This window comes from Pongo abelii, chromosome 8 (genome assembly GCF_028885655.2).
Source record: "Pongo abelii isolate AG06213 chromosome 8, NHGRI_mPonAbe1-v2.0_pri, whole genome shotgun sequence".
NCBI classification, from domain to species: Eukaryota; Metazoa; Chordata; class Mammalia; order Primates; family Hominidae; genus Pongo; species Pongo abelii.
Genome location: NC_071993.2, coordinates 133,803,827 through 133,948,005, shown reverse-complemented (window position 1 = coordinate 133,948,005; position 144,179 = coordinate 133,803,827). Strand labels below are relative to the sequence as shown.

The 144,179-nt window shown below is 40.9% G+C and overlaps 1 non-coding gene across 1 annotated transcript; it reads left to right on the top strand.

Moving 5' to 3' along the window:
- Positions 1–67,625: 67,625 nt before the first annotated feature.
- Positions 67,626–67,700, top strand: LOC112135325 (small nucleolar RNA SNORD60). The gene has a single exon (XR_002916623.1). It is a non-coding gene; the product is annotated as a small nucleolar RNA SNORD60 (small nucleolar RNA).
- Positions 67,701–144,179: the final 76,479 nt, after the last annotated feature.

The window sequence follows — 144,179 nt, the reverse complement described above, 5'->3', positions numbered from 1 at the left end:
GCCAGAGAGATCCCCTCTCTTCTCAGCCTCCAGGAGGTGCATTCACCGGGTCCACAGTGGTTTCCATGTGGCTCAGCTTCTGAGATCAAATATGGGCCCAGTAATGTCACAGGGGAGAGCTCACAAGCATTCACAAATTTGCCATTTTCTGTTCATTCATTCATTCATTCATTCATTCTTTCTTTCACTCAGTAGACAATTATTGAACACAGCTATGCTCCAAGCAACACACAAGCACTAAGGATACACCATGAATTCGAGAGATAACGAAGAAAAGGCCTCTGCCTTCATGGAGTACACCACCTAGTTGTCATTGAATGTGTAATTAGGAGAGAGGCGAGGCTGTGGAAGTTAATGATGAGGAGTGGGGAGTCAGGACGGAGATGGGGTGGACTAGAGGGGTCTTAACTAGTCCATGAGATTAGCAGAAGCCTACAGGGGGAGCAGGAATGGGATCTACCCAGGCAGAGCAGGGGCAGGTGCAGGGTCTGACTTGGGAGCGACGCCTGTGCCTCCTTAGGCCACCAGAAAGAGAGGCCGAGCACACTGGGGGGACTGGTCACACAAGGTCATGGGGGCTTTGAGTCAGCGATGGGGTGGGGATATCCTCCAGCAACAGGGCAGTGTGTGCATGGGGAGGGTTGGTAGGGGGCAGGTGGGCAGGACACTCCCTCCCGTCCCTGTTCCAGGATCAGGTGGATGAGAACTGCGGAAAATGGGCCTGAGTGAGTGGCTGATGCATGATACTGTCACTTCAAGGTATAATTAAACAGACGTATGCTAATTTTTAACTTGGTTAAGGGATATTAACTCAGACAAATGAACCTCTCCTTTCCCAATAATTAGATATCCAAACAAACACACACTTTTCTCCCCAATTAAATGAATGGAAAATTTAAACCACACAGCCCAATTCCATATGCCCTATTTGTTATAAGTTTCCACTTCACTGCGTTCTTTAACTTCACAAAAGCAAACTACCCTATAAAGGAGCATAATAAAATCATAACAGTAAAAATATCATTTTGATTTTTGGAGGGCATAAAATACTCATTTACAGTTGGAAAAAAAAGACACTTATGTTCAGCTAAAATGTCACGTTGTTTCTAAGAGAAGGTAGTTTAAAGGACTTAAGGGATGGTGGCATCCAGGTGGCATGTTTCAAAATTATATTTAATTTAAAGCAGTAATGCCTATTCCTTAGGTATATAAAGGATGGATCATATAAAGGAAAGTTAATTTTGTAAAAATTAAATTGCAAAATTAGTAAAAGAAGGGAGTGCAACAGATGAATTACACACTCTTTAGTGTGGGCCAATGATTCCCAGTGTGGCACATGTACTGTGAGCAATGATTTGAGGCGATGTCAAGACAAATACCTTTTATTTTAATGTTAGCGGCTGCGGCATGTGTGTGCAGGTAGCTGGTTGGCCTTGACATGGCAGACAGACTGAACAAGGTGGGCAATGCTCAGGCACCCCACACATTCCTGCAACCATACCCCTGTAGTCCCTCTCCTCATACAGTTTTGGGGCTTGATAGAAATTCCCGACACTAGAGTCACAGTGCTTGGCACCTGCCACCCCTCTGCTGACTAGAACATGGTTCAGGGTGGGTAGGATCATAAGATGTCATAAAATACAGGACCAGTAGATGTACTTACATTAAAAAAGTTGGGAAATTTAGGCCAGGCATGCTGGCACACGGCTGTAATCCCAGTACTTTGGGAGGCCGAGGTGGGTGGACCATTTGAGGTCAGGAGTTCAAGACCAGCCTAGCCAACATGGTGAAACCTCGTCTCTATTAAAAATACAAAAATTAGCTAGGCATGGTGGCAGGCACCTGTAATCCCAGTTACTTGGGAGGCTGAGGCAGGAGAATTGCTTGAGCCCGGGAAGCAGAGGTTGAAGTGAGCTGATATCACACCATCACGCTCCAGCCTGGGCAACAGAGCAAGACTCCGTCTCAAAAATATTAAATAAATAAATAAATAAATAAATAAATTTAAAAAGTGAGAAATTTAAACATTAGATATGTTTGCCATCAGTGCATGTGACATTGTTGCTGAGAGCCATGAGGATGATGGCATGTGTGTGTGTGAGGGGTGTCTTCCTGGAGTGGCATGTGGGATTCCCACTCAAAGTTGACACCGTGGTAATGGGCAGAACCTTACCCATAAGCACAGCAAAGACCAAGTCCTGTTTTCCTCATTCTTTGCTCTCAAACTCCAGTGTCGGGTACTGTTTGAATTAAGAAGACAGAGGCACTGCCCAGGTGGATGTCCCATGTCTTCTTGTAGGCAAGTTCTAGCCAATGCAGAGTTCCACATAGTCATGTGTGTGCTCCAGTAGGTCGTGGGGAATTGGAACACTGGGCAGGTGCAGGTCAGTGGGGCAGCAGAGAGCAGGGGCCCACCCTGGAGTCCAGGTGGAACGAAACGGAGAGGTCAGCAGAAGCAGGAGTGCAGTGCCCCGCATGTCAGAGAAGGCTGCTCAGTCCTTCAAGTGGCTCCAGTTCTCTGAGATCCCAACAGCCTCTGCTCCATGGTGGGGTCACCTGAAAGGTAGGTGATTAGCTTATCCAGGGGGAGGGCAGGTGACTCGATGTGATGACTCAGAGTCAGACCACACGAGGAGGTCCCAACAGTGGAAGAGAGTCAGGGCTTCCTTCCCTAATGCCCAAGTCTGTGGGGAACTGCACATGTTATCACCAGTAGCCATGGTGACAAAACCCAACAGAAGCACAAAGCATCCTTGATGTAGAACTTTCTTTTTCTTTTGGTTTTTTATTTTTTCTAGAGATGGGGTCTTGCTCTGCCAGCCAGGCTGGAGTGCAACGGTGGGATCATGACTCATTGCAGCCTCTGACTCCTGGGCTCAAGCTATCCTCCTTCCTCAGCCTCCCAAGTAGTTGGAACTATAGGCACATGCCACCACGCCCAGCTCCTGATGTAGACTTTCATATTCTCTTTCATATAACCTTTCACAAAAATAACCTTTCAAGATAGAAGGTGGTATTATTCCCATTTCATAGATGAGGTAACTGAGGCTCAGAGAGGTTAAACGATATGTCTTAGGTCACCCAGAAGATAAAAGTGGAACACGGGGCTTCACCCTCATGAAGTTGGACTCCAGGCTTGTTCTCTGCTCCCCAGAAGGATTTGTCCAGTGAACAGTGATGGGAAGGGCCTGGAGACCTTGGCGTGTGAGCCATCAGGCAGCAGCTCTTGCACTTTCTCCACTTTTAGGTACACTTTGTTGGTGACCAGACACTGTCTCTCTTCTCTAGATAGGGCTGGATTGAGACAATGACAACACAACAACAAGAACAGCAACAACCACTCCTCCTATCAAATCACACTTTGCAGGAGGCTAAGTAGCAAGGTGGACTTGGACCTCCGACACCCGGCTAGGATTTCTGCGTCTGCTTTTTACAAGGCTTGTTATGGCTCCTTATCCAAGCGTCGGCTCCTGGCTTGCTTTATGGATACACTACAGTAACATTCTCCACCCCATAGTGATGTGAGGGTCAAAGTTCTGATGTGCAAATACCTGGCACATAGGAGCTGCTCAGTAAAATGCTTCCTTATGTGATCTTTTTTTTTTTTTTTTTAGATATGAGGATCTTGCTTTTTCCCAGGCTGGCCTTGAACTCGTGGGCTAGGAGTGATCCTCTTGTCTCAGGCCTCTGGAGTAGCTGGGATCGCAGGCATGTGTGATGGCGCCTGGCTACTTATCTGATCCTGAGGTCCACATAGCCTCATCTGTCTTCCTTAAAAGATTCCTTGAGGACTGGGTTGGACTTTGCTGTCCTCTGTTTAACTGGCCATAGGCTGGAGTGACCCTGTCCTTTGAGATTAAATGGACATGAGCCCCCTATTTCCTGCCTAGGCTGTTTTTGCCACTCCCAAGGGGCTTCAGGGGTCTGAGTGAGCCACTGCATGGCCATCCTCTCCCCTCAGCTCCCAGCCCTCCCTGCCTCAGGGGTTGTACTCGGCTCCCTTTCTGGGTCTCTCTCCAGACCACTCACACAAGGCCAATATACTCAGTCTGGCTGGGGATGAGGAGGTTGACGTCACGGGAAACAGGAGCCATCTTTGTCCTTCAGAGCCCGTGGCCAAGGCGCCCTGGACATGCCCCATTAGCCTCCTTGTCTCCCCTGTCTCTCCCTCCCCTGCCACTCGCCCTCAGGCTGTTCTCCCTTCCGCATTTCCTGTGCAGCGGGGGTTCAGCGATTTCTTTGTTTTGCTGCCTGTTTCTAATCGGAGATCACAAACTGGTGGGCTCCGGGAAGGAGACGTGTGGCTCACAGGTGTGCCTTCTTTGGCCCATAGAATTTGAACATTTTTGAAATAGAGGCCAATATTTAACATTTGGTTCACTGCACGTGAAAATCTGGAATTCTAGTTTCTTTTAAAAACATAGACAATCTGGCAACATGGACCCCTTCCTGCAGGAATCATTCTGCTCCTTTGAAGTGGCCCACTCTGTCCACTCGTGACTTCTCTTCCACACTTGTGACCTCCTTATATGGTCTGACTCTGTGGTCCAGTTGGCAAGAGTGGGCCCCTTCAAAGCTGCAGAATGATTCCTGCAGGAAGGGGTCCGTGTCTGCCTGCCACCTCACAGCAGCCAGCTGGAGATCCCCTCTTCTGGCTGGCCCCATGGCATTTGGGCCTCGCCTTGCCCAACTCAAGAGGCTGATGAAAGTATTCTCCTAAGCAAAGCTGCTGATGACAGCTGTTAGTATCGATCAGTGGCCGATCAATCAATTGATTGATCTATCTACCCACCTATTCTATCTTTCTAGCTCATCTGTCTTTTTAAAAGATACATTTGTGTTTATAGTGCTTGACACATTACCTGGCACAGAGTAGGTATTCAGTTAAGTATCTGTTAGACCAACTAACAAATATGTTACAGATGACGAAACTGAGGCCCCATTCCCAGCTTGTCTCTCCCTAGCACCCTCCTAACCTCTAAGGCTTCTAAGTGGGACAGTCAGGCCCACATCCCAACCTCCGAGGGACTCTGTGGCTCTTTTTCACCTCCAGGTCAAGGTTGGGAGTGGGGCTTGCCCTGCCCGCAGTAGCGCCCTCCATATGTCCTCATGCTCTCCAACACATTGCAGTGCTGGTTTTGCCCATGTAACTCCTGGGAAGTTGGCAGCTTCCTGGTGCCCACTGGGCAGGTATCTCACTGTCCTCAAAGCCCCTTCAAGTGGGGCACTTTGGGGAGACCTCAGTCTCCTCGGAAGGGTCCACATCCCCCTTGGTGTTTATCAGAAGGGTTCTGTTTCCTGACTGGCGCATCCTGGTCTCTTCCTGATTCTTGTTTCCATTGATTTATTCTAGAGTTTGACCACAACAACAACTACCCCACCATTGATGGGACGTTCACTACAGGCCACAGACTTCATAAGCACCCTCCCAGTTGACCTTGACTGCAGCCCTCTGAGGAGGGTGCTAGGGAGAGGTTAGGCAGGTGGTTTAATTCCACGGTGAGTCAGAGACAGAGCCAGGATGTCATCTTAACCTTGCCCTTAGCCTCTAGAAGAGGGCAAAGTATGGTCTAGATGGTAAATCGGGTCTGTTTTTTGTGCAGCCAGTAAGATAAGAATGGCTTTTACCTTTTTATATAGTGGGGAAAAGGCAGAAGAATATTGCACAATACATGACAATTATATGACATTCACATTTCAGTGTCCATAAGGAAAGTTTTCTTAGAATACAGCCATGCCTACTTGTTTACGTATTGTCTTTGGATAATTTTGAGCAAAATCAGCTGGGTGGAGTAGGTGCACACAACTGAGACTGTATGGCCCACCAAGACTGAACTACTAACCATTTAACTCTTTGTAGGAAAAGCTTGCCCGCCCCTGCTCTAGACAGGCTGGGGCCCCAGCATCCAGGCTGTGGGGCTCATAGAACCAGAGGCTCTCCAGAGACTTTCTGGAGAGGAGCTGTTGGCCTGAAATCCAGGAGCAGGCTAAGCCTGGGGAGGCTGGGCTGGGATCTGCATGGTTCCTGGGAAAGAGGGGGATTGGGTGTGGAGATGAGAATGTGGAATGTATTATAGCACAAGCAGGTGCTGTGTGTTTCACCACTTGTCCTTGGCCAGCAGTCTCTCAATCGACCCAAAAACACTTACTGAGCACCAACTGTGTACAAGGCCTTGACCTAGACCACGCTGCAGCAAAAAGATCAATGAGTCAAAGACAGCTGCCACCTTGCTCTGAGGCATAGGGTCAGGGCGTATCTCAGATGGGCAGGTTGTTCTGCTGGTACAGCCAGCTCAGCACTAATTTGCATGCTTTGTGCTTGCACGGAATGCAAACGCTTATTTTAGTACATTATTAGGGGGAGAGGGAGTAAGAGAGAGAAGCAAATCAGAGGTTAAAGGGAAACCACACTCTGTTTTCTTCACCTGCAAACACATGTACACACAAACACACATACATCAGGAGTCATGTGGACATGGAATTACAGTCATGCGTTGCTTAACAATGGGGAGATATCCTGAGAAATGCATCATTAGGCAAAATGTTGACATTGTGTGAACATCATCAAGTGTACTTATACAGACGGGTATAGCCTACTCCGCACCTAGGCCATACGGTACAGCCTAGTGCTCCTAGGCTATGTGAAACCCGAAAATTTGAGACAGGTCTCAGTTAGTTTAGAAAATTTATTTTGCCAAGGTTGAGGATGTGCCCGTGACACAGCCTCAGGACATCCTGACGACATATGCCCACGGTGGTCAGGGCACAGCTTGGTTTTATGCATTTTGGGAGACACAAGACATCAATCAATATATGTAAGAAGTACATTGGTGTGTCTGGAAAGGTAGGACAACTTGAGGCAAAGGCAGGAAGACTCCAAGCGGGGAGGGAGCTTCCAGGTCACAGGTCATACACAAATGGTTACATTCTTTTGAGTTTCTGATGAGCCTTTCCAAAGGAGGCAAATCAGATACGCATCTACCTCAGTGAGCAGAGGGGTGACTTGGAGTAGAATGGTAGGCAGGTTTGCCCTGAGCAGTTCCTGGCTGGGGTTTTCCTGAGTGATTTTGGGGGCCCGAGATATTTTCCTTTCACAGCTACAAACCCGGACGGCAAGTTACTGTACTGAATACTGTGGGCAACTGTAACACAATGGCGAGGATTTGTGCAATAGGAATTTTTCAGCCATGTGAGAATCTCATGGGAGCACCATCATGTATAAAGCCTGTCGTTGACTGAAACGTCATCATGCAGTGCAATACTGTTATTGAATCCAGGAGTGGGAAGGACGTTAAATTATGTAGTATGGCGCTTAACAAACTTTAATGTGTGCACGAACCACCTGGAGAATCTTGTTACGCTGTGGCTTCTGAATGATAGGTGTGGGGTGGGCCTGAGAGTGTGCATTTCCAGCAAGCCTCCAGGTGATCCTGACGCCACTGGTCCAAGGACCACAGTTGGAGTAAGCAGGCCCTAGCGCTGTGCTTCCCTAAGTGTGGGTTTGAAGCCAGCAGCAGCTGCAGCTTGTGGGGACTTATTAGAAATGCAAATACTCAGGCCCCATCGCAGACCCATGGAGCAGACTGTAGGGGTGTAGCCCTGCAATTTGCTATCAACAAACCCTGCAGGTGATTCGGAGGCATCTGGAGTTTCGGAACTGCTGCCCTAGTCTCTTCTATGTCCTTCCCTTGCCCCCGTCTCTTCCCCTCTGTTCAGAAACCAGCTGGGCTTCCTGCCATTACTTGAGAGAATCATTAACCATTCTTTGATACCTAAATCCCTGAGGCCTCTCACCTGGAGCAGGTGAGAGGGGGTTGCCTTCAGGAGAAGCAGCTCAATTATAAGCCAATGCCTGCAATCTGGAACTTCTGCCAGGGTAATTTTCCACTCGGGCTTGTTTTTGAAAGTACTGTTTGCTTTCTCTGTCCACAGTGTCTTAATATGCAGGCCCTGTCGCTCCCTCGGGAGCGAGTCACGTGGGCCATGCTGGTGCACCCGTCTCAGTGGCACTGGCAGGCCTGCCTGGCCAGGGGAGCTGCACCCACCAGGGCCCTCCAGAGGCATCTCATAAGCCAGAATCTTATATTTAAGTCACGCCATTCCAAACCTGCCCTTCCCAATTTTGTGATTCTCTATTTAAATATTTTTGTGTGATGCAACAATAAGAGAGAGAAACAATTTTATCTTTAATGAAAGCACAAATTACATGTTTTGGATAGTAGAAAATTATTGCAGAGATAAAACGTTAGTTTCCTAGGAATGTAGCTAAAGCCTCTTACTATGGAGTGAGAAAGTGAACCTAAAACCTACTGAAGAGTGTATATTTGTACTGCTGATTCCTATTATAAGAATATTACATTTTTATTTTCATGAAAGGTTTTAATTTATAAATTTGACCTTGCATTAGCAAGTTGAGCTTTGGGATTACGGAAGCCCATATTTTGACTTCTGCCTCTTAAACAAATGAAGCTTTAAAAACGTCGAGAGTAATACTAAAATAGAATGTAGTTAGATTTCACAGTGACTATAATTGTGATTACGATTAGATGACTGTAACGATACGAAAGACACATTATCTTTATAATTTATGATCCTCTTGGACCAAACTCAACATCTTAAAAATGCAACATTTCAGTACCATCTGGGAGATTTGCCCAACAAAATTATGGATAAACAAAGTTCTTTATTGACTCTCTGAGATCCAAGTGGAATCAATTATACATTATTGTTGTCTTTGTCGGCACTGCAAAGTGTAATACAGCTAAAGACCCACATTCCATAAATCATCTAAGTGTAATTTCCCGAGGGGCTAAGTTTTGTATGGAAACAAAGCATTGTTTGTATTTTCTGCTCAGATTTTGTCGATCATATTCATAGTGGGAGTCGATCCATTTTCCCCAGGCTCCCCAGAGAGCTTCATGGGGCTTGCTGAATTTGGTGTAAAGTGTTGCACTGAAGGTTTCAGACTGGTGGGGGTCTAGAGAAGGGAGGTGGATTTGGTTGATTACAGTTAAAGCTACAGCTTTTCAGTTCCATTATTTTCACTTTAGTACACCCTCAACATCAAAATGCTGAGAAGTTGGTATTTTGCAAGCTATGCTGCACAGTTATTTGGGATTATGACCTAAACCTAGCAGTGACAGATGCACTGAGCTGTATGTCCCTAAAGGAAAAATGACTCTATTTCAGAAATATGGGGAAAATAGCCCCAGTAGAACCCAGGCCGTAGGAGCCTAGACTATGCATTGTATCATCCTGTGGATGTCTATCAGTGTTTACAAGGGAAGATACTCTGCATCTACAGTGTGCCTGCATTTAAAACACAATCACAGGCCAGGCGTGGTGGCTCATGCCTGTAATCCCAGCACTCTGGGAGGCTGAGGCAGGCGGATCACTGGAGGTCAGGAGTTTGAGACCAACCTGGCCAACATGGTGAAACCCCATCTCTACTAACAATACAAAAATTAGCTGGGTGTGGTGGTGCACACCTGTAGTCCCAGCTGCTCTGGAGGCTCAGACAAGAGAATCGTTTGAACCTGGGAAGCAGAGGTTGCAGTGAGCCGAGATCACGCCTCTGCATTTCAGCCTGGGTGACAAGAGTGAAACTCCTTCTCAAAAAAATAAAAATAAAAATAAAACACAATCACAGCACTTATCTCAAAGGAAGAGGCAGCACCAAGGGGGAGACAGATGTTCCTGTTGAGCGCAATCAGAGAAGAATGTGACTGCGACCGGGTGCAAGAACTCTGGCGAGTTCCTCCTCATCTTGCACTCTCTCAGAAGCTGTGCCTGTGGTTCGTTTGGCCTCAGGAAGAGGTGAGGAGCCGGTTGATCTGGGATGGCCATTTAATAGCCTTTGAATCCACTCTTGTGTTGGTCTAGATTCGGTTGAGAACTAGCTTCTTGGGTAGTTTTCTGCCTGCCATCTTTTGACATCTTCTGCCTCCCGTCTTTAATATGTTCATTCTGCCAACTTCCTGAGCCTCCAGTAAGAGCCCATGCTGGGCTCACCACAGGGCTGTCACTGTCAACAGCTGGCCAGGCATTAGAAATAGTGGGCAAGTTCATGGTAAGAGACCCCATGAGGATGCCGGAGATTCTCCACTGATGGGACCCAGAGGCTTGAGGGGTGAGAAGACAAGAGTTAGACAAGTGGGGGAAGGAGTGGATGAGGCTTATGCCAGGCCTGGAATTGAGAGTTCAGAAGGAAACTGTGGAAGATTGAGGGTCTGAGGGTGAAAAGAAGAACTCTAGAACCAAAGCCTGGGATGTTGGCAGGAAGAGATCATGTAGGGCCTTAGAAATCCTTATGGGATTCCACCTTTATCCTGAGATGCTGGAGAACCTCTATGGGTTTATTTCAAGTGCAGCGGCGATGAAGTCAGGTTTGCAATCTAGAATTCTCCCTCTAGCTGCAGTGCAGAGAATGGGAGGGGGGGAGCAATTAGGAAGTAGCCATCACCATCACTGTCCAAGAGAGAGGCTGATGAGTTCAACAGGCAGTTCCAATAGAAAGGAAGATTCCAGACACGTGAGTGCATGTTTGTGATATTTGACTTAAATGAGATTCTCAAGTGTAGATGTGCTCTTTGAAGGTATATGGGGCCAATGCTGGAATCTGTGTTTTCCCAACACGGGCAGTCCTTCACCTTTCCTTCCCGAACGTGTCCTCCTTTCCTGCAGTGATTTTGGATGGTGCTGACTGGCCATGCCAGTCTTGGTGCTACAAGACACATGCCTATCTTCTCAAGGTTACCATCTCAGCCATCAGCATCTCCTTGCTCCCTTTGCAAGGGCAGACACCAGGACCCCTGCCCTCTATGGCCTGGTGGGAGGGAGAGGAAAGGTTTCTGCATCCCCAGGGCATGGCTCCAACAGGGTGTCGGTCTTTCCCTTCAGGACCTCAGACACTTCTGTCTGCCCTGGACCTGTATGGTCAACCAGGTGACTAAGCCTCTCTCCATGGGTACCCCGGAACCTGCTGGTGGCCCAGAATGGTACTTCGTCCCTTGGGAGGCTGCCTCCAGTCTGGTTCTTCCAGTCTGAAGTCACTGTGCTTAGACAAGGGAACAGCTTTTTCTCTGGGGGGAAGGACACTGCATCCACTTGGTGTTGCCTCATCACGTGAGAGAAAACGGCAAGGAGAAAGGACTCACTGCACACAATCCAGGAGAAAGCCACTGTTGGGAGTGAGTGCCTGGAGAAGAGGCTGTTCCTGAGTCCCGCATGAATTCCACAGCTCAGAGGTGTGTGCGTGCGTGCGTGTGTGTGTGTGTGTGTGTGTGTGTGTGATGTCAATATTTTAAGACCAAGAATATCCAGAATTGTTTTTTGGCTCATAGAAAGAATCCAGTAAGTGTTTGTTATTATTTTTATTATATGCTTCTTATCAATAGTAATATTGTTAGGCCCATAATAGATGCCCAACACATATTTGCTAAATATTTGAGCATTAGGCAAAGGAGACTTGTGCTCATTGATATAAATTTGTGACTTAATAGTTTACTTTGGAGCAAGAAAGCATTTTACTTAGGGATTTTTCTCTTGGTGAAGTGCTGTATTCTAGTAAAGATTTTAATATTCTTCCAGCTTGTCAAATAAGATAGTTATAGGGAATCATGGATGCTTGATTCTCTGCCGCATGATAGGTGAGGCTGACACCTGAAGGGAAATGAGCTCTCGCTCTCTTTTTTTCTCTCTCCCACCCTCTTCTACCATGTGGAGGATCTATAGATAATGAAGCCATTCTCTGATACTGAGAAATTCTCAAGCCCAAGAAAGGGCTTTGCAAGAAACAAAAAGTCTGGCTGCCAAGGAACCCCTTTTCTGAATGGCAATCCAATATTGTACCCTCAACTTTTACCAGGTATCACTGTGAAAAACATTCCCAGGAAGAAGGTCTTTGTTCCTTCCAAAATGGCCCCAAATACATCGTTCATTAGGAAATTCCCAGTCTCTTGTGTGTATCCACAGGATAAATTTCTCTGTGCATAGAGGGTTAAAGTTTCTTTCTCAAAGAACTGTTAAGCTTCCTCTCACTAAACACTAAAAACTATGTAAACTCTGGCTTTCCTAATTTACTAGGTATTCAGCAAGCTCAGAACTATGGTGAACTGCAATAGTGCAGCACCAATAATTATCATTAGCATCGTATTTCTGACATATTAGCAAGTGATTTTGCATACGGCTTCTAATTGAATTCTTACGGCATTGCTGCAAGAACAATGCTATTATTATCCTCATTTTACAGATGGGAAATAAAGGCTTAGATGAATTTATTCACTTGTGTAATATTCCACAGCTGGTGAGAGTTAACATTGACCAAGAATCTGGGAATCATGCTCTCTTCCTTTCTTTGCTTGGCTTCTCTATGCTGGTAGCTCCAGAGATGCTGGGGCAGAATGGGGTGTCCTTAATAACTAAGAACAGAATATTAAAAATTAAATCAAATCTATTCTGAGCTGTCATAGGAACTCTGCTTGGAAACATTGTTTAAAATATATACTGCTACAGAACCACGGGGTGGAGAAGAAAGAAAAAAGTAAAAAAAAAAATATATACACTGAAATCCTTAAATTCACCACTTGTTTACATAAATGCAGCTTCCTGCTAAAGGTTTATAGGTTCCGTGTGAAGACTGTTTCTGAAAGTTAGCAACTCTGAATAATTCTTACCACATTAAGAATGTATATTCTGAGATCCAGATTGAATAAATGAGGGAGATCTAAGTGTTTTACTCCATATGCTGGGGGAGATGTGCATTTAATTCAATTTGAGAGGTAGTAATAGAGGCCCTGCTACATATGGAGTTAAGCAGGAAACACACAATGACTGATCTATGGCCTATGTATGTATCTTACACAATTTAATACAGGTAGCAAGAGAAATACCCAACTCACTACTAGGTGAGGCAGATAATGAGAAGTGCTCTCAGTGAGGAAGGGGAAGGAAACGAGGGCCACACAGATGGTCTCTCATTAGAACTCATGGGAAGCCTTCCAGGTGGGCCTGCTTTATATACAGGATATTTAAGGAACTTACTCAAGCTCACATAGTGAACACAGATCACGAATAGGGTTCAAACTCTTTTGGGAAGGTCCCGGCACTTTCCAGGACACCATGAGCCTCCAAATACTTCTGTGGTTTTGTCAAGAAGCTACCAGGTGTTAACACATGTAGAAAAGCAGGTGTGGACACAGAGAGAATGGGGGGATTGCAGAAATGTTTCTCTGAAGGGAGTCATGTGGTCTCATTTTGAAGGATGATTAACTTTCCACAGACTCAGCGGTGAGGTAGCATTTTTGCAGAGAGAACAGCAGAAGCAAGAGGTTGCTACGGGAAAGCCTGGGATGCTGCTAGGAAGTGATACCTAATAATAGGAAATGAGGCAGAACAGGCAGTTCTATGCCCTGGGGTGGACCCACAAGGACACGTGTACTGGAATCAGAGCAGCATGAGTCTGCATCCTGGTTCTGACTTTAGTTAACACTGTGACTGGGTGGTAAGAACCATGACAAGAAAGCATTTATGACAGTACTGCCTAGCACAGAGTGAGTGCTCAGTAAACAGCCACGTGGTACTAGACACTTATCAAGTAAAGGGGAGCATTTCAGGGTTCTGGGAGCAGGAAACGACTTGATGTATGCTACTAGGCTTCTAGGTTTCAGAAACCTATGTGTTCTGACCCTTGAGAGAGCTAACTCTTCTTTTTAAAAAAGCACTATTTGTCTTGGTTTGTTTAATGCTGCTGTAACAGAATCCCACAGATGAGTAATTTATTATGAATAGAAATTCATTGGCTTATGGTTCTGAAGGCTGGGAAGTACAAGTTCAAGGGGCTAGCATCTGGTGAGTGTCTTCTAGTTGCCTCACAGCATGGCAGAAGGGCAAAGAGAGGGCAAAAGACAAAGAAGGGGCCAGACTCATCCTTTTATAAGGAAACCACTGCTGCAATTACAACATTAATCCATTCACTAGGGCAGTGTCCCCATAACCCAAACATTAGGACCTATCTCCCCACATGTTGGGGACCAAGTTTCATTAGGACCTACCTCCCCACACATTGGGGATCAATTTTCCAACACATGAACTTTGGGGAACACATTCAAACTATAGCACTATTAGTCTATTTTTTTCTTATAAAGCTTCATTCTTGTTCACAGTCATTGAGAGATGGCCATAGCACAGTGAAAAAATGGTAAATGATGTCGAATTTTTTTTGTGATTGCTGACTATCTCCAAATTGGTGTTTTGTCAACATTTCAAAATAAAAAGCAAGCAGAAATTGCTGAGTTAAAAAAATGGTTATGAATATTAGCTTATCTAAAGAGGGCTTACATGTTAGAATCATGGTGGTTGCAGACTCCCCTTAGCTTCCTTTGGGGAGTAGCAGTTCTGTTGTTGTAACTAAGAATGCTCACATTCTCCAGAATGTCCTACATCTCTCTCCACTTAGCATGATTATAACTAATAATTAGAACAACTGTTTCCTTCCTCCCAAGTTTTTATTTGACTTTATAAAACTAAGAGAAAGGGGGAGCAAAAGGGCCATAATTCATAATTCTTTCAAAAATTTATCTTTTTAATGGACAAATAATAATTACACATATTCATGGGTTACATAGTGATGTTTTGATACATCTAATGTATAGTGATCAGATCAGGGAAATTAGCATATCTATCATGTCAAACATTTATCGTTTCTTTGTGTTAGGAAAGTTCAAAATCCTTCTCACCATTTGAAACTATAAGATATATTGTTGCTAACTGTAAAATATATTATTGTCATACTGCAGTAGTAGAGAACACTAGAACTTATTCCTCCTGTCTAGCTGCAATTTTATATCCTTCAATATAATTCTCTCTATATACCCCTTCCTTCCTACCCTTTTCAGCCTCTAGTATCCTCTGTTCTACTTTTTACTTCTATGAGATCAACTTTTTAAAGGTTCCACGTATGAGTGAAAACATGCAGTGTTTATCTTTCTGTTCCTGGCTTATTTCACTTAATATAATGTCCTCCGGTTCCATCCATGTTGCTGCAAATGATAGGATTTTATTTTTTTAATGACTGAATAGTAACTCATTATGTATATGTACCACAATTACTTTATCCATTCATTTGTTGTTAGACACCTGGGTTGATCTAATATCTTGGCTATTGTGAAGAGTGCTGTAATAAATATGGGAGTGCAGATGTGTCACTGATATAATGATTGCCTTTCCTTTGGATGAATTTCCAGTAGTGAAATTGCTGGATTATGTGGCAGTTCTATTTGTAGTTTTTTGAGGAAACCCCATACTGTTCTCCATAGTTGCTATACTAGTTTACAGTTGCACTAACAGAGTATGAGAGTTCCCTTTTCTCCACATCCTCATGAATATTTGTTATTGTTTGTTTTTTTGATAATTGCCATCCTAACTGGGGTGAGATGATACCTGATTGTGGTTTTGTTTTGGATTTCCCTGGTGATTAGTGGCACTGAACATATTTTCATGTATTTGTTAGCCATTTGTATGTCTTCTTTTGAGAAATGCCTGTTCAGATCATTTGCCCATTTTTAAATCAGATTGTTTGATTTTATGCTGTTGAGATGTTTGAGTTCCTTCTGTTTTCTTAATGTTAATCCCCTGTTGGATGAATAGTTTTCAGATAGTTTCTCTATTCTGTAGGTTGTCTTTTCATTCTGTTGATTGGTTCCTTTGCTGCTCAGAAGCTTTTAGTTTGATATATTCCCATTTATTTATGTTTGCTTTTGTTGCCTCTGCTTTTAAGGTCTTATTTATAATATCTTTTCTCAGACCAATGTCTTGAAGCATTTCTCCTATGTTTTATTCTAGTAGTTTTATCATTTTGGGTCTTACATCTAGGGCTTTGATCAACTTTGAGTTGATTTTTGTACAGGGTGAGAGGTGGGCATCTAGTTTAATTCTTCTGCATATGGATGTCTAGTTTTCACAGTACAATTTGTTGAAGAGGCTGTCCTTTCTCCAATGAGTGTTCTTGGAAACTTTGCCAAAAATCTGTTGGCTGTAGATATGTGGATTAACTTCTGGGTTCTTTATTCTTTTCCATTTGTCTAGGTGTATGTTTTTATGCCAGTACTATGCTGTGCTTGTTACTACTACAGTTTTGTAGTGTATTTTGAGGTCTGGGAGTGTGATACCTCTAGCTTTGTTCTTTTTGTTCAGGATTGGTTTGGCTATTTGGGGTCTTTGTGGTTCCATACAAATTTTAGGGCTTCTTTTTCCCATTTCTGTGAAGAATAGCATTGGTATTTTGATAGGATTTGCATTGAATCTGTAGATTGCTTTGGGTAGTATTGTCACTTTAACACTGTTCATTCTTCCAATCTGTGAGTATTGCATGTCTTTCCACCTGTTTGTGTCCTCTTCAATTTTTTAAATCAGTGTTTTGTCATCTTTCTTGTAGAGGTTATTCACCTCCTTGGTTAAATTTATTCCTAGGTATTTTATTTTATTTTTTGTAGCTATTGTAAATGAGATTGCTTTCCTGATTTCTTTTTTCAGCTAGTTTGTTGTTCATGTATAGAAATGCTACTGATTTTGTTAGTTAATTTTGCATCCTGCAGCTTTATTGAATTTGTTTATCAGTTCTAAGTGTTTTCTTGGTAGAGTCTTCAGGTTTTTTTTATGTATCAGATTGTATTGTATTCTTGGCAAACAGGGACAATTCGATTTCCTCCTTGCCATTTTGGATGTTCTTTATTTCTTTCTCTTGCCTAATTGCTCTGGCTAGAACATCCAGTACTATATTGAATAATAGTGATGAGAGTGGGCATCCTTGACTTATTCCAGTTCTTATAAAAGCTTTTCTCCATCAGTAAGATGTTAGCTGTGTGTTTGTCATACTTGGATTTTATTATGTTGCATCACTTTTCTTCTAAACCTAATTTATCAAGTTTTTTTTTAATCATGAAAGGATGTTGAATTTTAACAAAATATTTTCTGTATCTATTGAGATGATCATATGGTTTTGTTCTTTATTAATGTGATGTATATATTCCATTAATGATTTGCACATGTTGAGCCGTTCTTGCATTCCTGGGATAAATACCATTTTGTCCTGGTGTGTTATCTTTTTGATGTGTTGTTGGATTTGGTTTTCTAGTATTTTGTTTAGGATTTTTGCATTTATGTTCATTAGGGATATTGGCCTGTAGTTTTCTTTATCTGTTATGCCTTTGTCTGATTTTGGTATTATACTGACCTCATAGAATGAGTTAGGAAGAATTCCCTCTGTTTCAATATTTTGGAATTGTTTGAGAATAATTGGTATTAATTCTTCTTTAAGGGTTTGATAGAAATCAGTGATGGATCTGTCGATCCTGGACTTTTCTTTGTTGTAAGACTTTTTGTTACCGATTCAATTTCATTACTTGTTATTGGTCTTTTCAGGTTTTCTATTTCTTCTTGGTTCAATCTTGGTGGGTTGTATGTGTCCAGGAATTTATTTCCTCTAGGTTTTCAAATTTATTGGCATATGGCTGTTCATAGTAATCACTAATGATCCTTTGTATTTCTGTGGTATCCATTGTGATAACTCCTTTTTCATTTCTGATTTCATTTTTTTGGATTTCCTCCAGTCTTCTTAGTCTAGATAATTATTTGTCAATTTTGCTTATCTTTTTAAAAAACTAACTTTTTTTTGGTTGATCTATTGTACTTTTGAGTCTCAATTTCATTTATTTCTGCTCTGATTTGTATCATTTCTTTCGTTTTATTAATTTTGAATTTCATTTGTTCTTGCTTTCCTAGTGTTTATTAATTTTGAGTTTGGATGGTTCTTCCTTTTCTATCTAGTTCCTTGAGGTGCATCATTAGATTGTTTATTTGACATCTCTCTAGTTTTTTTATGTAAATTGCTGTAAACTTGCCTCTCAATACTGGTTTTGCTCTGTCGCATAGGTTTTTGTATGTTGTGTTTCTATTTTGTCTTGAGAAATTTTAAAAATTTATTCTTAATTTCGTTCTTCACCAATTAGTCAGTCAGGAGCCTGTTGTTTAATTTCCATGAAATTGTTTAGTTTTAAAACTTCCCTTGTTATTGATGTCCAGTTTTATTCCATTGCGGTCAGATAAGATACTTGATATGATTTAATTTTTAAAAATATTTTGACACTTGTTTTGTTTTCTAACATATAGTCAATTCTGGAGAATGTTACATGTACTGATTTAAAAAATGTGTACTCTACAGCTGTTGGCTGAAATGTTCATAAATGTCTTTTAAGTCCATTTGGTCTATGGTGAAGTTCAAATTCAATGATTTTTGTTGATTTTCTGTCTAGGCGATCTGTCTAATGCTGACAGTGGGGTGTTAAAGTCCCCAATTCTTACTGTATTGGGGTCTGTCTCTCCCTTTAGATCTAATAATGTTTGCTTTATATATTTGGGTGCTTCATTGTTGGATGCATATGTATTTATAATTGTTATACTGTCTTGCTGAATTGATCTTTTTATTATTATATAGTGTCCTTCTTTGTCTCTTTTTAATAGCTTTTGACTTGAAGTCTGTTTTGTTTGTTATAAGCAGACCTACTTCTGCTTAGTTTTGGTTTTTGTTTGCATGGAATATCTTTTCTGACCTTCACTTTCAGTCTATATGTGTCTTTACAGGTGATGTGAATTTCTTGCAGGCAGCATATAGTTGGGTCCTTTAAAAATCCATTCAGCTAACCTATGTCATTTAAATAAGGAATTTAATCCATTTACATTCAAGGTTATTATTGATAGGTGAGAACTTACTTCTGTCATTTTATTGATTGTTCTCTGGTTGTTTTGTATATCCCTTGTTTCTTACTTCCTTTTCTATTTTTATTTTAAATTAAAATTACAATTAATTTTTTTTTTTTGAGACACAGTTTCACTGTGTTGCCCAGGCTGAAGTGCAGTGGTGTGATCTGAGCTCACTGCAACCTCTGCCTCCTGGGTTTAAGTGATTCTTGTGTCTCAGGTTCCTGATCTCCTATTGTTTATTTTTGTGGCTGAGTGGCTTTCTGCAGTGACAGGTTTGATTTCTTTTTCTTGTGTATTGGCTTTACTAGTGAGTTTTTTAGTTTTGCATGTTTTCATGATGATCATCATTGTCTTTTCACTTCCAGATGTAAGACTCCCTTCAACATTTCTTTTAAGGCCAGCCTAGTGGTAAAAAATTTCCTTGGTTTTTGCTTCTCTGTGGAATATTTTATTTGTCCTTCATTTTTGGAGGATAGATTTCTTGAGTATAATATTCTCGGCTGGCAGGTTTTTTTTTTCATTTAGTATCCTAAATAAATAATCCCATTCTATCCTGGCCTGTAAGGGTTTTGCTGAGAAATCTGATGTTAGTCTAATGGGATTCTCTTATATGTGATTGACATGTTTTCCTTGCTGCTTTTATAATTCTTTCTATCTTTTTGACTTTTGACAATTTGACTATAATGTGCCTCAGACAGACCCTGTTTGGGTTGTATCTATTTGGAATTCGTTGAGCTTCCTAGACCTGGATATCCATATAGCTCCCAAGACTTGGGAAGCTTTCTGCTATTATTTCATTAAATGTGTTTTTTCTTACCTTTTCCTTTTTCTTCTCCTTCTGCAATGACCATAATATGAATATTTGTTTGCTTAATGATGTCCCATAAATTCTGTCAGCTTTCTTTATAATTTTTTATTCTTTTCTTTTTGTCTGCCTGTGCTATTTCACAAGACCTGTCTTCAAGTTCAGAAATTCTTCTGCTTGGTCTTATCTGTTATTGAAGCTCTTGATTGTACTTTTAATTTTACTCATTGAATTCTTCAGCTCTAGGATTTCTGTTTTTATATCTATTGCTTTGTTGAATTTCTCATTCAAATCATGAATTGTTTTTCTGATTTCATTGAATTGTCTATGTTCCCTTTATCTTACTGTGTTTCCCTAGGATTATTATTTTGAATTCTTTTTCTGGCATTTCATATATTTCCTTGTGATTAAGGCCCATTGCTGGAGAATTATTGTTTTCCTTTGAAGGTGGCCTTTTTGTTGTTGCTTTTTCATGGTTAATGTGTCCCTGTGTTGACTTCTATGCTTCTAGTGGAAGAGTCACCTCTTTCAGTTTTATAAGTGGGTTTTATAGGGAAAGGTTTATTTGTCTGAATGGGTCTTGTGGTGTTAGTTTGCAGTGGTGCATTCACCTTTGTTCTAGGTGAACACAGTAGTGTAGTCTCTGTATAGTTTCTTCAATTGTAACACACATTAATGGTGTTTGCAAGTTTCTCAGTGGCTTAGGCTGATAGAGTTTGTAGGTGATGGTGGTGTGCCTTTGCCAGAGATGGGCTCACCAGGCTGTTTCTCAGGTCAACAGGTCAAGAGTACATGTGTGCACATGATGGGTTGGCCAACTTAGGATCTGGCTCACTTGGGTTGGGGACACAGGCCTGTTACTCTGGCAGGAAGCACAGGCACAGAGTTGCTTGGATGTCCTGGGTGTGTGTGTGTGTGTGTGTGTGTGTGTGTGTACCAGGAGTGGCCCATGGGCTGTTTCTCAGGTCTTGGATGCAAGCACACAGCTACTTGGCCAGCCTAAGAGCGCGTCTGCTGCAGCTAGCCCATGGGGCTATTCTCAGGTTTGGGACATGGACACGTGGCTGCTTGGCTGGCCTGGGGGCATGTCTGCTCATGGCAGGCACAGAGTGATTTCTCAGGCCAATGATAGGCACAGAGTGATTTCTCAGGCTCAGTATGCAGGTGCAGGGCTACTTGGCCAGCCTGCAGCATGTCAACCAGGGGTGAGCCATGGGGCTGTCTCTCAGGTCCTTATTGGGGGAATAGGGCCATTGGGCAGGCCACGTCTTGTCTGTGGTAGTGGAGCACTTTGGAGTTGTTTTGCAAATCCTGAGCATGGGAATATAACCATCCTCCTGGCTGTGGGGCATATCAGCTGCTCAGAGGCTCAGGGGCCTCTCCTGCTTGGGAGAGAGCATGCAGTGGCTTGGCTGGCTCAAGACCATGTTCTCTCTAGGTAGGACTGGCAGACTGTTCGTCTGGCTGGTAGTGTGGTGGTAGAGGTTGGTTCCCCTGCTTTGCAAAACCAGAGTCACAGCCAATCCTGGGCCCAAGCTCTGTGCAGCTAGGATTGTGGCATTCAGCTACTTGCGTGGGCTTGATGGAATGAAGACAGAGCCCTAATGCTCCAGAGGTGCACTGGCCTCCAGAGTAGGGTACACTCTAAAAGTGGCTCTGGTCTCAAGATGGTGCTGTGCTATAGTAGCTTGGTTCACAGGAGTGAATTGGAGTGGGGAATGCATACCTTGTGCTCCTAATCTAGGGCAGTGTGGCTGTATGAATTCCCAGCAGCTCTCCAAAGTGGGTTTAAGGATTGTGAGGACCATGGAGATTCTTGTAAACACTATAGGTATTTGTGGTGGCAAGGAGGGTTGGTGGGGATTTTCTACTTGCCTTTTCTCCACAATGGGAAGGCCCTCCTGACCCCAGGCAAATCTGATCCAGGCAGAGGATGTGGGGCTCCTTGTTGCCCTCCTGAACTTCCAATCACCATGGGTGCATCTCTACTCCCCTGCTGTATGTCAGCACTCTCCCTTAGCTGTTTATTAATTGCCTTGGTTCTTGTTTGGGGTGGTGAACGCCAGGTGTCTCTAGTTAGCCATCTTTCTTCCATAATTCATAATCTGAAGCATTTTTTTTGTTTTGGGGTCTTTGTACATTTGCACATTGATTTTGGTACAGTTGTAAATCCCTGCCTAGAGTAGGGCCAGGTTCATGAACATAGTCACCATGTCGCTATGATTTATTGCATGTTTCCCAATTGCTAGGCATTGTGCTGAGGGCTTTATTTTCTCTACAGAAAGTGTAACAAATTTCAGAGCTAGAAAGCTGAAGTTAGGCACCATGAGTTCAAATCCCTGCTCCTTCTTCCACTAACTCTTTTCTATAGAGATAAACTAATATGACAGGTGACTTTTATTGTGTAATCCACTGTGCCAGCTGTAGGTTAAATGCTTCCATACATCCCTTATTTGTGAAACACCTTCATCAAGTATGTGGCATTTTCATTTCCATTTTATAGAATAGCAGGGACTTAGAGCAATAAATAGCTTGTCCAGGGTTACACAGCTAAGCGCAGTTAGCTTTGTCTTGTATGAATTTGGAATCAATCTGTTGCAAACAGGGCATGGACATTTGAATTAATAAATAAATAAAGGTCATTCCAGAAACATGTGTTTTTCTGATTCTTAAAAGTAAAGCCATAAAGATACATTTAAAAGTCATTAGATGTATTGGATTTCAGAAAGCTCCAAAACGTCTTTCTACTCTTTGAACTCATCACAGAAATAGATATTCAGAAGAGTGTTAAAATTCGTGGAAAAATCCCTAGTTGATTTGTATTTAATGGGAAAGACATGTATGTGAGAGGAAATAAGAATTTTAACAAGTCCCCTGTGGAGAGCAGATCCATTCATTTTGTAACACAATTCGTCATTACTTCATGCTATGGTTCGAATGTCCCCTCCAAAACTCTTGTTAAAATGTAATCGCCATTTTAACAGTATTAAGAGGTGGTACCCATAATGTAGAATCAGGGTGGACGTCCATTTTCTGGCCTGGTCTCATTGTTGCTTTTTGATAACTGCAGTTGCAATCTTGAGCCCCTCATGGTCCAGCTTCCGAATGTGGCCTGCTGGTCTTCTCAGGACTCTTCCCATCCCTTCTCTCTGGCTCCCTCTTTTTTCCATCTCCCCGGGCAGAAAGGGGTAAAGAAGAGCTGCTCATTTAAGTCCCAGGGCCTTGGTCTGAGCCAGTCATCCTTTTCATTCTTGGTAGAATCCCCTTTTCTAGCCCTTTCTCTCAGGCCTATGTAAAGTTACAGAACCAAGATTTTAATTTTAACAGTCTATTGAAATATAATTCACATACCACACAATTCTCCCATTTAACATGGACAATTCAATACCTTTAAGCGTATTCACAATTTGTGCAACCATCACCACAATCTCAGAATATTTTTATTACTAATATTCTGATATTAGTAATGAGTTCATTGCTGATTTTAGAATATAACTAGAAGAAAACCTATGCCCCCTAGCCATTACTGTCCTATCCCCAGTCCCTAGGCAGCCATGAATCTACTTTCTTTCATTAGAGCTTTGTCTATTCTGGACATTTCATGTAAATAGGATCGTATAATATGTTGCTCTTTGTGTTGGCCTCTTTCACTTAGCACGTGTTCAAGGTTCATCCACATTGTGCCATGTATCAGTACTTCTTTTTTATTGTCCAATATGCTAGATGTTTGGGTCATTTTTACTTTTTGGCTGTTAGTAATAATGCTGCTTTGAACCTTCCTGTAGAAGTGCTTGGGTGGTCCTATGGTTTGACTGTTCTTTAGTATATGCCCAGAGGTGGAATTGCTGGAATACAGAGGTATTCCATGTTTAACTTGCCAAACTGTTTTCCATTTTCCATTCCCACCCAAATTTTTTTAAAAAAAGAAATTCCCATGGGTATTGTATACACTTCATGAATGTTGACCTTAAGAGCAGTATGCTGTCAGGTGATACTGATATTTAACAGTTGAAATGTGGTATAGTGGAGCAAGATCTGGGTTCTTTGCCCAGTTCTGCTCTAACTGCCTCCAGCACTTGGAACAGATTACAGAAGTCCCTGAGTTCCAACGGCCTTATTCTCTTATGTTAAATCAGTGGGTTTTTAGTAGAATTTTTCTGTAAGGTCCTCCAGCTAAACTGTTTGCAACAAAAAAAATTATTCAATTTTTAAAAATTATTAAAATAGCACATAAATTGAGTAAAAAATTAAATAAGGGTTAATGATGAAAAACCCATCTTCATTTAATCCCTGATCCCATCCCCATGCCCCAGAAGTCACCATTTTGTTATATATATGCTTTTCTATATATCCTTCTGGAATATAAGTTATAAATATATATGCAGACATACACATTCCATAATATACTAAAAATAATAGATTTTATAGATTCCAAAATATATAGTTTAATCTTATACATGTACGTTTTAAATTTTTATTTCAAGATGACCATATTCTAAAACTGACCTCCACTTTGCTTTTCTTCAATTAATAATATTTTGGGGGCTCTTTTTATTTCAGCCACTTATTCTTTTTGATGAATGTATAGTACTCCATTATATGTCTGTTTCATAATTTATTTAACCTTTCTTTTATTGATAGGAATGAAAGTTTCTAGTTTTGTCATAATTACTTCAGTGTTTCAGTGACTATCCTTCTACAGTCATCTTTGGAGCTGTTGGTGTATCTGTAGAATAACTTTAGGGGTTGATAAAGTTGATTGTGCTTGAATAGTCTGTCCCCATTGCCACCTCCATGGCACTTGGCAGAGCTCAATGCACCCCCCATGGTAGTACTTTTGGACACTGCTTATTGCTTGGCAGGGCTCCATAAAAGCTGTACAATGAGAAGAGGTAATGGTTAGGGAGGGATGGTGGGTGAGAGTCCCTATCAGAAGTCCTCCCCACTCACTTGTGTCTCTTCTCTCCCTCCAGCCTACTTCAGACTGGCTCACCCAAGTTCCTTTCTGTCCTTTCCCCGTCCCTTGCAACCAAAGACATCCTGTCATTGATGTCATATGTATAGTGTCCATTGCTGTGCTCAGGCCCAACAGACTGAATGATAATTTATAATCCAAAAGCTAATGAGACTCCCTTCTTCAAGTTGGACTGGAATTAGATTATTTCCTGGAGGAGGCTAGTAGGAGACAGCAATAAATGGTGAATCAAACACCCTCGAGAGCTTAATATGCTCCAGATGGTGCATTAAACTCTGTGATAAATGAAAAGAGAAATAATTTGGGAGGTGGGGAAGACAGGTCCTTGTTCTCAAGAATCTTGACTCCTACATTAGAAGGGGAGATAAGAAAACCATGTAAGTGAGAAATTACATAATGATGACCACACATAGTGTTAGCCAATAAATATGTTGGCAAATTAGCAAATGAACTTAACTGAGTAATAATATAAGGATTATTAGAAGGTGGCACAGGATTACTGCCCAATGAGCACTCCAGCAAGGAAGAGGAAATAATGCATAAAGGTCCTTGGCACAAAGAATGCTTTTAATACAGTTCCCTGTTGCTTATTATAGGATGTGGGTTGTTTAAGTGATGGTCTGGGAAAAAAGTAATGTAGGAGTGGATTTCTCTTTTCTCTGTTTATATCTTTCAATTTTTGCTTCATATGTTTTAAAGTTTTGTTTATGAGTGCATGCATTTTTAAGGATTGTTATTTCTTCTTGATGAATTGTCTTCTTTATCATTTTAAAATATCCCTCTTTCAGGAGGGTAGATTGAGCCCAGGATTTTGAGATTACAGTAAACTATGATCCAACCACTGCACCCTAGCTGGGGTGACATGCATGAGACCTCGACTGAAAAAACATAGGTCCCTCTTTGTCTCTGATTATCCTTGATTTGAAGTCTATTTTGTCTGATATTAACATAGCTATACCATCTTTCTTATGCTTAAAATATGCATGGAAATTTCCCTGCCATATTTTTACTTCAATCTGTATATGTCTTCATATTTAAAGTTGTTTTCTTGTAAATGGTTTGTTGTTGAATCTTGCTTTCTAATCCAGTCTGACAATCCCTGCCTTTTAATTAGGGTATTTTGTTCATATATATTTAATGTACTTATTGATACTGTTGAGTTTAACATTCACAACCTCCATTTATTTGCTATTTGTTGACTCTTCTTTGCACTTTGGCTCTTCTATTTCTTTTCTTTTCTTCTTTTTTTTTTTTTGATGGAGTCTCACTCTGTCCCCCAGGCTGGAGTGCAGTGGTGCAATCTCGGCTCACTGCAAACTCCACCTCCTGGGTTCAAGTGATTCTCTTGCCTCAGCCTCCCAAGTAGCTGGGACTACAGGTGCATGCCACCACACCCAGCTAATTTTTGTATTTTGTTCAACTTTTCTATGGCATTAACTTAGTGTTTTGTAGTATTTCATTCTATCTCCTTTATTGGCTTGTTAGTGATACCTCTATCTAGCAATGTGTTTTTCATGGTTGTTCTAGGAAATAACGTATGCAATCTTAATTTATCACACAGCTTCAGATATAAGCTGAATATAAAATGTTTTATGTTTTTATATAAACTGCTGTTATAGAAAAACATAAAACTGAGTAATTCAATTTATCTCTTATCCTTTGTGATAGTGTGGTAATATATTTTATTTCTATTTATGTTATAAATCTCATACTACAGTGTCTTAATTTTTGTTATAAACAGTGAATTAACTTTTAAATAATTTAAGAAAAATAAGTCATTTATGCCAACACATATAATCGACACTTCCTGATAGTAGTCTGCATTTCTGCCTTTAGATATGAATTTCTATCTAGTTTCATTTTCCTTCAGTCTGAAAAACTTTAAGTATTTTTTGTATTGTAGGTATGCTATTGACAAAAATGACATTCTCATTTTTGATTCATCTGAAAAAGTTTTTATTTCACTTTCATTTTAGAAGGGTATTTCCATTGGATACAGAATTCCAGTTTGAGAGTTTTTTTTCTCTCAGCTCTTTTAAGATGTCATTTCAATGACATCTTTATTCTGGCCTCCATTATTTCTGGTAAGAATTCAGCTGTCATTCTTATCATTATTTCCTTGTGTGTAGTATGTATCTTTTTTTCTTCTTTCCAGATTTAAAAAATTTGCTTATGATTTTCAGCAGTTTGACTGCAATTTTGTCTAAGTGTAGTTTTTTGTGTATTCATCCTGTTTGGGGGCTACTGAACTTCTTGGATTAGCAAATTGCTATTTTTATAAATCAAAATCTGGACCATTTTCAGTTAATATTTTTCCAAAACATTTTTTCAGCTCCTTTCTCTGCTTCTCTTCTTTAGAGATGTCAATTACAGGTATGTTAAATGGCATGGTACAGACCCAAAAGTCACTAAAGCTTTGGTCATGTTTTGCAATTTTGTTTCCTCTTTGTGCTTTAGGTTAGATGATTTTATTGACGTGCTTTATGTTACTGATAATTTTTTGTCTTCAGGCAGATCTACTTATTCCATCCAAAATTTTTTCAATAATATTATCCAAATGAAAAATTTTAGATACCATATTTTTAATTCCAGAATTTCTTTCTTTCTTTTTTACACCTTCCATGTCATTCCTAAAATTCCCTACCTCTTCATCTGTTATGTAGTTCTTTTCCTATATACCAGTGGTACTCATCCAGGGACAATTTCTTCCCCCAAGGAACATCTAGTAATGTCTGAAGACATTTTTTGGTTATCATATCTAAGAGTGTACTAACTAGGGGTGTATTAGTCTGTTCTCACGCTGCTGTGAAGAAACACCTGAGACTGGGTAATTTATAGAGGAAAAAAGTTTGATTGACTCACAGTTCTGCATGGCTGGGGAGGCCACAAGAAACTTACAATCATGGAGAAAGGCACCTCTTCACAGGGTGGCAGTAGAGAGAATGAGTGCCAGCAGGATACATGCCAGATGCTTGTAAAGCCATCAGATCTGTGAGAACTCACTCACTATCATGAGAACAGCATGGGGGAAACCACGCCCACGATTCAATTACCTCCACCTGGTCCTGTCCTTGATATGTGGGGATTATTACAATTCAAGGTGAGATTTGGGTGGGGACACAGAGCCAAACCATATCAAGAGGGTAGAGACCAGGGATGCTGCTAAACATCTACCAGGCACACAACAGCCCCTTGCATGTTAAAGAATTAGTAAGTCCAAAATATCAATAGTGCCAAGGGTGAGAAATTCTTTTATAGATTCTTTAACATATTTATCATAGCTATTTTGAAGTCATTTTCTGCTAATCTAACATCTGAGATTTTGTAGTTCTGTTTCTATTTACTGTTTTTTTTTCTTTTGACTATGAATTACATTTCTTATTTTTATTAATATTGAATATTGGCATTTTTATTAATATTTTTATCAATTTTTATTAATACATTTTAGAGAATCTGTATTCTGCTATCTCTCTAAAGAGTGCTGGCTTTTATTACAGTAAGTAGTTAGATTACTGATAAATCACTTTGAATTTCATAGGCTTGACTTAGGCTTTTTATAGGCTTGATTTTAGATACTGTTAGAGTGATTGATTTCAATTTTGCCTTTAGTCTTAGGGCAAATATTTTAGTCCTGGGACATGAGCTTTACTTTCAGGGTGTGGTCTTTCTGGTCTTTAACAGAAACCCTTAAGTGATTACCAAGTCTTTCTAACTGGTGAGACTCAACTTCCAAACTCTATTTCCTTTGAGAGAGGCAGCTGCTGAAATCTCTGCTTAAGCTCCTTTTGCCTTTTTGTCGTTGCTTCCTTCCTGCTACTGATAGTTTCACTTCTTGCTAATGCAATTCAAGGCTAGCCAGTGATTTGGAGGGGAGTTTTCTCCTAGATACAGGGGTTCCCTTTTCTGTGCCTCCCTTCTTTGTTGGGTTTCCTCTTTAATTTTTAGTGACCCTAGCAACCCCAAATTTCTCCTCTACCTCTTCTTACCAATAGTCTTACAGCTTTCTGCTTGAAATCTACCAGATTATCATTATGGAAAGTGGGAATGCTCTTGCAGGAGAGGCGATATAAACATGGGTTACACTAGTGCAATTCCTTTCTGTCAAGGGTTGAATTACCTAAAGTTTCTACCTAATTTTGGTTATTCTCCAATGCCTTCAAACATTGTAAAAATATTTTGTCCAATGTTTATAATTACTATATAAACATAAAGGTCAATCTGACATAAGCTACTCTGTATTACTAGAAGGCAGCAGTCTCATCAGTTGATAGCTTTATTTTTTGCATTTTGTTTTGTCCCTGCTATGTTTCTGAATACTAATTTTGGTTGTTTCCAATATGATTTTGAATTCATAAATGTTTTTATTTTTCTCTTCCATGTTTTCTTAGCTCTTCCAACTTGCTTATCTTCTTCTGATTTCTTGTAATATTATTTTGAATCTTTATATCTCTTTGATCTCCTTTATCAGAGAATCAGGTTGCCTATGATATCTTTGAGATGAAGAAGTAGTCTCTCAATTTTCAGCAACCAAAATGTTAGTGGAGCTTTTATAAAGTCCTTAGTCATAGCCTCTCTGTTTTATCAACTGATAATGGCTGTATCTCTTTCCTCTTTTTCCCTGGCAATATACTTCAATTCAGATGCCATGTCCTCGATAATGAAAATTGTGTCTCACCATGGTTTCTCCTTGACATTGACCTCTTTTGACTATTGATCACTTTGCTTTTCTCATGCCCTACTCTATTCAAAAGATCTAATCAAAGGTTAATTAATGGAGTAGCCTCTCAGGACTGCAACAGTAACTTTTGTGGACATTTGTAAGTAGCTTAAAGTTGAAGACATGCATTATCTCTTGTCCATCTTCACCTTTTTAGACAGATTTTATAGTATTTTTCAGGTATGCATCATTTCGTACTTTGGTGTTGTGGTTCTTTCCTTATTCCTTTTAAGAAGACGTTTTTCCTCTATTTTTTTCTTGATGTTGTTTGAGATGGCTTTGAAAGGGATGAGAGAAGTAGCTTTACACAACTGTCTTTAATCACATAGTCCCTTTGCTTCTCATTTTAGGCAGTCATAAATTACTAAGTAAGGGCACAGGCAGTCTTTGCTTTTGCATGGTCCTGATATGCACAAGTTTCAGTTACACAGTACTATGATGTCTTTGTTTTGTGCTGCTATAACAGAATAGCACAGACTGGGCAATTTATAATAAAAAGAAATTAATTTCTTCAAAAATTTGGAGGCTGAGAAGTCCAAGATCAAGATGGTAGCATCTGGTATCTGTTGGGGCCATGTCCTCACATGGTAGAAGGTGGAAGGGCAAGCAGAGACCAAAGTTGTATCCTTACATGGCAGACGAGCGAAAAAGAGCAAAGCTACTCCGGCAATCCTTTTTTAAAGCAGCATTAATCCATTCATGAGGGTAGAGCCCTCATGACCAAAATACCTCCCATGAGGCCCCAACTCTGAACACTGTTGCAATGGGGATTAAGTTCCAACACATGAATTTTGGGGGACACACTTAGACCATGACACAGGCAAAATGAGGACTGCCTATACGCATAATGTTCCAGAAAGTTTTAAAAAATGAAAATGGGAATGTATTTCATATTTTCCCTAAAACGTCTATATACATTTTGAGGCTTGATGGGAGCAAAATAAAAGCGTTTCTTTCTCTTGGTACTTTTTGTTTTTTGTTTCCGAAAGCTGAGTGTAGGCTGAGGACAATGCGGGAGCCAAGGGTGCTCTCTAAGCGTGTTTAGAAAGGTTTGATGCGTGCGTCAGCTTTAGAAGTGGGAGTGATTAATATTTTATGTACCATTGTGGAACACTTCATATTATCAGAAAATAACTGGAGACTTTATAAGCTGTTTTAGCCAAAGCTTATCTATCACGGAAAAGAAAATAAAGAAACCCTGAGGAGGAGCAGAATTCAGAGATTCATCTTGATTGACTCTGCCATCTAGGTTCCATTTTTCTGCTCTTCTCTCCCCCACAACCTGGGCTGTGAGGGTGGACACAGACCCAGCTCCTCCACTCCCTGCTGGTGTGTGTGAATTTTTACTATAGCATTAGGGTGAACCAAGGGGAAGAAAGGAGATTCTTGTTACTTGTTAAAACGTCCTATGTTATGATGTTTCCTCTCCAGCACAGATTAAAGGCAGCTATCTTTGCTTAAGGAGAGAATTCACCAATGTGTTTGTCAAAAACAAACTGGCAATTTTCTACCATGAATATGAAGATTCTGACAATTTTTTTGATTTTTTTAAAGTTTTAATTGACACGCAGTAATTGTGCATGCTTATGGGGCACAGAGTGATATTTCAATACATACAATGCATAATGATCAAATCAGGGTGATTGACGTACCCGTTGCCTCATATATTTATCATTTTCGTGTGTTGAAAATCATCTCTTCCAGCGATTTAAAAACATACAATAAATTATTGTTAACTATAATCACCCTACAGTGCTATAGAACACTAGAACTTACTCCTCCTGTCTAGCTGTAATTTTGAATCCTTTAACCAACATCTCCCTGTCCCCCCACCCGCTACTCTTCCCAGCCTCTAAGAACCCCTATTCTACTGTCTAGTTTCGCGGGATCAACTTTTTTAGTTTCTACATATGAGTGAGAACATGCAGTATTTATCTTTCTGTGCCTGGCTTAATTTACTTAACATAATGTCCTCCAAGTTCATCCATGTTGCTGTGAATGACAAGATTTCATTCTTTTTTATGGCCAAATAGTATTCTATTCTACGGTGATTTTTGTTTTCCTTTGGATAAATGCCCACTAGGGGGACTGCTGGATTGTAGGGTAGTTCTACTTGTAGTTTTATGAGGTGCCTCCATACTGTTCTCTATAATGGCTATCCTAATTTTCATTCCTACTAATAGTATATAAGAGTTTCCTTTTCTCTGCAACCTTGCCAGCGTTTTTATTTTTTGTATTTTTGATAATAGCCATTCTAACTGAGGTGAGATGATACCTTGTGATTTTGATTAGCATTTCCATGATGACTAGCGATGTTGAACATTTTTTCATATATTTGGCCATTTGTATGTTGTCTTTTGAGAAATGTCAGTTCAAATCATTTGCCCATTTTAATTTTTTAATTTTTATTTATGTATTTATTTTATTTTAATTTTTATTTATTTTTGAGATGGAGTTTTGCTCTTGTTGCCCAGGCTGGAGTGCAGTGGTGCAATCACTGCAACCTCCGCCTCCCGGGTTCAAGCAATCCTCCTGCCTCAGCCTCCTGAGTAGCTGGGATTACAGGCACACACCACCATACCCAGCTAATTTTTTGTATTTTTAGTAAAGACGGGGTTTCATCATGTTGGCCAGGCTGGGCTCGAACCCCTGACCTCAGGCGATCCACCCTCCTTGGCCCCCCAAAATGCAGGGATTACAGGTGTGAGCCACTGCACCTGGCCTATTTATTCATTTTTTTGAGACAGAGTCTCACTCTGTTGCCCAGGATGGAGTGCAGTGGTGTGATCTCGGCTCACTGCAACCCCTGCCTCCCGGGTTCAAGCGATTCTTGTGCCTCAGCCTCCTGAGTAGCTGGGATTACAGGTGCCCACCACCAAGCCTGGCTAATTTGTGTGTGTGTGTGTGTGTGTATGTGTGTGTGTGTGTGTGTGTATATATGTATATGTATGTATATATCTTGTGTGTATATACACACACACGCACGATATATACGTGTGTGTATATATACACACATACACACACACACACACATATATAAAACTTTTTTTTTTTTTTTTTTAGTGAGACAAGTTCCCTTTTTTTTTTTTTTTCCAGTAGAGACAGGGTTTCACCATGTTGGCCAGGCTTGTCTCAAACTACTGACCTCAGGTGATCTGCCCACCTAGGCCTCCCAAAGTGCTAGGATTACAGGCATGAGCCACCATGTCCGGCCCCATTTGCCCATTTTTAAATTGTATTATTATTATTATTATTTTTACTCTTGAGTTGTTTGAGTCTCTTCTATACTCTGGATATTAATCCTTGTTAGATGAATAGTTTGCAAATATTTTCTCCCAGGTTGTCTCTTCACTCTGTTGATTGTTTCCTTTGCTGGACAGAAGGTTTTTAGTTTAATGTAGTCCCATATGTCTATTTTGCTTTTGTGGCCTGCACTTTTGAGATCTTATCTAGAACACACACTGGAGAAAAGACAGTGTCTTCAATAATGATGCTGGGAAATCTGAATATCCATGTGCAGAAGAGTGAAGCTAGACCCCCATCTCTCACCGTATATAAAAATCAACTCAAATAAATTAAGACTTAAATGTAAGACTTGAAGCTACGAAACTACGAAACTACTAGAAGAAAACATGGGGAAATACTTCAGGGTATTGGTCTGAGATTCTGACAATTTTTAAAGTTAGTGTCCATTTTTTGAACTATTAAACTTAATGAAAGAAAGTTAACTTTACTAGACAACATATTTTAAATATCAGGTGAGTGTCATGGAAAGTTATGTGCAACATCTTTTCCTGGTAGAGAAGGGTGAGTGGTTAGAGAAGTCCTCAGGAAGACGTGGGATTGAATTAGCTTTGGCAGGATTCCACCATGTGAAGGAGGAGGAGAGGAAAGTGTGGGGAGATGGACAATTCTGTGGTTGTTGACAAGTGTCTGGTGTGCCTAGAGAGTTGGAAGATCTAAGGAGACATAGAGAACAAGTAAGGGAGCAAGTGAGTGCCACTGCTTACCGCAAATTCATTCCCCATGCTTCTACCATCAGGGCCAGGGGTGCCATATTTTGTGTGTGTAAAGTTTAAAAATCATCCATTAATAACCTTACATCCTGACATAAACCTTTATTTTAGCTTTTATCATGCCAAATTTCAAACATATACTGCTATGATGAGAATGTTCGTGTTCCCCTGAAATTCATGCGCTGAAATCCTAACACTGGCCAGGCACGGTGGCTCACGTCTGTAATCCTAGCACTTCGGGAGGTTGAAGTGGGTGGATCGCTTGAGTCCAGGAGTTCAAGACCAGCCTGGGCAACATGGCAATACTCAGTCTCTACAAAAAGTAAGCTGGGCATGGTGATGCATGCCTGTAGTCTCAGCTACCCAGGAGGCCTGAGACAGGAGAATCGATTGGACCTGGGAGGTCAAGGTTACAGTGAGTCATGATTGTGCCACTGCCCTCCAGCCTGAGTAACACAGTGAGAACCTGTCTCATAATAATAATGATGATGATGATGATGATAATAATAATAATAATAAAATAGAAATTCTAACCTCCAAGGTGATGATACAAAGAACTGGGACCTTTGGGTAATGATTAGGTGCTGAGAGTTGTGCCTTTACCAGACACTGAATGTCCTGTCACCTTGATCTTGGACTTCTCAAGCCTCCAGAACTGTGAGAAATAAATATTTGTTCTTTATAAGCCACTCAGTTTATGGTATTTTTGTTACAGCTGCCAGAATGGATTAAGACATATACAGAATAAATATAACGTTATAGTGAACCTTCTTGTACTCATCACCCAGTTTCAACAATTAGGAACATTCAGTCATAATTTTAAAAATTGATATCTTCACTCACTCTCCACACGCTCAATTACTTTTTACTGTTTTTTGAGGTAATATTTTCAAACAGTGGACCATACAAATCTTAGCTGTAATTTTGACAAAGGGATAAACCAATAATACATCCCTATCATGATGTAGAGTATGTCCATCTCCCCCAGAAGATTCCCTTAGGCCCCTTCCCAGTGAATCCCCGCCCCCACCCCTGCAAGCAATTGTTTTTCTGATTTATTTCTCACCTTAGATTACTTTTGTCTGTTCTAGAACTTAATTAAAATGGATCGATGTATGTACACTTTTGTATCTGGCTTCTTTCTCTCAGCATAATATATGTTAGATTCATCCACATTGTTTGATTCAGTAGTTGGTTCTTTTTTATTGCCAAATAGTATTGCATTATATGTAATATTTTATTACATAAATACATAATGTAATATATGTAATATGTTTGACTATAATATATAGTTATGTTTTAGCTATATAATATGTAACATAATTACATAGCTAAATATATGCTATACTAACATTATATATAGCATATGTAATGTATAAATAGGTAACATAATAATATATTAGATGTTAGATATATAAAATATGTATACATAGCATATATAATATAAAGTCATATATTGCAAATATAGTTATTATGTTACCTGTTATATATAGCAATATATAATGATATATATACTTTGCTAATGTTTTAGGAATGCATCTATGTGAGGGATATTAGTCTATAATATTTTTTCTTATATATTAGATTTTTGAATCAAAGTTATGCTTATCTTATTAAATGAATTGAAAAGTTGTCCTTATTTCTCTATTTTCAGAGAGTCTGCATAAGATTGGCATTATTTTGGCTTTAATATTTGCTAGAATTCACCAGTGAAAATATCTGGGGTGGCATTTACTTTTTTAATAACAAATTTAATTTTATATTCCATCTTATTCTAATTTTAATAAGTTGTGTTTGTCAAATCTGTTCATTTTTTCCAAGTTGTTCCATTTATTGACATAATTTGTTTATAATTTTTTATTGTTCTTTTGGTGTATGTAGGAATTACAGTGATATCACCTCCTTTGTTCCTGTTTCTAGAGATTGATTTCTCTTTTTTTTTCTTTCAATGGTCTTACTAGTGCTTAGCACCTTTTTCTTTATTTTACAAAGAACCAATTTTTGACTTTATTTTCTTCATTGTCTGTGTTATCTTCTTTTTTCAGTTCTTTGTTAATTTTTTTACTTACTTTGGATTTAGTCTTCTCTTCTTTTTCTAGATTTGTAAGATAAAACCTTAATTGATTTATGTCTTGTGGTTTATTCTTTGAATGATAGGTTATTTAGAAGTTCAATTATTTAATTTCCAATAGTTGAGACTTATAAATTTCTAATTTACTTTTATTTTGGCCATAGTACATACTCTGTAAGATTTCTACTTTTTAATATTAATTAAGACTTGCTTTATGGCCCACCATATGGTCTATTTTCATGAATATTCCCTGTATATTTGAAAAGAATATGTGTTTCATAGCTATTAGCTGTGGTGTTCCATAAATGTCACTTAGGCCAGGGGATTTTGTGGTGTCATTCAGATCTTCTATATTATTGCTAGGTTTTTTATAATTGTTCTATCAATTACTTAAAGATGAGAATTAAAGTGTCCAAAACTCTGACTGTGGCTCTATTTCTCTCTTTTCTTCAGTCAGTTTTTGCTTCATGTATTTTGAAGCTCTATCTTTATTATTAGGCACACAATTGTAAACATATTATTCCTCCCTGGTATGTTGACTTTTTGTCATTATAAAATGCTCCTTTTTATCTTTGGTAATGCTTTTTATCTTAAAATCTACTTCATTGGATATTAGCATAACTAGTCCATCTTTGTTGTAATTAGTGTTTGTAGGGTATACCTTATTTTTATCTTTTCACACTCAACATATTTATGTCTTTGCATTAAAGTGTGTCCTGTGTAGACAGCCTGTACTTGAGTCTTAGTTTTTATCCAGTTTGAAAAACCTCTGTTTTTTAAATTAGAACTTTTAGTCCATTTACATTTAATATAATTAGCGGTAAGGTTGGATTTAGGTATGCAATTCTGCTATTTGTCTTCTGTTTGTTTCATTTGCTTTTTGCTTCTCTGTTTCTCCATTTCTACCTTCTCTTGGGTCAATACAATATTATTTTTGGTTCCTTTTAAGCCTTTTTGCTATGTCTATTTTAATTTTTTGTAGTGGTTTCTCCAGGGACTACGTTTTGCGTTTTGTGTCTTTAATTAATCACTATCAACTTAGACGATTTTTTGTTACTTCATATATAATATGGAACATTATAATAGTAGCTTGATTCCACCAATCTACTCTACTATTTTTGGAAGTTGAAAGTCACCCTCCTCTTTTTCAATTTAATTTAAAAATATTGTCATACAGTAAACTTACCATTTTTCTTTTGCTGTATAGTTCTCTAAGTTTAAACACATGTATATCTTCATTTAAACAGTACAATCAAAATACAGAACAGATTTCTTACCCTCCAAAATGCCCTCATCCTATCCTTCTGTAGTGACAACTTCCACTCACCCATCATTCCTGGCAGCCACTGACCTATCTTCCGTAACTCTTGTTTTGTCTTTTTGAGAATTTCAAATAAATGGTCACATACAACATGTGAGCTTTTGAGGCTTGCTTCTCTCACTCAGTGTATTAGTCCATTTTCATGCTGCTGATAAAGACATACCTGAGACTGGAAAGAAAAGGAGCTTTAATTTGACTTACAGTTCCATATGGCGGGGGAGGTCTCACAATCGTGGCAGAGGATGAAAGGCACTTCTTACATGGTGGCAGCAAGAGAGAATCAGGAAGAAGCAAAAGTGGAAAGCCCTGATAAACCCATCAGCTCTCATGAGACTTATTCACTATCACAAGAATAGCACGGGAAAGACCAGCGCCCCATGATTCAACTACCTCCTCCTGGGTCCCTTCCCCAACACGTGGGAATTCTGGGAGCTACAATTCAAGTTGAGATTTGGGTGGGGGCACAGCCAAACCATATCACTCAGCATACTGTCTTTGCAATTCATCAGTGTTGTTCCATTTATCAATAATTTGCTTTTAAAAAAAATCTGCTGAATGATAGGCCATTGTATGGTTGTATCACACTTTGTTTATCTATTTGCCTACTGCAAAACACTTAGATTGTTTCTAGCTTTCGGATGTCACACATAAAGCTACTATAAATATTTTTGTACAGATTTTTTTTTTAAGACAGGTTCTCATTCTGTCACTCAGGCTGGAGTGCAGCGGTGTGATCATAGCTCACTGCAACCTTGAATTCCTAGGCTCAAGTGATCCTCCCTCATCAGCTTTGAAGTAGCTAGGGCTATAGGCACATGCCACCACACCTGGATAAGTTTTTAAACATTTTTATTTTTTTGTAGACATGAAAAATGTTGCCCAGGCTGGCCTTGAACTCCTGCCCTCAAGTGATCCTCCCACTTTGGCCTCTCAAAGTGCTGGAATTACAGATGTGAGCCACCACACCTTTGTACAGATTTTTGTGTAACTGTATGTTTTCTTTTTTTCCTAGAGCAAACACCTGGAAATGGGATTGCTGGGTCATATGGTAAGTCAATGTTTACCGTTATAAGAAACTGCCAAACTGTTTTCCAGAGTGGCTATACCATTTTGTGTTCTTATCATCCATGCATGAAAGATCCAGTTGCTCTTCATCCTTTCCAGTATTTGATGTTGTCAGTATTTTTAAAAATTTTGGTTATTCTGAGAGGTTTATAGCAGTATTTCATGATTTTATTTGTATTTCTCTAAGTTACCATCCTTATTTAGTATGTGGTGAAGTACCTATTCAAGTCCTTTTCCCATTTTTGAAAAAATTGAGGGCCAAGTGTGATGGCTCATGCCTTTAGTTCCAGTACTTTGGAAAGCTGAGGTGGAAGGATCATTTGAGGCCAGGAGTTCGAGACAAGCCTGGACAACATAGTGACACCCTGTCTCTAAAACTATTTTTTTTAATTGAGTTGTTTGATTTCTTTGTTTTTTTGGATTTTTTTTTCTTCCTACCCAGACAAGAGTTGTTTGATTTCTTATTGTTGAGGTTTGAGAGTTCTGTATATATTCCAGATGAAAATCCTTTGTTGAATATGTGATTTGTAAGTGTTTTCTTCCAGTTTATAGCTTGTCTCTATTTTCTTGGCAATACCTTTGGATGACCACAAGTCTTTAATTTTAATAAAGTCCAATTTATTGATGTTTTTTAGTGAATCATGATTTTGGTGTCATTTCAAGAAAGTCTTTACCTAACCTCAGGTCTTGATGATTTTCCTCCTAGGTTTTAAATCTAATGGCTTTATAGTTTTGTATTTTTACATTTAAACCTCTGATTAATTTTGGGTTAACATTTACATAGGTCAAGATTTATTTATTTTGGCATATAGATGGCAGCTGTTCTAACATCATTTGTAGAATCATCTTTATTTTAAAAAATGTAACTCATACTCTTGCTTTCTGAATAGAATACAATAGCTCAGTAAATATACGTGAAGTATATAGTTAACAAGTAAGTCTTCCTTTTACCACAGTGCACTAGATTCTTGGTTACCTACCCCCATAGATAACCACTGTTAGCAATTTCTAATGTATTCTTCCATTGAAATTCTATGCATATATAAGCATAGGCATATATATTTCCTTTTTAAATGCATGCACATACAGACACACACACTCATACACACACACACAGACACACAGATAATGACTTATTGTACCCACAATTTATAGCCTGTCTATTCGCACTTAGTAATATATTGTTTTGGTGAACATTCCATGTCAGTTCATGAACTGCCTCATTCTTTTAAATAGCTTGGTAGTGTCCCATTGTATGACTGCCATAATTTCCTCAACCAGTTGAGGCTGATGCATCCTTAGCCTGTTTGAATTCATTTCCTATTCAGTTGTATTCTTCTAATAATGATCTTATTCACAGGAAGTTCAGGTTCCTGTCAAACTCCAAAGCAATTGGTGACATCCCTCCTGTTTAGCAAGAGTGGCAGAGTACAGCAGGGCTGCTTTTTCTTCAAGGAAGAAGAAAGAGATTTTCTACAAGTGCAGAAGAATTATCTTCAAATAAAATTCAGACCGACATACATCAAGAATGTCTTTTGTAATGAAATTTTCCTACCTGAGAAGAAGGCAGTGACCCTTATAGTATAGCTTAACAATGGGATTAAATGGTCTTATTTCTTTTCAAGAAATGTCCTGTTAAAGAAGTTATTTCTGACAAGCACTTCTCTTTCTGTCTTTCAACAGCAAGTGCTGCTCACATGCCAAGCAGAATTCTAAACTTGGACCTCAAGACCTTCCTAAAGTCACATATTTAGCTGTTGTGTCAGAGCCTGATGTAAGGAAGAAGAAGTAGAGGATGTGGCCATCTCTTAGATCTCACTGACCCCACGGCTGTTGGCAAGGCTGTTGGTTAGACATCTGCCAAAATTTGGGAAATACAAAAATGAGGAAGAAACATGACAAATTTGGGCATCTTGTCATTTTACCAGGGCCCACAAAAGCCTGAGACTAATATTTATAATGTGAGAAAAGATGCTGATGTCAAAGGCAGAAGGTGAAATCCTTCTTCATCATCTGTGAAATGTGGTTACAGGGCAGGAAAGATGAACAGAGCCTCGTAAGTATTATCACCCCATGATGTAACTCTGATGAAACTCTTATTTCCCTGAGTTCTGAGTACTTGGCTCAGAGTGTTTTAAATCTTCAGAGCTGAGAGCTTCATAAAGGTGAATGAATATTACTTTGTGTTTGGGCGGTGCCATAATTTTAAGTTAAGATCATACAATTCACATGACAGAAGCTTCTGGAAAGAAAATTCCTTGCTTTGATTAAGCTGACTGGGTCATTAGGACTCCGTCATGCTCATAGCAGTTGGGTCATGATAGAATGAAAAACCACTGTGTTTATGACCTGAGAACTCTTTCAGCTAAATGGAAATGATGATATTAGCGTAGCGACACAATTATGCTATTTCATTCTGGGAGCAAATATGGAATTGGTCCCTAATGTGTTTTAATTGCTCATGCAACTTTATGGAATTTTAAAGTCTGTAGTAGTTATACACATTTCTTCCTGCGCAGATGGGCCTTTCTACCCCTTGCCTGCTTATTTGACTACTGTCTGAGGTACAGTTTCATTAGTCTATTCTGAATTCTTTGTCCTTCTGATAATTTGAAATTTTCTTTTCTGAAGGTTAGTGACAAATATTCCAGATGACAAGGGAATGAATAGCAGGTACCATGTATTATACACGTACTATATGCCAGGCTTTATTCTAGACACAAGAAGAAATTAATAATTATATTTGCTAGCATCTATTGAACACTTGCATTGTGCTAAATACTGTTCTAAGTGCTTTACATAATAACATCATCCACTTAATCCTCATGAAAGCCCTATGAGGGAGGGACTGTTATGATCCCCATTTACAGACCAAGAGGACAGTGAAATGCAGTAAATGCCTAAAAATAGCTAGTTAATGATGGAAAAAAGGAGTGAATCCAGGCAGTCTGTTCTAGAGCTTGGGATGTTAGCCACAGTGACCTACTTCCCAGATAAGTGAAAGTTCTCACACAAAGCATTCTCTGGGCCCCATCCCTGGGCAAGTGCCTGAGCTGGCATGTCATTGAGTATGAAACCAGGTGTGCTCCACAGTGCCAGACAGCACGGAGTGTGCAGTCATTCACTCCACAAATAATTGTTTAGCCTTACACCTGTCTGGGGAAATTAAACACATACTCAGCTGTTGAAAATAACTAATGAAAGAGCACTACGAACTGTGTGTTATGGGAGATAGAAGGAGATAAGATGGCTTCTCATGGTTTTGTGGGTACAGGAAAGACCACATGTGGTAGATGAGAGTTGAGAAGAGCCTGTAGGATGTATTAGACCAGGATACCCTGGGGAGGGGAGGGAGGCAATTTCTACGTAAAGGGAGCAATAGTCATAAGCCAGCCACTTGGATACGCTAGGTCTTGGTTTCTTTTTGTGAAAATCACAGGCAAAATGAGAAAATTAAATGTGATGACCTCTAAGGTCAGTTGCATCTTTGAAATTCTGTGATTCTCTTGACCTAAGCCTATGGGCCTTGATTAACAACCCTGATAGTATAATCAAGAATTCAACAAGCAATTTATTTAATTGTATCCTAGCTATATTCACCCTGGAAAGCCATCTGCCAGCACTTATTTGCTAGAAGGAGTGGGCTCTCAGACTTTTCCTTTGCATGAATCCCTTCCCTGAGTCTAACTCATTTACTTTCCCTCACATCCACAAGACATTTTCAAAATTATGGAATCCTTTTACCTGGGCAAATAATTTAATGTCTTCAAATGTCTATTAAATGTTCCACATATTAAACCATCAGTGTGATTAATTAATAAGTGGACATTTAAAAATGTTTAATCTTCTTAACAATAAACCTTTGATTATCTATTAGTGATCAAAAACTGTGTTAATAACAGGGAATATAGCTGTGAACAAATGAATCTCACTTCCTGGTGTCTTGGCGTTTGTATCTAGGGTTTTAACATTACTGTAGAATCAGAATGCAGATGTCCATCTGGGTTTCCTACTTACAGGTGGTGTGACCCTGGGCAAGTTACTTAAATTCTCTGTGAGTCAATTTCCTCATGTGAAATGGAGGACATTTAGGGAACTAACCTTATAGAATTGCTCAGAGGAGTAATAAGTAATTTGGAAAGTGATTTATAAAGAGCTTGGGGAAATACCTAACACAAGGGTTTTAAGAAGGCTTTGTTAAGTAAACAGATTATTGAAGTCCATTGGCCATCACATGTTTTCTCTGCATATTGACATACCATAAGTTAACTGTTATTTTAAATATCACTAAAGTTTGCTCTTTAACTCAATCTATAATTTTTGCAGTGGTAGGACTGCTTGTTGAATCAACTCATGAATTGCTTTTCCAGAAAAAGAGTAAAGTCATAACAGGTGTAGATATGGAGCTCTGCCATGTTCAACATTTTCCTCTTTAATCTATCCCACACCTTCACCTTCTAGCCAAGAACCATCCTTCCTTAGATGTTTTACTTCCGTCACCAGCACTGTTTTGCTTTCCGGTATTATTTTCCCCAAATAAACAATATTTTTTAAAAAATCACCTCATGAGAGCTGCTGCCTGAGAAATGGCCTATTGGGAAGAAGAGAGTTTTATGGGTATAAGAATCCCAGGCTTAGGATGCAGACCCTTAGTGTGTCAAAGCCTGAGTTGGGATTAGCCAGGTTTCCAGGCAAAGGAAATATACTGTGCAAGGGCTTGGAAACAAGAGACAGCATGAACATACAACTGCCCATGATGGAAAGAGAGGAGCACGTGTGGGCTGAGGGAAGGAGGCACATGACCAAAGAGATGGCCAGATCATAGAGAGGTCTGAAAAGATTTGCCTTTGATGTGAAGACAGTGGAGGACCAGTGAGGAATTCAATGGGGTCGTGTAGTATAGAATTTAACGTTGCCCCAAAATAGGCCTGGCCTCAGCTTCCAGGAGGTCATCTCTAATACCTTGGAATGCCATGCCTGCTGGAAGTGTCTCTGTTTACCTGGGAGCCTCAGGCTGAGCCAGAGAGTACAATGTGATGTAGGCTGGGAGCTTTGAGCCACATGTTATCATTCGACCTCCAGGGAGCTAGAGACTGAGATCACAGCTACATGGACAACCACTCATGCCTACACGATGGAGTCCCAGTAAGAACTCTGGACACCGAGACATGGGTGAGCATCCCTAACTGGCAATACTTTGTGCATATCATCATCACACAGTGTGCATGTCCACAAGTCCACAGGGCAAGGACAACAGAAATTCCACACTTGAAGGGACCTCTCCTTCACTCTGCTCAGGATCCTCTTTCCTTGGCTGATTTTACTTTGTATCCTTTATCTGTAATAAATGATAACCATGAATGTAACAGTTTTCAGTGAGTTCTATGAGTTCTTCTAGAGAATTATCAAACCTGAGGGTGGTTTGGGAATCTCCTCTAACTTGCACTTGGTGTGAGAAGTGAGGACAATTTTGAAGACTGTGTTCTCTCCAGCTCGCAGTTGGCTACCTCTGTAGGGGTGGTTAAAATTTGCAGTGGATGACACTCATAAGGATAAACTTTAAATATTATAAATGTGATATTAAAATTTAAAATGTAAAATGAAAGTAAAAATCATCCATGACCCCAATTCTCTCTCTCTCCCTCATACATGTGTGTGTGTGTATATATACATGTATAATATTTATTAGATTTTGTTTTAGCCCATACACCCAGCTTATTTGCTAAGTCTTTATACTGGGAAGTGCAATCCCAGGGCAGCAACAGTGAGGGGAAAGGGAAGGAGGCAGGAAAAAAAAAAAACCAAATAGGATGTGGTACCTTATTGAGCTTTCAAGAACTTTGCAGGAACACTCAGCTGGCTGTCTTTTGACAGTTGGTTAGGGACTGGGAGGGAGGGATTCTTATCCAAGGCTGTTTCTGATCTCTTGCCTCTTATTGGTCAAATTTTTCCCTATGGCATATCGGCTTGCTGGCATTTCTGTGCTTTGTGGCCACCCTCTACAGGGAGCCACTGGTAAAACCAGCTCCCACCCTGTGGCCCAGGGCTTCATCTGGGCCTGGGAGTGGTGGGCAGTGCCATGGCCTATATGGGTTTATTGATGGAGCAGTGGGGCCTGAGCCTGAGCCCAGCCTTTGTCTGGGGAGGCTGAGGCAGCAGGAAACTAGGTCATGGTGGCAGCAGCTGGGACTCCCATTGAGCAAGCAGCCAAGGCCCCTGAGATGGGGGAATCAGGAATCTAAGCAAACTGGATCCGCTGCAATTTTTTTCCCACTTAAATATGTGCTATTAATATGTTATTAAACATGTATCTGATTATAGCATAGATATGATTTTTAATGGCAATATAGTTTCTAATTTAGCTATAAATTATATGCTTAGTGCCACATTGCTAGACGTCTAAATTGTTTCCATTTTTTGGGTATTTGATTCATTCTGATGAACATCATTATACACACTTTCTTTGGACCATATTTGCTTAAGATATGTTTCTAAAAGTAGAAAGGCTATGTCAGAAAGGAAAATCATGCTTTTGAAGTTAAATGAATTTTTTGCATGTTGGATTTCTGAATGAGTTTCTTGAGCACCTGATAGATTCTCTTGGCCTGCAATGCAGACTTGGTGCAGAGCTCTTCTGAGTAACAGGTGAAGGTGTTCCCAGCCGGCCAGGGACATCATGTCTCACAGCGAAGCCACTGATTGAAGAGGCAGGAGACCTGATTTGAAGTCATAAGCTAAAATGTCCACAGGATACCTGCAGGTGCCAACCATGGGGATCTGGTGGGGGTAAGTCAGTGGATGTTGGGCCTGTAGAACAATAGAGGACATACATTTGAATGATTAGCCCACCAGAATTGAGATTGCTCAAATTCAGATTTATAAGAAAACACAAACAGCCAAAGCAACGCCACGCAAAAAGGACAAAACTGGAGACATCACGTTACCTAACTTAACTTACACTACAAGGCTATAGTAACCTAAACAGCATGGTACTGGCATTAAAATAGACACATGGGCCAATGGGCCAGAATAAAGAACAACAGAAACAAATAGAAACAAAGCCATGTATCTTCAGCCAACCAATCTTTGACAAAGGTGACAAAAACACTTTTTTGTTAAAAAGGACACCCTTTTTAACTGAATATGGATAGCCATATTCAGAAGACTAAAACTGTACCCCTGTCTCTCAAAGTATACAAAAATCAATGCAAGATGGATTAAAGACTTAAATGTAAGACCTGAAACTGTAAAAATACTAGAAGGAAACCTAGGGAAAACTCTGCTGGATATTGGTCTAGGCAAATAATTCATGATTAAGACCTCAACAAAACCAAAAATAGACAAATCAGACTTAATTAAACTAAAAAGCTTCTGTACAGCAAAAGAAATAATCAACCAAGTGAACAGGCAACCTGCAGAATGGGAGAAAATATTGGCAAACTATGAAACTGACAGGGGATTAATATCCAGAATTTACAGGGAGCTCAAGCAACTCAACAAGCACAACAAAACAAATAAACCCAATTAAAAAGTGGGCAAAGGACATGAATAGACATTTTTCAAAAGAAGATACACAAATGACCAACAAATATATGAAAAAATGCTTAACATCACCAATCATCAGAGAAATGCAATATAAACCACAATGAGATACCATCTTATAATAGTCAGAGTGGTTATTATTCAAAAACAAAAAAATTTCAGATGTTGGGGAGGATGCAGAGATTTTGGTGGGAATGTAAATTAGCACAACCTCTATGGAAAATAGTAGGGAGGTTTCTCAAAGAACTAAAAACAGAACTACCATTTGATCCAGCAATCTCACTAGTGGGTATCTAACCAAAGGAAAAGAAATCGTTGTATCAAAAAGATACCTGTATTCATGTGTTTATTGCAGCACTATTCACAATAGTAAAGATAAGAAATCAACCTAAGTGTATGCCAATGGATAATTAGATAAAGTATGGTACACATTGGAATACTACTCAGCCATAAAAATAATAAAATCATGTATTTTGCAGCAACATGGATAGAACTGGAGGCTATTATCTTAAGCGAAACAACTCAGAAACATAAAATTAAATACCACATATTCTCACTTATAAGTGGGAGCTAAGTGATATGTACACATGGATACAGGCTGTGGAGTAATAGACACTGGAGACTCAGAAGGGTGGGGGTGGTGAGAGATGAGAAATTACTTAATGGGTATGAAGTACACTGTTTGGGTGATGGTTACACTAAAAGCTCAGACTTTACTACTACCCCTTAAATGCATACAAATAAAATTTGAAAAACCATATTTTATAAGAAAACAAATAAAAACAGTGCTAGCCAAGTAAAACTTACCTTAGAGGCATATCTGTGACCCTGGTTATTGTGATGTGAACTTGGCAAGCCCCTCAACTTCTCTGGCTTCAGCATAAAATGAGGGGTGACCTTTGTCCGTCTTGGAACATCTTCCAGAACTTTTCCTCCCCACAGATCTCATGCTGGGAAAGACTTTGTTTGTATACATAGTGCATTTATGAAGGAGCAGTTAATAGTGCTACCACAATGAGTTACGGCACCAACCAACAATAGTTTTTAAAATGGATATTTTATTTTATGAGACAGAGTCTCGCTCTGTTGCCCAGGCTGGAGTGCAGTTGCACCATCTCAGCTCACTGCAACTTCCGCCTCCCAGGTTCAAGCAATTCCCATGCTTCAGCGTCCTGAGTAGCTGGAATTACAGGCGCCCGTCACCATGCCCAGCTAATATTTACATTTTTAATAGAGACAGGGTTTCACCATGTTGGTCAGACTAGTCTCGAACTCCTGACCTCAGGTGATCCACCCGCCTCGGCCTCCCAACGTGCTGGGATTACAGGCGTGAGCCACTGTGCCCAGCCTAAAATGGATATTTTAATGAGTTTATGCAGCCTTAACTCAGGCAAGTGCATAACAAATCGATAAAATAGACTATCATTATTGTCTCGTCAGGCTCCCACCATGTGGAAACCACTAGCCAGGAGGCACTGGGAAGCCCCAAGATGTCTGCTGGCTTTGGATTTCATGGCCATTTACTCCTCCTGGTAGGAAAGCATCTTTAACAGCATTTTGTAAAGGAGAAAGCTCAGCTCTGAGGGGTGAAAAGACCTGCTTGAGGCTGTGTGTCCTTACAAAAATGAAATAGTTGGTACCATGGTCGGCCAGACTCCCAACCTGGGTATTAACCATCCAGTCTCCATTGGGCTGAGTTGGGAAGGAGGGGTATTCAGGGATGGCTCTAAGGAGTAGGTGAGCTGAGTCATGGAAGTTACATCAGATCTTTCCAGGTCATCAAGGACAAGGGAGGCTGACGGAATGGGCGTGTGGAAGATGAGAATTGACGTGGCAGGTAGAAATCCAGATTAGCATCTGGATTTAGGTAGAAAGAGACCCGACTGTAATGAGACCTTCTTTAGGATGATTGGACTAAGAAGAAGGAGACTGCTATAGTCTGAACTCTTCTGTCTCCTGCCAGATTCCTATGTTGAAATCTTCACCTCCAAGGTGATGGTATCAGTAAGTGGGGTCTTTGGGAAGTGATTAGGTCATGGGGGCAAAGCCCTCATGAATGGGATTAGCATCCTTATGAAATAGGCCACAGCGTGCTCCCTCATCTCCTCTGCCAAATGAGGGCTCAGTGAGAAGGCACTAGTAGCTCTGAACCAGGAAATGGGCCCTCACCAGAAAGCAGATTTGCTGGTACCTTGATATAGGACTTTCTAGCCTCTGGAACTGTGAGAAATGTGTTTCTCTTATAAGCCACCCAGTTTACCATCTTTTATTATAGCAGTCTAAATGGACTAAGAAAAGGACAATTGCAAGAGAGGGAGGGGGGCTATCACAACAGGGGGAGGGGGCTATTGTAATAGGAGGAGGGGGGTACTGCAATGGAGGGGTGGGGGTTATTGCAATGGGGGAGGGTGCTATTATAATAAAGAGAATACTCCAACCATGAGCTCTGCAAACTGTCTAAGGTCAAGCAGAAAAATGGTTTTCTTTTACAGGGAGGAGTAAACAAGGCTAGAAAGAACTGGGTGTGTGGATGACAGTGGATCCAGCGCCTCGATGACTGACAGCGCATCAAGGAATATTTTTCCAAGAGGTCAGCTGATTCTCATGAGGGGCCGTTAAGAAGGGGTTGTTTGTTGCTCCAGTGCTCAAGGGTAAACCAAACTGTAGGGGCCTGGGGAGAGAAGCCTGAGGAACATCTGGTCAAGTCAAGTCCGTGGGCATTTTTGTCCAGGTTGGTCCGTGGGGAGGAAGAGTTCAGCTGATCATTTATGAGACAGAGAGTCAGGATTCTCTGTGTCTGTGAGGGTCTGTCTGGCTTTGTCACAGATAAACAAGGGGTTGCCTATTAGTCTTATTTAAATCTTATGTGGAAGGGTGGTTCTTTGCAGTGAGCCACCTCCCCTAATGCAAAAGCATCGATGGGGGCAGGATTTCTTTTCTGGGACACAGGGCTCAGGTGAAGTTCATCATTGCCAGCAGGAACAGGTGTGAGCATTTGGGAAAATACAACAGAGGGAGATCAGTGGGGAAGGTTGGGTTGTGAGTCCCAGCTGAGCTGGAGAATTTAGCAAACGAGGAACAAGACAAGGGATAGAGCATGGGTGCAGTGGCCTTGTGCTTGTCCTCGTCATGCTCACCTGCACACATGGCTTCTTTTGGCTGGGCCTCAACTCCCAGGAGCCCTTCTCTTGGAACTGTCGGTCCCAGGCCTGGCATTCTCTCCAGAACAAAGCAGGAAAGCGTAGCTGAAGAGTCCTGTGACTGCCAGCAGGAGCTCACCTTTACAAACAAACTCCTTGCTGGGCCTTTGGGTGGGTGATTTGCCCAGACAAGAAGCTTAAGACTTCGAAGCTGCATTGCTTTGAGGCACCCAGTGTTTGAAAGTGAGGACGCAGAGAAACTCCTGCAAGTGTGTTTGGATGAGATCACCTTTTGGGCTTGTTCAAGGTCCTTCAGCTATTTAGTTCCCATATTTGATGGTGAAAATGGACTCAGCAGCTATTGCCATTGGCAAAAGGTACTTGGTCTGGTAAGTTGCATGTTTCAATTAGAAGCTTGTGCTTAACTATAATTTTCTATCACACCAGTTGGTCTTTGCCTTGAAAGAGCCATTTAATTATCTTTGTTTAAAACCTACAGGGTGTAAATGGAAGTGTCTATAAACGAAGGCTACTTAAAAAAACGACAAGTTATGGGCAAAACACCAAATTTTTTTCTTTTTGGTTGCTAAAGAATGTTTTCGGCCAGGCTCGGTGGCTCACGCCTGTAATCCCAGCACTTTGGGAGGCCGAGGTGGGTGGATCACGAGGTCAGGAGATCAAGACTAGCCTAGCTAACACGGTGAAACCCCGTCTCTACAAAAAATACAAAATTTAGCCAGGTGTGGTGGCAGGCGCCTGTAGTCCCAGCTATTCAGGAGGCTGAGGCAGGAAAAACGCTTGAACCTGGGAGGCAAAGGTTGCAGTGAGCCGAGACAGTGTTATTGCACTCCTGCCTGGGCGACAGAGGGAGATTCAGTCTCAAAAAAAAAAAGAAAAAAAGAATGGTTTCTTTCTGATGCAAGCTGGCTGAGAAAGGGATTGCGGGGCTCCTAGGATGCCCAGGAATACATCTGGAGAGGAATCCGGGAAGGTAACGGCTGGTGGGGTGGGAGTGCAGGAGTAAGGTGCTCCAGCAGTGAAGCAAAGCCCAGTGGGATCCAATCACCAGCTCCCCTGTTTGTTGGGTCCCATTTACAGAGATTATACGCCAGCCTTTGGGATATTTTTCTTTCACCATCAAGCAATCATTGTGGCGGTACGTGACTTACTTTAACTTTATGACAATTCTATAAATGAGGCACTAGCGGTATCTGCAATTTATAGATGTCATTAAAATATAAGCTCTGGGAGGGCAGAAATTTTTGTCTGTTTTATCCCCTGTTACATTCCAGCACCCCCTAAAATACCTGTCACTGGGTAGGTGACATGCCAGAGAGCAGGGCTGGAGCGGAGACTGGCCATTTCCTTCTCTTTCTGTTTGTCACATTGCATGCCTTTGTCATTAACATTTCCACCTTCTGCAAGAATAGGTGACCAATCTGATGACTTTGAAGCCCCCTCCTGCAAAGGGACTCTATGACTCTATGAAAAATCACCTCTAAAGTGAGGATCTCACCTGGCATTATTTTGTTCTGACCTTTGGTTAGGAGCTTTTGCAAAGCTGGCCTCTGTGGCTGGGAGTGGGTCATCTTTGCTTTCCTTGGAGTGACCTGAAAGTTTGGGCCCATCTTGGCTTCCCATGCAGTACCGAGAGGCTGTTCAGGGGCCGAGCCCACCTGTGCACCTGGTGAGGGTGCTGAGTCTGTCTGGGGTGGATGCCAGTACAGACTTGAGTCCCAGCCCTGGCCTCTCCCAGCTCTCCTGAGGCCCCTCTGAGCTGGACGGTGCTCTCCATGATCCTCAAGCCTGCACTGATCTTCTGTCCTCTTCCTCCCCTCCCTCATGCCCTCAGGCAGTGCTAATTCAGGCCCTCCTCCCCATGTTGCCCACACGGAATACCATCTGTGCCTTTTATCCATGATGACTTACATCCCAGGTGCCCGTCACAGCTCAAGGGAAGCCCTTCTCACTCACCTTCCAGCTCACATGATCACTCGTTTCTCCTTTTCCTTCCTTTTTCTCTTAGTGTCTGGACCCAATTACTTCCACCCTGTACCACTGCTTCCTATTTTTCATTATCCTTCATCGGGCTTTTGTTGTGGATTATACATCCATGTGTGCATGGATCTGAGATGTTCTTGGCTCGATGGAGCCATCCCTGCTCCCCATGCAGAGCTCGAGGCCTTCTGCTCTTGGAAGCACCTCTCTTGTACAGTGTGTTGACATGATGGCCTCCTCCACTGGATGGTTTTCTTAAAGTAGGTGCCCTAGATTATTTTCTTGATAGCACCAGTGTCAGACTAGTGCCTGGCACATAATAGATGCTTAATTAATGTTTCTGGAGTGAAAAAGAAACTTCCCACCTAATGTGAATGCTCTCCTAGCAGGAGGGCTATTCCCAAGACCCCCTTGAGCGAGGAATGGTGTCCAAGAAAGATGAGTTGAACTGGCCTCTGGTTGGTACCACATGCTGGCAGTGCTCTGCCGTGTGCTGGAGTGTTCCCTGAGTGGTGGAGCTCTTAGGCCTTGGCACGACCCTTCTCTCTGGAGCACAGAGCGGCTGTCAGGGAGGCGGGTGCTGTGGTATAACTCTGTGGGGAGGAGCGATGGGGCAATGTCAAGTGTTAGGGGTGAGGGGGTTAATTAGTGCCTGGCTCAGTTTATAATCTCATTAGATCCCTTTTTATTATTTATCTTTCTTCCCTGGTGTTCCTCAAACTGCTCAATTTAGTTACAAGAATGCCACAAATTAGCAGCAAAATGTTTGGGATTCTATTTTCCCATCACTGTTTGGATTTGGCCAGCATACATATCTGGGCTTTCATGTTCCGATTTAGCATTTTAAAAAACAAGTTCCTCATTCTATTAAGATATTATCCCCACTCCACCTGATTCTTAAATAGCATGGTATGTATCAGCACCTTGCCTGTAATTTGATATACTTAGCCCATCTAACTCAGAATCAAGTTCAGCATAAGCATTATGGTGGGCGTGATGCTAAAACTCTTTGTCACTCTCAATTAACTTGATAGACTTTTTATTTTTTATTTTTTTGCAAATGAGTTGGCTGGATTTCAGAGTTGTGTGAGTTCTTTGAACTTTGACCTTGGGTTTTCCTGTCCCTTTGATTATTTTTTAAACTAAAATTTTTAAAGAATAGTTCAGATTTACAGAATCATTGCAAGGATGGTATAGGAACTTAGTTCCCCTCTTTATTAAGATTATAAGATTCTCATATCAAGTGTACATACTATCAACATGAATTGTCACTGTTGATATTGCTCTTGATCACCTGGCTGAGGTCATGTTTGTCAGGTTTTCCCATTTCTCTCCCTTTCCCTACTGTGCTCTTTAGCAGAAAGTCACCATATGCAGCCCACACTTAAGGAGTGAGGAGTTATGCCCCTCCCCTTAAGGGCAGAGCATCCACATAAGTTATTTAGAATTCTTTTGAATGGAAGCTTTGTCTATTCTTTCCTATTTATATATTCAGTCATTTCTTTTTACACTGATATGAATGCTACATATTCATTTTATACTTCGGGTTATAATCCAATGCTACTTTATTTATTTTGTTCACATTTTTGCAGTGCTGGCCACTGGGTGCTCTTTCAGTTGGCTCCTGTATCTCTTTGACACACATGCATTCTTCATTTTTTTTTTTAGTACTTTTGCACTGCAGGTTCCTCCAGGCTCATCTTGTATATTTCTTGACCCAGCCCTAAAATCAACCATGTCTTAAGAAGCCTTGTTTTATTTCACTGGAGAATGATATTAGAAACGAAAATTTGAATGTTAATTGTGCTTCTTGCTACTGGTGTGTCATCTCTTATACCCTCTCAGCTGACAGAGCAGCAGATGTATATATACTGATGGTTACATATAGAAATATAAACATGTACACATGTATGTACACATTTATACATGTACATGTATACATTTATATGTGCATATTTCTATGTATATAAATATGAACACATGTATGTACACATTTATAAATGTTGCTATATGTAACCATCCATATCTATATTAAGCTGTTCCTGGTTTTAGGGGGAAAGTGTTCAGTTTCTCACTATTAAGTATGATATTAGCTGTAGATTTTTGTAGATGTACTTTATCAAATTGAAGAAGTTCTCTGCTATTCCTAGTTTGCTGAGAGTTTTTTTTGTTTTTTTTTTAAAATTTCATTAGTTTTTGGAGAACAGGTGGTTTTTGGTTACATGGATAAGTTCTTTAGTGGTGATTTCTGAGGTTTTAGTGCACTTGTCACCAGAACAGTGTACACGATACCCAATATGTAGTCTTTTATCCCTTACCCTCCTCCCAACATTTCCCCTACCCACTGAGTCCTCAAAGTCTATTATATTATCCTTGTACCTTTGCATCCTCATAGCTTAGCTCCCACTCATGAGAGAGGACATATGATATTTGGTTTTCCATTCCTGAGTTACTTCACTTAGAATAATGGCGTCTAGCTCCATCCAAGTTGCTGCAAAAGACATTATTTCATTCCTTTTTATGGCTGAGTAGTATTCCATGGTGTATATATATCACATATTCTTTATCCACTTATTGGTTGATGGGCACTTAGGTTGGTTCCATATCTTTGCAACTGCAAATTGTGCTGCTCTAAATAGGCATGCACATGTGTCTTTTTCATATACTGACTTCTTTTCCTTTGGGTAGATACCCAGTAGTGGGATTGCTGGATCAAATGACAGTCCTATTTTTAGTTCTTTAAGGACTCTCCATACTGTTTTCCATAGTGGTTGTTCTAATTTACATTTCCACCAGATGCATAAAAGTATTCCCTTTTTACCACATCCATGCCAACATCTATGGTTTTTTGACTTTTTAATTATGGCCATTCTTGCAGGAGTAAGGTGGTATCTCATTATGGTTTTAATTTGCATTTACCTGGTGATTAATGATATCGAGCATTTTTTCATATGTTTGTTGGCTGTTTATATATCTTTTGAGAAAGGTCTATTCATGTCCTTTGCCCACTTTTGGATGGGATTATTTGTTTATTTTTTCTTGCTGATTTGTTTGAGTTCCTTGTAGATTCTGGATACTAGTCCTTTGTTGGATGCATAGTTTGTGAATATTTTCTCCCACTCTGTGGGTTGTCTGTTTACTCTGCTGATTATTTTCTATGCTGTGCAGAAGCTTTTCAGTTTAATTAGGTCTCATTATTTATTTTTGCTTTTGTTGTATTTGCTTTTGGGGTCTTAATCATGAATTCTTTGCCTAAGCCCATATCCAGAATTTTTCTGATGTTATCTTCTAGAATTTTTATGGTGTTATATTCTAGAATTTTTATGGTTTCAGGTCTTAGATTTAAGTCTTTGATCCATCTTGAGTTGAGTTTTGTATATGGTGAGAGATGGGAATCCATTCTTCTACACGTGGCTGGCCAGTTTTCCCAGCAGCATTTATTGAATACATTATCCTTTCCTCAATTTGTGTGTGTGTATGCTTTGTTGAAGATCAGTTGGCTGTAAGTTTTTGGCTTTATTTCTGGGTTCTCTATTCTGTTCCATTGGTCTGTGTGCCTATTTCTATCCAGTACCATGCTGTTTTATCTTGTATAATTTGAAGTCAGGTAATGTGATGACCCCAGATTTGTTCTTTCTGCTTAGTATTGCTTTGGCTATGCAGGCTCTTTTTTGGTTTCATGTGAATTTTGGGATTGTTTTTTAGTTCTGTGAAACATGATTATGGCATTTTGATGGGAATTGCATAGAATCTGTAGATTGCTTTGGGCAGTATGGTCACTTTCACAATACTGATTCTTCCCATCCATGAACATGGGAAGTGTTTCTATTTGTTTGTGTTATCTATGATTTCTTTCAGTAGTGTTTTGTAGTTTTCCTTGTAGAAATCTTTCACCTCCTTGGTTAAGTATATTCTTAAGTATTTTATTTTTTGCAGCTGTTATAAAAGGGATTGAGTTCTTGATTTGATTTACTGAGAGTTTTTTTTTTTTAATCATGAATGGGTATCAGATTTTGTCAAATGCTTTTCCTGTGTCAATCGATATGATCATATAATTTTTCTTCTTTAGTCTGTTGATGTGGTGGAGTACATTGATTTTCAAATATTGAACCAGACTTGCATGCCTGGAATAAACTCCACTTGGTTGTGAAACAGAATTCTTTTATATGTTGTTGATTTGATTTGCTAATTCTTTTTGAGAATTTTTTAGTCTATGTTCATGAGAAATATTGGTCTGTAATTTTCCTTTCTTGTAATGTTTTGATTATACGATTTTGTTATTATGGTAACATTGGCCTCATAGAATGATTAGGAGTGATCTTGCTGCTTTTATTTTCTGGAAGATATTGTGGAGAATTGGCATTATTTCTTCCTTATATATTTGGTAAAATTCACCAATGAAGCTATCTGAATTGGTGCTTTTTTGTGGAGGCTTATTCATTATTGATTAAATTTCTTTGAAAGATATAGGGCTATTCAGGCTACCTATATCTCTGTGTGAATTTTTGTAGTCTGTACCTTTCAAGGAATGAGTTCATTTCATCTAACTTATCAAGTTTGTGGGCATAGAAAGAGTTGTTTGTAGTCTCCTTTTGTTATCTTTTTTAATATCCATGAGACCAGTAGTGATGAAATTTTTTAAATTTATGATACTGGTAATTTGTGTCTTCTTTTTTTTTCTTGGTTAGCTTGGCTAGAAGTTTATCAAATTTATTGCTCTTTCCAAAGAGCCAGCTTTTGGCTTCATAGAATTTTCTCTATTATTTTTCCTATTTTTGACTTTATTGATTTCTGCTCCAATTTTTATTATTCATTTTTCTTTTCTTTAGATTTAAATTGTACTTCCTTTTCTAGTTTGCTAAGATGGAAGGTTAGATTATTGATATTATAGCTTTATTCTTTTCTAATACATTCATTTAATGCCATATATTTTCCTCTAAGCACTGCTTTTACTGCATTCCACAAATTTTGACAAGTTGTCTCAGTTTCATTTAGTTCAAAGTATTTTTTAATTTCTCTTGACATCCTCTTGTACCTATGCATTATTTAGAATTGTGTTGCTTAATTTCCAAATATTTAAGGATTTCCAACTATCTTTCTATTACTAATTTCTAGATTAATACTTTTGTGGCCTGAGAACACACTTTATATTATTTCTGTTCTTTGAAATTTGTTAAAGTGTGTTTTGTGACCCATAATGTATCTATCTTGGTGAATACTCCATGTGAGTTTGAGAAGAATGTGTATTCTGTTGTTGTTTGATGGAATATTCTATAAATGGAAATTAAATCAAATTAACTGATAATTCAAGTTGATTGGTAGTATTGTTTAGGTTTACTATATCCTTATTGATTTTCTATCTTTTTGATATATCAATTACTGAGAGGAAGGTATTGAACTCTCCAACTATAGTAATGGATTTGTTATATTTCTGTATTCATTTATATCCATTTTTGCCTTACGTATTTTGATGCTTGGTTGTCAAGTGCAAACACATTAAGGATTGTTCTGTCTTCTTAGACAATTGACCCCTTTATCATTATGTAGTATCACTAAAAACTTTCCTTGTTCTAAAATCTTCTTTGTTAGAAGTTTATATAGCTACTCTGACTTTCTTTTTTATTTTTTAAATTTTTCATTACTTTTTCTTTATTATTCAGTGGCTTGCAGGGAATGGAAACTCCTGCTTTCTCTAGAATAGTGTTAGCATGGTCTGTATTTCTCTATACTTTTACATTAAACTTTATATTTAAAGTCAATTTCATATAGATAATATATACTTGTGTCTTTTTGTCCTCTGACAGTCTGTCTTTTAATTATAATATTTAAACAATTCATCTTTATGATTATTACTATATTTGGGTTAATAGTAATGTCAGTCATGTTTATGACTATTTTCTGTTCATTGCCAGGGGTTTCTTTTCTGCCTTTTCTGATTTTACTTGAAGATTTTATATGGTTCCATTTTATCTAATCTCTCAGGATATCATTACACATCTTTAAAAAAAATTAGTGGTTGCTCTAAGAGTTTACAATATCATCCAGGTCTACCTTCAAATAAAATTATTCTGCTTTATGTGTGGTAAGGGTATCTTATAAAAGTGAATTCCTAATTTCTCCCTACCATACTGAGACATTGCTGTCATTCATTTCACTTATTCATTTGCTATAATCACCCAATACATTGTTAATATTACTTCAAACAAATAGTTATTACTTATATCAATTAGAAATAAGAAAAAGATTTTATTTTACTTGCATTTATTTCTTCTCTAGTGCTTTTCCTATTTTCATGTGTAGATTCAAGTTTTTGATCTATATTGTTTTTCTTCTGCCTGAAAAAAAAATCTGTTAATATTTCTTGCAGGACAGGTCTGCTGGTGATGAATTTTCTCAGTTTACATTTATAGGAAAAATCTTTATTTTCTTCACTTTTGAAGGATAATTTCTCTGAATATTGAAGTCTATATTGGCGGATTTATTTTACCCATTGAACAGAAAATTTTTCATTCTATTCTCTCTTGCTTTTATGGTCTCTGATGTATATCTGCTGTAATTCTTATCCTTGTTCCTCTGTAGGTAAAGTGGTTTTTTTTTTTTCCTCCCTCAGGCTTATTTCTAGGTTTTCTCTTTGTCTTTGGTTTTCTGTAGTTTGAATATGATATGCCTAGGTATAGTTTTTTGTTATTTATTCTGCTTGATGATCTCTGAGATTTTGAATCGGCGATTGGGTGTCTGTCATTAATTTTGGAAAGTTCTTGGCCATTATTACTTCACATATTTCTTCCACTCCATTTTCTCTTTCTTCCGTTTATTCTAATTGTGTCTTTGTTACACCTTTTGAGATTATCCCATTGTTCTCGGATGTTCTGTTTTGTTTCGTTTTGCTCATTCTCTGCGTTTCAGTTTGGAAATCTCTATTGACCTATTTTCAAGCTCACTGATTTCTTTCCTTGACCATGTCCGGTCTTTTGATGGGCCCATCAGAAATATTCTTCTGCCAGGTGTGGTGGCTCACGGCTATAATCCCAGCACTTTGGGAGGCCTAGGTGGGTGGATTACCAGGAGTTCGAGACCAGCCTTGCCAACACAGTGAAACGCATCTCTACTAAAAATACAAAAATTAGCTGGGTGTGGTGGCATGTGCCTGTAATTCCAGTTACTCCAGAGGCTGAGGCATGAGAATCGCTTGAACTCAGGAGATGGAAGCTGCAGTGAGCTGAGATATCACCACTGCACTTCAACCTGGGTGACAGAGCGAGACTGTGTCTCAAAAAATGAAAATGAGACTGTCTCAAAAAAAAACTTCATTTTTCCAACAGAAATTAAAAAATTTCTTGCATTTCCTTTTGATTTTTCTTAGAATGTCTATCCCTCTGCTTATATTTACCATCAGTTCTTGCATGTTGTCTACTTTTTCCATTAGAGTCCTTAAGAAAATATTTATAGTTATTTTACATTGCTTGCCTGATAATTCAAACATTAGGGTTATACCTGAGTCAGGTTCTGATTCTTTTTCTTTTTAGACTGTGGGTTTTTTTTCCTTTTGGCTTGCCATATAATTCCCTCTCCCCACCCTCAGTTTTAACCATTTTTAACTGTATAATTCAATGGCATCAAGTGCATTCACAATGTTGTACAGCCATCACCGGGCATGAGCAGGGTGGGCTCTCACGGTATCTCCAGGTCTAGCATAGCCTGACATATAGTGGTTGCCAACCAAGTCTTTTTTTTTTTTTTGAGACAGAATTTCCTCTGTCACCCGGGCTAAAGTGCAGAGGTGTGATCTCGGCTCACTGCAACCTCTGCCTCCTGGGTTCAAGCAATTCTTGTGCCTCAGCCTCCCAAGTAGCCGGGATTACAGATGGCCGCCACTACACCCGGGTAATTTTTGTATTTTTAGTAGCAATGGGGTTTTACCATGTTGGCCAGACTGGTGTCGAACTCCTGACCTCAGGTGATTTGCCTGCCTTGGCCTCCGAAAGTGCTAGGATTATAGGTGTGAGCCACCTCGCCTGGCCTCAACCAAATCTTGAATTAATACATAGAAATAAAAAATATTTGTTTTACTTTTTTTTTTTTTCCAGGAAGCTGATTATGTTAGGGCTTAATGTTTTATGGAAGAGAAGCCATAAACCTGGAACTTAGCCTAGTGCTTCAGTGCTTCTTAAACTTTAGTCAGCATTGGAGTCACTTGGAGAGTTGTTAAGATGGACTCTGCAGGTCTGGCTTGGAACCTGAGATTTCCCATTTCTAACATCCTCTTGGGTGATCTTGCAGCTGTGGGTCCCTGGGTCACACCTGGAGTAGCTCTGACTTAGCTCATTCTCTGACTTTATATTAGATGCCTTAAAAATCTGGGTGGTTCCCTGGGAAAAGTAGCAGCTCCATGTCCTGCTCACTAGGTTTTTCTGGTGCACGGTAGCAGCAGCCATGGCAGCAGGCTAGGGCATTTATTTCCCCTTAGACTATAGCAGTTTGAGTCCCTGGGAAGTTGCTAAAAGCACCAGTGTAAGTGGCTTTCATTCCCAAAATCAAGGCCCATGAGTCAGTGTACAACCAGCTCCACCCGGAGTCAGAAGTCTTCCTAAGATTAGGATGGTGTAAAGCCAGGAAAGGCTGCAACTCTCTCTATGCCCCAAAACCAACTGCAAAGAGGAGATTACTCCATGAACTTTGGAGGCCATATTGCTACAAGAAGAGGCTTGGAGTCAATGAATCCTATTTCTCTACTTCCTCTTTCGAAAATCACCCTCAACAGAAATCTTCCAAAAGAAAGCTGTGTGTTCTAAATGATTAGGCTCAGTGATTTGATACCGGCCTCTTTTCCTGGGACAGAAGGGGACCTGGAGATGGCATCTCATGGTGAAGAGCCTTCTGGGTGAGAAGCTTCTATTTTCCATGTTATTATTTAAATATAATGCAGCTGTTATCACTAGGCAGCTGACACCTTTAGATCTTACAGAGCAGGATGTTAGCCAGCAGCTATAATGCTAATTGTCTGTACCCCTGCCCACACAAATTGGTGCTCTGAAGACCTAAATATTCAGAATGTTGTTGGCAGCTCAGTTAGTGTTAACTTTTTTGGTAAGAAACATGGAAATGAGTCCAAAATGTCACATACATTGGCAAGAGGCACTCAGACCAGGAACACAAGTCATGGCATCTAAGCACATCGGAGAAGTTAGACCAGCCTCTCTTGTATAGAACATGGAGGTTCCCTCAAATAAGTACCATGGGAGTTCTGTTCCTGTTGCCATTGTAGGAATGCTCTAATAGCTATGATTCTAAGTCTGCTCAAGTGATCTTGTACATGGTGAAAACCCTCATGCCTCAAGGTATTGTCTCCAAAGAAATTGTCTCCAAAGAAACAATTCCAACTTCGAAGGCATATTTTATTAACCTCAAAATGGAATATGTGAACTGTAGACTTGGGAGCATTTGTTTGACACTTCAGTGAATTCTTATATATAGGTACTCCCACATGGGAGCAAAGCTAAGTGCTTTCTTAAACCGGGCACCAGCCTCCTCCCTGGTGGATGCCATTAACAGATAGGCTATGGTAAAAATTCCAGATATGAGTGTGACTGGAACAACTGGTTTTCTGTGATAAAGGAGCTTCACTGAGCTCCAGAATACCTTACATGTCATCCACTCACCCTCCCAGCCGTGGCCTCAAGTTTCCCAAGTGTCTGAGAGTGTCGGACAGCCTCATTTCTGGGAGGACAGTGCAGGCTCATACTCATGAGCCGTCTAGGGCACAGAAGCCACTTTTTCCTCCCCAGTGGTCCCATGTTACTCTTCTTCCCAGATGCCATCATCCAGGAAGGTCAAGAGTTCCCCTGAGCCCCTCTTCTCTAGGGCTCATGGTCCCTGGGACCCGAAACTTCAATTTGTTCCAGAAGCTTTAAAATGCCATAGCTTGTCACCGTCACAGGATTGAGAGCCATTTTATGTTTGAGGCAGGTTAGAAACTTGTTCTTTTTTTAAAAGATGACTTTTCTCATCCTCAGCCTTGGGCTGTTGAATTTATTGCATCTCTCTTCCTGTAGGTGTAAAGGAATAAATTAACATAGCGTTGTCTCCTAATTGCTTGATTGCAATTAATTGCCTTTGTGCATCTGGGCACTCATCTTTCATGTGTGAAGGTATGACAATGGAAACAAATGGGGTAACTGTTTTGGATTTTAAAATGTTCCCTGATTTTTTCTGGGGAGGCTGAGGCAGGAGAATCACTTGAACCCGGGAGGCAGAGGTTGCAGTGAGCCGAGATTGCACCACTGCACTCCAGCCTGGCGACAGAGCGAGACATCGTCTCAAAAAAAAAAAAAAAAAAAAAGTTCCCTGATTTTTTTAGAATTCTGTAATCTAGTGGCATATATCAGCACCAGTGCCTGGCTTGCTTGGGCTTCTGTGTTTAGAAAATGTACTGTGTTGGTTGGGTGTTTGGTGTAATCTAGGGCTGCCCTATCCAATATGGAGCCCGCCAGCTGCGTGTGGCTATGGAGCACTGGCAATGTGTTGGAAGTATGAAATACAACCTGGATCTCAAACACTTAGTGGGAAAAAGAAAATGTAAAAATGTCTCATTAATATTATTTATATTGATTACGTGTTATAAGAATAATATTCCAGTTATGTTGAGTAAAATAGAATACGTCATTAAAATGAGCTTCACCCGTTTCCTTTTACTTTTTAAAAAATGTGGCTACTAGAAAATTCAAATTACGTGTGTGGCTAAAGTTACTTCTATTGGACAGGGTTGGTCTAGATAGCTCAGGTTATTGTGTAATTCAAGGAAGAGCTCAAACCTCTTCAAAAACGATGTCAATCATCACCATAGGCTTGTTCATACTTCTGGTTACCCACTACATAGGGAAGCTTCCTTGCTGTATCAATTTACTTGAAACTCTTTTCAATACCTAGGCTATAATGCTTTTTGAAGAATCATAGCATTTTGTAAAAGATCTCTGGGAATTTTCTGATGCTGCTTGGTCATATTGTCTTGATCTTCTTGGTGACCGAGAGGAATTCCACAGTAAATGGCCCCTTCAGGAGTTTGTAGGAGCCACACATCCGTTTATTAAAGGCAACAGGTGGTGTCTTTATTTTGCTTTATGAAAATAAAAAAAAATCAACTGAATATGTTGGTTGGAATCACATTTTTGAAATATGTATTTAGTATCTGGGTAAAACTGGGCAAATTTCAAAATGCAGAAAAGCCTATGTTACAGAAGACAATACAATTAAGATCAGAAAAATGTCAGTGTGGAAATAAAGTGTTCAGGAAACTATGAATGTAATTTATAAAACTGATGAATCCTGTATAATGTAAACTGCACAAGCAAAACGGTCTAATGGCTTCATTGTAGGACATTAGCTCCCTCAAAGTACCTTCTTTTCCAGATGCTTCCAGACTATTTCTGTGATTTCCTCAAGGGTTTCCAGATTTAGCAAATAAAAATACAGAATGTCTGATTAAATTCAAATATCAGATAAACAATGACAAATTTTTAGTATAAGTATGCCCCATGCAATATTTGGGTCCTCTTATACTAAACAATGATTCACTGTTAAGCTGAAACAATTATTTTACATGGGACTCTGCAGATGCGGTTAAGAATCTTGCCTTGGGGAGACTTCCGTGGATTATCCAGGTGGGCCCAACACATTCATAAGGCGTGAAGGTGGGAGTCAGAGGAGGTGTGACCGTGGATGCAGAGTCAGTGTCAGGCAGCCATGAGCCGAGGAATACAGGAGCCCCCTAGCAGGTGGAAAATACAAAGAAACAAATTCTCCTCTAAGGCCTCTAGGAGACACACAGGCCTTGATTTCAGCCCTCTAAGACAGCTTTCGGTGACTTTGGACCTACAAAAGTGTGGGAGTAAATTTGTATTCTTTGAAGTCAGTAAGTTTGTGCTCATTTGTTTCAACAGCAATAGGAAACTTGTACAGGGGCTGAGCTGGGTTTTCCCACGGGCTCCTCTAGGTCCTACAGCACAACAAAGACCAGTTTCTGACTTCCAGAAAAATATTGAGTGATCCATGATCATAGGCAAACCCTATGATTGACCCCTGTGATTGACCCTTATGATTGCCCATAGGCAATCCAATGTCATATACAAACCCCGCACAGGTCCTCTCTCAGCCCCACCCGACCTGGGCTCCCAGAATGCTTCTGTCTCACAGCTGTGTGTTTCCAAGCCAAACTGGTCCTGGACCCCGGGACTAGGAGGACATTTCCCCCCTCGCCTGAGTCAGAAGTCCACCTAGGTTTGATTTCTTTAGGGCCACTGTTTTGCCCCACTGCCAGCCACAGGAAATGCATACATTTCTCCAAGCTGGGTTACCTGGTCTTAAATCCTGCCTGTGTTCCAGGCTGAGCTGGGGGAGGTAAGCCTGGAGTGCTGGTGAGTCTCCCCTCTTGGGGTGAGGTGAGGAACGACCCTTGTGTATCCTTTCTCTAGACCTCGACATCCTATCCTCATGGTCCAACAGTTGCTCTAAGAACCTACTCGCAGTGCTGTAAGACACAAGAGAATGGGCAAAGGGCAGGTTCAACCATCGCTTAGGAGGGAAATGCCTACCTGTCACCAACACTCTGTGGAGTTGGCAGCTCTGCCCACGAAAATAACAGTGTCTGGGATGACTATGCAGTGCCACGTGGCACTCCAAAGCCATATTTTCTCAAACCCCTCCTTTCTAGTAAAGTCTCTTTGCTCTGGATTTTGTACGGACCTTTGGCACGTTTCCCTAGAACTAAGAAGAGATTACATCAAAATGCAAATTCAAGCACATCCCACTCAGGAATAAAACTGTTCACACATGGAAACGAGTTTCCCAGTTTCTCTTCATCTAGGTTCAAAAAACCCTCAGCCACCCATCTCACCTCAGGTTATCTTGTTATGCAGTTTTGGAGTGAAATGGACTTGGTCATCATCTCCCAGACCTTAGAAAGAGGAACCATCCAGAAATGTAGAGGAGGTGATTTTAGAGTGTACCAGTGGGTAGTGAGTCATGGGTGTTTAGAGCAAGGGGCCTTAGCCTCAGGCTGTTTGTAAGTTTACAGTGATAAGATTATTTAGTATAGCTACTCTAGTGGGTGAGTTTTCCAATATTTTCCTCTTCTTTCAGCCATTTCTTCCTAAAAAGGAAAAAAAAATTGCTTTTAAGCAAGACTGCCTTAGGTCTGTACCTTACTCAGAGTTGGTGCTCAAAAAACACATTTTAAATATGGGGTGGTTGAGAGGAAGCTGAGGAAGAGGGCCCACTTGGTGAGTGTGTTTAAGATTTCCAGGGAGCGGCTGGGGAAGAAGGGAGAAGGAAAGACTGAGCCTTAAGGACTTTAACCCTGAGTGAAGAAGATGCTGGTGGTTGCTCTCGCCCCAGTTTCTTGCAGAGTATTTCCACAGGGCTTGGGAGTACAGAAAATCTAACCAACTTGAAGTTCCTACTGAGAAAGTGAGAAGAGAAGGCACCCATTGCAGAGGTGGGGGCCATTTCCTCTCTCATCTTTTGTGGGCTTGTTCAAGATAAAGTCTTCCCTTGGGGGAGAGGTAGAGCAGGAGTTGGAAGCTCCGTTGACAGTCATAGTAGATCTCTCTAATCATTAAAAACAGGCTGGGTGCAGTGGCTCATGCCTGTAATCCCAGCACTTTGGGAGGCCAAGACAGGCAGATCACCTGAGGTCAGGAGTTTGAGACCAGCCTAACTAACATAGTGAAACCCCATCTCTACTAAAAATACACAAATTAGTCAGGGGTGGTGATGCACGCCTGTAATCCCAGCTACTCGGGAAGCTGAGGCAGGAGAATCGCTTGAATCCAGGAGGTGGAGGTTGCAGTGAGCGAAGATCATGTCGCTGCACTCCAGACTGGGCAACAGAGACAGAGTTTGTCTCAAAAAAAAAAAAAAAAAAAAAAATGCTGGGCATGGTGGCTCGCACCTGTAATCCCAGCACTTTGGGAGGCTGAGATGGGTGGATCACGAGGTCAAGAGATCGAGACCATCCTGGCCAACACGGTGAAACCCCATCTCTACTAAAAATACAAAAATTAGCTGGAGGTGGTGGCGTGTGCCTGTAGTCCCAGCTACTCAGGAGGCTGAGGCAGGAGAATTGCTTGAACCCAGGAGGCAGAGGTTGCAGTGAGCTGAGATGGTGCCACTGCCCTCCAGCCTGATGACAGAGCAAGACTTCATCTTAAAAAAAAAAATCCACTGGGGAGAATTTCATGGGGAACATACTTTCTTTTTGAAAATTAGAGGTAATATTGAAGGAAAGTCCATGTGAAACTCAGGGCAGCGCCAGGGTCTGGACATGTTCCCCGAGGTTTCAGCAAATCCCAGTTTCTGCTTTGGCAGGCCCCAGGGGTCTGTCTGCTCACAGCCACTCTGAGTGCGCAACTCTGTCCCTCCCTTGATTTTCACACTGGAGGCATGTGTAGGGGCAGTGGACTTGAAGGAAAGTTGAGGAGACAGAATTGATTTGCAACTTGAAATTGAATCTTATAATAGCTATTCTCTGTTTCAAAGTCCCTGGGGCGCTCTCCTTCAACCTTTCTCCCCAGCTTCTCTCCTGTCCTTGACTCCCCCATACAGAGCAGCTCACCTGTGTCTTGTTAACTTGTTCTAAGTCAACCTGAGTGAGAGGAGCTTTCCTTCAACCCCACAAGCAGCTGATCAAGATATTTTCCTAAATAATGAGAGCAAGCCCCCACCACCCCAAAAGAGAATGTTAGTGCTTTCATTCAGATAACTTTTAAAATCCCACTACACAAATAAATATGGTATATCTGCACTTTAAAATTATATATTATGAAGCACCTTTTTTTTGGTAACGTATGTGAAAATTCAGTCTTGAGTTAGCTTAATAACAACTTCACTGTTTTTTTTCTATCATTACTATAATGGATTAAAAAGATTCAATGAGAAAGTGCAGTAGTGCACAGGATTATCTTATTATCTTCATTAAATATTGCCTAAGAAAGTGATAATTATTGTAGTCAAACTGTCAAAGCCAAAATGAGTCACAAGACAAATATTGTAGTTAAACCCTCTAGTTTCTCCAGTGCAGGCATTTACCTAGAAAATGTAGGTTTCTTAGCTCTTCTAATTAACAGAGAAATGCTTTCACAGGTGTGATAGACATACATGATCCCTCACTAAGATATCCCACTGAAGGAAACTTGCAGGTTGTGGATGTAAACTATTTATGGCCATATAATGCCATTTTCTAAAAGGAAATTTTGAGAAATATTCCAAAAGACTAGAGGCTGCATAATTTGCAGTCAAGACATGCCACCCTGGAGTATTTGTAAACACATTTATGAGCATACATGCCAGAGACATTTGCATATTATAACTTTTAATTGGTCTTGTGATTCCGCATGGAAACCTTTAGTTGAATGGAAATTCTGCTCCTCCCTCCTCTAGACAAGAAGGTTTCCTCTAAAGCCTTCCCAGGCTGGCTGACAAAAAAGAGCAGTAGCCTGAATCATGTTTTTTAGCAAATATGTAACTTTTTCCCTTAGGGCAAGAATTCCCCTCCCTGCTAATCAAGTGACATTAGATATGTGGCAGCTCACTGATATCACCTCCTCAGCACTTCTTCATCCTTCAGTCCTCTGCCATCAAAGGCCCAGACCAGGACTGGCTGTGTAATCTGTGGGGCCCAGTGCAAAATGAAAATGTGGGGTCTTTGTTCAAAAATTAGAAATTTCAAGATGGCAACAGTCAAGCATTAAGCCAGTGCTCTGTTCTGAGCCCTGGGCTGTGCACGCCTGCCCAAGTTGCATGCTCTTGAAGCTGGTCCCGTTCAGAGTCTGTTTGGCTCTCTCCACCCTATCAATGTGCCGACTTGCCCAATTCACTTTACTTTAGTAAATCTTCTATTTCTACACTGGAAATGAATTGTCTCTTTCCCTGGCCATAGAAACAGGAGCCCCCAAGCTTTGAGGGAACTGAAACGTCAGGAGGAGTGGCTCTCCTTGTGGCTCCTTCAGTTTCTTACTGTCTTAGTCCATTCTCATGCTGCTAATAAAGAATATTGGAGACTGGGTAATTTATAAAGGAAAGAGGTTGAATTGACTCACAGTTCCGCAGGGCTGGGGAGGCCTCAGGAAACTTAGAATCATGGCACAAGGGGAAGCAAACACATCCTTCTTCACACGGTGACAGCAAGGAGAAGCACAGAGCAAAATGGGGAAAAGCCCCTTATAAGAACCTCAGATCTCATGAGAACTCACTATCACGAGAACAGCATGAGGGTAACCGCCCTGTACCATGTGATTAAATTACCTCCCACAACGCATGGGGATTATGGGAACTACAGTTTAAGATGAGATTTGGGTGGGGATACAGCCAAACCATATCACTTACATCACTGCTAATTGAACATTCAAGCAGCGTTTCTCCTTTGGGCATTTTATAGTTCACAAACATCTCTTCATGTAACATTATTCTATTATTTCATCTGAATTGGATTATTATTCTTTCCTGAAGTTTCAAGATGGATGTTGTGGTCACCGGACACCTAGCAAGTCTACCTAATAATTCAAAAGAGGAAATTTAGGTCTAAGAAAAATTTGAGAACATTGGAAGAAAGGGATCAAGGTTAATTTCAGGGGAGGTTTTGAATTGACTCCAGGAGAACTTATTTCAGCAAATGAATTTATCAGAGCGAATAATTATTGCATGGGTAGCATGGGCTGGGTGGCACTCATTCATCAGTGGGTAAGGTATGGGCTGCTCTCTAAAGGAATTTATAGTTAGTGAAAAGACGGGGCATGGATGCCCATGGTTTTAATGAGCATGACAGAAAAGCAGGAATCTGGGAAGGCTTCCTGACAGGTGGATTAGAGCTGGGCCTCAAATGGTTTCGACAAATAGAGATGGAAAGTGAGGAAGGGTACTCCAGGAAGAATCTGTGTGAGCAAAGGCCTAGAGGTAGGGCAGTCCAGGGCCTGCTTGGGTAGTGGCAGATACTCCATTTATGAGGAAATATGCAGTCAATGTGAAGGGGAGTAGGAAATAAAGCTGCAAAAATGGCTGGGACAAGACTTACAAGGGGCTCAGCTGCCAAGGGAAGGAGACTGAACTCTACAGAGAGCAATGTGAGAAGTGGCTGTGGGGGCTGACAGTGGCTTTTGAATTTGGGAATTGTATGTTATAATTTAGGAAGATGGACCAGGCAGTTGTGTTAGAAAAAATAGACACTTCAGAGGCTATGATGAATTGCTTTAATTTCTGACACCTTGTATGAAAGCTGCACTTGCAGTCTTGCAAGACTGAGGCTTGGGGGAGGAAAAAAAAAAGAAGAAAAAAGAGAGATCCTTGGGGTGGGAGGCAAGGCAGTTGGAAGGTTAGTGTTTGGGAGAACTGCAATAATGGCTTGAACATGATTCACAGCAAAAATAATGAAATAGTTTCCAGGGCTGGCAAAGAATGCAAGGGATAACTCCATGGTTGGGTGGCTGGAAGGATGTTGGCTCGCCTGATAGAAATATAGAGTTCGAGGTAGAAGGCGGTGTGAGGGGCATAAGCATCTCAGTGGGCTGATGGTGAGCAGGGGTGTCTGCTGGCACACACAGGTTAGGACACACGGGAGACACTCCACACAGCTGGCAGTGAGCCAGGAGAGTTCACGCGCTGGAGTTCTCTTCAGAGAGTGCTAGCCGGGGCCTAGGAGGTCGACATGGAGAGAGTGGGAAAGAGCTGGGCCAAGGGACAGATCTCTACTTAGGAGGCCATGGGGGAAGGTAGAGATGCAGTCCAGTTGAGAAATCTGGGAAGAGCGCCCAGAGAGGGGAGCACAGGGTGCTTCATGGGAAGGGGAAGCACCAGGAAGGGGGTGGCTGGTTGGCAGGGTCAAAGACGGTGAGGGCGAAAGACCACCTGATGAGGAGGTGAGAAGGTCAGTGGGGGCCTTGAGGAAGCAGATCTGGTGTGAGGCTATCCAGAGACTGAGGAGGCAGAATGTTTAGACCATGGAACACGCACCTAAGGGATGGGGAAAGGAAGGGGAGACTCAGCTTGCAAAGGTGGCATTGCAGAGGTTTGACTTTCTGTGCGGGGGGTGTCTAAGTGTGTCTGTGGCTTGAAGACAGGGAAGTAGTGAAAGAGAAAATATGCAAGAGAGGGAGAGCCACGACCGAGCAGAATGTAAAAGCAGGTGAGAAAAGATGCCAAGGGCCATGTCTTCCTAGATGGGGAGAGAAATGAAGACACCAGACACCATTTCCATAGATGCCCTCTCTGTTGTCCCAAACATCACCAGATGCCACAGATGTTACTTGTTGGAGATGCAGATTAAATTAATGTATGCTAAAATTAGACTTTATGTTATACAGCTTTGTCCAATAAACACCTTCTTGGTGATACTATCAACCACAGACATAGGGGAGGGCCAGGCTCATCTCGGTGGAGGGCCACCATTCCATTTCGTCTGGAGATTGGCTCAAAGTTCCTTAATCCATTCTATCTTCTCTTTGCTGTGATGTCTCATGCCTCTATAACTACTGCTCTAGCATCTACATATTGATAGAATTTTTGGGTACTGGAAGCTGCTTTTCTTTCCTGGCATTTTCACATACATTTGACACTCACTATGACTCTGTGAAGAACTTAGGGCAGTTAATGCTGTGTCCACTTCCCAGATCAGCAGCCTGAAACCTGGGGATGTTGAACAATTAATCAAAGTCATACAAGCACTGTTATGGGACTGGAAATGGGGTCTTTTGAACACCTGATGTAATTCTCTTTCTGCAACATGAGATACGGGGTAAGAGTTCCCCACCAGGCACTTTGACAGCAACTTTTTGAGACAGTAGTCAGAGTCAAGGCTTTCTAAGTGGAATTAGAATTTAAGGTCAGCCCTGCAGTGCCCAGGCTGAGTATGATCTCCTGCTGGTTACTCAAAGAGTGGGAATTTTCTGTTTTCTGAGGTGCGATACCCGTGATGGTGCTGGAGGGTTTTACGCCCATATACCTCATTGCACTCATACATAGGGTCAGGCAGAGGGGCCATCTGATGCAAGAAGCACCAACAAATGAGAGAAGACAAAGCAGAGGGAGGCCCAGGAGAACGAGATGAGTTGCTGCAAAGGTGTACTTAGCATCACAATGGGGCAGTGCCACGAGCCAAGCAAATCCAATTTATTTTTCTGATAAGTAACTGCTGCTCTGGTCATTGTGCAATGATATCAGGCTCTCTTCATGCATCCCTTTCTTTCACCAAGAATCCATTAGTCTTGCATGCATCTTCAATTATCCCGTTACATAGTGAGGAAGCAGTTATTTCAGTTGATACAAAATCTCCTTTTTACTCTCCTATTTGAATGGAAGGATAAGACCCTAGAACACTAATAATCTTTTCTTACATCACATAAAATAGAAAAATGATTTATGGATTTCCAAACACAACTAATGCATTGATGCCTGTGTGTAGAACCCATCCCTGTTCACTCATTCATTCAAAAAGCATCTGTGGAGTACCTACTGTGTGCAAGGAATGCGGATAAATCCTGAATACTTTGCACATTTGACAAGGGGCCCATCTACCTTGTCTAAGAGAATGGACATGTTTTGGGCTATTTCAAATCCACCCCAATAGGAAGAGTGTGTATATATATATATTTATTTATTTATTTTATTTTATTTTTTTGAGACACAGTCTTGCTCTGTCACCCAGGCTGGAGTGCAGTGGCAGGATCTCGGCTCACTGCAACCTCCACCTCCCAGGTTCACGCCATTCTCCTGCCTCAGCCTCCCAAGTAGCTGGGACTACAGGTGCCCACCACCACGCCCGGCTAATTTTTTGTGTTTTTTTTAGTAGAGACGGGGTTTCACCATGTTAGCCAGGATGATCTCAATCTCCTGACCTCGTGATCTGCCCGCCTCGCCCTCCCAAAGTGCTGGGATTATAGGCATGAGCCACCGTGCCCGGCCGAGTGTTATTATATTAATAATATGGTTGTGAAGGTCTCTCTATTGATGACAAGCCTGTCAAAGAGCTTACACTCTTTGAATCTATGAAAAATTCAAAACAGTTACACCGTTATAAGAAAGGTACAAGTGCAGCACACAGAACATTGGTCTCTTAAACCATTTGGGAGTCAGTTGGCGAGCTGATTCCTCATCTTCCCTGAAGACTTTACTAAACTCCTTATAGAAAAGGCACCATTTGACCTAAACTCTGGAAAAATGAAGAGAATTTTAGATATGCAGGAATGAGCAAAAGGCCATCCCAGATACAAGGATTAAGCTGAACAAAGGTAGAAAAGTGGAACATTATGGAGACACACAGAAGATAGTGTAGGGAGAAAACATAATTTTTTTCCTTTCCCTTTATAGGTTCTTAGCTGAGATGCTTTCCTGAAAGCAAAAGTCAGATAAACAAAAGAAAAAAATTTGTTAATGCATGTTCTACCCATCAGGGGAGAGAGGCCTCACTTCGAAAGTATTTCTTTCTCAAGGCAGTGGCTTAGGGGCTTTGCTTAAGTAGTATTTTAACAAAGAGCCATAAATCTTCTATAGTGACAAGACAAGAGAGTATTTTCAGGCTTCTAAAAGGCAAGACAATGTGGGAAAGAAAATTTATGGGGAGAGTGAAGTCAGCTCCTAGATCCTCTGACACTGCTATCTCTGAGCTCTGTTTCTGAGCTGATAAAGGCAAAGAGGGGGGCAGAGTGTGCGGCTGTGTCTTAACCTTTTAACTTTAGCTAAAATCCCCAGTGTCTTAGAGAGGGATATTTCAGTATTCTTTAATAGTAAAATTACAGAAAACAAGAGCAAATTGTGTGCCACTTAATACTTTTGGTTGTAAGTAACAAACCCCATCACCCACCAGCTGAAGATAGAAGGAATCTATTGTTTCACATGAGTGAGAGCCAGGCCTAGCTTTAGGTATCCATCTGGACATTCATCAAAAAATGTCCAGACCCTGTGTTTCTACTTCTTATTGTTTGACTTCAGTTATGGGCTTCATCCCAGACAGTCTTTTCTCTCATGTCACAGAAGGGCTGCAACAGCTCCAGACCTTGCATTCTCTCTGTCTCTCTCTCTCTTTTTTTTTCCTGAGACGGAGTCCTGCTCCATTGCCCAGGGTGGAGTGCATGGCGTCATCTCCGCTCACTGAAACTTCTGCCTCCCGGGTTTAAGTGATTCTCCTGCCTTAGCCTCCTGAGTAGCTGGAATCACAGGTGTACACTACCACACCCGGCTAATTCTTGTATTTTTAGTAGAGACGGGGTTTCACCATGTTGGCCAGGCAGACCTTGAACTCCTTACCTCAAGCGATCCACCTCAGCCTCAGCCTCAGCCTCCCAAAGTGCTGGGATTATAGGCGTAAGCCACTGCACCTGGCCCTTTTTTTTTTTTTTTAATGGTTATGAGTTCGAGGGTGAAACATTTTATTTTAATTTTTTTAAAGTTAATTCAATAGCTTTTGGGGTACAAGTGGTTTTTTATTACATGGATGAATTATAGAGTGGTGAATTCTGAGATTTTAGTGCACTTGTCATCTGAGTAGTGTACATCGTACCTAATGTGTAGTTTTAAAACTCTTAGTACCCCTCCTACTCTCCCCCTTCTGAGTCTGTAAGTCCACTCTGTATGCCTTTGCTTACTCACAGCTTAGCTCCCACTTATGAGTGACAACATATGGTTTTTGGTTTGCCACTCCTGTGTTATTTCACTTAGAATAATGGCCTCCAGCTCCAATCCAAGTTGTTGAGAAAGACATCATTTCGTTGCTTGTAATGGCTGAGTAGTATTCCATGGTACATATGCACCACATTTTATTTATCCACTCAGTCAATGGGCGCTTAGTCAATGGGACCACATCTTTGCAATTGTTAATTGTGCTGCTGTAAACATACGTGTGCAAGTCAGACCCTGCGTTCTCTCAGCAGAAAATGGTATATCTTTCCCTGGATAGCTAAAAGACACCTCGTTACATCTTGTTGCTTCTGATTGGTCATGTGTTCATCCTTCAATCAATTACTGTGCCCAAAACAATGTGATCTTTACTGATTGGCTGAGATTTAGCTCATGCGCTTCCACTGGAGCTGGGTTGAGGCCATGTCTCTTCCAATAACAAAGAATGAGAGTTTGGTGGAGGTGGTTTTCCAGCAAGAAATAACGGTGTAGTTGCAAAAAAAGTAGAATAGACTACAGGAGATAATGGAAAAGAAGTCTGAATGTCCACAGCAGGCAGAGGGTCCGGGGGTCAGATTGGAAAGGTAGTAGATACCAATATTGGTCGCTCAGGACACTCAATGTCTTGGGGTCAGCCTTTGTGTCTGTTCAGAGTAATAATAGTAGCAATGATTTACTCTGTGCTAGACGTTGTTCCATATACTTTATTCTCATTAACTAATTTTCATATGTGACTAGTACAGTGCTGGGCATAATTGACCTCTCAATAAACATCCACTGACTTGGAGCCACTGTTTAAAGATGCCCAAAGACACAGAGCCCTGAGAAAGCATGGCCATCAGAGGTGTGGGAAATCAGCCATTCCTGGAGTATATTATGCTCCTACTGTTTAAAATTTTGGCAGCTTAGTAAGAGGTAGCCCTTGGCCATAATTGCCTCTTGGTACAATTTAGGATGCAGAGGATTTAGAGGAGTTCCCCGGGAAAGGACTGTTCAATAAAATAGTAGCTCACTGAAGTATAGGAATTAGAAGTATTAACCCTGATGGCCTCACAGAGGTGGGTTTATTACAAAGGCTCAGCATCAGGGACCAGCACTTGTACTGTCCCCTTCCAAGACCTTGGGAGGGGCCCCTGCAATGTGTCCGCATGGCCATGTTTTATAAAGTTTGCAAGAAAAGTTTCCTGAAATAAATCACTTGAAACTGAAAGTTGAAAGGGCAAACAGTGTGTCTACGTTGATACAGAATTGCTATATTCGAGAAAAAAACTTAAAGACTTTTAATAAAAATATGTACAATGACAGGAAAAAGAAAATAATCTTTGGACATTCACATGAAAAAGTCAAGTCATTTTAAGGGAGAGACACTCACATTGTAATCAGACTTTTCAACAGCAACAATTCATACCAGAAGGCAACAGAATTACATATTTAAGATACCCAAGGAAAGAAAATGTGAACCAATAATTTTATATCCAGCCAAGCTCTCTTTCAAGATAAATACAGCCACAGACAAATTCTCATGAATATGCAAGAACTTAGGGCTATTGTTACCTTGAGCCTTGCTCTAATGGAGAAAGAGTTGTGGGCAACTAAAATGACTGAGGGACATTGGCAAAAGGACTGCTGGTGAGCTTAAATATATAACTGATGGTTATAAGGAGAGAGATAGCACAGGTCTCTCACCATACTGATGCTGTACAGCTATCAAAAATGGGAAGAATTTATGAAGAAAAGGATAAGCTCATTGTTGGACTTATTGGTATTAACTGGGAGCAAAATGATATTTCATATTAGAAGCTAGGGAGAAGAATGAGAGTGTAAAGAAGAGACTACTAGCTAATTTTAATATTTTTAAAATAGTAGGCGATCAATAAATAAAAGTCACAAGAGGAGAGACCAAAGTATTATAAAATGGTACTAGCATAAAGGTAACTACTTGTACAAAAATACAAACCTTCCTGAATCCCAAAAGATTAAAAATAAAGAGTAGGAAGATAAAAAAATCAAAAAGACTATATACTGAGGGCTGGGTGTGGTGGCTCACGCCTATAATCCCAGCAGTTTGGAATGCTGAGGCAGGAGGATCATTTGAGATCAGTTCAAGACCAGACTGGGTAACATGGCAAGACAGTGTCTCTAAAAAAAAGACTATATACTGGAAGACTGTTATGTATATTTAAAAATACATATAAATGTATATATATATATACACATGTAAATTATATATAGGTATATATACACGTGTAAATGTGTATATATGTATATATATACGTGTAAATGTGTATATATGTATATATACGTGTAAATGTGTATATATGTATATATACGTGTAAATGTGTATATATGTGTATATATACGTGTAAATGTGTATATATGTGTATATATACGTGTAAATGTGTATATATGTGTATATATACGTGTAAATGTGTATATATGTGTATATATACGTGTAAATGTGTATATGTGTATATATACGTGTAAATGTATATGTGTATATATACGTGTAAATGTGTATATATGTGTATATATACGTGTAAATGTGTATATATGTGTATATATACGTGTAAATGTGTATATATGTGTATATATACGTGTAAATGTGTATATATGTGTATATATACGTGTAAATGTGTATATATGTGTATATATACGTGTATACACACATGCATATACATATACACTTTTTTTTTTTGACATGGAGTCTTGCTCTGCTGCCCAGGTTGGAGTGCAATGGCATGATCTCAGCTCACGGCAACATCTGCCTCCTGGGTTCAAGCAATTCTCCTGCCTCAGCCTTCCAAGTAGCTGGGATTACAAGCATGTGCCCCCATGCCCAGCTAATTTTTCTATTTTCAATAAAGACGAGGTTTCACCATGTTGGCCAGGCTGGTCTCTAACTCCTGACCTCAAGTAATCCACCCACCTCAGCCTCCCAAAATGCTGGAATCACAGCATGAGCCACCTTGCCTGGCCCATATATACATATTTATAGATGGTCCCCAATTTGTAATGGTTCAACTTAAAATTTTTTGACTTTTCTGTGGGTATTCTTTGGTATTAAATGCATTTTCAATTTAACAATATTTTTGACTTATTATAGGTTTGTGTGGACATAACTCCATCCTAAGTCAAGGAGTATCTGTATATATACTCACAAGCATATAATATAACAGAACTGAGACAAAATAATAATAGCAAATGTACCAGGTGTGGTGGCTCATGCCTGTAATCCCAGCACTTTGGTAGTCTGAGGCAGGAGGATTACTTGAGGCCAAGAGTTAGAGACCAGCCTGGGCCACATAGTGAGACCCCATCAAGAAAGAAGAAAAATAAAGAAAATGATTGAGAGAGTGAGTGAGTGGGAGAGAGAGAGAGAAAGGGGAAGAACAAGGAGAAGGAGGAGGAGGAGAAGGAGAAGGAGAAAGGCTTACCCTATTAAAAGAAAAAGATTTAGAGTTTTGGCTACCAAACAAAAATTCAGCACAATGCTCTACATAGAAGACGCTCCTAAAATTAAGAGATTCAGAGACATTAACAATTAAAGAATAGACAAACTTATACTATGTAAAATAATACATAAATAAAAAAGATAAAAGTTCAAGGAAGAAAGATTGGTATCTGGTGAGGTAGAATTCAGATCAGAAAGCATTTTAAGAGATAAACATAGTTTATAATCTTCACAATGAAGATACTTGTTATTAATATTTAGGCATCCAGTAATAAACCTCTGCTTTATTGATAAAGCAGAATCAATGAGAAAGTCAAGAAGTTGTTAAATACATTAATATTAGAATCCACCTCTCTCAATTGCAGGAATATCATATGGACAAAAAAGTTGGTGAGAATATGAGAGATCTAATTAGCATGTGTAAGGTAAATCATATATATGTATAATATAAGACACTTTATTTTAAAATACATAGGACATTTAAAAAGTGGATCAAATCATCCCGTAAAAAAAATATTTCAATGAATTTAAAGAAACAGAAATAATACAACTAGCATTCTCGGACCACAATAAACCAGAGAAATTAGCACTAGTTATTGTTTTAATTTGAGTTTGACAAGTACCTTCTAAAAATCATTTAGAACAACAAATGCAGAAGATTTACTAGGAGAACCTGGAAGAAGATGAGCAGCAGGGGTGGGGAGCAGAGGCTAAATGTCCAATAAAGCCTCTAAAAGTAAAACATTACAACATATCATAAAGCCTCTACAAATAAAATGGTGTGGAATTGGCACATGCCTAGATAGACTGACCAATGGAACAAAGTAGAAAAACCTGGAAACAGATCCAATTGCATATGGAAATTTAGTACTTGTTGAAGATTGGATTTCAAACCAGAGTGGAAACAGCAAGGACACCCCTATCCTTTGGTCAGAGGAAGTTGCAGTCATGGGTGCACCGGGTTGGAGAGTGTCTTAGTCCATTTTTTTGCTGCTATCACAAAATAACTACAGACCTGGTAATTTATAAATACAGATATTTATTTCTTACAATTCTGAAGGTTGAGAAGTCCAAGATCCAGGGGCTGGCATCTGGTAAGGGCCTTTGTGGTATGTCAGTCCATGGCAGAAGGCGAGAGGGCAAGAGAACGTGTGAGGGAGCCAGAAGCTAGAGGGGGCTGAACTCACTTTTACACCCAACCCATTCTTGTGATAACTAACCTACTCTAGTGATAATGACTTTAATCCTATTTGTGAGGGCTGAGGCCTCATGACCTAATCACTTCTTGTTAGGCCTCATCTCCCAACACTGTTGCACTGGGGATTAAGTTTCCAACACATGTACTTTGGGGGACACATTTGAACCATAGCAGATGGTGACTCCCCAAAGGTGCATGCCCTTCTCAGAATCTCAGAATACAAACTTATTTGGAAGTAAGATTCTTGCAGATGTAATTAGTTCAGATGGAGTCATACTGGAGTGGGGTGGGCCCTTAATCCATTGTGACTGATGTCCTCATAAGAGCAGAAGACACAGAGACATGCAGGGAGAAAGCTGTGGGATGGCAGAAGCAGAGACTGGAGTGACGCATCTACAAGCCGAGAATATCAAGGACTGCTGGCAACACCAGAAGCTAAGAGACAGGCATGAAACAGATTCTCCCCAAGAAACTTTAGAGAGAGCATGGCCCTGCCAACAACTTGAGTTCAGACTTCAAGCATCCAGAGCTGTGTAAATTTCTGTTGTTTTAAGCCATCCAGTACTTGGTTATGGCAGCCCTAGGAAGCAGATACACTGGGCATAGAGACTGAGAGCGTATTGGACAAGAGCTACGATGAAGTGGCCCATGATGATCCTGTGAAAAGGATGGGGTGGGGAGAAAAGGACGGGTTTAAGAAATATCTAGGAGACAGAACTCATGGGACTTAGACTGGGGAAGAGGAAGGAGCCAGGTCTGTAAGTGGGTGACTTGTACATGCTGTCTCTTGAGACTGGAATAGCTATACAGGGTCAGTTTGATGTGGGGAGAGGGAAGATGGTTTTTATTGGGGAAATGATGGGTTTGCTTTTGGAACATGGCTGAATATATGGGACCAGGGCTTAGGAAAATTCAGACTAGAGATTTTGATTTAGCAATTAACACCATATGCTACAAATCATTGCATCTTAAACATTTTTGACATTAGTTATTTGGGACACAAACTCTGTGACTCCCAACTGCCCTGTCCCAACTTCTCAGCTGAAGAAACATTTCTAACATCCAGAAAATTTCACTGTCCAAAGACATTCCAAGGGGATTATTTATATAACAACAAAATAATAGAAGTGGCATACTTATCATTATATAATTATCTATAATAACATCTCACAAATCTTAGCAATAGGAGTTTGAAGAGTTCATATTTGTACCATTACACAGTGTCCTAAATCTAAGCACTGCAAAATTATGGGCCAAAAATGCTATGGATGCTAATAGGCGTCTCATTATATAACAAACCAAATAGCTCACAAGAAATTCAAGTGATAATGATGAAGTCAAACTAATAAAGATTTCTAATTAAAATGGAATAATAGCAGGAAGCCCAAACGACAACAACTCAAGACAACACTGACAACGCATTAATGACAAAGCATTGTCCCTGAAAATTCCAAGTGCTTATTTGCACAGGAAGTAGCAAAGAAGCAATACTGTCAAGAAAAATACTGAAGCAGAGCCCTCAGTAAAAGCTGATATGGGGCTGAATTTCATTTAAGAAATCCAAATTTAGAAACACCTTTCATGGGTAACCACTTTAAAAATATAAAAGACTTTGGAGCTGCATGCCATTTGTCTGTTAGAAAAGAAAGTGATTTGTCCAAAAAGATTTGTATATTAGTATTCTCAGCCTATCTCAATCTCCTTCGAAGGGGGAGTCTCTGATACTTTTGTGTTGAGGTTTCTGTTGTGTTGATCTGTTTCATTGATCTGTATTGATCTATGTAATGAGTGAAGAAGAGAAGGGAAGAAAACGAGACTGAATTATGTAGGAAAATGGGAGCGATACAGAGAAAAGATAGAGCCCTAAATCCAAGAGGAGCTGGTGGGTTTTTTAATGAGGGAGGAAGGAGAAGAGATGTGCAGGAAAAACCTGAGAAAAAAGGCAAGAGACTTTGGAGGGTGTGGCTGCCTTGAGGAATGGGATTTGAAAGAGTTTGCTCATCTTACGGAGTGACAGGCGATGCCATTCCCTTTTTGGCAGAGACTGGGGAGACTTCATTAACAACTGAAATGGATTTTCAGGTTTTGGGTATTGGTATTGTTTTGTTTTTATTTAATTAATTAATTATTTATTTATTTATTTAGTTAGTTAGTTAATTAGTTAATTTGTTGAGACACAATCTGACTTTGTCTCCCAGGCTGGAGTGCAATGGTGCAATCTTGGCTCACTGCAACCTCTGTCTCCTGAGTTCAAGCGATTCTCCTTGCCTCAGCCTCCCAAGTAGCTGGGATTACTGGTATGCACCACCATGTCTGGCTAATTTTTGTATTTTTAGTAAAGACGGGGTTTCACCATTTTGGTCAGGCTGGTCTCGAACTCCTGACCTCAAATGATCCGCCCACTTTGGCCTCCCAGAATGCTGGGATTACAGGTGTGAACCACCGTGCCTGGCCTGGTCTTGTATTTCTATTGCATTTTTACTGGGGTAACAGAAAGAGATTTGACAGCCTGACAGTACAATGTTGAGAAATCTTTCTAAAGATGGAGGTTGGAAGTTTGTAGGGTGATGAAATAGCTTAGGATGAGGACATGGCATGGAAATCCTTTCATTGGCCCTCAAGGACTGCTGTTTATGGCTTTTCAGATACCTTTTACCTGTGAAGACCAAGGTTCTCTCCATGGTGTGGATAAAGTAGTTTGCTACATGGCTTCTAGTGTTCTGTGCTGATTTAGATAAGCAAAGCCCATTTGGTATGAAATCCTCAAGGCTGAGAATTTGTCTCCAGGGCCTCCAGTTCTGCAAGCACCTAGCTTCTCTCTGCTATCATTTCTCGTCTGGGAGGTGAGAACTGGAACCTTCTTCTTGCAGCCAGTGGAAAGCTCAGTGTGTATATGGAATGATGATGGTATTGACTAAGAAGGATATGGCATGGGCAGCAGTTCTAAAATACTCATAAAAGTTATTGAGAACCCAAAAAACCTTTGTTAAGGTGGTTACATCTATTGAGATGTATCACATTAAAACTTACAACTGAGATGTTAAAAATGTTTATTAATTAATTTAAAAATAACAATAACAAAGCCATTGCTGTTCACAAAAATGACGTCCTCATCAAAGATAATTGTATTTTCCAAGAAAAAGAAAGTGAGAAGAATGGCATTGTTTTACATTTTTGCAAATCTCTCTCTCTCTCTCTATTTTTATTTAGAGATGGTGAGATGGGGTCTTGCTTTGTAGCCCAGGCTGGTCTTGAACTCCTAGGCTCAAGTGATCCTCCCACCTCAGCCTCCCAAAGTTCTGGGATTACAGTCATGAACTACTATGCCCAGCTTGCAAATCTCTTTAATGTCTGGCTTAATAGAAGACAGTTATATTTTCATAGCTTCTTCTTCAGGTAATATGTTGTGATATATTTGGTTGAACTATATGAGGAAAATCTGGTCTCACAGAGGTGTGTACTTGGAAAAAGGACTACTATTCTAATAGTCTCTTCAGATAAGTATGAATATTCTCCTTTTATACTATATTAAAACTGGACAGTAGATTCCTGGGCAAGATGGCCAAATAGGAACAGCTCCAGTCTGCAGCTCCCAGTGAGACCAATATACAAGGCAGGTGATTTCTGCACTGAGGTACCTGGTTCATCTCATTGGGACTGATTAGACGGTGGGTGCAGCCCATGGAGGGCGAGCACAACCAGGGTGGGGTGTCGCCTTACCTGAGAAGTGCAAGGGGTTGGGGAACTCCCTCCTCTAGCCAAGGGAAGCCATGAGGTACTGTGCCTTGAGGGATGGTGCTATCCAGCCCAGATAGTGTGCTTTTCCCACGGTCTTCACAACCCACAGACCGGGAGATTCTCTCGGATGCCTACACCACCAGGGCCCTGAGTTTCAAGCACAAAACTGGGTGGCCGTTTGGGCAGACACAGAGCTAGCTGCAGGAGTTTTTCATACCCCAGTGGCACCTGGGATGCCAGCAAGACAGAACCATTCACTCCCCTGAAAAGGGGGCTGAAGCCAGGGAGCTGAGTGGTCTTGTTCAGTGGATCCCACCCCTACGACGTGCAGCAAGCTAAGATCCACTGTCTTGAAATTCTCGCTGCCGGCACAGCAGTCTGAAGTCAACCTGGGATGCTCGAGCCTGGTGGGGGGAGGGGTGTCCACCATTACTGAGGCTTGAGTAGGCGGTTTTCCCCTCACAGTGTAAACAAAGCTGCCAGGAAATTCGGACTGGGTGGAGCCCACTGCAGCTCAGCAAAGCTGCTGTAGCCAGACTGCCTCTCTACATTTCTCCTCTCTGGGCAGGGCATCTCTGAAAGAAAGGCAGCAGCCCCAGTCAGGGGCTTATAGATAAAACTCCCATCTCCCTGGGACAGAGCACCTGGGGGAAGGGGTGGCTGTGGGCGCAGCTTCAGCAGACTTAAATGTTCCTGCCTGATGGCTCTGAAAAGAGTAGCGGATCTCCCAGCACAGTGCTCAAGCTCTGCTAAGGGACAGCCTGCCTTCTCAAGTGGGTCCCCTGACCCCCATGCCTTCTGATGGAGAGACACCTCCCAGCAGGGGTTGACAGACACCTCATATAGGAGAGCTCCAGCTGGCATCTGGCAGGTGCTCCTCTGGGATGAAGCTCCCAGAGGAAGGAGCAGGCAGCAATTTTTGCTGTTCTGTAGCCTCTGCTGATGATACGCAGGCAATCAGGGTCTGCAGTGGACCTCCAGCAAACTCCAGCAGAGCTGCAGAAGAGGTACCTGACTGTTAGAGGGAAAACTAACAAACAGAAAGCAATAGCATCAACATCAACACAAAGGACGACCACACAAAAACCCCATTCAAAGGTCACCAACATCAAAGATCAAAGGTAGATAAATCCACGAAGATGAGGAAAAACCGGTGCAAAAAGGCTGAAAATTTCAAAAAACCAGAAGGCCTCTTCTCTTCCAAAGGATCACAACTCCTTGTCAGTGAGGGAACAAAACTGGATGGAGAGTGAGTTTGATGAATTGACAGAAGTAGGCTTCAGAAGGTGAGTAATAACGAACTCCTCTGAGCTAAAGGAGCATGTTCTAACCCAGTGCAAGGAAGCTAAGAACCTTGATAAAAGGTTACTGGGACTGCTAACTAGAATAACCAGTTTAGAGAAGAACATAAATGACCTCATGGAGCTGAAAAACACAGCAAGAGAACTTCATGAAGCATACGCAAGTATTAATAGCTGCATCAATTAAGTGGAAGAAAGGATATCAGAGACTGAATATCAACTTAATGAAATAAAGCATGAAGACAAGATTAGAAAAAAAGGAGTGAACAGAGCCTCCGAGAAATATGGGACTACGGGAAAAGGACAAACCTACGTTTGATTGGTGTACCTGAAAGTGACAGGGAGAATAGAACCAAGTTGGAAAACACACTTCAGGATATTATCCAGGAGAACTTCCCCAACCTTGCAAGACAGGCCAACATTCAAATTCAGGAAATACAGAGAACACCACAAAGATACTCCTCAAGAAGAGCAACCCCAAGACACATAATTGTCAGATTCACCAAGGTTGAAATGCAGGAAAATATGTTAAAGGCAGCCAGAGAGAAAGGTTGGGTTACCCACAAAGGGAAGATCCCAAAGAATAACAGCGGATCTCTCTATAGAAACTGTACAAGCCAGAATAAAGTGGGGACCAATATTCAACATTCTTAAAGAAAAGAATTTTCAACCCAGAATTTCATATCCAGCCAAACTAAGCTTCGTAAGTGAAGGAGAAATAAAATCCTTTACAGACAAGCAAATGCTGAGGGATGCTGTCACCACCAGGCCTGCCTTACAAGAGCTCCTGAAGGCAGCACTAAATATGGAAAGGAAAAACCAGTATCAGCCACTGCAAAAACATACCAAAATGTAAAGACCACCAACACTATGAGGAAACTGCATCAAGTAATGGGCAAAATAACCAGCTAGCATCATAATGACAGGATCAAATTCACACATAATAATATTAACCTAAAATGTAAACAAGCTAAATGCTCCAATTAAAAGACACAGACTGGCAAATTGGATAAAGAGTCAGGACCCATCGGTGTGCTGTATTCAGGAGAATACATGCATCTCACGTGCAAAGACACACATAGGCCCAAAAACAAAGAGATGGAGGAAGATTTACCAAGTAAATGGAAAGCCAAAAAAAAAAAAAAAAAAAAAAAAGCAGAGGTTGCAATCCTAGTCTTTGATAAAACAGACTTTAAACCAACAAAGATAAAAAAAAAAGACAAAGAAGGGCATTACATAATGGTAAAGGGATAATGCAACAAGAAGAGCTAACTTTTCTAAATATTCATGCACCCAATACAGGAGCACCCAGATCCATAAAGCAAGTTCTTAGAGACCTAAAAAGAGACTTAGACTCACACAATAATAGTGGGAGACTTTAACACCCCAGTGTCAATATTAGACAGATCAATGAGAGAGAAAATTAACAAGGATATTCAGGACTTGAACTCAGCTCTGGACCAAGCAGACCTAATAGACATCTACAGAACTCTCGATCCCATATCAACAGAATATACATTCTTCTCAGCACCACATAGCACTTATTCTAAAATTGACCACATAGTTGGAAGTTAAACACTCCTCAGCAAATGCAAAAGAATGGAAATTATAACAAATAGTCTCTCAGACCACAGTGCAATCAAATTAGAACTCAGGGTTAAGAAACTCTCTCAAAACCACCCAACTACATGGAAACTGAACAATCTGCTCCTGAATGACTACTGGGTAAACAACAAAATTAAGACAGAAATAAATAAGTTCTTTGAAACCAATGAAAACAAAGACACAATGTACCAGAATCTCTGGGACACAGCTAAAGCAGTGTTTAGAGGGATATTGATAGCACTAAATCCCACATGAGAAAGTGGGAAAGATCTAAAATCAACATGCTAACATCACAATGAAAAGAACTAGAGGAGCAAGAGCAAACAAATTCAAAAGCTAGCAGAAGACAATGAATAACTAAGATCAGAGGAGAACTGAAGGAGAAAGAGACATGAAAAATCCTCCAAAAAAATCATTGAATCCAGGAGCAGGTTTTTTGAAAAGATTAACAAAATAGACCACTAATAGACCACTAGCCAGACTAATAAAGAAGAAAAGAGAGAAGAATCAAATAGACATAATAAAAAATGATAAAGGGGATATCACCACTGATCCCACAGAAATACAAACTACCATCAGAGACTACTATAAACACCTCTATGCAAATAAACTAAAAAACCTAGAAGAAATGGATACATTCCTGGACACATACACCCTCCCAAGGCTAAACCAGGAAGAAGTCAAATCCCTGAAGGGACCAATAACAAGTACTGAAATTGAGGCAGTAATTAACAGCCTACCAACCAAGAAAAGCCCAGGACCAGATAGATTCACAGCTGAATTCTACCAGAGGTACAAAGAGGAGCTGGTACCATTCCTTCTAAAACTATTCCAAACAATAGAAAAAGAGAGACTCCTCCCTAACTCATTTTATGAGACCAGCATCATCCTGACACAAAAACCTGGCAGAGACACAACAAAAAAAGAAAATTTCAGGCCAATATCCCGGATGAACATCGATGCGAAAATCCTCAATAAAATACTGGCAAACCGAATCCAGCAGCACATTAAAAAGCTTATCCACCACAATCAAGTCAGCTTCATCCCTGGGATGCAAGGCTTGTTAACATATGCAAATCAATAAACGTAATCCATCACATAAACAGAACCAATGACAAAAACCACAGGATTATCTCAATAGATGCAGAAAAGGCCTTCAATAAAATTCAACACTCCTTCATGCTAAAAGCACTCAATAAACTAGGTATTGATGGAACGTATCTCAAAATAATAAGAGTTATTCATGACAAACCCACAGCCAATATCATACTGAATGGGCAAATGCTGGAAGCATTCTCTTTGAGAAACTGCACAAGACAAGAATGCCCTTTCTCACCACTCCTATTCAATATAGCATTGGAAGTTCTGGCCAGGGCAATCAGGCAACAGAAAGAAATAAAGGATATTCACACAGGAAGAGAGGAAGTCAAATTATATCTGTTTGCAGATGATATGATTGTATATGTAGAAAACCTCATTGTCTCAGCCCAAAAACTCTTTAAGCTGATAAGCAACTTCAGCAGAGTCTCAGGATACTAAATCAATGTGCAAGCATTCCTATATACCAATAATAGACAAACAGAGAGCCAAATCATGAGTGAACTCCCATTCACAATTGCTACAAAGAGAATAAAATACCTAGGAATCCAACTTACAAAGGATGTGAAGGACCTCTTCACGGAGAACTACAAACCACTGCTCAAGGAAATAAGAGAGGACACAAATGGAAAAACATTCCATGCTCATGGATAGGAAGAATCACTATCGTGAAAATAATTTATAGATTCAATGCTATTCCCATCAAGCTACCATTGACTTTCTTCACAGAATTAGAGAAAAACACTTTAAATTTCATATGGAACCAAAAAAGAGCCCGTATAGTCAAGGCAATCCTAAGCAAAAAGAACAAAGCTGGAGTCATCATGCTATCTAACTTCAGACTGTACTACAAGGCTACATTAACCAAAACAGATAGGTAGACCAATGGAACAGAACAGAGGCCTCAGAAATAACACCACACATCTACAACCATCTGATCTTTGACAAACCTGACAAAAACAAGCAATGGGGAAAGGATTCCCAATTTAATAAATGGTGTTGGGAAAACTGGCTAGCCATATGCAGAAAATTGGACCTCTTCCTTACATCTTATACAAAAATTAAGATGGATAAAGATTTAAATGTAAGACCTAAAACCATAAAAGCCCTAGAAGAAAACCTAGGCAATACCATTCAGGACATAGGCATGGGCAAAGACTTCATGACTAAAACACCAAAAGCAATTGCAACAAAAGCCAAAATTGACAAATGGGATCTAATTAAACTAAAGAGCTTCTGCACAGCAAAAGAAACTATCATCAGAGTGAACAGGCAACCTACAGAATGGGAGAAAATTTTTGCAATGTATCCATCTGACAAAGAGCTAATATCCAGAATCTACAAGGAACTTAAACAAATTTACAAGAAAAAAAACAACTCCATCAAAAAGTGGGCAAAGGATATGAACAGACACTTTTCAAAAGAAGACATTTGTGTGGCCAAAAAACATACAAAAAAATGCTCATCATTACTGGTCATTAGAGAAATGCAAATCAAAACCACAATGAGATACCATCTCACACAAGTTAGAATGACAATCATTAAAAAGTCAGGAAACAACAGATGCTGGAGAGGATGTGGAGAAATAGGAATGCTTTTACACTGTTGATGGGAATGTAAATTAGTTCAACCACTGTAGAAGACAGTGTGGCAATTCCTCAAGGATCTAGAACTAGAAATACCATTTGACCCAGCAATCCCATTACTGGGTATATACCCAAAGAATTATAAATCATTCTACTATAAAGACACATGCACATGTATGTTTATTGCAACACTGTTCACAATAGCAAAGACTTGGAACCAACCCAAATGTCCATCAACGATAGACTGGATAAAGAAAATGTGGCACATATACACCATGGAATACTATGCAGCCATAAAAAAGAATGAGTTCATGGCCTTTGCAGGGACATGGATGAAGCTGAAAACCATCATTTTCAGCAAACTAACACAGGAACAGAAAACCAAACACTGCATGTTCTCACTTATAAGTGGGAGTCGAATCATGAGAACACATGGGCACAGGGAGGGGAACATCACACACTGGAGCCTGTCGGGAGTCTGAGGGCAAGAGGAGGGATAGCATTAGAAGAAATACCTAACGTATGTGACAGGTTGATGGGTGCAGCAAACCACCATGGCACATGTATACCTATGTAACAAACCTGCACATTCTGCACATGTATCCCAGAACTTAAAGTATGGTAAAAAAAAAAAAAAAAAAAAAAAAAAAAAAAAATTAAAAAAAAACTTGCAAGTAATAGTTTCCCAAAAGTTAGATACAATGTGGAATATAGAATGATATTGATGAACTTATTATTCTTGGCTATATTAAAAATAATTTTTCTGTCTTGTATTTTGAATAGGTCTTTTACCAATGCATGGTTTTGTAACATCATGAACTAACCAGTTGGAAGATACTAGTTTCCTAAGTTAGGCAGCTCTTCCAAATGTTGATGCATTTCATTAGACACAATCCACAACTACATTTGTTAATATCAGCCCTGATCACATCAGGAAGTATTTAAATATTAGAAGGCTGTACAGCTCATGGTAGCATATGCAAACTTTCCAAAATCTAATTTTTACTTGAAAACTTGAATTTTATCATTGGCAACATATAATATCAGTTATTTTCCTTGAAGTGACACACTTAACTCATTCACTCTGGAGGAAGTTCCCATCATTTACCAAAGTCTGAATAACCATAGTTTGTCAGATTCTTTCAAATAGAAACAGTGTTCTATGAAAAAATGGCTAGTTCAGTGTACAACTCAAATAATTGCACAAGATATTTTATTCAAGACAACTATGGTACTATGGCAGGCAGCAGAAATATTTTACATGTAGTTCTCAATTTTGTCACAATGGATATTAAAAGGTGTGATTTCATTGGTAGAGACAAAATAAAATTCATAATTTTTACTTCATCAAGAACCTTCTTGAGTGAAACTGGCTTTTTTCCCTTTCTGTGAGTGCAGGGTGGTGAAGAACATAATGATGAGTAGCACAGATGGATGTGATACCATGGCTTTCCGTGGTTGCTAAGGCACCGGCAGTTTTACCCACCACCATTTTACACCATCAGCGCAAATGTCAGCATGGAGAAAGTCAAATTGCATCCTGGCAGTACCATGAAATTGTTTGGATCTTGCCGACTCTCTGAAAGAGTCTCAGGATATCCAGGGTCTACAAAGACCCACTTGCTGAACTTCTGGCATAGTTGAACTTCATTACTCACAGATTCAATATTTGCAAATTCACCAAAATCAATACTCATGTGCTTTTGTGGTCGCTTGCAGACAAATGCATGCAGAGTTGCTTAAATCTGAGACACCTGACATGCGTGTTTTCAGCTGAGGTCAAGCAAGGCGATGCTCTGCCTTCTTGTTTCAGCTGTCATCTGTAAACAAGTGACTTTTCCACAGTTTATCTAGTGCCATGTTTTTCACACCTTTGTGTTTTGTTGGTGATTTTACTGTTTAAAATGGCCCCAAAGCAGAGTGCCGACAGTGCTGGTGAGTGTACTTAAGTGCAAGAAGGCTGTGCTGTGCCTCACAGAGAGAATATGTTATTAGATAAGCTTTTACAGGCTTGAGTTGGCCGAGTTTAATGTTACTGAATCAACAATATGTAATAAATAAGGCGTCTTTAAATAGAAATGCACTTAAAACAAGGTAATATATATGTATATATAATTTTTTTTTAATTTTTTATTTTTGTAACAGTCTCACTCTGTTGCCCAGGCTGGAGTGCAGTGGTGCAATCTTGGCTCTCTGCAACCTGTGTCTCTCAGGTTCAAGAGGTTCTCCTGCCTCAGCCTCCTGAGTAGCTGGGATTACAGGCGCCTGCCACCACTCCTGGCAATTTTTGTATTTTTAGTACAGATGGGGTTTCATCATGTTGGCCAGGCTGGTCTTGAACTCCTGACCTCAGCTGATCTGCCTGCCTCAGCCTCTCAAAGTGCTGGGATTACAGGCATGAGCCACCACGCCCGGCCAAAACAAGGTTATATATTGATCAGTTGATGAACATATTGTGACCCCAGGCTTGCAGCTACCTAACCCTGTATTTCCCCTGGGGGTGATGATTCAGTGTTTTAATTTGCTAATTCAGTGTTTGTGGTGACTTTATAAACCATAACCACCTTGGATAACGAGAATCAACCATAAAAGGGGAAATGGCCCACATTGAACATCACTTCATTAGTTAGGATGGGCTAAGCTATGCTGCAGTAACAACATTCCCTTCTCAGTGCCTCAGGGTAGTAAAGGTTTGGTTTCTTGCTCATGTTTCCTGTTCCTTTTGGGCACCTGGGGCTCTTGTCCTTACTTCCTTTCCTCTGGAATATGGGCTGGCCGAGCACCTACCAACAGTGACATTGCTGGCCATGATGGACATGTAGATCACAGGTATTGAAAGAATTATTCTGGAAGGGGCATAATTTCTGCCCACTTTTTGTTGCCCAAAGTCAATCCCACAGCCACACTGAGTTTTTGTAGGGCAGTCAAGGGCAATTGCACCGCATATTCAGGAGAAGGGGTAGATATTTACCCAATGTTGGGTAAATGGCACTAATGGCTGTCACATTCATTACATGCCATGGACTCCAGGATGCCATCAGTTGAAGATATGTCACTATTTTATACACTGTCAAATATAAATAAAGCTGGACCTGAGTTAAAGTGGTAAAGGCAGGTTTTAATCAGTAATAACTATGGCAATAGGAAAATGAGTCCAGTGTGAACTGAAATCAACTTGGATTTGTACAGAGGTGACTGAGTGTTTTAAAGGGAGAATGAGGGAGTGGGGAAGGGGTGAGTGGGGGCTCAGTGGAGTCAAGGAAGTGGAATTACAAAGGTTCGGCTGGTGTAAATGCAACCAGGCCCGCTGTGTCTGCTGGCTGGCAATTATGGACGTGACAATGCGATCCTTCCATGGAGACTGGGAGACAGAGGCCCTATCCTCAGCTGATGGCCGGAACAAACAGAAAATCGGGGGGGAAGCTTTGAGTTTTCTCAGGCAGGCACTTTAAAGGGGGATAGGGTCATTTTAGGGATGTAGGCTTGAGTTGTTGGAAACTATGTTAGCGTTTTCCGGTCTTTATGGGCTCAGGTTGAGGCCTCGTTGAAAAGAGTGCTCAGAGGAACCTGGCTAGAGTTTCATCATGGAGAGAATCTTTGCCTGTGCCAAAAAGAAAGAAGAATGCTGCTAATTAAACTATGACATGCTATCCATTATCAGACTCATCCTGATTTCAAGGGAGTTAAAATATAAAAATACTGAAACTTAAAATTGAGGAAATATGAAAGATGCTGGAGAAAAGCATTGTATTTGAGTATGAAAAGTAATAAAAATTATAATAACTCATGTTCACAGCTAACTGTTAATCTTATTACCTCAGAATAGAATAGTTATTATGCCTTTAAGTGTGTGTTAGAGCAAACCCATTGGTATGTTATTCCTTTAACTTTTTATTTTGAAGTAATTACAGGTTCACAGTTAATTGCAAAAACATGAATGGGGAACTTTCATGTACAGTTAACCCAGTATCCACTAATGAAAATTCAAATACAATATTACTACCAGAGAGTTAATATTGGTATAATTCAGATCATACCATATTAACAATTATTGGTACTATTATTGGAATAATATTACAATTATTATTCAGATTTCACCAGTTTTATACACACTCATTTGTGTGTGTGTTTCTGTGCTTTTTTTGTTTGTTTGTTTGTTTGAGACAGGGTCTTGCTCTGTTGCTTAGGCTGGAGTGCAATGGTACCATCTCAGCTCACTGCAACCTCTGCCTCCTGGGCTCAAGCAATCCTCCTACCTCAGCCCCCCAAGTAGCTGGGACCACAGACACACACCACCATGCCCAGCTAAGTTTCTGTATTTTTGGTAGAGACAGGATTTCACCAAGTTGCCCAGGCTGGTCTTGAATCCCTGAGCTCAAGTGACCTGCCTGCCTCAGCCTCCTAAAGTGCAGGGATTGCAGGCGTGAGCTACCGTACCCGGCCTCTATACAATTTATAAATGTATAGATTGGTGTAGCTACCACCCCAGTTAAGATGCAAACCATCATATGTTTTCGTGGCACTAACAATAAATTTTATACACGTGAGTTCAGTGTTCAAATAGATGACTCCTATAGAACAGTTGCTATTTGCAACTTAAGATTGGTGGGCACATAGTTGATAATCTTGATTTTTTGAAATGCTCTGGATTAACTTGAGCAAGTAGGGTTGTCTAAAATATGAAATTCTCCTCCAAAAAGTAATTTGTGAGAGACTTCTAAAAAGAGCTATTGAGGTCTGTTAATTTTAGAATGAGTTGTGGAAAGCGGTGGGAAAACTGGGAAAGGTAAAATAAAGAACATGCATAATGGTTCATATCACGTTCTTCAGACTTTTAGACCTCATCTTTAGAGGCGTGATTTTATTATACACGCCTGTGATTTTAAAGTGCCCATTATCTTCCATAGTCTCATCAAGTTGCTTAAAGAATAGAAAACAGGAACCATCGGCTGGGTGCGGTGGCTCATGCCTGTAATCCCAGCACTTTAGAGGCTGAGATGGGTGGATCACAAGGTCAGAAGTTTGAGACCAGCCTGGCCAACATGGTGAAACCCCATCTCTACTAAATATATATAAGTTAGCTGGGCGTGGCAGTACGCACCTGTAATTCCAGCTACTCGGAAGGCTGAGGCAGGAGAATCTCTTGAACCCAGGAGGTGGAGGTTGCAGTGAGCCGAGATCACACCATTGCCCTCCAGGCTGGGCGACAGAGTGAGACTCTGTTTCAAAAAAAAAAAAAAAAAAAAAGAAAAGAAAAGAAAAAGAAAACAGGGATCATCATGGTGGATGGGAGGCAGGACTAGATTGCAGCTCTGGACAGAGCAGCGTTGAAGGCTCACATTGTGAATTTCAGCTCCAGATTGACTGCAAGGAGAAATCAGCAATCCTGAGAGGACCCACAGACCCTCTAAAGGAAGCGGACTGCTCCTGTAGGACCTGGGAGACACCCCAAATACTGTGACTACCTCAACTGAGGAAATGGAAAAGGGAGATCCTCCTCTTCTGAACACACACCCCCTGCTGGAGAAGCTGAAGGTCTGTTTGCAGAAGTTTCCTACTTACCTGGAGCTGAGTCAGTTTAGAGAGCTGAGTGAAATACAGGGGTAGAGGAAGCAGCAGAAAGGCCCTGGGAACTTGCTGGGTCCCCAAGCAGGTCATTCCTGCTGGCCCCACAGGGTTCCATCAGGAGGGTGGCCAGAGGAGCAGGGAGCAAAACTCCACAGGGAGAAGGAAGTCTCTAGCTGAACTTTGTAACAATTTGAATAGGGTGAGAAGCCTCCTGGCCAGAACTTGGGGGAGGGTACAAACCCAGTGTGCAGACTCCACAGAAGGGGAAGAACCAAGCCTTTTTCTTTCACAGCTGGGAGTTGGGTAGCCTGGGGCAAGTTTCAAGCCCCTCTCACCCACCACCTGGAAACAGACTCGGGGTTGTTGGAGACTCGGGGGTACAGAGGGAGTGAGACTGGCCCTTCAGTTTGCATGGGAGCTGGGTGAGGCCAGTGACTGCTGGCTTTTCCCCACTTCCCTGAACAACCTGCATGACTCAACAGAGGCAGCCATAATCCTCCTAGGTACACAACTCCAGTGACCTGGAAATTTCACCCGCATCCCCACAGCAGCTGCCCCAAGACCCGCCCAAGGAGAGTCTGAGCTCAGACATGCCTACCCCGCCCCCACCTGATGGTCCTTCCCTACCCACCCTGGTAGCTGAAGACAAAGAACATATAATCTTGGGAGTTCTAGGGCCCCGTCCACTGCTGATCCCTTTCCACACTACTACAGCTGATGCTTTCTAGAAAGTGCCACCTCCTGTCAGGAGGCCAACCAGCACAAAAACTGAGCATTAAACCACCAGAGCTAAGAACCCTCACAGAGTTCATTGCGCCGCCCCCACCCCAAATCCCCCACATTGCCAACTCCACTGAAACAGGCAGTGGTATGGCTGAGAGACCCATAAATGGTTCATACTACAGGATTCTGTGCAGACAACCCCCAGTACCAGCCTGGAGCTGGATAGAATTGCTGAGTGGCTAGACCCAGAAGACAGATAACAATCACTGTAGCTCAGTTCACTGGAAGCCACATCCATAGGAAAAGGGGACGAGTACTACATCAAAGGAGTACCTTATAGGACAAAAGAATCTGAACAGCAGCCTTCAGCCCTAGACCTTCCCTCTGACAGAGGCTACCCACATGAGAAGGAACCAGAAAACCAATCCTGGCAATATGCAAAATGAGGCTTTTCAACACCCTCCAAAATCACACTAGTTCACCAGCAGTGGATCCAAACCAAAAAGGAATCCCTGATTTACCTGAAAAAGAATTCAGTAGGTTAGTGTTATTAAGCTAATCAGGGAGGCACCAGAGAAAGGTGAAGCCCAATGCAAGGAAACCCAAGAAACGATACAAGAAGTGAAAGGAGAAACATTCAAGGAAATAGATGGCTTACAGAAAAAATAAAAAATTCAGGAAACTTTGGACACACTTTTAGAAATGTAAAATGCTCTGGAAAGTCTCAGCAATAGAAATGAATAAGTAGAAGAAATAAATTCAGAGCTTGAACAAGGTCTTTGAATTAATCCAACAAAGACAAAAAAAAAAAAAAAAGAATAAGAAAATATGAACGAAGACTCCAAGAAGCCTGGGATTATGTTAAGCGACCAAACCTAAGACTAATTGGTGTTCCTGAGGAAGAAGATAATTCTAAAAGTTTGGAAAACATATTTGGGGGAATAATCAAGGAAAACTTCCCTGGCCTTGCTAGAGACCTAGACATCCAAATACAGGAAGCACAAAGAACACCTGGGAAATTCGTCACAAAAAGATCATTACCTAGGCACATTGTCATCAAGTTATCCAAAGTTAAGACAAAGGCAAGAATCTGAAGAGCTGTGAGACAGAAGCACCAGATAACCTATAAAGGAAAATTTATCAGATTAACAGCAGATTTCTCAGCAGAAACCCTACAAGCTAGAAGAGATTGGGGCCGTATCTTCAGCCTCCTCACACAAAACAATTAACAGCCAAGGATTTTGTATCCAGCGAAACTAAGCATCATATATGAAGGAAAGATACAGTCTTTTTCAAACAAACAAATGCTGAGAAAATTCGCCACTACCAAGCCACTACTACAAGAACTACTAAAAGGAGCTCTAAATCTTGAAAAAATCCTGGAGACACACCAAAACAGAACCTCTTTAAAGCATAAATCTCGCAGGACCTATAAAACAAAAATACAAGTTAAAAAGCAAAAATAAAATACAAAAACATCAAAGCATATAGGCAACAAAGAGCATGATGAATGCAATGGTACCTCCCATTTCAGTACTAACATTGAATGTAAATGGCCTAAATGCTCCATTAGAAGATACAGAACCACTGAATGGGTAAGAACTCACCAACCAACCATTTGCTACTTTCAGGAAACTCACCTAACACATAAGGACTCACGTAAACTTAAAGGGGTGGAAAAAGCCATTTCACTCAAATGGACGCCAAAAGCAAGCAGGCGGAGCTATTCTTATATCAGACAAAACAAACTTTAAAGCAACAGCAGTTAAAAGAGACAAAGAGGGACATTATATAATGGTAAAAGGCCTTGTCCAACAGGAAAATATCACAGTCCTAAACATATATGCACCTAACACTGGAGCTCCCAAATTTATAAAACAAGTCTAATAGACCTAAGAAATGAGATAGACAGCAACACAATAATAGTAGAGGACTTCAATACTCCACTGACAGCACTAGACAGATCATCAAGACAGAAAACAAAGAAACAATGGATTTAAACTATACCTTGGAACAAATAGACTTAACAGATACATACAGAACATTTCATCCAACAACTGCAGGTACACACTCTATTCAACAACACATGGAACTTTCTCCAAGATATACCATATCATAGGCCATAAAATGAGCCTCAATAAATTTAAGAAAATTGAAATTATATTAAGCACTCTCTCAGACCACAGTAGAATAAAACTGGAAATCAGCTCCAAAAGGAACCTTCAAAACCATGCAAATACATGGAAATTAAATAACTTGCTCTTGAATGAGTATTGGGTCAAAAACGTAGTCAAGATGGAAATTAAAAAATTCTTCAAACTGAATGACAATAATGACAACCTAGCAAAACCTTTGGGATACAGCAAAGGCAGTGCTAAGAGGAAAGTTCATAGCACTAAATGCCTACATCAAAAAGACTGAAAGAGCACAAACTGACATTCTAAGGTCGCACCCCAAGGAACTAGAGAACTAAGAACAAACCAAACCCAAACCCAGCAGAAGAAAGGAAATAACCAAGATCAAAACATACCTAAATGAAATTGAAACAAAAAAATACAAAAGATAAATTAAACAAAAAGCTGGTTCTTTGAAAAGATAAATAACATTGTTAGCCCATTAGCAAGATTAAGCAAGAAAAGAAGAAAGAAAATCCAAATAACCTCAATAAGAAACAAAACAGGAGATATTACAACTGACAGCACTGAAATACAAAAGATTATTTAAGGATACTGTGAACACCTTTATGTACACAAACTAGAAAACCTAGAAGGGATGTATAAATTCCTGGAAAAATACAACCCTCCTAGCTTAAATCAGGAATTAGATACCCTGAACAGACCAATAACAAGAAGTGAGATTGAAATGGTAATTAAAAAATTAACAAGAAGAAGTCCAGGACCAGATAGATTCACAGCAGAATTCTACCAGACATTCAAAGAAGAATTGGTACCAATCATTTTGACAGTATTCCACCAGGTAGAGAAAGAAGGAACCCTCCCTAATTCATTATCTGAAACCAACATCACCCTAATATCAAAACCAGGAAAGGACATAACCAAAAAAGAAAACTACAGACTGATATCCTTGGTGAACATAGATGCAAAATCCTTGACAAAATACTAGCTAACTGAATCCAACAACATATCAAAAAGATAATCCACCATGATCAAGTGGGTTTCAAGCCAGTGATGCAGGGATGGTTTAACATATGCAAGTCAGTAAATGTAGTACACCACATAAACAGAATTAAAAACAAAAATCACATGATCATCTCAATAGATGCAGAAAAAGCACTTGACAAAAACCTGAATCCATTTATGATGAAAACTCTCAGCAAAATCGGCATACATGGGGCATACATTAATGTAATAAAAGCCATCTGTGACAAACCCACAGCCAACATAATACTGAACGGGGAAAAGTTGAAAGCATTTTCTTTGAAAACTGGAACAAGACAAGGATTACCACTCTCACCACTCCTCTTTAACACCGTACTGGAAGTCATAGCCAGAGCAGTCAGACAAGAGAAATAAATAAAGGGCATCCAAATAGGTAAAGAGGAAGTCAAACTGTCACTCTTTGCTGATGATATGATCATTTACCTTGAAAACCCTAAAGACTCCTCCAGAAAGCTCCTAGAACTGATAAAATAATTCAGCAAAGTTTCTGGATGTAAGATTAACATACACAAATTAGTAGCTCTTCTATACACCAACAGTGACCAAGTGGAGAATCTAATGAAGAACTCAACCCCTTTTACAATAGCTGCAAAAATAAATAAATAAATATATAAAATACTTAGTGATATACCTAACCAAGTAGTCAAAAGACCTCTACAAAGAAAACTGCAAAACACTGATGAAAGAAATCATAGATGACACAAACAAATGGAAACACATCCCATGCTCATGGATGGGTAGAATCAATATTGTGAAAATACCATACTGCCAAAAGTGATCTACAAATTCAGTACAATCCCCATCAAAATACCACCATCATTCTTCACAGAATTAGAAGAAACAATTCTAAATTCATACGGAACCAAAAAAGAGCCCGCATAGCCAAAGCAAGACTAAGCAAAAAGAACAAATCTGGAGGCATCACACTATCTGATTTCAAACTATACTATAAGGTCATAGTCACCAAAACAGCATGGTACTGGTATAAAAATAGACACATAGACCAATGGAACAGAATAGGGAACCCAAAAATCAGCTCAAATACTTATAGCCAACTGATCTTTGACAAAGCAAACAAAAACATAAAGTGGGGAAAGAACACCCTTTTCAACAAATGGTGCTGGGATAATTGGCTAGCCACATGTAGGAGAATGAAACTGGATCCTTATCTTATACAAAAATCAACTCAAGATGGATTAAGGACTTAAACCTAAGATGTGAAACTATAAAAATTCTAGAAGATAACATTGGAAAAACCCTTCTAGACATTGGCTTAAGCAAAGATTTCATGATCGGGAACCCAAAAGCAAATACAATAAAAACAAAGATAAATAGCTGGGACCTAATTAAACTAAAGAACTTTTGCACAGCAAAAGGAACAGTCAGCAAAGTAAACAGACAACCCACAGAGTGGGAGAAAATCTTCACAATCTATACATCTGACAAGGACTAATATCCAGAATCTACAACAAACTCTAACGAATCAGTAAGAAAAAAAAATCCCATCCAAAAGTGGACTAAGGACATGAAGAGACAATTCTCAAAAGAAGATGTACAAATGGCCAACAAACATGAAAAAATGTCCAGCATCACTAATGGTGAGGGAAATGCAAATCAAAACCATCAGGCGACACTGCCTTACTCCTGCAAGAATGGCCATAATGAAAAAATAAAAAAAAAACAGCGGATGTTGGCGTAGATGCGGTGATCAGGGAACACTTCTACACTGCTGGTGGGAATGTAAACTAGTACAGCCACTATGGAAAACAGTGTGGAGATTCCTTAAAGAACTAAAAGTAGATCTACCATTTGATCCGGGAATTCCACTACTGGGTATCTACCCAGAGGAAAAGAAGTCACTATACGAAAAAGATACTTGAACATACATGTTTATAGCAGCCCAATTCACAATTGCAAAATCGTGGAACCAACCGAAATGCCTATCAATCAACAAGTGGCTAAAGAAACTGTGATATATATATATATATATATATGATGGACTACTACTCAGCCATAAAAAGGGACAAATTAACAGCATTTGCAGTGACCTGGATGAGACTGGAGACTATTATTCTAAGTGAAGTAATTCAGGAATGGAGAACCAAACATTGTATGTTCTCATTGATATGTGGGAGCTAAGCTATGAGGACGCAAAGGTGTAGGAATGATACAATGGACTTTGGGGACTTGGGGGGAAGAGTGAGGGGGGGTGAGGGATAAAATAATACAAATGTGGTACAGTGTATACTGCTTGGGTGATGGGTGGACCAAAATCTCACAAATCACCACTAAAGAACTTACTCATGTAACCAAGTACCCACCTGTGCCCCAATAACTTATGGAAAAATAGTAATAATAATAAATTATACAAAAAAGGAATAGAATACAGGGCACTGAATTGCAGCTCACTTTCAGCCACAGTTGCCACTTGACAACCACGTGTTCTCTGCTAGACCCTGCCATGAACCATTATGCAGATTGTCTTGTTTGTTTTGATAATGACCTCTTGAGGTAGGATTTCTTCCCTCCCATTTCACAGATGAAGAAACGGATTTGCAGACTGTAGAATGTAAATTACTTGTCCTCTGTCACTCAACCAGCAAGTGGCTGAGCTGGGCCCCACATCCAGCTTCTTTGACTCCCAAGCCTATGTTCTTCCACCAGGCAGTGCTGTTTTTCTTCTTGGCTGGGCATTTCTCCATATTGTTTCAGCAGGTCTGGAGAGGAGGTTATCAGAACTCTGTAGAGCCTCTTGCCTGCATGGTTGGTTGCCATTTTTCAGCACAACCCACAGGAGCTAGACCTGCACCTACTGGCCTGTCCTGCCATACTTTTTAATATTGATTGCTTCACTGTCAATTTCAGACTCTCTTCCTCAGGCCCTGTGAGGTTCACCCAGCACATACAGTCTTGTGGGCCTCCCCACTCCCCAAGCCACCCAGCCATGGAGTATTCTGAACAGAGCCGCCTTGTTCTTCCATGGGGCAGGTAGGAGGAGCGTGCAATTGCGCAGCGCAGGAAAAAAACAGCTACCACCAGAGGGCACTGTGCCCCTTACATGGTTGGTACCTAGAGGACAAATGGCCCCATCCACTTTCCCAGCAGAGGAAGGTGATTCTCTGAGATTTACATTCTCTTTTGGCCCAGACACTGCCTTATGAGGATGAATCACAGTGACTGCTGCATGTTATGGAATCCTTATGTGCTCTGCTGGCATATTGCAGTTGAAAGAAAACGAGCCACTTTAAGGCATTTCCCCTTCCATCTAACAGTGATGGATGAGGATCGCTGGGGCTGCCTTTTCCCAAAGCACAAATGAATTCACTTGCTCTCTTTAGAACCCACCGTTCAATTGATTCCGACACTAAAATATAGTAAGTAGTGTCAAAGAAAGGTCAGCAGATTGCTTGGAATTGCAGGCAAAATCCTATGCCTCCTGGCCCTTGTTGATTTTAGTTAAATACAGTATTCATGTGCCAGTCAGCAACTCAATCAACTAGAAGGGGAGCTGTGGCTCGGGATGGGGAAAGCCAAGGATTTCATTATGTAATGGAAACTGCTTTTATTCCTAGTATCAAGTGGCCCAGATGTAACTGGCTTTAAATTCTTCTGACCTAGTAGACACTCTGATGTTGAAAAATATAAAGTGATGTCAACCTTCTGGAAGGGAAAACAGGAGAAGGATATTGGGCCAATTCTTTTACAGTTTGGTCCACTGGTTTTGATATGCTGTGCATGGGCAGCCTCCTTGAGAGAGTGAATGTTGTGGTAGAGGCAGGACCCAGTGTGACTGCAACTGGCTGAAGACGTGTCACTGTCCATCCACGACAGGAGGCCAGGCCGCTGGGCAGCACTCCACAAATCCTGCTGTTTGACTCTTGCTGTGCTCTGGTCTGCAGGTGGGGAATAGCTCTGGTCAGAGCCCCCTCACCATGTGGATTTGGTCCCTCTTTTCCTGTGAAAATCCTTCTTCCTTCCAGGCCTCAGTTTCCCCATCTGTAAAAGGCTGAGTGGACTCTGTGGCTGAGCCCCTCCATTGCAGGCCACTCCCAGGCTCCCGGGGCTGGTTCTCAGACATTTGCCTAATAAATACCCACTTCCATGATTCATCTGGGTTCCAGCCAAGCTGCTGCCTGGCAGCATGGAATGACCCTTCCCCATAGAAAGTTGCATTTTAATAGGGGACTGGGGATTTAAAAAAATTACAAAATCAGCACTTTCTAATAAAAAAATGAAAGTATACTACTTTACCACCCATCTTGCTATTAATTACATTCTCCGGGGATAATCTCTATTTTTCTAGAAGTTTTTCTATGCATAGAAACTTACATATATTATATATGGGTACCTACTCTTTTAATTTTTTAACAAAGTTGTCTATTTACTAACAATAATGGTATTCTCCTGATGATACCATAGGGGTACCCTTCCAAGTAAGAACAGAGAGTTACCTCATTCATTTCGACTGTGGCACAGAGTTCCCTAGCATGGCCGTATCTTAATTAATTGGCCAATTTTTATTGGTTGACTTTTAGGAGGTCTCCGATGTTTCACCTTTACAATCAAGGCTGTGTGAACAACCTCTCCAAATATCCTGGAATGCATGGAGTTGCTGGATGGAAAGGCATGTGCATTTAACTGTTATGAGGTTACCAAACAGGTTTCAGTTTATTTCCTTTTTTTTTTTTTTTTTTTTTAAAGACGAGGTTTTACTCTGTCACTGACGCTGGAGTGCAGTGGCATGATCTCAGCTCACTGCAATCTCTACCTCTCAAGTTCAAGCAATTCTTCTGCCTCAGCCTCCCAAGTAGCTGGGATTATAGGCGCCTACCACCACACCTGGCTAATTTTTGTATTTTTAGTAGAGACAGGGTTTCACCGTGTTGGCCAGGCTGGTCTCAAACTCCTGACCTCAAGTGATCCACCTGCCTCAGCCTCCCAAAGTGCTGGGATTACAGGTGTGAGCCACCGAGCCCAGCATATTAATTAACATGTCAATAAAAACCATTCATAGAGCACCTGCTAAGGGCCATGCAGTGTTAAGTCCTGGGCGTGCAGAAGTTATGGAGACAGACTATGTCCTCAGCGCAGTGAAATATGCTGCTGGGGAGAAAAGACAGTCATCCTCGAAAAGGTTGCTGGGTGTAGACCTGGGAAGGCTCACAGACCCTGCAACAGATGATGAGACCCCATTTACTAGAAGAAGAGGCTGAGTTACAGGGAAGTCAAGGAGTTGGTCTTCCACCTGGAGCCAGGCCTTCTGCTTTGTGCTCATTCCCTCATGCCATGGTGGGGTCCTATGGGGAAGTTAGTTGACCATCTCTGCAGGTGTCCTCAGAAGCACCGCCTTGGTTGGGAGCTACTTCTAAAGTCTGGTCCTCAGGCTGGCTCATCCACCAGGCTGTTCCAGGTACCAGGAAGCCCAGAGAGACAGGGTGGTGATCCTCCTTCTCCTTTTAATCCTCCCTCCCTCTGATTCCAGTCTTGGTGGAGGTCCTAAGGTGGCTTTGAGTGCATTCTGTTGCTCAGAAACATTTGTTTTACATCGCACCATCCATCTTCTGCTGTAGCCCTCTTCTCTTGGAAATCATAACTCAATGGCACACTCCCCAAGGTGTTGCTGTCAACTGGTACAGCCCATTCCTCTTGCTGTGTGTGTGTGGTGTTCATCCAGACTTCCTTCCTCTGCAGTATGAGCTTGTTGATGCACTCACCTGTCCTAAAGGTGCTGCTAAAGATGGCATTTATCTTCATTCCTGCTGAAAGCTTTTCCGGTGCAGGGCCAAGCAGAGCATTGACTAGACCTCCTACTGTCTGCCTTGATGGAAGCAAAGGATCACTGGGTTATGCCTTACAGCTCATGGTGCACAAGAACTACCCAGGGAGGCCAGTGTCAAACAGACTCAGTGCATAAATGCTGGCTGGCCAAAGACTAAGCAGGTGTAACCAGGAGGCCATCTTTTACGAACAGGTGAGCAGTTGTTGGCCTTAGGATGGGGCCTCCAGGCTGAGCTCCAGGTTGACTCTCCTCTGAGGAGCATTGATCATCATAGGACAGATTCCAGGACGCTCACATCAAAACCTCCCAGGACAACTTGTTAAAAATGCAGATTCCTGGGCCCTACTCACAGGGCTTCTGGTTTAGGTGGGTCTGTGGTGGAGTCTAGAAATCTATATCTTTATTGACATCTTGAGTCATTCTTGTGATGGGTGGGATTGGGTGGAAGTGTCCCAAACTTCAAGAATCACTGCCTTGTCCTGAGCTAACAACTGACCAGGGGGCTGCTTGCGACCTGCTGACACATTTTTTCTTCTCCACTTGTGCCAAAGAACATGATAAAATTTGAATTAGTTGGCAACCTTTAAACATCAGGATTTCCTTTTTTTTTTTTTTTCGGGACACAGAAAGTGGATGGAGCAGTGGAAATTGACTTAGAGCAAAAGAAGCTGCAGCCTAATGTGCCTATGAAGGGCAGGCTTGGGAGACACAGCCAAAGTGCCCTGCAGAAAGCCCTGAGAGGCACAGCACCAGGAGGCCCTAGGATGTGAGGGGCAGGAGGTGGAGCTGTGGCAAGTGGGATTGGTGGGAAGCCGATACTGGCACCACTGGCCCCCTAGACAGCTAGAAAGTGCATTCTCTGAAGGTATTAAAATGGAGAGCATTGGACTTCAGAAGGCAGAGTTGAGGTGCAGGATTAAACATAGGGGGTTCAATGGAAGTTTGCATCTCGAACCTGGGACCCCCAGCTCCTACCCCCAACTCTGCCTCTGGAATGTTGCAGCTAGACTGTGTCCCCCAGGCAGGACCCTGGAGGATTCTACCCTAGGGAAATGGAAAGGGCTATGGCTTGATCACCTGGGGTGAAGCCCACCAGTCAACAGGGACAACTCATAAGCATGAAGGTCCATTCAGCCTTTTAGGACCTTCCTCTTGTATATGAATAAACAGCCAGGGATGGCCAGAACTTTGAGGAAGAAATTCTCCACTAAGAAAGAGAGAACAAAACAAATAAATAGAAGAAAGGAACCTCGAGCAGATGTGACTGTAGAAATCAGAAGACAGTGTCAACAAAAGTCAACTTGCTGTTCTCAAAGACAGAACATACTGCATCCAGAAACCAAGAGCAACATGTGAATGGAAAAGAAATGACTGGAAATAGAATGAGCTCTTGGAGATGGAAAGTATAATAGCCATCAGTGAAATCAGTGGAAATCAAATAGGGAATGAAGGGCCTGGAAATATCTCAGGAAGTAGAAAAATAATGAAAAAGAAGTGAACACTATGAAAGCATGGGAGTAGGGGAGGAAGAATCCAGGAGTCCAGTATCTGCCTAATAACAATGACAAGAAACAAGAAGAGACAAAATAGAGGGAGGAAGCTATCAAAGATAATTCAAGAGGGGCACAAACCACTGTGCTAGAAGGCCCAGCTGGAACAAAGAATGAGATGATAGTATCAATGGTCACAAAATCAAATGCTCATTTATTGCTGACCACATGTCAAGCACTGTTCTAAGGGCTTTGATGTATTATCTCATTAATCTGCACAACCACTTTACACAAAGGGCATTTATCTTCATTTACAGAAGCATAGTGAGGTTAAGTTATATGTCCAAGGTCACACAACTAGAAGTGACATTGCCAGGTTTTAGACCCCAGTAGTCTGACTTCCACCTCTCTCTGTCACCGTGCAATATCAGAACACTATGCATAAAGAAAAGATCCTAAGGTCTACAGAGACTAAAACAGGACACACACAAAGAACATGAATCAGATGGTATCAGATTTCTCTATGGCAAACCTGGAAACTGAAAGTCAATAGAGAGATGCCTTCAAAATTCTAAAGAAAAATCATTTCCAATGCAGAAATATACCAGCCAAATTCCCAGTCAAGTGTGGGAGTTGAGTAAAGACGTTTCAAACAGGCAAGGCCTCAAAAAATTTACCTCCTAACTAGCCGTTTTAGGAAGTCATCAGAAACATGTTCCAGCAAAATGACATCTGAGAAAAACATGGAATCCAGAAGACAGGGATCCAGCTCAGCAGAAAGGTATAGGGAAGCCCCATGGTGACAGCTGGAGGCAGCAGAGCTGAAGAGCCTCGGGCGAAGTCTCACCCAAAAGGGGGCATGGCTGTATTGGGAAGGTTGGGTGCAATAAGAGCTAAAAAAATTCCACCTCTGTGAATGCAGAGAGTAAATAGGTAATGTTTAGAATAACTAATTTAAGAGCAGCATAAGCATAATGTTTAGTTATAGTGAAGAAAATACCAGAAAAAAGTATTGAAAGTGGTAGTTACTGAGAATGGGAATTGTGTTTGGAGAGGGAGGGGTCAAAGACCAGTGTTATTATAAGCCTTTGATTTTTAAGCTATATTCATGCATCACATTAAGTTGATTAAGAAAAATATATAGTGGCTTTCTCCTAAAACACAAATTTCTGGCTTTTCTTTGGAAAAACTAGAAAGTCTGACAGCTCAGGGCTGCCATCTTGCACGGTAGCATTGAATGGAGCTCCATAGCTTCTCATCCTTTTGGATGGGACCTGCCTTACCAAGTTTGCCACTGTCCCAAACAGGCCAACTTCCCTCATTTCCTCTACCTTTGTTTCTAATAGGCATTTGAGTGTGTGAGCTGTGAGAGAATGAATCACCTCTGTATCCTTCTCACTCGCTAACCTACCTAAGAGTGGGTGTGTAGGAAGTCCATTTGCTGAAGGAACAGGCTCTTAGGTGCCAAAGCTGATGTTGACATCAACAGTTCCCTTTTACTGGGGTCCTGTTTAATACCCCAGAGCAGCTTTGTACTAAATCACAGTCTTCAGAAAGCTCCAAGTACTGGATTATGTAAATGGGATTAACACTGATTTAGTGAAATCCCACTTTGAGAGGCCCAACTTGCCGACAAATGCACTTAAGCCTGATACTCTTAGTGCGGGTTGTCTTCGTTGAGCAGAAGGTATATGGTCCCTCCGTTCTGCTTCCAGGAGCTCTCCCTAGAGCAAATCCACCAGGGTGGGGAGGACAAACTCATCTAGTCAGAGCGTTGTCAGTAGGAATTATGAAAAGTGCATTTTATACCCCCAGGAACCGACACTCTGATTTGAGTGAAGTGCTATACAGATCTTTGATCTTTTGGCATGTTGTTTAAAGGATGATTGTCATTCTCATAAGAGGAACAAGTACCATGGAGCCTTGGATCAAGGTGGTCCTGGCATTCAGAAAGAGCAGTAGGGATTCCTTCTTTTTGAGAGAGAGAGAGAGAGAGTGAGCGAGAGAGCGTGCACATGTGCATGAAAGTGGAGCTGTAGCAAAGCCAGCCGGGTGTCTGTGAATCTCTGTCTTGAGATGTGAGCAGGTTAGGAGCCAGTACATTTGTTTTTCCTCCTTTCAGATCTTTTGTCAAGAACACACCAGAAAAATCTCAGACAAGAGGTGACTTTGATTGGCTTTTGAAAAGTGTGTGCCCTTCGTTTAATAATTATATTGCAACAAACCACCTCACACGGACATACTTTTCATCCTAGGAAGTATCAAGTGCAGGAGCCACTGTGGAAAGAACTCTAAAGGCTGGTGATTGGAACCTACAGCCTCGGGCATCCCAACAGTGAGTCAGTGACAGGCAGAGATTTGATTGCCTGTCCTTCTCGGTCCCTACTGTGAATGCATTTTGTTCACTTCATGCATTTGTGGCACATTTCATGGCACAGTCAGACCTCAAGAAGTCCCAACACATCATAAAGCACAGCCGAAGGGTTTGCTCAATCCAATATGTTGCAAATGAATTTTTATGCAATTATAAATTGTGTCACTGGTCCAATGTTTAATGGCTAATCACATCCATTTGGGAAATTTTCTAGTCCCTAAGCAAGAGGTTTGCCCACTTTTGAGCCACATCTCTTCAGGGTTGCAGGTATGGTACTTCCCAAAGTTGGGCTTCTCCTGTGATGTGTTTTGGAGCTGCTGACTGCTGCTTTTCATCAGCCCTCAAACATCTCAAGTCTTCTGAAAGAAGCCAGGCTGGGAGGCAAGACTGAGAGATGACATTTTGATTTACTAAAATTAGTTCAGTTCTTCTGTTCTGAAGCACTGACAGGGAATCTGTGTGTGGATGAAATAAATAGATGGGTAAGATATCCATCTAATACGTCAAGTCCTGTGTAAAGAAGTATGCGGCAAGGAAGGTGATAGTGATGCTTAAAACCTGGGAAGGGTTCATACCATGAAGTTCCTTTTCCTGTTGGGTTTGTTTTCTTTATAAATTGATCCTGAGTGTGGAATGTTTCTAAGGCACTGATTACATTGGAGGCTGCGGGATGGGGGAAGTGCATCCATACCTGAAAACCGCCATCGTTTCATTCAGGGCTTTCCACGGAGTTTCTCCACCAGTGTCACATGCAGGACTTGTGCACTGGAATTCTGGTGTGCCCTGCCTATTCCCAGACCTAATGAAGGAGGCTTCTGTATTTAGAGCAAACTCCCCAGATGATTCTCAGACACATTAAAGTTTGGGACTCTGTGGATATTCCCTAAGGTGTCACATCCTGTGATCCTGTATATTTCTGATACAAGAAGTGACAGCAAGTCTGAGCCATTCGGGAGCTTCTAGTCTGGTCAACAGAGCAACAGGGTCAACCTGTCACCAAATGCTAAACGATTTGAAGCCTCAAGCCTAAGCACATGCACTTGCTTCTAGTGAGTGCCTCATCTTCCAGCTTCACCTTGAGTGACATCAAATGAGTTATTTAATCCACTTCAAACCTAGTTTTGTTTTTCTCATTAAAGAAAGCACTGGTGGAAACAGTTGAATTTTAATCCTTACCTTGATTTAGTATGAAGGTGAAGGACAAGAGGGTCACTTTTAAAGATGAACGTTTTGCTGAATTGTAGATCATTTAAACTCCTTAATACACAAATGCACTGTAACCTTTTCAGAAGAGAAACTCAAGTACAAGCTAAGACCTAATTGGGAAAATAGACAAGATCTGACGTTAACGGAAATGACAAAATAAAGATGTCAGGAGGGCGGGAACAACTCAAGATTCTACAGCATCTCTTCTCTGCACCTCATCCCCATGGCTCCCTTTTATCAGCCTGTAATTCTTCTCTGAACCATTTGGATTTTGAGGCTAAAAATTTTGGAAGCAGAAAAAAGAAAGATGCAAGGAGACAACGTGAAAGGTTTGGTAGAGAGAAAAAGAAGTGGGTGCTTGTGTGGGGCACAGTTCTTATTCCTTCAAAAAAGTGAATGGGGTTACATTGCCAAAAGGATGTAAGGCTCATTGTCCTCATGCCATCCCCCCTACATCTCTGGAGCACTGATGATGCCGTTCTTCCCAATTTGTCTTCACTTTTTTGCTTGTCTCATAAACATAGGGCTGCTTTGCTTTAGAACAAAATTGTATGAACAGAAATCTTTTGTTAAGTGTGAGAGAAAATCCCCTTTCGTGGAATCCAAGCTCTTAAGCCATCTTTTACACATTCAATTACCCACCAAAGAAGCCATGGAGGCTGTGGGTTCCTGAGTAGACTTCTGTGTTTTTGCCTGATAGGCTCTTGCCTTTGCATTTTATTCATGTATTCTTTGCCCTAAAGAATATCAAATGCCTGAAAATTAGCCATGAATGCAGTACAAACCAGGGTCACGTAAGAGATGTTTGTATGATGAATGGAGGAATTGACAAAACATCAGGAGAAGAAAAGATGAAAGTTGGTTGAGGTCACTCAGGAAAGTAAATATGATTTGCCTGTTGGCTTTTTCTTAAAGGTTATTTGGCAGAAGTTGTAGGAATATGTGCATAACCGGTAGTTACAACAAGCTTAAGACACAGTGATTTTTAATAGCACATCTATACAAAAAACTATTTTCTATGACAAATGAACACAAGTCATAATTGCTCTTGCTAAAATTTGTCATGAGATTTTATAAAGTACATTAATAACCTTCACGACAGCCTGGGAGGGATAATGATTCTAACCATTTTTACAGGTGAGGAAATGAGTTGTCAAGAAGTTGTATGACTTGCTTTAAGTTACCCAGCTAGTTAGTTGCAGAATCTAGCTTGTTTTGCTTATCTTTGGACTTTTCCTGTCATATCCATCACCTTTCTAGAAAGAAAGTCATTAAAAATGGTAGAAAAGTTCTTTATTTTTAACAAGTTATAATGGTTTAAACAATTGGCTTGGGAAAACTTTAAAATGCAGTAATATATAATTTTTTTTTTACCATGTATCATTGATTTTTATCTTGATATCTACTGACAAATTTTGAGAAAACTCAATGAAAATCCAGGTCAGAAGAAAGACCTATACCTTTAAAAATACTAATTCACTGAAATCTCTACTTAATTGAGGGAAAACACGGAGTATGCCCTACCTTTTTTGTTCCCATAATAAGTTATTATGATTTATTAAAATAGAAGATAAATGTCTCCTAAATTGACTGTATAGATAATGGTGTGTGTAATAGGGTGCCATCAGGGACCCAGGACAAGAATAAACAGTTTGATTTCCCAAGAAGAAAAGCATTATTTTCTGTGTCTAGTTCTGTCCATTTCTCATGTTGTAAACTTACATGGCTGGTTAAGAGAGGCATTTCCAAGTTAACGGTCTTGAATCCTAAATTAAGATTCAATATGGTAGCCACTTTGTCCACACTAAGGATGAGCAGTGAGTCCTGGCAAGTATGAGCCCCATGGTGGGGAGGACACTGAGGCCAAACACACAGGCTCCTTCTCCAAGTACTGGCTACTTCCTGTGTGGCTCAAGTCTGCTCTCTATAAGTGCAACACTTTTCAAAGGAGGAAGCCCCTTGTTTTTCCTCCCAAGCTCACTTGTTTTTTGTTTTATGCTCCACCCGTGGCATGGAAACCTGTGGGGCCTGGTTGCACCAGGCCTTCTTCATCCTCTGGCCTCCAGATACCAGCATGGTGCTCAGCACGAGGTTGGTACTCAGGCGATGTCCAACACCTGCTCATAAGTGAGCACATGCCTGCCACCTTCTTTCCCTCATCCTTCAAGTCCCATGTGTCCCCTCACGGACTTGTGGGGCTGCCAGTTCACCCCCCACTTTAGATCCTGTGCCAGTTGGCCCCTCCCTTCCTCCTGACTTCAGGCTGTGTTCCCTCTCTCTTGAAGTCATCCATTCCATAGCATCTTTGAGCACTTACTATTTACCAGGAAGCTTCTAGACACTAAAGATGTTCAAACAAATATGACTCATGGAGCTTGCAATCTAGTGGGTTTCTTTTTTTCTTTTTTGCTTTTACAGATTTGAAATTTGGGAAAACAAAAGTGATGCATGCTCATTGTTTTAGAAATCCCATTCTAAAAGTATATAAGATTAAAATGTGATAGACTTCTATGTTCTTCTAGATATTTTTCTAAGTATAAGTGTGTATATGTAAACACACTGTATACATTATTTTGACATTTAGCAACTTGCTTTTTAAGTCTTAGATGTCTTTTCATGTTGGTATGTATAGATCCATCTATTTTACTCTTTCTTTTACTGTGCAACATTTCAGTGCACTAAATAGTGACTTAAGAATTAATATGTGCATGGAATAATTCATTAAAATGCATTATTTATTCATTCAACACATATTTACTGAGTACCTTCACCATGCCAGGAGCGGTTCTTGCTGCTGGAGATAAAGAAGTGAGCAAGACAAAGTCCTTGTCTTTGTGGAGGTGACATTCTAGAAGAGACAGACAATCAATCAACAAACTGCTAACTACATAGTTTGTCAGGTGGAGAACAATTAATGTAGGGGAAATGGAAAGGGGAGCCTGTAGTGGTTACTATTTTTATGGTGTAGTCAGAGAGGACCCCTCTAGAGTTGGCACATTTGAGCAGAGACATAAAAGAAGTGAAGAGGTAAGCGGACTAATCAGGGAAGGTTTGTCTAGGCAACGAAGTGATGTGCTGGCAAACGACTAACAACCAGCTCTCTGGAAAAAAAAAAAAAAAAAGGCCTTATTTGCAACATTTGTTGATTTCTATGATATAAACATTCCCTCCAAGGCTGATTTCTAGCCACCAACATGAGGTCACTGAATGTGCGGTAGGAAAGAGATGCTTATAATCTCTGTGAGTCAGATGGAGCAGGTGCAAGCTGGCTTGCACACACTGAGGCAGAGGGTATACTTGGTGTGGTGCAGGGACAACCAGAAGGACCATATGGCCAGAGTGGACTGAGCAAGGGGGAGAGAAGTAGAGGAATTAAAAAGGCAGCCCCAGGGTAAGTGAAAGAAGCCAGTCACAAAAGGACAAACATTGTATGATTCTGCTTATGTGAGGTACCTAGAGAAGTTAGATTTGTAAAGATCAAAAGTGGAATGGTGATTGTCAGGGGGTGGGGGAGGATAAGAAAGGAAGCTATTTAATGGGTCCAGAGTTTCAGATTTGCAAGATGAAAAAGTTCTGGAGATCTTTATCACAACAGTGTGAACATATGTAACATTACTGAACTGCGCACTTCATAATGATTAAGATGGTAAGTTTTATGTTATGTGTTTTTTATCATAATTTGTAAAAAGGTCAGCCTGGGGCCAGGTCACAGAGGGCTCTGTAGGCCAGTGTAAAAACTTTTTTATTTCTCTCTCTCTGTAAAATGGAAAGACTTGGTAAGGTCTTGGGCAAAGAATGACTTGATCTGACTTACATTTTTGAATCGTTGAGAAGAGACTGCAGGGGTCAAAGACAGATGCCAGGGAACCAGCAGGAGGCTCTTGCAATAACCCAGGGGCCTGGTGTGGGTGGCATGGCTCAGGTGTTGCTGTGGAAGGGCCAGCAGTGATGGGATTGTGGATTAATTTTGGAGGAAGATCTGGGTGATCTGCTGGTGGATTGGACATGAGGTGGGAGAGAGAGAGAAGAGATAGAATGACCCCAAGGCTTTTGACCCCAGCAGTAGGAAGGATGCTGCCGCCCTTTAACAGGGCTGTGAACATTGCAGGAGGAACAGATTTACGGCGGGAAATCAGGAGTTTGGTTTTGGACATTTTGAGTTCAAGATGCCCGTTTTACATGCAAATGGAGAGGATGAGTGGCAAATGGAAATGCAAATCTGAAGTTCTGGGATGTCTGGGCTGGAGTTATAAACATGGGAGTCATTGGCACATGATGGACCTTCTCATCTACAGAGTGAATACAGATAGAGGGGAGATGTCTGAAGACTGAGTTCTCCAAAGCTTAGAGGTTGAAAAAGAAAGAGGAACCAGCAGAGGAGCCTGGGAAGGAGCAGCAGAGAGAAGGAGGAGAATGGAGAGGGGCCAGGTCAGCAGCAGGCAGGAGGAGAAAGTGGCTCCTGGAGAAGGAAGGATCAGCAGACACAAATGCTGCTGATGACTCAAGTAGGATGAGGGTTGAGATGAGATCATGGAGCTTGGCAGCTAGAAGGTCACTGGTGACCTTGAGGAAAGCCTGAAGTGAAAGTCCAATGGGAATGAATGCCAGAGGAAATGGGAGGTGGGGATTGGACCTTGCCATTGAGATACCTCTGGCCGCGAATTTTGTTGTAAAGCACAACAGAGGATAAATGGTTGCAGGAGCTGACAGGTCGAGAAGTTTGATGACTTACATTCTCTTATTATAATTGCACTATATATATACAAACATGGAACAGGGTAGAAAATTCTCATGTTGATAGCTCATATACAACTCTAAAAACGAATCAAATGATTAATTAGGTGCAAACAAAATGACGGTACCAATAAAGCTCACATCAGAACAGTATTAGGAAAGATGATGTTGTTTGCCTGACACTGAATCATTGATGTTAGGTTTCCAAGTAGAAAAGCACATTTTCATGTTTTTCATTTGCTTGTTGTCTAATTGATCTTTTAAATTTTTTTCCTCTGAGGCCAATGGGCCTTCCCCTCCCCCTTGCGTATTGGAAATTACAGCATGTTTGAAGGCTGCTGGGAATGGTCCTGCAGACAGAAGAGCAATGGATCATTATTTATTTAACCAGCCCCATTCTAATCATGCATCAGTGAGCATCCCCATGAGACTCCACCTGATTGCCTGCTTCTAAATTTTTCCTTTCTCAGCTGTTCTCCATATTACCCTACCAGATTTCTCTTCCTAGAGCCCAGCTCTGATTATGTCACTGCTCTTTTTGCTTAAAGGTAATCAGCAGCCCCCCTTCTGTCCAAATCAAGCCTCATGTCTCAGTTGGCATTCACGGTACTGCCCTCTCTGGTCCAAATCTATCCTTCCATGGAATGAGGCAGCATTTGTGAATGTGTCCCCAACTGTCTTTTCATGTTTCAAAAATATGTATTTCTTTCTCCAAATCCCTGCCCTACTTACACTCGAGGGGCTGTCAGCTCTCCTGAATGTATGAAGGAACTGTACAAAGGGTACCTGACTGGGAAGAGAAGAGTGTTTCATGGAGATCATCACTCCTAGGAAACAACACAAAAGATGTGCCTTCCAACAGGAGAAGCAGCTCCCTGGCACATTTTGTTGGCAGGATAACCATGTTGTGGAGTAAGGGCTCTGCTAAAATGGGATGAAGAGGTGACAGGGTTAGGTTCTAAGATGCTAATAGCTCATTTTACAAATACGCATCCTTGCACACTTGCATAAATCACCAAGTGTTTGCTCCAACCCAGGCATTTCATGGAATAGGAAGCTATTCACAAGTTACTTTTTTGTCTCTTGGATTGAGCATCTTCATTCTGAAAGAATCAATTGCCTAAAAATGAATTTTTAGAAATACTTCTTTTAAAAAGTCAGTGTTATTTGGGGCAGGGGGGAGCTTTCTGAATCTTACCTGGAGATAAATAAATACAATCTATAGCTCTTTTTGTGTTTCATCTTTTCAGACTACAAGTTATCAAACACTTAAATATTTAAAGCCTCAAATTAACTTCAAGATAATACCAAAATGCACCAATGTCCTTTACCCTGATAAGAAGTGCAATGAATGATTTTAAGTTAATGCAAAATATACATGCTCTGAATATATTAAGGGAGCCTTGCAATTTGTATGCCTGGCTGAGCCTGTGCTTGTTCTTTCTGCAACTGAGGAGGATTGGTGCTCCTTAAACAATGCCAGTGACTACATAGTGCTGTGATTTCCAAATGCCCAAACTATGAGCAGGCGGCTGTGCTCTGGCATGCCCAGCCCATCTGTGAAGCTGCCAGCTGCCTTTGAAGTCTCTTGTTGAGTAATCCCTAACATTTGTACTTTGTGTTGTACATTTCACAGTACAGACACATATTTGGTCTGACTTGGTTCTCACAACCACCCTGGGATGTAGGCGGGGGATGGATTACTAATCATCTTTTCACAAGTCAGGAAACTGAGGCACAGAAAGGTTAAGCGGCTTACCAGAGCGGTGTGCTATTTTGCCAAGTGGTTACTTCAGGGCTTTGGAACTTTTTGGAGGTCAATTTGACGTTATCTTTGAAAGTTAAAATAGGTGCAACCTTTTTGACCACGCAATTGTGATTCTTAGTATTTACCCTATATGTAATGACCAGGGAAGGTCTTCTGGCATAATGTCAAGATGATAAAAAGGCAAGTTGCAAATAAATAGACATATTATTTACATAATAAAGAACCCTATGCATTTGTAGGTGTAGTGATCTATGTTTGTAAATGTTTAATAAAAATGTACACAGCAATAGTTAGCAGTGATTACATCTGGGGAGGAAAATAGGAGAAGGTGTTTCAGGAGAATGTCCCTCTCTATTCTAATTGTTTCTACTAGCAGTAGATGTAGTAGGAGTGGCAGTAGCAGCACAGTGGGAATTTTTGGTTCTTTCATAGAGTGGATGTTGCAACATGAGATACATGGAGTGTAGAATAGCTGTGCTTTTTGCTACTCTAACATTCACTCGTGTTTCAAAAATGACCTTAAAGAAAGTCCATACCTGGGTTTGGACATCCCCAAAGCATTTCATAAAGCTTTTAAAAACAAGCCCAGCACAATGTCATACAGTATTGAGGCAGCCCTAACTTCTGTCTCAGGCACTTTCAGAGAGAAACATTCTATTTGGACCTCATCACACTCTCGGCTCTGTTGCCACATGTGCATGACACGTTTCTGCTGCTGAGACTTGTGGATTAAAGGTGGCTGGGTGACGTCATTCTCAACTGCCCTGATGACTTGTCAGAAGCATGTAAAAGATTTTCATAAAGAGCATGTTATAGTGCCAAGAAACCAGCATTCCTTATCCCCTTCTTTAACTCTAGAGAAGACTTTGACTGCATTACCCAACGAAAAGAGGTCCTCAACTTCCAAAGTGAGAAATAAGTGTGTAAATGTTTCCCAGATGTGAGCTGGCTCACCAGGTGCACGAGCTGCTAAGAATTTTAAAGCTCAGGGTGAGTTCATTGGGCCATATTCTCTTACCTGTTGAGCTCATCTAGATTACAGGTTACTTCTTAATATTTCCTCGGAAAAAAAGAACGGGACTCCAGAATTGACTTGACAACTGTGGAAATCAATCCCTTGCCAGAAGGTCAAATGAATGGCTGGGGCAGGATTCTTTCTTTCATCCAGCAAGCCGGGCATGTGCTTGGAGCTGGTGTTATAGGATGTGAAGGGCAGGCTCCTGCTCACTGGAGCCACAGTCTTTTTTGAGTTTTAACCTGAGACCCATAGGCCTGGTGATTGGGACTTCAAAGGTCTGTGAAACTGCTAAAGGTTCTGACAGTAGTTTTTGTGTGTCTATGAGAGTGTGCAGAATTGCTTCAATCCCACTCACTCACCCGGTCACTAGTACTTATTAAGCACCTGTTATATGTCAAGAATTCTAGTCTGGCCGGGCGTGGTGGCTCATGCCTGTAAGCCCAGCACTTTGGGAGGCCGAGGTGGGCAGATTGCTTGAGGCCAGGAGTTTGAGACCAGCCTGACCAACATGGTGAAACCCCGTCTCTACTAAAAATACAAAAATTAGTTGGGCGTGGTGGTGTGTGCCTCTAATCACAGCTACTTAGGAGGCAGAGGCATGAGAATCACTTGAACCCAGGAGGCAGAGGTTGCAGTGAGCTGAGATCACGCCACTGCACTCCAGCCTGGGTGACAGAGGGAGACTCTGTCTCAAATAAAAATAAAAGAATTCTAGTCTGGAAATCATTTATAATAATTTGATAACTTTCCATTTTGTATGCTTCTTTTGGCATCTTTGTAGTTTGGCTGAATCTACTGACATATTTACATAATAATGCAAGTTTTTAGCTTTTGTCCACATCACTCAAGCTGCTGTTGCAGTTTACACATGTATTTCTCATTTGTGAAGTTGAGGACCTCTGTTTTTTGGATAATGCAGTCAAAGCCTTCTCCAGGGTTAAAGAAAAAGAAACGAAAGCTGGTTTCTTGGCCCCATAACATGCTCTTTATAAAAACTCTTCTATGTGCTTCTGACAATTGCTGAGTTAAATGAGCATCTGTACTCAAGACCCTCATGAAAAGCTGTTTCCCTGGCAGGAATTCTGCCTCCCTTTTAGAGTATGTTGAGAATCTCAGCATCTTAAAAGCAAAGCCACAATAACGTATCTGATTATTCATTAGTATCACCTGGAAAAGCCTTTAAACGACAACATGGATGTCTAGTTCATTCCCTCAGAGACTTGAATTTAAGTCATCCCAGAAGTGTCTAGGCATCAATGTGTTCTAAAAAGTTCCCCACATGATTCTAAAGTGGAGCTAGGAGGGAGAGCTGTGAGCTGTGAAAGACCCTAGCACCTCACTCAGGCACAACTGGGCTGCTGAGTTATTCTGAGGTGGGAGCAGCATCAGGCTCACTCGCCCTATGGGATGCAAGTGGGGAGGGTCTCACAGAGGACCTGGGAGCAGATGCTGTAGGGGGATGAACCCTGGGGGCAGGAGAAAGGGTTGAACTTCAAATTGTGAGGGAAGGAAGTCTGTCCAGATCGTGAAGAGCAGCGGCAGATCCCACAGGTAACAATGGGTGTTGCCTCCAGGTGTGGCCAAAGAGCCTGTCTTTCTGCTTCCTGGAGGTCCAAGTGAAACAGCTGCCTTGCTGGAGAGGAGAACTGGGTTTGCCATGCAGCTGGAAAGTGAGGTCTGTGGCATGGATAGGTCAGTGCAAGTCTGAAATTGTGGGTGATGGCAAGAGAATGGAGACTTCCAGCAGCTCTGCCAACCCAAGAACCTGTCATTAGTCTCCAGCTTGGTCGTAATAAAAATAAATAATAATTATGGTGAACAACTATCATAGCACATTAAGTGCTTGTATGCCAGCCACTGTGTGAAATGACTTTCATGCATTATTTTATCTAAATATCAGTAAGTGGTGTGGCTCTTGTTGACTTTACTTCAAAATTGTCACCCAATCTGTCAGCATCTCCCATCAGTGCTGCATGTAGAATGCATTGCCCTTTGGACTATGTTGCCTTCCCTCCCTCACTGTTACTTTTGTCTTTTGCTGAGACTTCTGCAGTGACCTCCTTGCTGCTTTTCTTACTTCCACTCTCTTCCCCTTTCTCATGTTCCCATCTGTTCATTGCACAGCAGCCAAAGCCCGTTTACAAAATATGTAATCCAATTGCATCATTTCTTGTTCAACTCCCAAACCCCAAAAGCTTCCCAACACACTCAGATTTACATGCAAACTTCTTACTTTGGATAGGAAGACCCACAGGATGCTGCCTTGCCCACCTCTGATAACTCTCCTGCATGTTGTTTATGTGGCCTAGCCATGTTTGTCTTCCTTCTGTTCCTGCCACAGGGCCTTTGTGTTTGTCACTTCTGTTGCTTGAAATACAGATCCCCATTCTTCACTTTACCCATAGTCTCTCTTCATTTCCGTACCTGTCTAATGTAAACATAAATATGTTTCACAGAGACTTTCCTGAACATGCAGCCAACTGCCTTCTTCACTCCATGATTCACTATCTCTTTACCATGCCTTTTCATTTATCACTGCCTGACATTAAGGTATATATTTGCTCACTATCTGTCTTCCTCACTAGAATGTAAGCTCCAGGAAGACAGAGACTTTGTTATAACCCACATAGACTGTGTTCCCAGTCCCTAGTAAGTGCCTGATATAAAACATGGAAGAATCCATACAATAACCCTAAGTGGGATAAACCATTGTCCCCATTTTATGGCTGGTTAGAGTAGCAGTTGTCTTGTGATTTGCAGCTGGCCAAATGTCATCATGTGATTTATCCCTTGCAGCATCTCTGTGACAGAGGCAGGGCAGCTATTATGATTATTCTCTCAGCTTTACTGATAACAATACTAAACCCAGGGGTATTTCCAAGACTACACATATTTGTTGTACGTGACGGAACCGGGACTGAAAGTACCATGCTCTTTTCAACACCATGCTGCTGCCATGGTTATTGGTTTGTTTTGGTTCGCTCGAGTTTCGTAGTAAAAGAGGTCTTTGGAAAATTCATACTTATAAGAAGTGTACAAAGAAGCTTTTGCTGACCCTTAGTGAGAAGCAGTTGGAATGGCCCCTGAGGGCTGTCACTGGCCTGGTGTCAACCAAGCGCATCTCCTAATTGGAAAAGCAGCTGGAAGAGATAATGGGAGATGAGAGGTAAATTTTTGGGGGCAGATGAGTGTTTAGGGGGTAGATAGTAGTGGCCCCTGGGTTCCTCATAACAACCCCCCTATTATTGATGTTACAGGCAGCAGCTGTGGCCAGAGATGTGTCTGTGATATCAGTGCTTTTTCACCAATTAACTCAGGGGTGAATAGGAGAGTATCAAGTCCACACATAATCAGCAGTCATCCAAATTAGTCCTTTAAGGGGAGAAATAATACCACTATCCCATTGTCTGCTTAAATCTTCAGCTCCTAGAATAAAGACCAACATCCTTTCTATAGTCTAGAAGACACAGCATGTTCAGCCTCAGCTGTTATGGCCCTGTCTGCACCTCCAGCCTCTGGGGAGACTAACTGCCCCTGTTTTCTGGAAACTGAGAGGTTTCCTGGGACATGGGACTTTCTCTGCTAAAACTGGAACAATGCTGGGCAAACTGGGATGGTTGGTCACTCTGGTGTTTACCTTTCTGCCCTATCTATTCATGTGGACCTTTCCTGATGTCTTGAATAGAATGAGAACTATTCTACCTCAGGGCTCTTGTACAGGATGTTCTTGTACAGGGCTCCATGTGGAATGTTCTTCTCCCCTTCACCTGACAAGCTCATGTTTAACCTTTAGGATTTATTGCAAATTTCACTTCCTTCTTGCCCTGTTTCCACTGTCTATGTTCTGAAATACTTCTTCGCAGGACTTTGAACACCTGTGTGCTGGGATACTAAGTGAATGAATGAGTAAATGAATGGGTAAATAAATAAGCAGATTGATAGGTTTTTAGAGGTTTTTTTAACTGATGTATAGCATACAGAAAAGTGCATCAGTGCATACAGTGTACAGGTCTGTGTATTTTCCTAAGATGAACACATAGACTAAGAAGTGGAAAATTACCAGAACCCTGTCAACCCCATTAGGCCGTGTTTTAGTTATCTATTGCTGCATAACAAACCACCTTAAAACTCTGTGACTTAAAACAAACACTGTTTATTTATTCTAATTCTTCTGTGGGTCAAGAATGTGGGCAGGTCTCAGTTGATGAGTTCTTCTGCTATATCTAGTGTTGTTTGGGTAAATCAACCAGCTGCATTCAGTTAGCAGCTAATCTCCACTGCTATACACACCCAAGAAGGCTTTGTGCAGATGTCTGGTGCCTCAGCGCTTCTCCATGTGGCCTCCCTTTCTCCTTGCAGGTCCTCATAATTCAGTGCACTAGCCTGAGCTTCATAACTGTATGCCAGCTATCTTCTCCATAGAGTGAAAAAGTGGAAGCTTCTGGGCCTCTGGCAGGCTCAGGATTGGCACAGTGTCCTCTCTGATGCATTCTACAGTCAGAACAAGTCACAAAGTCAGCCCAGGGAAGGTGGCACCATGTGTGTACAGGAAATGGGGCAGTGATGATGGCCATTTTTGGAGCTGGCTTTTCACATGTCCCCATCTCATTACTGCATATTCACAATTATAACCATTGTCCTCACTTCAAGTGCCATTGATTTGTTTTGCCTGTTTTGGAAATTTACAGATGTAATGTAGTATGTATCATATTAGTTATCTGTTGCTATGTGACAGATTACTCCCTCAAACCTAGTAGTTTAATACAACATTCATTATCTCACAGTTTTTGAGGGTCGGGAATTCAGGAGCTGCTAAGCTGGACAGTTCTGGCTTGGGGTCTTCCATAAGGTTGCAGTCAAGATGTCCATCAGAACTGGAGTCATCTGCAGGCTTACCTGGGGCTGGAAGAAATACTCTGAAAAGCTTAGCTCATATGGCTATTGGCTGGAGGCCTTAGTTCCTTGTTATGTGCACATCTCCCTAAGACTGCTGATAACATGGCAGCTGGCTGATCTCAGCATGAACCGATACGAGAGAGAAGAGGGATTTTCTTTTATGATCTGGTCTCCAACTGTCACTTGCACTTTCCTTCTATTTGCTAGTCCAGCCCACACATAAGAGGAGAGGACTTAGATCCTACTTTTTGAAGGGTATGCCAAATAATTATGTGGACCTGAAACCACCACAGTGTTTGTCTTGGTCCATTTTGTGCTACTATATCAGAATACCTGACACTGGATAATTTATACAGAACACAAACATATTCTCTCATGGTTCTACAGTATGGGAAGTCCAAGATTGGTGTGCCAGTAGGTTCAGTCTCTGGTTCCAAGATGAAACCTCATTGCTGCATTCTCCAGGGAAGCTGTTCTCATATGGCAGAAGAGCAGAAGATAGACAGAGAGAGAATGCCAGCCCACTTCCACAAGCCCTTTTTATGGCAGCATCAATCCATTCACAAGGGTGGAGCCTCTATGACCTAAACAACTCCCATTAGGTCCCACCTCTCAGTACTGTTGCATTGGGGATTAACTTTCTAACATGTGAATTTTGGGGGACAAATTCAGACCACAGCAGTATTCTTGTTTTTTCCTTCACCCAACATTACTTTTGCAAGATTCATGCATGTTGTTTTATTTAGCTGTAGATTATTCACTTTTAATGTGGCAACGGATTACATTGTATGTATGTATCATAATTCATCTGTTATATTGTAGGTGGACGCTTGGATTGTTAAACATTTGGGGCCATTGTGAAAAGTGCTGCTATGAATAATCTCATACTTATCTTTAGTAAAAATATATAGGCATCTCTTTTGAATATTTAATTTGGAATGAAATTGGCACTCATACAATATAACAATTGTATATGTTCAGGTTTAAAAGATAGAGTCAAACACTTTTCCAAATTGATGGTAACAGTTTATGTTCCCATGAGCGGTGCATGAGTGTTCCAATTGATCTACATTCATGATGTTGCTTGTCTTTTTTATTTTAGCCATTTCAATGGATGTGTATTGGTATACTATCATGGTGTTAATTTCCCATTCTCAACTGACAAGTGAAATGGACCACATTTCACATGCTTCTTAGCCATTTGGATATCTTTTTTGTGAAGTGCCTGTTCAAGGTGTTTGCCCATTTTTCAATTGGGTTTTTATTTTCTTATTGATTTGTAGACATTCTTTGCATATTCTGAAAATGAGTCCTTGCACAGATATGTGTATTGCATATATCTTCTCCCACTCTGTAGCTTGCTTTCTCATTCTTTTAATAATGTCTATTGATTTAACAGAAGTTTTAAATTTTAATGCCGCCCAAATGAATCAGTCTCTCATTGATTTTTAGAGCTTTGTGTATAATTTTAAAATATATTTTTTGTTCCTCCAAATCATAAAAATATTGTATGTTTTCTTCTGGAAGCTCTATCTTTAAAATTGATATATACAATCTATTGAAAAATGTTTTTCTTTAATGGTGGGAGACAAGGGTATAGTCAATGTTCTTCTTTTTTTTGGCATATACATATCCAATTGACCCCACACCATTTACTGAAAAGCTCTTTCTTTTCTCAGTGCATAATAGCACCACAAATTAGGCCTCTCTATATGCGTGGATCTGGTTCTGAACTATGTTCTTTTCCATTGGTCTATTTGTCTCTTTGTGACAATACAATACTGTCTTAATTCATATAATTTTATAATATGATTTAGTATCAGGGAACATAAGTCCCCCAACAGAGTTCTTCTCCTTTAGAATTTACTTTGGTTATTCTTGGCCATTTGCATTTCCATATATATTTTAGATTCAGCTTGTCAGTGTTCATAAAAGGTGTATTGGAATTTTAATTGAGACTATCTTAAATATGTGTCGATTTGAGACAGTTGACATCTTTTCAATATTGAGATTTCCAGCTTATAAAGTTGGTATATCTCTCCATATTTTTAGTTCTTATTTAATGTATCTAAGTATGATTTTAAAATTTTAGTGTAGATATTTTTCATAGTTTTAAAATACTCTTAGCATTCAAAGTCTTGTGATGTCCTTATAAATGGTAATTTAAAAAATCCCATTTTCTATTACTTTTTTCTCATACATGGAAATACAATCAATTTTGTATATATACTTTATATCTAACTATATTGTGAAGTCCATTTATTCTAATAGTTTGTATTGATTCATTTGTGTATTCCCAGTATGTGTATTTCTTCATTTTTAACTCTCACGCAGTTTTTTTTTTCCTTGACTTATTTTCCTAGCCAGAAATTCTGGTACAAAGTTAATGAAATAACAATAGTGGGCACCTTTATCTTGTTTCTAATTTCAAGAAAGAAATTTTAATAATTCATTATTAAATATGGTTTTTTGTGTTTTTTATAGGGAATCTTTATAAGACTAAGAGAGTACCTCATATTACTAGTTTGCTAATAATATTTTTCATAAATGAGTGTTGAATTTTCAAAAACTCTAAAAAACAGCTTGAGATATAATTCATGTACCATACAATTCATCTATTAAAATTTTTAAAAATTAAAAGATTATCATCAGTAAAATTGACTTTTTCTTTTGGTATGCAGTCTTATGAATTTCAGCACATTTATAGATTAATATAAAAACTACTATTGCAAATGGCAACAAAAGCCAAAATAGACAAATGGGATCTAATTAAACTAAAGAGCTTCCTCACGGCAAAATAAACTATCATTAGAGTGAACAGGCAACCTACAGAATGGGAGAAAATTTTTGCAATCTACCCATCTGACAAAGGTCTGATATCCAGAATCTACAAAGAACTTAAACAAATTTACAAGGAAAAAACATACAACCCCATCAAAAAATGGGCAAAGGAGATGAACAGACACTTCTCAAAAGAAGACATTCATGCAGCCAACAGACACATGAAAAAATGCTCATCATCACTGGCCATCAGAGAAATGCAAATCAAAACCACAATGAGATACCATCTTACACCAGTTAGAATGGTGATCATTAAAAAGTCAGGAAACAACAGATGCTGGAGAGGTTGTGGAGAAATAGGAACACTTTTACACTGTTGGTGGGAGTGTAAACTAGTTTAACCATTGTGGAAGACAGTGTGGCGATTCCTCAAGGATCTAGAACTAGAAATACCATTTGACCCAGCCATCCCATTACTGGGTATATACCCAAAGGATTATAAATCATGCTACTATAAAGACACATGCACATGTATGTTTATTGTGGCACTATTCACAATAGCAAAGACTTGGAACCAACCCAAATGTCCATCAATGATAGACTGGATTAAGAAAATGTGGCACATATACACCATGGAATACTATGCAGCCATAAAAATGGATGAGTTCATGTCCTTTGCAGGGACATAGATGAAGCTGGAAACCGTCATTCTCAGCAAACTATCACAAGGACAGAAAACCAAACACCGCATGTTGTCACTCATAGGTGGGAATTGAACAATGAGAATACTTGGACACAGGGTGGGGAACATCACACACTGGGGCCTGTTGGTGGGTGGCAGGCTGGGGGAGGGATAGCGTTAGGAGAAATACCTAACGTAAATGATGAGTTGATGGGTGCAGCAAACCACTATGGCACATGTATACCTATGTAACAAATCTGCACATTCTGCACATGTACCCTAGAAATTAAAGTATATATTTAAAAAAAAACTACTACTGCAATAAACATACAAAACAGTGCTAACACCTCAAAGACTCCTTCATGTTATCTTTTTATAGTCACACTCGCCTCAACTCCTAAACTCTGGGAACTGCTGGTCTGTTCTCCATAACCCTAGTTTTGTCTTTTAGAGAATGTTATATAAATGGAATCATATGATAGAATATATATATATGATATCATATGATGTATATATATACACCAAATTTTATCAGACACTTTTCTCTGCCTCTTTTTGGATATCATGTGACTTTTTTCTCCTTTATTCTGTAGTGATTAACTACATTGTTATTTAATGTTAATTCAACCTAGCATCCTTGAATAAACTTTATGTAGTCCTATGACATATTATCATTTTTGTATGTTTGAGATACACTTTGCTAATATTTTGTTTAAGGTTTTTGAATCTAAATTTATAAAAGAGATTAGTGCTGAAATTTTCCTTTCCTGTAATATCTTTTTCAGGTTTTGGTACAAAGGTAATGCTGGCCTCAATGAAATTTGGAAAGTTTTACCTCTTTTTCTGTTCTTTGGAAGATTTTGTGAAAGATTTGTGTTTCTTACTGCTTGAATATTTGGAAACGTTCATCAGTGAAGCCATCTGGGCCTGGGGTTTCTTTTTGGGGGACAATGTTAATGGATTAAATTTCTTTACTACACAAAGAAGTATTCAGATTTATTATTTCTTCTTGTGACATATTAGGTAAGTTGTGTATTTCAAGGAGTTTTCCAACTTTATCTAAATAATCAAATTTATTTGTATAGCATGTTCATGATATTTTGTTATCTTTTTATAACATTTTAATCTCCATTATTTACAATTTGAGTTTTCTCTCCTTCTTTTTGATGTGTCATTTCAAGGAAACAATTATTAGCTATATTGACTTTTTAAAACATTTGCTTTCAAGTACATTGATATTTGCTCTTGTGCATTTTTTAATTTAACTTTCTTTGTGTTTGACTTGCTGGGTTTATTTTTCTAGATTCTTTAGTTGAAATCTTATTTATTTTTAATAATTTGTCTTTCTCATAAATGAAATTAAGGCTAAAAATTTCCCTGTAACTATTGTTTTAGCTTCATCCCTCAAGATTTTACCTGTTTTATCTGTTACATCATTTAGTTAAAAATATTTCATTTTGTTTAGTGTTTCTCTTATGACTCATGGATTCTTTATTCTGAATGATTTCAATTTTTTGAGATGTGACAAGGCTTGCTTTATAACCTAGAATATGGTCCATTTTGTTAAACATTTCTTCTATGTTTGAAAAAAATACCCTCTGTATCTGAAATTGTTGAGGACAGTGTTTCATATATGTCAATTTGGCCAAATTGGTTAATTTTGTTAGTCACATTTTATGTATTTATAGTATATTTTTTGGTCTTTTTTTTCCTCTGTAAACTATTGAGAGAATTGTGTTAAAATCTCCCACTATAATTTTGTATTTATCTACTTCTCTTTTAGTTTTGTATATTTTTTTGCTTTACATGTTTTGAAGGTATGTTATTAGGTGTATATATATTTAGAACTGTGACAGTTATATCATTATGAAATGTCCCTCTTTATCTGCAGACTTCACGCCTTAAAGTCTACTTTGATATTGTACTATAACTACATCATCCGTCTTAGTTCATGCTATGCATAATACCTTAGACTGAGTAATCAATAGAAATTAATTGCTTACAGTTCAGAATTCTGGGAAATCCAAGACCAAGATCCCAGCATATTTGGTGTCTGGTAAGGGCTTGCTCTCTGTTTCAAAGATGGCATCTTTTTTCTGCCTCCTCACATGGCAGAGGGGGCAAACAATCTCCCTCAGGCTTTTTCATAAGAGTACTAATCCCGTTCATGAAGGTGGAGCCCTCATAACCTCATCACTGCCCAAAGGCTCTACTATTAATACCATCACTTTGGGGTTAGATTTCAACATGATTTCTGGGGGACACAAACATTCAGACCATAGTGCTATCTTTCTTCTGATTATTGTTTGCATCAATCTTTTTTCTTTTCTTTTTCTTTTTCTTTCAATCTCCTGTGTGCTTAGATTTTGCATGTGACTCATGTAAGCCGCATAAAGTTATTTTTAAAAATTTAATTAGGCAATTTTGGTCTTTTGATTGAAACACTTCATTTACATTGAATTTAATTATGGATATATTTGCGTTTCTATCTATCATCTTATGTTTAGAATAATATAAATATATCCCACCTATTTTATATTTCTTTTTCTCACATTTTTGGCTTCTTTTAGATTAACAAAATCCTTTTTATCATTTTATTTTTCTTCTCTTCACTTGTTAATTGTACATTATTTTATTATTGTTTTAGTAGATACCTAGAGATTACAACATAAATATTGTCTTATTCCAGCCTAAAATGAATTATTACTTTCATCATTTCTCTAATAGTACTAGAACCTTAGAACATTTTAATTCCACTTACTCCCTGCATCTTTTGCATTAGTGTGGTCATGCAAAACTACAAATATATTTATTGTATACATATTCAAAAACCACAGGACATTACTATAATTGTTTTGTACAAATCCATTTTCTCTCTCTCTCTCTTTTTTTTTTTTGAGACAGAGTGTCACTCACTCCATCACCCAGGCTGGAATGCAGTGGTGCAATCTCAGGTCACCTCAACCTCTGCCTCCCAGGTTTAAGCAGTTGTTGTACCTCAGCCTTCTGAATAGCTGGAATTACAGGCATGCATCCATCACACCTGTCTAATTTTTGTATTTTCAGTAGTGATGGGGTTTCACTATGTTGGCCAGGCTGGTCTTGAACTCCCGGCCTCAAGTGATTCACCTGCCTCAGCCTCCCAAAGTGCTGGGATTACAGGGACAATTGATTTTCCATGAACATTCTTTTATACTTACTTGTATATTGACATTTTCCACTGGACCTTACTTTTCATTGCAATTCCATGTTTCTCTCTGGGATAATTTTCCTTTGGCCTGAAGAAATCTTTTAAATATTTAAGTGAACTTTTGCAACTAATTTTCCCAGGTTTTATTTGTATGAAAAAGTCTTTATTTCACCTTTATCTCTGAAGAATGTTTTCTCCTTGAGTTTAAAATTCTAGGTTAGCAGTATTTTCCTGAAAAACATTGAAGATTTTTTTTTTCTATTGGCTCTAGCATTCATGTTTTCTATTGACAAGTCAATTGTTAGTTTTTCTGTTGGTCTTTGGAAGGAAAGTTCATTTTCCTCCTCAACTGATTGTAAGATTTTCTCTATAGCTTTAATTTTCATTAATGTTACTGTGATACCTTAGGTTTTCTTTATATTTCTGTAGAACATCTTGAATATGTCTGCTGACATCTTTCATCAGTTTTAGAAAGTTCTCTGCCATTATTTGCTGAAATATTGCTTCTGTCCATTCTTTTTTCCCTCTCCTTTCAGACCACCAATTTCCATTCTTTTTTCCTTTCCATGCTTCAGTTTGGATATTTTCTATTGATCTATCTGTTAGCACGGGTCAACAGTCCTGTATTCTGCCTTGTTAAATCTGTGGTTAAATCTGACTAATGAGTTCCTAATTTTAAACATTATCTTATTATTTAAAGAACATGGCTGGCACTTTTGGAGGCCGAGGTGAGGCTGGCAGTCAGGAGATCGAGACCATCCTGGCTAAGATGGTGAAATCCCGTCTCTACTAAAAATACAAAAAAATTAGCCTGGCTTGGTGGCACATGCCTGTAGTCCCAGCTAGTGAGGACACTGAGGCAGGAGAATTGCTTGAACCTGGAAGTCAGAGGTTGCAGTGAGCCAAGATCGCACCACTGCACTCCAGCCTAGGTGACAGAGTGAGACTCCATCTCAAAAAAAAAAAAAAAAAAGAACATCTATTTATTTTATTTTTTAGATTGTGTTTCTATGTTAAAATTATTTATCTCATGTCTATTCATTTTTGTTATAAAAATTAAAGTTATTAATTAACTATGATGCTAATCATAATTATTTTATGCCATTTGCCAACTAATTTTAATATCTGGATCCTGTTGGTATGTTTCTATTGTTGAGAGCTTTTTCTCTTGGTTTCTAGTCATTTGGTTATTTCTTTTGGTGTACCTAGTAATTACTGAATTTAGATACCCCAAATGGTTTTGTCCTCCTCTAGATAGGATTTAACTCTTTTCTCTGATGGGAATATAGAGCCATATCTGATTACTCCAATGCAATCAGTGTCTATATTGAGTTGATGGTGGGTTGCAGTCCTAGCAGGCTGTGGTAAGGCTCAGTCTATTTTGATTAATCTCTGACCTATCAAGTTTTTTTTTTAAATTTCCTGTAAGATCCAAGTATATTTTATAAGTACCCTTTTCTTGGAAGGCCCAGAATGCAAACTTTTGTCTCATGAGACTGTGTTTTTTAAGTTCCCACCTATACTTTTTGGCTTACATTTTGTGTAGCCTCAGAATTCAGCCATTGTTGAGAGAAAACAAGTCCATTTTCTTGAGTACTCCCAAGTGTCCAACAGAACTCTGGGCTGGATTTTATGTCCCTCTGTAGTGGCCGTTCATCTAGTTTTTCACTGAACTTTACATAAGATTATTAGCCTCCTTTCTATACCCAGAATTGGAAAAGCTGCCAGGGTAACAGCACTCAGTGGCAGCCAGCTTATTTCTCTAAAGTTCTTTCTTTCCTGGAATCTTAGCCCTCTAATTCTCCTTGCCTTCGAAGCTCTCTACTACTTCCAAATAGGTGATGTGATGGGCGTGAGAGTGAACCTCACAAATATCCAATTACTGGGAGCATAACTGATCAAGATCCCCAGTTGCTGAGTTCTGAATTCTGTCACTGCCTTTGTGCTGAGGTCACACCTTCAGTGGGTTTCTCTTAGCCAGTGACTGAGGGTCCCAGGTCTATAAGGCCAACCCAGTCCTGGGAGACACAGGACTTCTCTACCAGCTGACTTAGATTTGGGGCCTCCCTGATGGTTTTGCCTGGACTTCCTTAGGCTGCACCACAGTCTAGGACATCTCCTCCTTTCCCATTCTCCTTCACTTGCCATTAGACTCTTGGATCATGCTCTGATGACTCTCCCTTTTACCAGCTGCCTTTTTCAGGCTGCCTCCGTTTTCTTTCACAAGGCATTTTCCCCAAGAAAGTCACTGAAGTACCATCATATCTTGATGCTTCTTGGAGGATTTGGTTTAATATAGGCTATTTATGTGTTTTGTCAGCCATTGTGGCTGTTCTACATAGAAACCACCAGTTACCTCAGCCCATTTGGATGCAGATGTCTCAATAAACTTTTGAATTATTAATCTATTCTTTTTTCCCAATATTTTTCTACTCCCTTGTTATTTTAGCCAAAATGCAAAGAAAATGGGGAGTCAATTTTCATCTTTTATTTCAGAAGTTGAGGTGAATATACAAGATAAATAGGATTCATGAAGAGGACCAAAAGGGCCGATTTTCTTGCTCTAGACAAGAAAAAATCTTTCACTGGGCACTAGCTGGGGAGAATCAGAGGGAGAAACACAGAGTTTGCTACTAGTGTGGAACGGTGAAGTGGGCGTGTTCCTTGTCTTCCCTCCCCACCCTGAGCAGCTGGTAAATACCACTGGGGTGAGAGGGGAGTGGGGGATGATGCAGCCACCAGAGAAGCCTGAGTCCCACTGCTTTGTTGTGCCCAGGGAAGCAGCAAAGCCCTAGTCCTCCATCCATGAATGGTGCAGTGACCGGAGGGTAGATGGGTTGCAGCAGCCAGAGGGTAGATGGGGTGCAGTGGCCGGAGGGTAGATGGGGTGCAGTGTGAGTCTAGGCAGAGCAGATCTGAGAATGCCCCACAGGGGTTCATTTGTGAAGCCCCAGAACACTGGAAAAGAATCCCCCAAACCTCTGGAGTCCCTGAAAGATTAAGTTGCCAGATAAAACTCAGGGTGTCCTGTATTCTTATCTGTTAAATCTGGCAACCCTACTGAAAGAGGGATGGAGACAGAGATGGCTACTGATTGAAGAGTCCTGGAGGCTGGGGTGAGAAGGCATCACATTGACCTTGTTGAAACTTACTGGCAGCCCAGATGCCCCTGAACATGTCTCATCAATGTCAGCAGAAATCAATGCCAATGATCGGTGACTAGAGGGAATGAGGACATCATAAAAGTTGTCAGTTGGACAGATGACACCAAGGACCCCTCCCCTCCCTCCTCCTTTGCTTGACCCAATATAAACCCTCCTCCCTGAATTTAGATGCTACTCTGAGGAGAAAGGGCAGGGAGGGGTCCTTAAATCAACTGGGCTTAACCTGAACTCTCTAAAGTTACATTCATGCCACTGGTGGATGGAGCTTAAGATAGAAATTAAGTTCAAGTTAGAAAAAATAGAAGTTATGTTTTCACATGCCTGCACTTCGGTTTGAGAAGTAGGCATCTGGAGTCCGGGGGATAATTTAATTTTTTGTAAGAAGGATTATGGATTCCTCAGTAGATGATAATCTCTTTTAGGGTAAGGTCATCATTATTACCTCTCTACCTCCAGTTTGTAGCTCAGTGTCTGCACATGTAGGTGCTTTGTCTCTCCAAAAATTCTTCTATATTTATTTTGCTGCCTGTCTGTACCTGCTCCCTACTGAATGTGAGCTCCCTGAGGGCAGGAACCTGCTCTGCCTCCTGCTTAGCTAGACCTGTAGAACTTTGCCAATCTTTCTTTACCTACCAAATCTGATCATTCCACATAGAGCATTAGACTCAAAGCTTTGAACTGGAGTTACACACTTGGGCTCCATGTTTGCTCTATAACCATCTTATAGTTGGAAAATCTTGTCCCCTCTTCAGAAGCTCTGGCTTTTTCACCTCAGCAATTGTAGGTGGGGTGTTTTCTGTGTGCCGGGCAATGCCAGGTATGGGGAAAACAAAGAGGAGTCCATCTCTATCTCAAAAGGGCTTCCTCTCACCAGGAACCTGACAGGTAGGTGCCAACAAGACAGCACAGTAACACACCAGGGTCCTGGTGTGTTCTTGCTACAGGAGGGAGCCGCCCGTTGTGCCAGAGAAAGCGAGGCAGGCTTCCTGGAGGAAAGCCATGTGAGCTGGGCCTTGGTATTTGAGTAGAATTTCCCCAGCTGCACTGAGGGGTGGTGGGTGGGGGGAGATGGAGAGACAGAGGAGGGAATGGCATGTGGCAGGCCACAGAGGCAAGCTTGTTTTGGGAGCGGCGAGCAATTCAGAACGACTGGAGCCTCTGGCTCAAGGATGGAGATCTAAGTTACCTAATATCTAGGGTGAATTTCTCGTTTGTGTTTTGAAGGCTCAGATAAAGGTTCTTATCTTTCATTTCTTTCCCTGATTAAATAATTACAGCATTATTGCTGCTTTCATTATTTTAACTCGATTGAAGCCTCTGTAGATTCATAATAATCTCAAATTTTTTAAAGATAATTTATCTGCCCTGTGCAGAGAGCATCTCTGTTGGGAAGCACTGGAGGTCAGGACCTGCCCTAGACAGGAAAGGCAGAAGTTGCCTGTGACCTTAGGAAACTCTGTTAATACTTTGAGGCCATGCAGCTCCGAATGTGCTGGAACAGCAGATCATAATGGCGTCTCAGAGCTCCTGACAGCAGCAAATGCTTCTGAGGGCAGCAGGAAGTCTCCAGGACCCTGGGAAATTCCTGCCTGATCTTAGAAGCAAGGCCCTTCACTCTGGCTCTCCAGAGCCCCTGTGTGAGGAGACAGGCCCGCCATGACACACAAGGGAGAGTTGAATTGCTCACCACTCCCAAAACAAGCTTGCCTCTGTGGCCTGGTACATGCTGTTCCCTCCTCTGGTTCTCCATCTCCCACCACCCACCACCCCCCAGTGCAGCTGGGGAAATTCTACTCAAATACCAAGGCCCAGCTCATATGGCTTTCCTCCAGGAAGCTTGCCTCGCTTTCCCTGGCAGGAAAGTGCAGATTCCTGGGCCTCGCCCCACACCTTGGAATCAGAATCTCTGGGGTGTTGGCAGAGGAGCTCAGAATCTGTATTTTAGCATCAGAGAAGGGAAGCCCTGTAGGGGAAATGGCAGCCTCTAGGGCCAGGCCAGGTCCTGCAGGACAGCTGAACGTTGGCCTTTCAGGGGAGCCTGCAGGTGATGGAGGGGAAGGCAAAGCCTTCGTGGGCACCAGGGTTGCCTTCTAGGGAGGTAGGGTCAAGGGAGAGTGCCTACTTCATTCTCCTTTTCTCATACCCCCATCCTCCAGCTGGCCCTGTGTGCTGGGCACACAGGGCTGAGCTCAGGCTGTCTGGGGTTGAGTCCATGCCTCACCCCTCATGACCCACATAACTCTGAGAAAATCTTTGAAAAGGCCTGAGCCTCAGTTTCCCTACCTGTAGAGTAGAGATTGTATCTGAATGAGTCGGTAGCACTCCATCAGGATTTGAGTCCCTGTGTCATTTGTTCCTTTGAGAGATTGCCCCTCTTCCTGTTTCTACCCTCTGTGCCCTAAGACAAGGGCATGTGTGGGAAAACAAGAGCAGAGATGCTGAGAAGATGAGAATGTTCTTCTGGCTTCTGCACACACTTCTCAGACAGTTCTCCTCTGTTCCAAGGCTGGCTGAGACTGGACAGCCAGTGAGAATGGACAGACCTCTTGTCCAGAAGATGTTTGAATCCAGAGCTGTGCTGTGCTTGGTCCCAGCATGCCAGGGACCTTGTTCCTTGTCACTCCTCATCTGGCACTCTGTAGCCTCCAAATCTCCTGGAAGATGTTGAGGCTTTTGGGCCCCTGGGCCTCTATACCTGCCAAAGTCTCCCCACCTTATCCCCCCACAGCCTTTTCCACACCTCCTACCTGCATTTCCATGACCCAGTCTGGTTAACTCCAATATTTCCTTTCCATTTTTGATAACATTGTCTCCAAGAAGTCTTCTTGGCTGACACCTCCCCATATTCAAGCTATGAATCCCTTTTCTGTTGGCGTGGGGGTATCTGGTCTTCCCTGCTGATGCTTTAACACAGAGATCATCATGGTTGGCTCCTTTTTTGTTTCTGTCTTTAAATTGTAAGCTCTGGCCAGGAGAGTTTCTTTCTTTCTTTCCTTCCTTCCTTCCTTCCTTTCTCTTTCTTTCTTTCTTTCTTTCTTTCTTTCTTTCTTTCTTTCTTTCTTTCTTTCTTTCTTTCTTTCTTTCTTTCTCTTTCTTTCTTTCTTTCTTTCTTTCCTTCTTTCTTTCTTTCTCTCTCTCTCTTCCTTCCTTCCTTCGCTCCCTCCCTCCCTCCCTCCTTTCTTTCTTTCTTCCTTCCTTCCTTCCTTCCCTCCCTCCCTCCCTCCCTCCCTCCTTTCTTTCCTCCCTCCCTCCCTCCCTCCCTCCTTTCTTTCCTTCCTTCCTTCCTTCCTTCCTTCCTTCCTTCCTTCCTTTCTTTCTTTCTTTCTTTCTTTCTTTCTTTCTTTCTTTCTTTCTTTCTTTCTTTCTTTCTTTCTTTCTTCTTTCTTTCTTTTTTGATGGAGTCTTACTCTTTTGCCCACGGTGGAGTGCAGTGGTGCCATCTCAGCTCACTGCAATTTCCACCTCCCAGGTTCAAGCAATTCTCATGCCTCAGCCTCCCGAGTAGCTGGGATTACAGGCATGCACCACCACACTCAGCTAACTTTTGTATCTTTAGCAGAGACAGGGTTTCACCATGTTGGCCAGGCTGGTCTTGAACTCCTGGCCTCAAGTGGTCCGCCTGCCTTGGCCTCCCAAAGTGCTGGGATTATAGGCGTGAGCAACCATGCCCAGCCATTTTTTCTTATTGTCGTAACATACACATAACATAAATGTTACCACTTTAGCCATTTAAAAGTGTGCAGTTCAGTGGCACTTAGCACATTCACAATATTGTCCAACCATCACCTCTATGTAGTTGCAGAACATTCTCAGCACCCAAAAAAAACCCTGTACTTCTTAGCAGTCACCTGTGCCCAACCTCCACAGTCTTCTCCCCAGCCCCTGGCAATACCAATCTACTTTCTGTCTCAATGGATTTGCCTGTTCTGAATATTACATACACATGGAATCAGACAATATGAGGTCTTTGGTATCTGGCTTCTTTCACTTAGCTTGTTATGAAGCTTCATCCGCGGCGCAGCCTGTGTCAGGGCTTTATTTTTTTCTATGGCCAAAGAATATCCCATGATATGGCTGTGCCACATTTTATTTATCTACTCTTCTGTTGATGGGCATCTAGGCTGACTATTGTGAATAATACTGCTATCAACATTCATGCACACGTTTTTATTTGCATACCTGTTTTCAGTTCTTTTGGGTATATACCTAGAAATTGAACTGCTGGGTCCCATGGTAATTCTTTCTATGTTTAACTTGTCAAGGAACCACCAAAATGTTTTCTGTGGCAGCTGCACCATTTTCCATTCCTACCAGCAATGTGTGTGGGTTCTAGTTTCTTCATATTCTTGCCAACACTTGTTATTTTCTTTTTCTTTTCTAACAAAAACAAAATGATAACCATCCTAATTAGCAGATGGGACTCATTTTTGTCTTCCTAGTTGTATTCCCAGTTTCCAGGACAGCATCTGGTGGGAAGTAGGAGTTCAGGAAGAACCTGCTTATGGGATGAATTCCCCCCACTTGGTCCAAGAGAGGCCACCTCCTGCTCCATCAGACTTTCTGAGTTTCTGTGGGTGACACTGAGGAGGGTGGACTCCTTCTCTTCTTATCCCCACAGAGTTCCAAAAGCCCACTCTGGTTCCCATGGGCAGGGACTCTTCCTACTGGGTTCTACCTACTGGGCATCTTCTTCCTGAGTCACCTCCTGCTGTCGCCAAGTGGCACCGACCACATGGAATCTAAACCCGGGAAAGGTTCTTGGGGTTCCAACCTGCCTGTAGCCTTGGTAAGCTCTGGCTCAAGGCACCACAAGAATTACAATCTGCTTTTTATTTTTTTCCACAATTCTCTTATTGCCACCCATTGTCACTCTGGCTCTCTGGGTGCTTTTTATCCTCTTAAAATGCTGCTCACAAGAGACAAGTCATTGCCTTGGAGGGCTGCTCTTTCATGTTAAATCATCCAAAAGCAGCTTGAATATTGATAGCTATTGTTGTAGAAGCCTAGAACAGGACACAGTTTTTTTGTTTTTTGTTTTTTGTTTTTTTCCATGCCTGTTTTGGAGACAGCCCTCCCTGGGAAGCCCTTACTTGGCAAACACGTGTCAGGCTCCTGCCCATGGTGCCTCCTCTTGGGACCAGGTCACAAACCCTGCATGGCACTGGTTCAGGTGTTTGCAAGCAATGGAAACTGACATCAGCTGGAATGAAATAAAGGGATTTGCTAGGAGGGGGTGGGGCAGCACATGTAGGGATGGAAAGCTGAAAACCTTGGGCTCAGAGGGTGTGCTCTGCCCAGCTGGGAGCAGGAGTGAATGGTGGCCTCTGCAGGGCACCAGCCTGGGAGGAAGCAATGCCAGCTGGCTGAGCAGAAAGGCCGGGGGCTTTGGCTGGTGATCCCACCACCACTACACTCTGTGTTGGAGGGCTAAGTGCCAAAGCCAACTGTGGCTGCTGTTTCAGAAGAAGGGTAGCAGAGGCAGGCAAGTAGGTAGGTGCACCTGCTGTCTTCTATGAATTTCAGGAGGGAGTCAGGATTCCTTGGCATTTAGGCTTCCGGAATGAATTCTATTAAGATATCCAGCAAGAAAGGATTTAAGATCACGGTTCAGTGTTTCTCTAAATGTGCTCCATGGATGCATGTTGCACCAGAATCTCATGTGAAGCTCATTGAAAGTGCAGATTCCTGGGCCTCGTCCCACTCCTTGGAATCAGAATTTCTGGGGTGTTGGTGGAGGAGCTCAGAATCTGTATTTTAGCATATTTGCTCGGTGATCTGTCTGTGAACTCAGTTGTGGCCCTAGTTTGCCCTTTAAGCCTCTTGATTTCAAAGCAATGTGTTGGCTGCTCTCTGCCTCCATGAACTTCATATTTCAGGACTCTCCAAGTGTGTAGCAAACTGCATCCAATGACGAGGAGTGTTGAAGCCTGAAATATGTATTGGGAGAGGAGAGGAACTAAAAAAGGCACTTCTGCAAGCAATAGGGCAGGTCTTTATGGTGGCAAAAACATTCCTCTCCATTGGTGGCAAAAGCTGAAATGTGTCATTTTTGGACTTTGGTAAAAATGGAGACTTGTTTAGTAGGCAATAAATAATAATACATAGCATTTATTGAGTGCTTAATTCTGGCATTTTATTCTGGCAACTCTGAAACATAGATGCTTGCTTCCTACCACCCCTTGGTTTATAAGGAAGGAAACAAAGGCACAGAGACATCCAGGAACTTGCCCACAGCTGGCGGTGGCAGAGCTGGAGGGGGTCCAGGTGATCTGGTGGCGGGGCCAGTCTCCTGACCCCGTTGACACAATTTTTACAGGTGGTGAAAGATCTGCCAATGTGGGTACTGTGGGTGTGTTCTTGTGTTTTTGTTCAATTCGATTCTGTCCTGTTAGAGCCGCATTCATAAGGAATCTAGAAAGAGCCAGGCACTGGGAAAACAAAGGGGATCAAGACACTGTCCTTGCCTTCAAAGTGTTGGTTCTGGGGAGGGCTACAGAAAAACCCATAATGCTGATAGAACAATATAACACTTGGGTGCTCTCAGCCAGGGGCTCTTTCTGCATAGCCCAGAGCGACGGGTGAAACAGGAAAGGAATCAAGGAGGGCTCCAAGGTGGAGGTCACCATCAAGCTGGGCCTTAATTGGTGAATAGGTGATTAGCAGGTGGACAGATTAGAATAAGAGTGGGGAGGAAAAGCCAGACATGGCAGGCTGAGTGGCCCAGTGGGCATTGAATGGGACAGGATGGAGAATAGTGGGGTAGCAAGGGGATCAGAGATGGGGAAATGGCTGGAGATGAGGTGGGAAAGTTAGGCGGGTTACAAAAATTCCTGGGTGCATCCCTACTCTTTGTTCGTTATCTCATGTATTAGTTTTCTATGACTGCTGTAATCAATTACCACAATTTAGTGGCTCAAAGAATACAGTTTTATGATCTACCAATCTGGCTGTCAGAAGTCTGAGATGGGTTTCCTGGGGTGGAGACTAAGGTGTTGGCAGTGTCCTTCCAGAGGCTCCAGGGAAGAATCTCTTTTCTTGCCCTACCCGGCTTCTAGAGGCTGCTGACTTCCTTGGCGGGGGGGCCCCTCCATGCTCTTCAATGCCACAACTTTGAGTTGCTTTTGGGTTGAGTCCTTTTCACACTGCCTCTCTCTGATTCTCTCTTCTACTTCTAAGGACCCTTAAGAGTACATTGGGCCACTGAAATTATGCAGGATAGTTTCTCTATTTTAAGTTCAGCTGATTAGTAACATTAATTCATCTGCAACTTCAGTTCCCCTTTGCCATGTCACATAGGATATCCACAGGTTCTGGGGATTAGGACATGAGCATCTTTGGGGGCCATCATTCTGCCCTTGCATCCTCTAATCACTGAAGGCTTTTAAAATATGGAGCAACAGAGTCAGATCCGAGTTTCTGAAAGATGATCTTGGGAGCAGGTTTACCAATAGAACCACAGAATTCCTTTTTCTGCCCCTCATGGTCGACAAGACATCATTCATTTTTCTATATTCTTATTTTAATGTCACTTTATGACATTTATAGAGAAATGTGGAATGGCAAATTTAGAGGTTCACATTTTGATGTTTATTCAACTGTGTTTTCTCTACGTTTTATTTATATCTTGCCTCAGCCCACAGAGAGTTTGATGTAACTTCCAAAAATGCAAGAAATGCAAGATGCAGGAATGGTAGTTGAGGAAAACAAGAAAAGGGAAATTTTAAGAAGGAAAAAAAATGAAGTTATAGAGGGCTAGTTCACTGCTAATGGAAACGAGATTCATTAATGTGGTTCCAAACTTCCTAGCTCACAAAGCAGAGAGGGAAAAAGACAGTACGATAAATACAGGTGTACAGGTGAATTGTTTAGGAGATGACTAGCCTTTTCTACAGCTGACACCTGAGAAGAATTTCTGCTTCGGGTGCTCACAAAGCAACAGTGTTGGCTGTTGCAAACTTTGTCCTTGAAAGCAGCTCTACTGGAGACAGTAATGACCTTGTATAAAAGCCAGTCTCTCATTGAAGTGTCCTTCAATGCTAGCAGATGACCTAATACCAAAGCACATTTCAGTGAAAGATCCCACAAAGTGGGTGGGTGGCATTGGGGGTTAGTGGATATTTTGGTTATTTATTGCCCCAAACTTAGTGACTTAGTGCAACCAGCCCAATTTATGCTCTCCACCAATTCTGTGGGTTGGACTGGGCTCAGCCGGGCAGTGGTGTGGTGGTGTCATCCATGGGCTCAACTGGATGTGGAGCACGCAGCATGGCTCCCTCCCACAGCTGACAGCGGTGTCAGCTGTGGGCTGGAGTTCCATGCCTTGATTCTCATCACACAGCAGCAGGGTTCCAAGAGGACCATCCTAAGAGTGAAGGGAAAGGCATAGGTGTTTTAAGGCTCAGCCTCAGAAATTTTACATCACTTCCACTACATTCCATTGGTAAGAACACATTGTGAAGTTAGTCCAGATTCAAGAGAATGGTGAAATGGCGTTGTTGTCTGGGGTAAATATCTGAGATTCCTTGTCTCACGCCATGGAAAAGTAGGACATGGACACACAAAGAGTGAGGCTCAGAGCGGAAGTTTAATAGGCAAAGAGAAGAGCAGAGCTCTCTGTAGCAGAGAGGGGTCCCAGAAAAATGGGTTGCTGCTTCCATGGTGAAATGCAGCAAGTTTTATAGATTAGCTTGAGGAGGTGGTGTCTGATTTACATAGGGCATGAAAGATTGTTTGGACAAGGTGTGCCATTTGCATAAGGTGCAAAAAATTGGTTAGAACTAGGTGTATCATTTGCATAGTGTGTGTAAATCTGGCTACCCCACCCTAATCTTTCATTATGCACATGGATTCTCTACCGGGTTGGCACCGTGTTGCCTGTTCCCTTACTTTACACATGGTTACAAAGAAAAGGGAAGATGGAGCCTCCATGTTGAATATACCTGGCCCCCAGGTAGCCCTTTTATACTGGCACAGCTGCCAGCATTTACCTGTGCAAACTTCCAGCTTGCTTGTCTATGTCTGCAGCTTGATTTTTCAGGCTGCTCTTTGTTAGAAAAGAAACGATTTTGGGGGCTGCTTTTCGTTAAAAGGGAAATTTCGCCAAGGACCCTGTTGCCCTTCCTATCTGCCTAAATAATTACTTTCTAGCTCCTGTATCAATGGGAAATTGACTCCACCTCTTGACAGGAGAAATAGAAAAGAATAGGTGGCTGCCACTAATCCATCACAGGGGGCAGGACAATGGCCAGGTGTGCAGCTCCCTGACAAGCTGGCATGATCCAGGGGTAAAATTGGGAAAAGCTTAAGAACTGGATAGGCAGCCTTGGCGTATCTTTTCAGCAATCCCTGTAAGCATCAGCCACTGCAAATGGTCTTCTTGATAGAGATCAGTGAGTGGAGAGGGCAAGGTTTGTTTCCCGCCCAGGATATGGTGGATGTTATTTTATACTGAAAATTAAGGGAAGAGTTGTATATTTCAAGAGCCAAGCTGAAGAAGAGTTTTCTTCTATTCTGTATTTTTGTATTATTCAGTAACGAATTTCAGTTTAGTGGGCCATAGGATGTTCCCAATCTAACAAAACTGGCTCTGGTTAATCATGGACTTGCCAAGCGATATCTGTGTTGGCTCTGCGTAGGGTTAACTTGGCTAAACTGAAGTTATGTTTTTTAGACTCTTCCTTCCTGTATGGCCCCAAGTGAAAGTTGGTGAAGAGATACTTCTGTGAGATCTGAAGGTTATAATGAGAAGTCTGTCTCCATGTTTTGATATGTCTCCATGTTTTGATGTTTGACTGCTGACAGCTCTAAGCCCCGTTCCTCCCTCTTCTTTTTGATCCCCATAGCTGGATAAGCTGATGGAAATGGCCACTTCTCTTTTCCTTTAGTGCAGGAAATTCAAACCACACAAGACTTTGCCTGTGCTAAGGAGCCCTCCGCTGGCCCCACCCCCTAACCACATAAAACCCCCCATCAGGGGAGAGGTTCTCCGATCCCTCAAGCCCTGTCAGGCCTGCTGGGGAGGCCTGCCTACTCCCCCCAGAGAGCTCAATTATGTGAGCAATAAACTTTTTCATACCAGCTTGTTGTGTGTGCATCATCAGTCTCCACATTGGAACCAAGCTTTGAGTGGGGGTCCGTCTCTCTTGGCAGGCAGCTGTGACAGAGATGGAAATGAAGCTGCCAGTAGGACTCTTTAAAGACTGTCGTGGTTAGAGGCTGTGAGATTCCAGCAGAGTTCAGCTGACTTCTGCCCTCTGCTCTGTATCAGGCTCTTGACTGGTGGCCCTACTGATGGACGCAAACTCAGTGCAAAGGCTGCAGCTTTCCGTGACCTTCTCTGCACACTCTGGAGTTTTTCTTAGAAGCTGGGGAATGACTCTTCTCTGATCTACCAACTTCCCCTCGGAACTTTACTTCTTCAGCTTTTCTCACAGTTGTGTAAAGCCTCATCCTATAAATCCCTTAATCCAAAATACTCAAAGTGTTTCTGCTCCTTTGATTAAACCTTTACTGATAAAATAACTCTTCAAGCATTACTTTTTTTTTTTTTTTTTTTTGAGACAGAGTCTCGCTCTGTTACCCAGGCTGGAGTGCAGTGGTGCGATCTCGGCTCACTGCAACCTCCTCCTCCTGGGTTCAAGCGATTCTTCTCCCTCAGCCTCCCAAGTAGCTGGGACAACAGGCGCCCACCACCAAGCCCGGCTGATTTTTGTATTTTTAGTAGAGATGGGGTTTCACCATGTTGGCCAGGCTGGTCTTGAATTCCTGACGTCAAATAATCCACTTGTCTTGGCCTCCCGAAGTGCTAGGATTACAGACGTGAGCCACTGCGCCCGACCTCAGACACTACTTTTAAGATTGGCTACAGACGGCACCAATATGTGCTTGATGGAACTGAATTGGAGTCCAGAGAGGTAAAGTAAGAAGTCCCGGACCACATGGAGAACATTGGCCAGTAAACTCCAGGTCTCCTGACTCAGCTTTCTTCCACACCACACTGGGTGTCTCGTGGATGCCTCGTGTGTGCCAGGTGCTGTGAGAGGATTTATGTAGGATTCCAAAGGGAAGACACATTCCCTGATTTCAAAAAGCTCACCCCTCTGTTGCATTATTGCATATGGTTAGTAGATTAAAATGACAACTATTACTGCACAGGTGCATGCACACCCACACACACACATAGACACCACTTCTCAGTTTACTAACATTTGTCACACCCAGTATCTCAGTATGTCACAGGCTAAGTGACCAGAGAATGGATAATTGATATTATGGCGGACCAGGAAGTGGTACATTCTTACTCAGTGGGTTAATGTGCAGGGGTTAGGAAGGGAATGTTAGTGTGTGACCTGCCTTTAATTATTCTCCTGGGCTTACGCACTGGGTGTATTATAACCAGTTAGTATTCAGTTCTCTAGATCATCCTGATCAACCAGCCATGTGCAGGGTACCATGTTTCACAGGTGGAAGTAAGCTTAGAGCAATGATCCCCAACCTTTTTGGCACCAGGGACTGGCTTCATGGAAGACAATTTTTCCATGGATCAGGGTAGGGGGGATGGTTTTGGGATGATTCAAACACATTACACTTATTGTGTAATTTATATCATTATTACATTGTAATATATAATGAAATAATTCTACAACTGATCATAATATAGAATCAGTGGAAACCCTGAGCTTGTTTTCCTGCAACTAGATGGTCCCACCTCGAGGTGATAGAAGACAGTGACAGAACATCAGGCATTAGATTCTTATAAGGAGAGGGCAGCCTAGATCCCTGCATGCTCAGTTAACAGTAGGGTTTGTGCTCCTATGAGAATCTAATGCCACTGCTGATTTGACAGGAGGCAGAGCTCAGGTGGTAATGTGAGCGATGGGGAGTGACTGTAAATACAGATAAAGCTTTGTTCACTTACCCACTACTCACCTCCTGCTGTGTGGCCTGGTTCCTCATGGGCCACAAGCTGGTACTGGTCCGTGGCTGGGGAGTTAGGGACTTGTGGCCTAGAGGATGAGACTGGCAGTCTGAATCATGTTTTTGAGAGAAGCTCTTGTTCCTTCCAGTGATGACAAGTTCTCTTGTAACTCTTTACTTTGAATAATTTCAGACTTTAAAGTAAAAGAAAACGATACAGAAATTATCCAATATCTCCTTACCCAGATTCACCAATTGTTTATGTTTTATTCTCATTTGATTTATCATTACCTATCTATTAACAATATTTTTCTGAGCCATACGAAAGTAAGTTGGAGACATCACTCCCTTTTACCCCTAAATTCTTCAGTGTGTATTTTCTCAGAGCAAGACATTCTCTTATGTTATCACAGTACTCTTAACAAATTCAGGACATTTGCCGTTGATATAATACTATTATCTAAACCCCAGTCCATATTTATCATTCCTCCAATGTCCTTTGTAGTTTTTTCCCAAGGCCTGGACCCAATTCTGGACCACTCTTGCATTCAGTTTTCATGTCTCTTTAGTCTCCCTTAATCTGAAGCAGTCTCTTGTCCTTTTTATCATTTCCTTGACCTTAGACATTTTCAAGTTATTTTATGGACTTTCTCAGTTGAGGTTTGTTTGATGTTTTCGCATGTTCATATTCAGATTCAGCAGTTTTAGCAGAAATACACAAGAAACAGTACTCTGCCTTTCACAGCACATAATATCAGAAGGCATGTGATATTTGTTTGTCTCAGTATGTGCGACGTTAAGTTTGATCACTTGGCAAAGGTACAATCTGCCAACTTTCTCTATGTAAACTTACCATTTTCCTTTGAAATTAATAGGCAATGTAAAGGGAGATGCCTTGAGACTATGTAAATATCCTGTACCACCTCCAACTTTTATCCACTAGTTTTAGCACTCATTGATGATTTTCTAACTCCCCTAAGGCCTTTATATTTATTAGTTGGCATTTGGCAGAAGGGAAAAGCTTTTCTTTTTTTCCTTGCTTACTGTATGTATTCATCTACTTGTTTATGGACTCATGAATTCTTATTTTATTTGATGAGTTACTAGCCATTACTAATATTATAAATTTTAGTGCTCAAATTGTCACAGACTTAGTCACTGAAAGCTCTGTGTGGCTCCTATGTCCTCTTGATATGTCCCCATCATTCTTTGAGCAATTTCTTGCTTTCTGGTACAATATGATGCCACAGTCTTATTTTGTATTTTACTTGTCCCATGCCTGAGATCAGCCTGGGATTCTTTGTTCTTTTTAGTGAAGAATGGTATTTAGAAGCCAAAATCTAAACAGCAGATATGCTTGTTGCTACTGGTATGTCACTGATTCTAGATCTTCTCAGTGGATAGAGCTAAGAAATGCATGCATGCATATACATAAACATACAAATACATATACTTCAAGCACATATGTATGCCAATATGTTTATTTTATAGATATTCTGTGTATGTGTATATATGTGTATTTGTGCATAGACACACGTGTGCACACACACACATGCACACACACACATACATGAATACATACATATACGCATGAGTGCATAATGACCACTCCAATTCCAATCTAGCACCATGGGGTACACCCTGATTTTGCCCCTTTGCCTGTCTGTAACCTTTTTTCCAATTGTTAGATACCTGGCACTGTGTAACCTACAGCATTTTGTTCATCTCCTAGCTCTTTGCTAAATTTCGCAGGTTTATTCTGTGTATGCTGAGTCCAGCTGTTGCTAAAGAACCAGAGGTGAGCTCCCAATTCGTCTCTCCTTGCATGTTCCCCACAACTTCCAATTGTCTTGGCAACCCCAAACTTCTTAGCCCTGCAGGACCATCATTCTGGGTTTGGACTTCACTTCCCATATTGAACTCTAGAAATTGCTCCTAGAAAATGTGCAGCTTACCTGGTATGCTTCTTGTCTCTCATGGGTTACTCTCCTGCATTGCCTCTTGTCTACCGTCTCAAAACAGTTGCCACATACATTTTGCTCAGTGTCATGGCTAGCTGTTATCTTAGTCTGTAACAAAACTGCTATAACAAAATACTGTAAATGGCATGGGTTAAACAATATAATTTTATTTCTTGCAGCTCTGGAAGCTAGAAAGTCTAAGATCAAGATATTAGCAAGATAGGTTTTATTTTTCAGCCTCTTTTCTTGACTTGTAGGTGGTGACCTCTTGTTTGTGTATGTGTGTGGAGGGGAGCAAGCCCTATGGTATCTATTCTTCTAAGGGCACTTATCCTATCCAGGGCCCCACCCTCATGAACTCATCTAATGCTAATCACCTCCCAAAGGTCTCAACTCCAAATACCATCACATTAGCAATTAAGGCTTCAACCTATGAGTTTTGAGGTTGGGACACAAACGTTTAGTCCATAACAGCTATTTATAGCAAGGAGGTACATCTGACACCAGTTACTCTGTCATGGCCAGACATGGTAGTCTCTGCTTAGTTTTTTATTTTACTCCAAAACACTGTATTTAAATTATAGTGTTGGCTGGGCACAGTGGCTCACACCTGTAATCCCAGCACTTTGGGAGGCCGAGGTGGGCAGATCACAAGGTCAGGAGATCAAGACCATCCTGGCTAACACGGTGAAACCCTGTCTCTACTAAAAATACAAAAAAAATTAGCCAGGCTTGGTGGTGGGTGCCTGTAGTCCCAGCTACTCAGGAGGCTGAGGCAGGAGAATGGCGTGAACCGGGGAGGCGGAGCTTGCAGTGAGCCGAGATCACGCTACTGTGCTCCAGCCTGGGCAACAGAGTGAGACTCCGTCTCAAAAAAAAAAAAAATTGTAGTGTTGTGTGCTTTGAGTTTTGGTCACATTTACAGCCTGGTAAAAGTGCTGGTGGCAAAGATATAACACAGCATAATTTCAGACTTCAAGGCAAGAGAAAAACCAATTTTGTATTCTAGAAAACAGAATAAACTCATTTCTTTTAGCATCTTGTTGAGCCTTCAGGCATTGATATTTACACATTTATCAATTTGTGATATCACTTGGAGAAGAACTTCATTAGCAATCCCAAATCATCTGTGGCCTTCTCATATGATTTGTTTCTGTGTATCTTGGACGCTGATATTTCTGTATTTGTATGTGTGTTTGCTGTAGTTAATTTTTTCTGACTTATAAAAATACTACACATCACTTTTTGCAAAATTTGCAAAATTATATGACAGAATAAAGAAGAAACTTATATCATTGGTAATATCATTTAAAGATAACTACTGATGTCCCTTTGAGTTTCCCAATGTGTTTAAAACAAGCATGGCTTGCTTTCAAAAAAGTCGATTATTTTAACATCTCAATATACACATGTATTGTTGAAGATGAGAGTGGAAAGGACCTTGAAAGAGATCTCAGTCCACAATTTTGTAGCTGGGTGAACTGAGGTTCAGCAAGTGCACCTGGTCAGGAATGCGTAGATCTTTGCATTATATCTGTATTTCACACATTGTGCCACTTCTGTAACATCTCTTCAATATTATCAGAGTCATAGATCACTAGTCCTTTTTCCTAATAAACGAGCATCTTACCACTAAAATTCAAACATTTGCCCTTGTGCCGCCCCCAGCGCTATGGCTGTCAGTCACCCCACCTTATGCGTGATGTTACTTTG